General features: G+C 39.8%; 2 protein-coding genes across 12 annotated transcripts; one reads left to right on the forward strand and one right to left on the reverse strand.

Annotated features, from left to right (window-relative positions):
- The first annotated feature begins 14,936 nt into the window (after positions 1-14,936).
- SLC19A1 (solute carrier family 19 member 1) lies at positions 14,937-111,619 on the forward strand. 3 transcript variants are annotated; one of them, XM_063430064.1, is made up of 6 exons: positions 14,937-15,107; positions 103,465-103,732; positions 108,399-109,152; positions 109,933-110,125; positions 110,401-110,542; positions 110,747-111,619. In XM_063430064.1, the coding sequence occupies exons 2-6, from the start codon at positions 103,487-103,489 to the stop codon at positions 110,924-110,926; spliced, it is 1,515 nt and encodes a 504-aa protein (XP_063286134.1). In that variant the 5' UTR covers positions 14,937-15,107; positions 103,465-103,486; the 3' UTR covers positions 110,927-111,619. The 3 variants fall into 3 exon arrangements, with proteins under 3 accessions (XP_063286134.1, XP_063286133.1, XP_063286131.1); XM_063430063.1 differs by lacking the exon at positions 14,937-15,107 and adding an exon at positions 101,494-101,554 and having other exon boundaries at positions 103,432-103,732; XM_063430061.1 differs by lacking the exon at positions 14,937-15,107 and adding an exon at positions 101,494-101,554.
- PCBP3 (poly(rC) binding protein 3) lies at positions 21,525-89,706 on the reverse strand. 9 transcript variants are annotated; one of them, XM_063430066.1, is made up of 15 exons: positions 89,619-89,695; positions 87,325-87,438; positions 63,266-63,361; positions 62,555-62,578; positions 50,772-50,804; positions 49,121-49,237; positions 47,145-47,276; positions 46,279-46,428; positions 42,143-42,286; positions 38,190-38,231; positions 32,242-32,317; positions 31,831-31,890; positions 25,795-25,847; positions 23,785-23,954; positions 21,525-22,489 (listed from the first exon to the last, which is right to left on the reverse strand). In XM_063430066.1, the coding sequence occupies exons 3-15, from the start codon at positions 63,332-63,334 to the stop codon at positions 22,453-22,455; spliced, it is 1,107 nt and encodes a 368-aa protein (XP_063286136.1). In that variant the 5' UTR covers positions 63,335-63,361; positions 87,325-87,438; positions 89,619-89,695; the 3' UTR covers positions 21,525-22,452. The 9 variants fall into 9 exon arrangements, with proteins under 9 accessions (XP_063286136.1, XP_063286135.1, XP_063286138.1 ...); XM_063430065.1 differs by having other exon boundaries at positions 32,242-32,320; XM_063430068.1 differs by having other exon boundaries at positions 46,300-46,428; positions 89,619-89,678.
- Positions 111,620-121,896: the final 10,277 nt, after the last annotated feature.

A 121,896-nucleotide genomic window follows, 5' to 3' on the forward strand; every position in this document is an offset into this window, starting at 1 on the left:
TCCCATGTCTCTTAGTGTCCCTAGTGTTGTAGTGTCCCCAAATGTTTCAGTGTCCCCATGTCTACCAGTGTCTGTGTCCCCATGTCTCTGTGTCCTTAGTGTCTAAGTATCCCCATTTCTCCCAGTGTCCAAAATGTCTGTGTCTCCATGTTTCCCAGTGTCCCCATGTCTGTATTCACAAGTGCCCCCATGTCTCCCAGTGTTCCCGGGTCTCTGTGTCCCCATTTCTCACTGTGTCCCCTAGTATCCTAGTGACATGGGGGCACACTGAGACATGGGGACACTGGAAGAAATTGGGACACTGGGAGACTAGGGGACTGGTCGACATGGGGACACAGACACTAGGGGACACTGGGAAACCTAAGGACACTGAGATACTTGGGGATACTGGAAAACATAGGGACACTGTGAGACATTGGGACGCTGAGACACATGGGGACGCTGTGAGACATAGGGACATTGGGAGACACTGAGACATTGGGAGACGGAAACACTAGGGACACTGTCCCGTGTCTCCCAGTGTCTCTTTGTCTCCCAGTGTCCCCAAGCCTCCCAGTGTCTGTGTCCCCATGTCTCCCAGTATCCCCAAATGTGTGACCCCATGTCTCCCAGTGTCCCTTAGTGTCTCAGTGTCCACTAGTCTCCCAGTGTCTCTGTTCCCATGTCTCTTAGTGTCCCTAGTGTTGTAGTGTCCCCAAATGTTTCAGTGTCCCCATGTCTACCAGTGTCTGTGTCCCCATGTCTCTATGTCCTTAGTGTCTAAGTATCCCCATTTCTCCCAGTGTCCAAAATGTCTGTGTCTCCATGTTTCCCAGTGTCCCCATGTCTGTATTCACAAGTGCCCCCATGTCTCCCAGTGTTCCCGGGTCTCTGTGTCCCCATTTCTCACTGTGTCCCCTAGTATCCTAGTGACATGGGGGCACACTGAGACATGGGGACACTGGAAGAAATTGGGACACTGGGAGACTAGGGGGCTGGGCGACATGGGGACACTGACTCTAGGGGACACTGGGAAACCTGAGGACAGTGAGATACTTGGGGATACTGGAAAACATAGGGACACTGTGAGACATTGGGACGCTGAGACACATGGGGACGCTGTGAGACATAGGGACATTGGGAGACACTGAGACATTGGGACACGGAAACACTAGGGACACTGTCCCGTGTCTCCCAGTGTCTCTTTGTCTCCCAGTGTCCCCAAGCCTCCCAGTGTCTGTGTCCCCATGTCTCCCAGTGTCCCCAAATGTGTGACCCCATGTCTCCCAGTGTCCCTTAGTGTCTCAGTGTCCACTAGTCTCCCAGTGTCTCTGTTCCCATGTCTCTTAGTGTCCCTAGTGTTGTAGTGTCCCCAAATGTTTCAGTGTCCCCATGTCTACCAGTGTCTGTGTCCCCATGTCTCTATGTCCTTAGTGTCTAAGTATCCCCATTTCTCCCAGTGTCCAAAATATCTGTGTCTCCATGTTTCCCAGTATCCCCATGTCTGTATTCACAAGTGCCCCCATGTCTCCCAGTGTTCCCGGGTCTCTGTGTCCCCATTTCTCACTGTGTCCCCTAGTATCCTAGTGACATGGGGGCACACTGAGACATGGGGACACTGGGAGAAATTGGGACACTGGGAGACTAGGGGACTGGGCGACATGGGGACACTGATACTGTGATACATGGGGACACACAGAGAAATGGGGAGACTTGCGAGACTGAGACACTGGGAGACAGGGAGACACTGGGAGCAATTTATCGATAAGATTCTGTAATTAGGCCCCATCATAATTGTCAGCTCCAGGCCCACTGGGCTCTCAATCTGGCCCTGTCTCCACACCCTGCATTACTATGAGGAGATGCTGATTGGCCAAGCCATTGTTTGGCCCCGCCTCCTTGCAAATCTCAGCCAACTCAATAGTTTCCTTACAGAAAAGCATTGGATTGGCTGAGAATGAGATCATCAATTCTGATGATGTCAGCCAAAGAAAGCGGATCGGGGGCTGGGCCAACACAACAGACTTGCGCGGTGCTGGAAATAAGGTAAATATTCTAACCTGTTAAAGGGGGTAAGCCACCTACATGTTAGTTTTAACACTAAAGGGTGAACACTATAGTGTCCCTTTACCTATACCAGGACCAGCTACTCTGGATCTAGCTTTGCATTTGAAAAAGTAATTTGGCTGCAGAATGCACTTTGTTTTGTAAGAACAACTTTTAAATACCCAGCTTAAACTATTATTTATTCATTCAGGAGCTTAAGACAGCACAGATTGTTATGTATGTGGTATACTGTTAACTGATACTGGTTAGTAATGTATTTTTTTCACAAACATCTGACTTGGCAACCCTTAATCGCAGAGTCCCATGGTTATGGGAAAATAATTTATCTGCATCATGAAAAATAACAAATAACTGTTCTCCACCCCTGCTAGGGAATGAAGTTTTAAAATGATTATTTTTCATTATTAATATGCATTTTTGTTAATTTGAATTGCACTTTTTTTTTATATCAGCTGAACCTAGTTAAAACATTTTCTATTTCTGCCCCTTTCCTATGGCATTTCATACAAAGACAGCAGCCAGAGCCTCACCCTTAAATAACGTATGACTCACCTGTTACTTGCACTCCTGTGTGACAGAATTTCCTGTATTCCGTTAGGAATGTTTTAGGGGGTCTATGTTATTAGAGGCTAGCTCTATTTTCCTTCACAGTTGTCAGGTTTCCTACTATGTTTCTTAACAACTTACTTATTTTTTCCAACTGAACGTTGGTCTGGAAAGGTTTCCCAGTTCCTCAGTTACACAGAGAAGAGTGGCGCGAACCATTACAAACCAGCAACATGACCCAAAAGGCTCAGAAATAATGAGTTATAACGATGGCAGTTTGCCCAAGGTCAATGCCACAGAAAAGCTTTAAGAGACTGTTCTGTAGACTCTGTGGAGTTCGGCAATAAAACAGTATAAAATTGTTATTTTTTTCTGTAATAGTTCAGGATATTATCACATTATTAAGAGCATAAAACACAGCATTAATTATAGAAAAAATATGTTTTTTTGAGTTCCTTGCTTTACCTGTTCTCCCATATATCAGGCAGATAATGTATTTAGAACTTAAAATAATTATGATAACAAATATTACAATTTTTGACCTCACTGCACAATGAGCGTATCACTCTACATTCATAGTACATCATACAACAAACTAAACATCTGCAAATCCTAAATAAAACAATTATAGAGGCTTAAAGAGTTTCCAAAGACATATTTTTTTTTCTGTTTGGTTCATGAGAGTAAATTCCCTGTGGCTTTATTTTGTAAATGTAACGTGGGGAGTCTCATTATAAACAGTGCACAGCAGGCAGAAATTAGCTACAATTTACACAAGACATGGGTGTGTTTATGCTCACAGCCGTTGGATTTATGACTGGTTTTCTCCCAACACATAGTCATAAAAAAAAATTAATCTATAAGATTTTTTTGGGGGGGGGTTGGGAAATACTGGTCAAACTTTCTTACGATTCACTGGAACTGATTTTCAGTCCTCCCACAGAACTCTCTAAATTAATAGGTAACATTAAAATTTTCCATGAAACATGCTGGAAAATATATTTGGTTAAGGCCTCCATGAAGCACATAGTATACACATATTACAAACAGGGCGGCAGCAATGGCCATTGGAGTAACTGAATAACCTCCATTTGTTTAAATATACATAGGGATTTGGGAAGAGCGCAGGTAACTTTTTTTCTTTGGTTTTTACTATATGTATTGGGGCTGATCTGTACTATGGTTGTTGCTGCTGCCCAGGAGTGATGGGAGTTTGAGCACAGGACTTGTTTTTTTGTATTTGTATTCACTTTTTGTATCACACAGCAATGTTACAATGCAGCCGCCCATCCCGTGTGTTCCCTATTAAGGGTTAATAAGTAGGTAGGGGTGTATATATATAAAAAAAAAACTCTCTGTCTAATTAGAGATATCTTTGCTAGAAGCTAAAGGAAGCAAGGTGAAAGGTTAGTGTAGGACCCACTTGAGAGGTTTGTCTTGACGTGGCAGATGGGCATTCCATCCAATGGCCACTGGAGTAGCTAAATAACCTCCATTTGTTTAAATATATATAGGGATTTGGGAGGGAGTGCAGGTAACTTTCTTTCTTTGATTTATTAAAACTAGCTTGAGCTAATTATTTTAGACAATTGAGCAGGCCTAGTTAAGTCTCTGAACACCTGGAATCCTGGGGAATTAATCATAATGAGTCATTGGACATCTCCCAGATGAAGATAAACTCAGTGCGAATCAGCTGATATCTTGTCTGGAGACAACTTTTTCATTAGAGATTGAGACCCAGAAGAGCAGATATACACGCAGAAACAAATATGTGGTTCTCTTATAAACAAGCCATCAACGCAAGCCATTAGTCACTCTTTGTGAGTTTATATTTCTTTATAGAAACAATATGCATAGTTAATCCACGTTCTCTAGTACAATGTTAATCAGCCAGCTGGTCTTAACCAGAGTTGGATGTAAACAGAGGACAACAGGAATCCGTAAATATTAGACATTTCTACTAAAATACAACCATCTACTTTGTGCACTATGTATACCACGCACATACATATTCTTTTCCTTTCTCCTCTTCCCTGGCCAAAATTCTTCCCTTGTTTCATAATAGATTAATCTTCTCATTGAAATGCTCTTCCTCTTTTACTCCTTCCATGATCTCAATTTTATATTGTTTATGTAATTACTCACACCCAGTTTTTTTTACAGTATTTAAAGGTAGTCTGTAGTCCCAAAAATAACAATTGTTATTTTAGGACTATAAGAACTCTCATGTCAAACTTATGTTTCTCATGTTCTCAGAGTGTCCCATTTAAGGGTTAAACACACATTTGAGGGAGTCCAAAATGTGATAGCTTTAGCTGAGGCATTGTTATATAGCATAGCAGCTATGGTTAATAACTGCACTGGTTACCTTTGGAGAATCTTGGTGTTTTCATGGCTGTAGCTGTGATGCTTTCATTGTTTAAGGCATTGTATGTGGATCTTCTTCTTACTGTATGACAAAAGACTGTAATGGCAACATGTCCTGGGTATATCATTAAAGCAAATACATATTAGCACATTACTTTAATTTGCTATGGGCTAAGAATGTTGAAATTAAACTGGGGACTTTTAAATTGAGGACATCAAGTAATACTTGTACCTTGTGAACCAAGCTCACAGCCATTACGGCCCCATTTAAAATTATGAGCAATGTTACTGAGGGGTTTACTACTGTACCCCACACTGCAATGATGTGGGGTGCACACAGCGTCTGCTCCCATGCAGTAGTCATGTGTTCTTGAAGTGGAGTTACTAAGTGTGGTTTTGGGTACTTGGGGCAAAGGGTTAACTACATTCATGATGCTGTAAATTTAATTTATTTCACTCTCAGTTAAGCTTCCTTTAAAATCAATTGGGACATCCATGATTTAAATATTTATTTGGCATGGAAGTGATGTAAAGATAAATACAGGTCTTTTATGGGTCATACAGTAAGCAGAATACTGCTGATTTATTTACTGGTAAACTGATGTATGTTAACAAGACAATCTACTCTGAAACCATGAAGTACAATGTACATAGTTACATAGACTGAAAAGAGACATGCGTTAATCAAGTTCAGCCTTTTTCCCATTTGTTTTTGCAGTTCCAAAAGAAAGCAAAAACCCAACTTGAAGTGCTTTCCAATTTTGTAATAAACTAGGGGGGGAAATCCTTTTCGACCCCAGAATGGCAGTCAAATATCTCCTTGAAACAAGAAGCTATTACCCCACAAACTAAAAATAATATCCCTGTATATTATGTTTTTGCATGTATTCATCCAGGTGCTGTTTAAACGTGCACAGATCTAATAAAACCACCTCTTCAAGCAGAGAATTTCACATCCTTATTGTTCTAAATATAAAAATCTCTTTCTTTTGCCTTAGACTAAATCTCCTTTCCTCCAGTCTAAATGCGTAATCTTGTGTCCTATGTTTAGCCCTGTTTATGAATAGATTTCCAGACAATGGTTTGTATTGGCGCTGAATATATTTGTATAATGCTATCATATCCCCTGTGAGGAGCGTTTTTTTTTAAACTAAATAGATTTACATTTGTTAACCTTTCTTCATAACTAAAATGTTCCATTACTATTATGAATTTTGTAGCCCGCCTCTGCATTTTTTTCTAGTGCCAGAATATCCTTCTTTTAAAATTACACAGCATATTGTATTTCATTGTGTGAATTAATGTCCCTATTTATACACAAGAATACCTTACTGGTCTTAGCAACTGCTGATTAACTTTGCACATTGTCACCTAGTTTATTGTCTATAACTATTCCCAAAAGCTCCTTGTGTGTTAGTAATCCTAATTCACTACCGTTTATGTTGTAAGTTGCTTGTGCATTCTTTACCCCAAAGTGCATTACTTTGCATTTATCTAAATGAAATTTTTATTTTCCATGTGAGTTCCCCATCCTAGAATCTATCTAAATTCGTCTGCAGCAAAGTAATATCCTGCTCTCATTGTATTATTTTAAAGAGTTTTGTGCCATCTGCAAACATTGAAACATAACTTGTAATGCCTATTTCAAGATCATTTACAAATAGGTTAAATAGAAGCACTGAGGGACACCACTTGTTACTTTTGTCCAGCTTGAAAATATACTCTGTCTTTAAGCTAATGCTCTAGCCATCAACAAGAATTTCAATCTAGACCAATTTCTCTTAGTTTGAACATTAATCTATTGTGTGGAACCATATTGAATGCCTTGGTAAAATCCAAGTAGAGCACATCCACTTCTTCGTAGAATGCAATTAAGTTAGTTTTGCATGAACTATGTTTCATAAATTCATGCTGATTTTTGCTAATAACATTGTCCTTCTCAATAGTTCCTGAACGTTATCTTAATAACCCTTAACCCCTTAAGGACACATGACATGTGTGACATGTCATGATTCCCTTTTATTCCAGAAGTTTGGTCCTTAAGGGGTTAATAACCTTAACCATAATAACCCTTCAATACTTTCCCAGCCACATAAGTTAAGCTCATACGTCTATAATTTCCAGACAAAGATTTTGAACCTTTTTTGAATATAGGAACCACATCTGCCTTCCTCCAATCCTTTTGTACAATTCTTGAAAGAAAAGAATCCTGAAAGATTAAAAACAGAGGTTCGTTTATTTCCACACTTAGCTCCTGAGCCCTTGAACTTTGTTTACATGAACTTTCTTTCGTTGCTTCAGCACCTTATCTTGAGGCATCCAGTCACAATTGTTCTGCAGCAATAATTTGCATATTGCTTGCCATAGGCTGTTCCTTAATATGTACTAAGGAACACTAGGTATTTAAAATGTCTGCCTTTTCCTGGTCTTTATTAACTAACACACCTATCTCTGTTTTCAGAGTACCTACACTTTCTTATTTTTTTATTTTTTTTTATTTTAAGAATGTATGCACTTAAAAAAATTGGGTGGGTGGTTTTGCTCTCTTTCCTATTACTTTCTCATTTTCTATTTTAGCCCATCTAATCGCATTTTTGCACGCATTATTGGCCTCTTATCTTTTATAGGATGTCTCTAATTTGTGTGATTTAAATGCTTCAAATGCCCTTTTCTTGTTATTCATTTCTTGATCTACATTCCCATTAAGCCACTCTGGTTTCAATGTGGTTTTTCTAATATTTGTTTGAATATATTCCATTTATCTCCAATGATTTTCTTTTTTTTCACTAAAGAGTTTATATCCCAGTCAGTATGTTGTTAAGCTGCCCTTATCTTAGTGAAATTGGCCTTTTTAAAATGATATATTTCACTAGTTCCCAAGTGCTTGTTTGTTATAACCAGATCCAGACAAGCGTCCTTTCTAGTTGGTTCTTATACAGGGAGTGCAGAATTATTAGGCAAATTAGTATTTTGACCACATCATCCTCTTTATGCATGTTGTCTTACTCCAAGCTGTATAGGCTCGAAAGCCTACTACCAATTAAGCATATTAGGTGATGTGCATCTCTGTAATGAGAAGGGGTGTGGTCTAATGACATCAACACCCTATATCAGGTGTGCATAATTATTAGGCAACTTCCTTTCCTTTGGCAAAATGGGTAAAAAGAAGGACTTGACAGGCTCAGAAAATAGTGAGATATCTTGCAGAGGGATGCAGCACTCTTAAAATTGCAAAGCTTCTGAAGCGTGATCATCGAACAATCAAGCGTTTCATTCAAAATAGTCAACAGGGTCGCAAGAAGCGTGTGGAGAAACCAAGGCGCAAAATAACTGCCCATGAACTGAGAAAAGTCAAGCGTGCAGCTGCCAAGATGCCACTTGCCACCAGTTTGGCCATATTTCAGAGCTGCAACATCACTGGAGTGCCCAAAAGTGGAGTGCCCAAAAGGTGTGCAATACTCAGAGACATGGCCAAGGTAAGAAAGGCTGAAAGACGACCACCACTGAACAAGACACACAAGATGAAACGTCAAGACTGGGCCAAGAAATATCTCAAGACTGATTTTTCTAAGGTTTTATGGACTGATGAAATGAGAGTGAGTCTTGATGGGCCAGATGGATGGGCCCGTGGCTGGATTGGTAAAGGGCAGAGAGCTCCAGTCCGACTCAGACGCCAGCAAGGTGGAGGTGGAGTACTGGTTTGGGCTGGTATCATCAAAGATGAGCTTGTGGGGCCTTTTCGGGTTGAGGATGGAGTCAAGCTCAACTCCCAGTCCTACTGCCAGTTTCTGGAAGACACCTTCAAGCAGTAGTACAGGAAGAAGTCTGCATCCTTCAAGAAAAACATGATTTTCATGCAGGACAATGCTCCATCACACGCGTCCAAGTACTCAACAGCGTGACTGGCAAGAAAGGGTATAAAAGAAGAAAATCTAATGACATTGTTACAAATCGCTATTTGTAACTGGCCCTTTAAATGAGAAAGTGCCCTGCTTCCCTGGATTGTGGAGAAGCATGTTTGCCAGCCTCCTGCCTCATGACTATGGCCCCTGGAAGATTGTGCCCCTGAAAATGTATTAACTTTAATTGGGTGTGTATGGCCCTTTAAGAACCGTCTGGGGACATATTGTGACTTTGCTGAACAATGCCCCTTTAAGACTATGTCCCCAGACCGGTAAAATAACTTGCCCCTGGCTTTCCCCCACTTGGTTCAGTAAATAGGGCTTACTGAACCAAGTACCACACAGGCAGACCACCCAGAAGTTAAAGTGTGCAGGCAATTTACCTCCCAGGCTGTGAGGTTACTGCCGGTCAATTGCACGTGGCGGCGGCCATCTTGGTTTCCTCGAATGCGGTCAGCGGTGTATGCTAAAGATTCTGTGGAACTAAAATCGGCTACACATTCTGCCGAACACCGCTGACCCTTACCTTCTCCCATACGGAACTTGCAGCTCCAGAGACTAAGTCCCGTTCGAAATGGGACTTAGTCGTTTTTTCGGCATGAAATTGACCGACCGCACAGCCCAAATCTATGGAACTGTTTTGGGCAGGAAATTGTGCTTGCGGTCGGTCATAAAGGACTTCCAGCTAACTTTTGATCCACTGGAGGGATTTGGCTGATTTTTGGAAGTGTTTATGTTTGATGTATGCTGAGTCTGAATATGCAACTTTTATTGAAATTGGATGTATGGTTTTAAAGTTACAGTGTGTGTGTAAAAACTGTATTTTTATTGTATGTAATAATTGGTTTAACTGTTTATCTGAGGGGAGGGGATGAGTGGGTGGTACTATGCTGTTATTGGTTAATTTCATCCTCCCCCTGGGAGTGTCCTGTGTGTACCTTATCCTAATAAAAAGCAGGCTGGGTGTTCCAGTCCTCAGACCTCTTCTGACCCTCAATACGTAGCCGTGTCTCGTTATTGGAGGGAACTGCTATATCTCACTGGGGACTGCTATGCGCTGTATATTCCCCTGAGCTCTTAATCACTTAGCTCTTGTAAGAGCTCGTTCCGGATACGCTCTCCTGGAGGAGAGGTCTTCCCCACACGGTCCTGGAGGACAGAAGCCGATCCAGGGTGGAAGGAAGACGGCGCGGCTCCAGTTAAGCTACGGCGGTTGTGGAGCCTGCGGTGGTTGTGGTGTCGTCTGCAGTGCTTGGAGTCCTCTGAGAGCGCTAGGAGCATCCATCAACGGAGGGTACTCAGTCGGAGTACACGGAGCTCCGTTACAGACATGGCCTCCTTGTTCACCTGATCTGAACCCCATTGAGAACCTGTGGTCCATCATCAAATGTGAGATTTACAAGGAGAGAAAACAGTACACCTCTCTGAACAGTGTCTGGGAGGCTGTGGTTGCTGCTGCACGCAATGTTGATGGTGAACAGATCAAAACACTGACAGAATCCATGGATGGCAGGCTTTTGAGTGTCCTTGCAAAGAAAGGTGGCTATATTGGTCACTGATTTGTTTTTGTTATGTTTTTGAATGTCAGAAATGTATATTTGTGAATGTTGAGATGTTATATTGGTTTCACTGGTAAAAATAAATAATTGAAATGGGTATATATTTGTTTTTTGTTAAGTTGCCTAATAATTATGCACAGTAATAGTCACCTGCACACAGAGATATCCCCCTAAAATAGCTATAACTAAAAACAAACTAAAAACTACTTCCAAAAATATTCAGCTTTGATATTAATGAGTTTTTTGGGTTCATTGAGAACATGGTTGTTGTTCAATAATAAAATTAATCCTCAAAAATACAACTTGCCTAATAATTCTGCACTCCCTGTACCGTTTGTGACAGGAAGGTGTCATTTAACAGATTTAATAACCTAATTCTTACCTTTAATAACACTATCCTTACCTTTTTGTGTCATTTTACCCCACTCCCTCTAGCATGTAAGCTCATAGAGCAGGGCCCTCAACCCCTCTGTTCCTGTGTGTCCAACTTGTCTGGTTACAACTACATGTCTGTTCGTCCACCCACTGTAAAGCGCTGCGGAATTTGATGGCGCTATATAAATATAATAATAATTCCCTTTCTCTGTCCCAATTTATGTCCGGGTAATTAAAATCTCCAATAATTAACGTGTTACCCAGATTTGCAGCTTTCTCAATTTGCTCAAACAGCTGTTGTCCCTCATCAATATCAACATTAGGTGGTTTATAACATATCCCAACCAATAACTGATTTATATTCTTTGCCCCAAGCAGATGTCTATTGTCTACCCATAAAGCTTCCACATTTTCCTCATTACCTTCCACTAGCTTAATATTTGACTTTATCTCCTGGTTGACATACAAACATATTCAGGGAGACATTCTTTGATGTAAGGAATAGCTGACATTTAATTAAAGTAATTTATTTCACAGATGAATCATATCCTTTATTCCAGCTGTTATAAAATGGGAATTCTGGCAACGCTGCCACTGAATTGTTTATTGAGCATATAGTACCCTCTAGTGGACGGCTGTAGGTACTGCAATCTTGTACTATTTTTTTTAAGCAATAAAACCTACTGCACACCACAATATACACAATAATCCTCTATTCTATTCAGACAATAAAATAAAGAAGTCAAAGAAATCTCTTACATAAGCTTCGATTACATATCAACCGATCACGTGTATTTGCTGTTTATCGGCTTCCAATAAGTCTTTTATCGGTATAAATTGATTTAATCATCGTCATAAAAAGCTAACTGGAGCAGATAAATATCAGATCTTATATTAATGATTTTTTAAACAAAAATAAAAAATCAATCATGTAATTTCAATTGCAATTATCAGGCTTTCTGACTCAATACCATTTATCAAGACATGATAGTTTCATAGCCATTAATAGAGGAACAAAAGCCAAAAGTTGTCACAAATGCATTACCAACCAGTGGGAAATTAGTTTAAAAAATCATATGGTCTCTTGCCCCAGTGGGCCCCTGGGTCATGTACCCACGAGGCCACCAGGGGCTATGGCAGGCCACCCCCAGGTAATTGGCTGAGACTGCTGCCGAACCAGACAAACCTTGGTTCTGGATGGTTCTTGTTCCAGTGGCGGGTCTTTGTTCCAGTGTCCTTGTGCCAGTGGCTCACCATGGGGGGGGCATGGGGAACCTGGGAGGTGCGTGAGCAGGTACACCCACGGGAGCGGGAGCGGGAGCAAGGTGGTAGCACCAGCTGGGTGGGGGGTGGGGGGCATGACATGACATGACCCACCCCAGACTAGCCCATAGCCCCCAGAGTGACCAAACGGTGGAGGCCAGGATGGATGGGGAGTGGCACACAGGGAGGGTAGACAGCACATTAGACAGAGGACAGGAAGGGAGGGCCTGTTGCCCAACAGTTGAAAAATGTTGACCAGATCAGTTCTTATCCCGCAATTAGGCATTTTACTAAACACGGACTTGAAGCACGTGAGGGCATCCACCAATCCGCACTATACGTTACTTGTCTCTCATTTGTACAAAATTACGTTTTCCCTATAGAAGAGTTGCTCTCCCAGAATGTGGCGCGACAACTGACACTAGAAATGAGCGAGGAGCTGGAACAGCCGCTTACAATAGAGGATTTAAACAGCAGCTCTGAATCTCTCTAAAGCCAACAAGGCACCAGGCCCGGATGGACTTACGGCCAACTACTATCACAAATTCACATCCTTCTACCTAAACTACTGACGTCCTGAACACCATCCTTCACGGGGGTGAATTCCCCAATGACTCCCTGTCAGCCATTGTACCAGTAATACCCAAGAAGTGCAAAGACCCAGCCTGCTGCGTGAGCAACCGTCTGATCTCTCTCTTAAATGTCAACCTTAAATTGTTCTCCAAAGCAATGGCCCTGAGACTATACAAAGTCCTCCCCATGGTACACCCTGGTAAGGTGGACTTCATCCCTGAGCGAGAGGCATGAGATAACACCATCAGAGCTTTCAACATCATCCACTCAGCCAGATCAAGAAACCAGAGGCTCATGCTTGACTTGACCTTCTTGTTTGCAACTCTGCAGTACATGGGATTTGGCCCACACATGCGAGCATGGGTGTCATTACTCTACACGACCCCATCGGCACGCATTCGGATCAACGAGGCCCTTTCCCCCCCACTCCCCATCAGAAATGGCACCCTTCAGGGGTGCCCTCTGTCTCCCCTCCTGTTTGCCCTCTCTCTGGAACCACTTTTGCAGGTGGTCAGACGGGATGGGGGTCTAAGTGGGCTGCACCTCGGCTACCGCGGGCATCGCGTTGTGGCATACGCTGATGACATGCTTTTCTTCATTGAAAGACCGACTGTGTCCCTCCCTAACCTTCTACGCATCTGCCATTCATACGGGGCAATCTCCAACCTCAAGCTGAACATGGACAAATCAGAAGCGTTAAATATTACACTAACCCGAGACCTGGAAGCCCACCTACAAGTAAAGTTTCACTTCGCATGGCGAGACACGGAACTCAAGTACCTAGGCCTCTACTTACCTACAGACCTCACACAGCTCTACCAACTAAACTTCCTCCCAATCCTCACCTCACTACAAACCAACATGAAAAAGTGGACCAACCTGTACATCACTTGGTTCGGCCGCATCAATGCAATAAAAATGAACGTCCTCCCACGTCTCCTACATCTATTCCAGACTGTCCCCACAAACATCCCGAGAGCATTCTTCCAATCTATCGCTTTGGCCACAGGATAGCTCGTATGGAAGAAGAATACGGTCCGCATACGGAGGACGCTTCTTGAACTCCCCAAAACACAAGAAGGTACTGGTTTCCCTTCTGTAATTAATTACTATAGAGCTACACACCTGCAACAACTCGGCATGCACAACCATGACAAAACATTGGGTACACATGGAAAAGGTACAGTCTGCAGGGAAAATCCCCACCATATTGTGGCACGGAGATCTACATACAGTGCACTGCGCACAGGGAATCCACTGATAGACGCCACTCTCCAGGTCTGATGCTCCATCCGCTTCTCACAATGTTTGACCACCTCCCCATCCCCGTTGACTCCCCTCACCCACAATCCGGACCTAGCAGGAGGTTTGAAACCCCCACACCTCCACACGTTTCAACAATCAGACTGGGTATAGATGAAGCAGTGGTGTACTACCGCACGACTTAAAACCTCTGGTCGACCTACTACCTGAGAAAACAGCCTCGGGACTTGAGCACTTCCGTTACATGAGACACAAGGGCAAAACCCAGCTTCACAGGGATCTCACACAATTTGAAACGCCCTGCATCTCTTGGACACACATCCCCAGAGGACTCTCCCTGCTTTACAAAATGCTGCTAATGGGAGAGGACAGACTTCTGCCTACATTCATCACATACTGGGAAAGGGAAGTGGGTGAGAAGCTCACAAACCAGGAATGGGATAAGATCGTTATACTTACGCATAAATGCTCCATAAGCTTTAGATACCAGGAATTGAGTTACAAGCTACTATCTCGCTGGTACAGGACTCCTGAAGTCTTACACTGTATGAAACCCGAAATACCTGTTGTTTGCTGGCGATGTGATTTGGAGTGGGCACAACCCTCCACATTTGGTGGACATGCCCCGAAATTGCCATTTCAAGAAAATAGTCCATCGAAAAATCAATGACATAGCATTGACCTTCCCCTACAACCACTCCCTATGCTTCTGCACCACCCAATGAGGCCCTTGAAATCGTACACATAATCCCTTACCATACACCTGCAGCAAAGTCCCTCTGTAAGGATTACTTCTATTAATATATGGAAGACAACTGCAGATGGATGTAGAAGTGATTATTTAATAAAATAAAAGAGAATGTACTTACTTAGTACAGGTACTGTAGCTTTAAATATATTGCATGACTGTTAGTTGTTTCAGCTGAGCAAGCAGCAGTAGATTTGAAACAGAGTAGCAAGTAGTTTTTGCAAAAGACAGGAATTTCTGTTATTATGTAGCAACAGAGAGAGAGAGGTTTATTAGCAAGCAGGCAGAGTCCAAAATGACTGAGAATAATACTTAGCATTGGAAGCAGATATTCCCAGGCTTGTGTTAAATACGGCAAGAGAGTACTTCGAAAGGAGCAAGAGTAGAGGTCCGTTATTCAAGCCGAGGTCGAGGTGAGGAGAAGGAAGGTCAAGCGTTTTCCAGTCCTGTTCAGTACACGTAATTGTAAGTAGAAATAATTTTAGCCGGGTTGAGGTTCTCGAGGCAGCCACAATAAACCAGCAATTTGAATCTGGCGCAGTCTCCCTATGTAGCGCTGGGAGACCGCGTCAGAGAAGGGGGCGTGGAGGACGTGCCAGGGTAGCGGCAACGCCGAACGGTAGGACCTGACACCCTCATTCCAATGCTCTGGAAACAGAGGGGTGCACCGTCCTTCAGACAATGGGTGAATAGAGTAGAGGAAATTTATAACATGGAAATGATGGTAACAGACCTTAGTGGAAGCTCGGCCAAATGTGCCCTGACATGGTTACCCTGGAGTGACTTCACCTCCAGGAGGAACCACAGCGGTTGACATACATTACAATAAGCTAGACCCTGCAAGAGCCTCCTGTATGTGATTAAAGTTTATTTATTTAAAGTTTATAAATTTAGAGATTGAGATACAATTATTTAAGGTAAGTTACATCTGTTTGAAAGTGAAACCAGTTTTTTTTTCATGCAGGCTCTGTCAATCATAGCCAGGGGAGGTGTGGCTAGGGCTGCATAAACAGAAACAAAGTGATTTAACTCCTAAATGACAGTGAATTGAGCAGTGAAATTGCAGGGGAATGATCTATACACTAATACTGCTTTATTTAGCTAAAGTAATTTAGGTGACTATAGTGTTCCTTTAAATTCAGTTGAAATTGAATAAGAATATTGTCCGAATCCAGTCAATAATTTTCTACTGGGATTGGCTAATTATATAGAATCGAAACCATAGTGAGACAAGGTGTTGGTAATATACACACGTGTGTGTGTGTGTGTGTGTGTATATATATATATATACAGTTGTAATCAAAATTATTCAACTCCCATTGAAAATCAGTTTATTGTCAAAATGTACAGACTTTCAGCTGTTTGCAATGAACAAATCAAACAAAAGCAATTGAAGTAGCTCAACATAACAAATGTTTTAAGTGGTTTCCCCAATTTCAACTGAAAATGCAATTAATAATGACTTCTCCAGTCTCAAAATTATTCAACCCAACCTCAAGCGTCTTCAGTTCATGGTAGAGCATCCTTTTGCTTTTGCAATTGAGATGCATAACCCTACACCAGCTCCTGGCAGGGTGCCTAAGAAATCTTAGCCCATTGCTCATTAGCAATGACCTCCAGTTCAGTAATATTCTTGGGTTTGCCTGCTGCCACCACCTTCTTCAAATCCCACCAGAGATTTTCTATGGAGTTCAGTATTTTATATTGCAGCACATGCTGAATTGTGGCACCAGTCACTGCTTCTTAGTACCCATATAGCACGTTCTTTAATGATTACCAGAGTTATTCACTATAGTGAGAATTCAATGTGAATTTCACACTTACATGGTTATTCACTAAAGTCAAAATTTCTCGGTACCAAATGGGGCAAAACCATTTGCTGCTGTACAGGGGCATTCAAACTGCAAAACCTGGACATTGTTGATGGAATTCAACAATGTCTGGTTTTTGTAAAACAAACACCAAACTAGCCTGAATTTGTTCTAGATTCTACCCATACCGAACACCGCCAGACTGCTGGAATCCAGTCCAAATGTATTATATTGAGGTCCTGGCCCTGATTTTAAAAAAATCCAAACTAATGTGAACAAATACATAAAAATGAGAAAGAATCGTAGGACAAGTGTACAATCCCGGAGTCCGGATAAATATCAGGGACTGAAGGATTGTCTCTAATAAAAGAAGGGGAAGGAACCCTCAGTAATGGGGGGCCTATATAGGAGGACAACCAAAACTCAGAAGAAAGGGAGCCCTACCTAATCCACTCTCCCTAACTTAGTAAAAAATGAGACAGCGTATAACTACCAAAAAAATCATAGTGAGCATTGAGCTATCTATCCTTTTAATCACCACGCTTTTATTTTTAATAGTTTTTTTTGGTATTTTTATTCTGTCTCATTTTTACTAAGTTAGGGAGAGTGGTTTAGGTAAGCACTAGTTGCTCGTCCACGGTGCTGAGGTATTCTTAGGGAGAGGTTCATTGAGGTCTCTACAGGTATAGTGTTTCATATATAGGACCCCCTATTCTCATCTCTTCCCTTACCTCTATTTTTTTTATCTACCTATACCTCTCATTTGTTCATTACTCTTGGGTGTATATGACATTGGAATTATTTCTAGAGGCTCCTGCATCCTCTTAGTCCCCTGACATCAAGTACCTTTTTGTGTGGAGAGAGTCTGTTCTTCTATAACCCTTGAGCATTGTTTAGATAATTTTCCACATTTTCTTAGTTTCTTATTTTTTTGGTTTATGTTATTCCCTAGAATTATTAAAGATAGGGCTTCCTTCCCTCTGAGTTTTGATCGTCTTCCTATCTAGGCCCCTCATTACTGAGGGCTCCTTTCTTCGTATAATGTGAACAAATGTCTTTTGGTGCTAGGTCAGCATCCCACCTCCTCCAACGTAATCAGACAGGTAACCTAATGCCCATACGCCACAAGTGCATTAGGCCCTCCCTATAGGTAAGCATTGAAGCATTGCCTCCTTTGAGGATTTAACTGACACTGGATGACCCCATGCAGAGTATAAGGTTATCCAGCATCAGTTAGGCAACCTAAAGACTGGTAAAATCCCAGAAGCGCCTCTAGTGTCTATCTGGTAGATAGCCACTACATTGCAGTTTCTCTAAAACTTCTGCTCATTGAAGTGCACCCACACCACTTCAATTTGGTGAGTTGATCTGGTTCTTTTTCAAGTACCGTATATACTCGAGTATAAGCCGACCCGAATATAAGCCGAGGCCCCTAATTTTACCCCAAAGAACTGGGAAAACTTATTGACTCGAGTATTGACTCGAGGAAAGGTAAGTACAGCTCTGCCAGCACCCCTCTCCCCCAGTCTGTATTATGGCAATGCAAATTGCCATAATACAGACTCTGACTCGAGTATAAGCCGAGTTGGGGTTTTTCAGCACAAAAAATGTGCTGAAAAACTCGGCTTATACTCGAGTATATACGGTAAGTCAATAATGTCTTGTCTTGAATTTACTTGTGTGAGCTACAGAATGTATTGGTGCTTTATAATTCATGATAATAATATCTAGAGGTCTGAGGTCATTCCCTGGAAGTCTAGCTTTGCCTCCACTATCATAAAATCTATTTTTAAAATATAGCTGCAAGTATTACCGTGTTTCTCCGAAAATAAGACCGGGTCTTATATTAATTTTAGTCACAAAAAACACACTAGGGCTTATTTTCAGGGTAGGGCTTATTTATGCATAAAACAAAAAAAAAAAACAAACAGCTTTATTCTTTTTTGATGATTACCGTACCGGTAGAAGAATAAGTTCGGCTGTCATGACGTCAGCCCGCTCCGTGCACTAAAGAGGGAGGGGGGCGCAGGTCCGCGGGAGGAGAGGAGGAAAAAGAAGAGCCAGTGTGCTGAAGACATCTGGTGGGAGGAGGGGAGCAAACAGAATAGCCAAGATCCCTGACTGACGCGCGCACAGTCGGAAGCCGCCTCCCCCTCCCTCCGTAGCTCCCGCCTTCGCCCAGTGCGATGTCACAGAACATGGCGGCCGTTGTGTGGTGCTGGTCGCAGTGTTTGGCCCGGGGGCCGGTTCACTATGAGCGCACTGGGGGTTATGGTGACGGACAGGCCCAGGAGGATGTCGTGGCGGTGTCTGGGTGACAGTGGCAGGCGGTGTTGAATCCCCGGACTGCGTTGGTGTTGCAGCCCCCCGTTATAGAGCCAGTCTGTCAGCCGGTGTCTGCGCTGTGTAACCCCCCCAGAGACCCTCACCTCCCCCTCCCTGTAATATTCTCCCCTCCCTCCCTCCCTGTAATACTCTCCCCCCTCCCTCCCTGTAATATTATCCCCCCCTCCCTCCCTGTAATATTCCCCCCTCCCTCCCTGTAATACTCTCCCTCCCTGTAATATTCTCCCACCTCCATCCCTGTAATATTATCACCCCTCCCTCCCTGTAATTTTATCCCCCTCCCTCCCTGTAATACTCTCCCCCCTCCCTCCCTGTAATATTATCCCCCCTCCCTCCCTGTAATACTCTCCACCCTCCCTCCCTGTAATATTCTCCCCCTCCCTCCCTCCCTGTAATATTCTACCCCCTCCCTCCCTGTAATACTCTCCCCCCTCCCTCACTGTAGTATTCTCCCCCTCCCTCCCTCCCTGTAATACCCCCCCCCCCTCCAACCTTCTCCTCACCTCCCCTGTAGCGTGACCAAGCTCCTCTCCGGTCTGCGACCCGGCCGGACTGACAGGAAGTGCACACTCAGTGTGCACTTCCTGTCAGTCCGGACAGGTCGCGGACCGGAGAGGAGCTCGGCCACGCTACAAGGAAGGGGAGGTGAGGCAGTGCGGCAGCCGTCTGAGCGCTCTCTATAGAGGCATTTAAAGGTCTAGGTCTTATTTTCGGGGTAGGGCTTATATTGCAGCCCACCCCGATAATCCAGCTAGGGCTTATTTTTGGGGTAGGGTGTATTTTCGGGGAAACACGGTAAAGGAGGATAAATCATAGTAAATTCTAAAATGTATTTCAATTACCTTAAAACTAGATTTGTTTAAAAGGCAAGCCAAATTTACACCAGGTATTCTTTTTAGGTTAATGTATAAACTGTAAAACCTAAAAATGTCAACCATACAGATAATTTACTTGGAGAGTTTATCCTTGTGCGTATGACCCAATTCTGCCCAGAGATGAGATGCTGAAATAAGTATGCATTTTTTTTTAAAATCTACTACCTACACATAACCCTGCCAGTAATTTTGAAAACAAATATTTCCACTTATATCATTGTTTATAACATTGTTTGTACTAATTTGTGTTAACTTGATTTATTTGCATCTCCTGGCACTGTACAATCCAACAGTGACCCCCTCCCTTGCGCCCCGCCTCCCGTGCGGCTGAAGAGGTTAAAACCCCTTCAGTCACTCACCTGAATCCAGCGCCGAGGGACATTGGCGCTGGTTTAGGTTCCACACATGCTCCTCCCCCACTGACGTCAGCTGGCGGGGCAAACCTAATGTGCATGTGCAGCAATAGCCACGCTTGCATTAGGATATCCCCATAGGAAAGCATTATTCAAACATGCAGAGTGTGAGGACGTCCAGCATCAGATAACCGACCAAAGGTCCGTTTGAATTCCAGAAGTCCCTCTAGTGGCTGCCTGGTAGACAGCCACTGGAGGAGTTAACCCTGCAAGGTAATTATTCCAGTTTCTCAGAAACTGCAATAATTACCAATGTAGGGTTAAGGGACATGGGACATTGCACCCAGACCACTTCAATGAGCTGAAGTGGTCTGGGTGCCTACAGTGTCCCTTTAAAAGAATTGTGTGCCTCTATAGCCAACTCATTCACTCTTGACAATACGTCACCCATCACCTTATCAGAGGTTAGGATTCTACCAAGAGGAGGCTCTCAACAGGGGCAGGTGGAGTGCTGCAATGTGTATTAGAAAGATGCATGTTGTTCTTAAACAAATATCCATCTCAAGAATTTGGGGCACTTTTGAAAAAGAATGCCCCATATTCTGGACTCATCAGAAATGTTAAAGCTGATCTAACATAATTTCTGATGACCCTCACTGACATTGCATTGTGTTGTCTGCTGCTTATGCTCTAAGAGACATGCTTGGATTGTCATTCTACGACTGTTACTTAGTGTAGTCTACTGCTCCATTGAAGTTAAGATAAACTGCGTAGAGGCGAAGGACCAGGATAACAGGTCTTGCCACAGTAACATACATATTTGTAGAATTCCTAAGTGTTCTCCAAAGCCTCTTCTCTACTCAGAAAATGCATCAATGAGATGGATTCTAGCAAACCACAGGTGCATGCATATATTTCCTTTATTACTCTAGTTGTGAGATGTAACATGAAGCCTATTACAGATATCTATATGTTCTGCAAGTCATAAGGCTACTTCTTAAGCCTTAATCTAACACAAACCAGTTTTATACCACCACTCCACCACCTGTGCTTACACCGCTCCGATAGTGAACCATAGGATTGAAAATGCGGACACCTCCAAAGCTTCACATTCCCCACCTAAATAATGGTAACCACCTTGTAATAATTCATGCTCAAAACCAATGGTCTGCTTAACATTTCTCCTTTTTTGCAATGGAAGATGAGAGTCAATTAATGTTTATACGCATTCCTAATTATGAAACAATATACTTACAGTTCCTTATATATTCTTCTGGATATTTTTACAGTTTGAGCCTTAACTACACCCGCTGGAAGGATGTTTGGGAGATATTCTTTATTTTCTCACGTCATCACGCCACAAACTACTTCTGTGAACAAAGTTCACTGAAACTTTTAGGAGTGCAAATAGTCTCCATGCATAATTGGGAGTCTATTTTACACTCTGTTCTTACGATTAACTGCGTCTACTCATAAATAAGTGAACTGAGTCTTGAATGAGCACAAACAAAACAATATATATTCTCAAATATTTTGAATAAATATTTCCTTAAATGCATACAGATAAAAAAAAAACTCCAAGATAACAACATTGTCATACACTTCATACATAACTATGCTTCATTCCACAAAGAAGACACCAGAAGCTGTAAGATACATTATAATCAGCGGCTTGTCAAGAGCAGAGGGGAATAACATACCGTTTACATAGGAAAAGCTTCAGGTAAAATTGTCAATAGTGGGATTGGGTGCAGAGACGGCATTCTAATTTATGGTCTAGGCTTGTTGTTGAAGAAAAGGATAGTTAACGTTTGTATAGAGCAGAGAAAGCCTGTATGTATAACTAGATTGTGTATAATGTATTGTGTCCATGTAATTTCATGTGTGAGGCAGGTACATCCTCTGTATAAGGATGAATAGGGTGTCATGTATCCTGTGTACATTATAAAGGATGCTTAGGAATTGGATGTATATAATATCTGTAGCATGTAGTGTGTGTGTATTATGTGTGTAAAATTAAATAAACAAATAAAAAGATTGCCCATTTGTAGGAAGATAAGGGGCTATCGACATGTTAAAACACATATAATGTACAAAATGAAATTAATTTGGCTTACTAAGTAAATATATATTAAAGACTGAGTACTTGTACAGACATGTATTGGTCCAGCTGTAATACAGGCCATGTTGATGTGTGTGTCCTACAGGTTATATGATGTTGATGAGCATAATAGAACCATGAATGTTACATTGTATTACATTGTTACATGATGAGACAGCATGCGTCTGCGCACCTAGTGTACTGAGATGTATTGGTGCTTAACCTGCACTATGTAGATGCTATGCATTAAACTGATCATTTTGGAGAAACGTAGAGTCAGCAGTGATCACAGAGGGTCAGAGATGGAAGACTTGTGGGAGGATTTTACAGCGTGCCCATCCCAGTAACCTCAGACGTCAGCCTAGAAGAAATAGGTGAGAAGAAAAATAGAGATTAAAGAAGGCAAGTGGAAGATGGAGTAGATTAAAAAGTAAATGTGAATAAGATAACAGATTGAAAAATAAAATAACAAGGTGAGGGAATTGCATAGAGATTGTAGGAACAGTGGGAGAGAGAGAAAACAAAAAGTGAGTACTTTAACGAGGGGGGTGTATCATTTAATCTTAGAATCCAACCAATGTTTGGTTACTTTTCTTGCTTCTTTAGAATAGTTTCAGACAATTATCACGTGTCTCAATGTTTTTTTTTAAAAGAGAATGCTAAACTTCAATAAATTTCAATAATACATAGCGTGTTCCCTATAAGCCCAACTGATCTGTTTGAACTAAATTCCAACATGTAAAATCTTGATATTCGCTAATATAACCGTTAAAAACTCAGGAACCAACGTCACACTGTGAAATGTATCACTACTACAATTTCCTTACATTTGGGAAAGGGAAAGGAATGCTGAAGTAGACACTCTGAATATATTGAGAAGTTTACAACCCATAGGTTATAGCAGGATCTTCCTTAACTTCATTAGTGTAAATACTGAGAAACTGTAAATAATTTGGAACAGATTTATCCGAAAACAAAATAGGTTCCTCCTTGCTGACAATTCCTATAGCACAACTCCTATGTGCTCTGCTCTGGTACATACGCAGATTAAACGTTGCAGAACTAAAGGGAATGCGTGTGCAGTACTACAACATGCATGTAACCGCGCAGACAATATGCTGTTAAAATCCAATTTCAGTGTTGGAACGGCACTACACTATCATGTGTTTGGAATGTCATGCTTAAAGGAACACTATAATGTCAGTAATACATTACACGTGTTGGAAAAAATCATTAGGTCCCCGGCCCCACACTCTGTTGTGATTAAAGGCGATTTTACTCTTTTCTCCAATGCTCTGGTCTCGCCATGGCAAGCCCCAAAGTCCATGGCTGAGATCATCAATATTGATGATCTCAGCCAATCCAACTCTTTTCCATAGGAAAGCATTGAGAGGCTATTGTGCATGAGCAGCAAAACACTGTGCAGCGCTAGACTAGAAAGCACCTATAGCGACCATCTGAGTGACTGCCACTATAGGTGTTCCTAGACAGCAATGTAAACACTGCCTTTTCTCTAAAATGGCAGTGTTTACAGTGCTAACACTGCAGGGACATGATGTAGACACCAGAGCTACTACATTAAGCTGTAGTGGTTCTGGTGACTGTAGTGTCCATTTAATGTTATCACTATCTGATAAATTCAGTGTCTCTAGTTACCTGGCGTTTATGAGGTACTGTGCAAGGCTGATGTTAGCTGGGCTCCCAGTGATGGTTATCTGCCGCTCTGCTGAACCCTCCATGGCACTGGCTATTTTGATTTGTGCTCCAGACATCTGTCGAATTTCATTGATTTTGGTTCCTTGGCGACCGATGATGCAGCCTATTAGCTGGAAAAGAAGAGAAGCTGAAACGTCCGTTTTGGATGAATGTTGCAAGTACAGACATTCAAGGTTCGACTTATAATATGCAATATGTAAAGTCAGAGGAAACTGTACAGCTATTTCTGCCAATAAAATTACAAATACCACCTTTCCTGAGTTGGGAGGATGCCTGATCATATACGTTGATGGGTTCTATGTTACTAAGTCTTGTATAAGATGAGGTGTCATTATGCATCTTGACTGCTCGTAATGTCTTATTAACGCAATGTTGCTTCCATTTGAGTGATTTGATTTATTTTGTATGATACAATTGTCTTGATTGGCCTCAGGACCCGTGTGTCCAGAACAGGCTTACTCTCGTATTTACTTCCTATTATATGTCTATCTCTCAATAAAAACAATATTTACTAAAAAAAAAAAAAAAAAGATATACCACCTTTCTGCTACCTAAATAAATGTAGAATATTTCTTCTGTGTATATTTAGCTTAATATGCACACTGATTTTTTTTTTTATCGTTGTTAATACAGCAAGTTAGAAACTTTGAAATGATCCCTACATCAGTCCTATGGTTTATTTAAAACCTATGTTCTAAATAGAATATACGGTAAATTGAGGAGTTGATGTGAGTTTCCATTTGTATTATCATGCTGGGACTGAAATCTTAATACTCTATATGTCATATTTTAACCACCAACATTAAACTTTGACTCAGTTATTTAAATTATATGGCCAGTGTAATAGTTTATCAATAAAAAGTCCAAGTGTGGAGCACATAGGGCATTTAATTAATAAGTGCTTAAGACAGGGCATCTCAGCCAAGCACAATTTGGCAGCACGTTAAAGGATGTTACATCCTAGACATTTCACAGTCATATCAAGTCATGTAAACACAAAGCCTTAAGCAATGTGGCTTGTGTCAACAGGGTATCCACTTATAACAATTCAAATTATAAATTCCCTTCATTGGTTATGAATGTGACATTGGGTACTGGTTGATGAACAATATCTGCAATTAAAATGGAATGCTAGTTGCTGTATGAATTCATTTTTGTTGATAAACTTTGACCAAAAATTAGACTATTTCAAGATAATAAATAAATTCAAGTAACATAGCACTTTATTAAAATACTTATTTCTACGGTAAGATTAATTAAAACTTCAACATCAGACATTACTCTAATAAAAATACAAATTGCTATATTTTTAGAACCAGAAGCATTCATGTAAATGTCATTTGATACTATGTGAATACATTTAATACAATTTTAATTTGCAATAAAATAATGGGGAAATAACTAAAATATGTTGGGCAATGTATTTTTTTTTGCCTAGCATTAGTGTTGACGATTATTAAGCATGCAATCTCTTGATATTTATCAATAAAAGAATAGAGAATGTCACTGGGAGCAGTCTCTGATTTTCCAAAAGTTATTGGGGTATAAAATAAGGCAAAATTCTGATTAATTCTCCAAATGTTCTTATTTAAATACATTTTAACATTAGCTGATGGATTAACTACCTAAAACAAATGGAAGGTAATAAGATCCATTTAAGAAATATTATTTTCACTGAATCTTGAAATATATGAACCTTATTGCTCTTAGGAGAGATTGTTGTTTATAAATGGATTATCCTTGTGCAAATGTGGAAAAAGTATTCTTTTGAATCAGTTATCCCTATAATCTACGTAATGGCAACTAATCCTAATGTCTACAACCTTTCTTTATCAAAGATTATTTTCAAAGATGAATGCACGAGTGGAGAGAACTGAACAGATATATGAAGTAAAAATACTGAAGGCATCATGACACTAGTGCAAAGAGTGATAGAGAATGAATACTCACATCATTGGGTATGGTGAGTTCATGAGTACTTGCCTGGGCACTGGCATCCATACCTAACATATAAAATCAAAATGTTAGACTGACATGGACGGTCTGTGGAATTGTCCCACATGATCTCTGAATTCAAAGCTGGTTCTCTCACCTGAGTTCAGAGTTTGCAGAAGTTTCCTACCATATGTCCCAGTTGGATTTCTAAGCTCATAGCTCATGTCTGTTTCCCTTTAGTGTCTCACCTGCCTTTAGATCTCACAGCTATATATCATGTAAGCTCAAATTACGCAACTGTCTCTTACATGAGCTCAGAGATCCCACTTATCACTTACCAGAGCTCAGAGATGCCAGCTATCATATATCTTAGCTTTCATGACATAGATTCGCCTTACATGAACAGAGAGCTCTCAGCTGATTCACCTGAGCTACGAGTCTTATCAAACACTCACCTCAATACAAGATGCTCAGCTCTCCATTTTACTCTTAAAATTAGCTTTTTTGTGTACGTTAAACATGCAACAAAGTAACATGGTAATGGGGTTGAAAAAAGATTAAAGGTCAACAATTTACACTGTTACAGCCGTATAATGTTGATTAGATAGGAACAAAACTCACAAATCAATGGATCAGTAGTTAATCTTGCTATTATTACTTATTCAAAAACAAGGGAGAAGAGTCTGCGCTAAGTAACAGAGGTGTAAGCAGCAACCCTAGAAAGGGAATCCCTCAAGACCCTTGATAAGATAAGAAATAAAAAAGAGGGGGTAAGGGCTGCGCTAGGGTACAGAGATTAGTACCGTAGAAATCAGACCAAATGGTCTGAGTGAATAGACAGCAATAAGTAAGCCTAATACATATAGTCTCTATTAAAACAACAGAAAAAAGTGAATTAAACCAAGTCCATCCAAGTAGTAAAATGTTTAATAAAATTCAATAAAACGTCTCACTGATATTTGGATAGGGTGTGTGTACAATCCTCAGGAGTTGATCTGTCCGGGTTGTAGATAATCCGTATATGTGAAGATAAAAAACACGACAAACTGCCAATGGTGAAATATTGTAGATCCAAAGGAAAAATAGGTAAAAAGGAGGATAATACACTCACATTTGGCAGAGCTTAGGCCAGCTCTAGGATGGAGGGCGCTTAGCGTTATGATCCCCGCTAAAGGATATATTGGAGAAGTGAGTCCGTCCGTCCGGCTTTGGTTCCGTCGTATTCCACAGTATATATATAAAAAACAGCAATATTTTGATAAAGCCTTAAAGGTGAAACTTGTTAATGGATTTAAATTGTGTATTTTAAAACAATAAAAGTTCTTTTTGGATACCTTTTTTATAGGACCTTCTTTTACTTATTTTATTGAGTTTTATATACACTTTTATTATTATTTTTTCCTGGCATTTTATTGTATCCTGATTCAAGAAATCCATAGGTGGGGATTATTCCACCAGTGCTGTGTCAATAGAGCAGTATTCCCTGCTCTACACTTGTGAGTATATTTTATTTTATTTATTTTCAAATTGAGAGCACTATTGCTGTTTTTTAAATATATACTGTGGAATACGACGGAACCAAAGCCGGCCGGACGGACTCACTTCTCCAGTATATTCTTTAGCGGGAATCATACCGCTAAGCGCCCTCCATCCTAGAGATGGCCTAAGCTCCGCCAAATGTAAGTGTATTATCCTCCTTTTTACCTATTTTTCCTTTGGATCTACAATATTTCACCATTAGCAGTTTGTTGTGTTTTTTATCTTCACATATACGGACTATCTACAACCCGGACGGATCAACTCCTGAGGATTGTACACACACCCTATCCAAATATCAGTGAGACATTTATTGAATTTTATTGAACATATTACTACTTGGATGGACTTGGTTTAATTCACTTTTTTCTGTTGTTTTAATAGAGACTATATGTATTAGGCTTACTTATTGCTGTCTATTCACTCAGACCATTTGGTCTAATTTCTACGGTACTAATCTCTGTACCCTAGCGCAGCCCTTACCCCCTCTTTTTTTATTTATTACTTATTCAACACAATCATATAAACATAAAAAACACATCACAGCCATAAATATACAAATAAACAAAAAGGACCATATAGCATTACATAAGGAGTATTTTATTTTCATTGTACTTAATGATCTGAAGGATCCCTTGGAGCGGGTCCTTTTATGGTTCATGAACCATGTCTTTGGTTCATATTTTTATTCATGTTTGGACAATTATTAAAAATAATACTATGTAGAAGAGAACATTGCTTATGTCGCAGATATTTTTCTACTGGTCAGTAGGTCAATTTAGCTCTAAATATTTATTTTTATTATTACCAGTTTTCTTCCCCATGCCATGTATTGGAGAGCTTAGCTGAGAATAATGACAGTGGCTGTTTTTAGTACATATGGAAAACGTTATAAAGCTAGGGTAACAGTGGTTTATAACTGGACAATGATACCCCCACTCCATGCTCGAAAAGCAAGGAAATGTACTCAATAATACCTTTACTGGCACTCACACTAACAGGGGCATTGGTAACATATTATTGTGATAATAATATGTTAAATATTATGTATTGTAAATCATATAAAACTTTGGTTTTGGTCTGTATCTCATTATTTTCATGTCTTCTCATGGAATTGTCTCGGTACTTCTCTTACTCAAATATAAGCGAGACAATGGACAAATTGTTTGCGTCTGTTATGTTTTCAGTTTGGCTATTTCTGGCCTAACATTTAAAATTAGCTTAGAAATTCCTGCTAATTCACACATTTTATTTGTATCAACACTTTTAGATTTGAGATTAGCAAAATTGCTTAGATGGTACAATTTTTTAGTCTTGATTGTTTAATATAGGGTAGAATTTCACATGCAAACATAGTAAATGCATGGTTAACTTGATCATTTCACCCATGTGTCCAAGGTACGGCAGAACCATCCGGAATCTGGGGTTACGTACCACTGTTCTGGGTTTGTTCCTCAGTGTTCCTTATCTTGGGACAACCGGGAAATGTCCTCCATTAGTGTAGCACAAGTGCATCATTTGATGTGCTCATGCTGGGCTGAGTAACCTCAGAGCACTAAGATCATGTGCAGAGTATTTCAGGACTGCCCTGAGTTGTGCTGGCTAGAGTTACTGCCAGTCAGCATTGCATAAGCGTACGCCAGCCTGACAAATGCCTTAATCTAGAAGAAGACTCACCCATTTCATGGGCAAGTCTACCCATTGTTGGTTTCCTTTCTGTCTCACCCACTTGCTTGTCTCTCTTCCATGCCTCCCAGTCTTGGGGATGTATGCTTGATATAAACACATCTAATCTCCAGGTTTGCATTTAAAGTAAACACTTCATCATAAAAGATAAGCACAGCTCAAGGCCTACATTTGTTATCATTATTTATACATATTGTCTGCCTTTCGAACAGTACAGTCAATATGCTGACACTATTAAAAAAAAGAATAGACTAATAAATAGTAAACATATCTTTAAATGTCCTTTTAGACTTTAATTTGCACCAAAAAAAATCTATTGAAGATTATATTTAGAGACCATGGTTTATAGCCAAGTATTCATAAATGTTTATATGATAAAGATTATGAGGACAATGTATGAAGAAAAACAGCTTCTGAGCTGTAACAAAAATAATGGAATGTTAAGGCTAAGCATTTAAAATGTACTTATTTGTGCCACCATTTCTCCATCAGGGCTAGTCCCTAAACACCGAATTTTAGTGAATTATATGAGAATCGCAAGTAGCTAAAATAGCTGATTTAGAAAAATCCTTTAAATCGGTTATTTCTGTTTACTTGTCCTTCCACACTAAATATATACATATATAATTTGTAAAATAAAAATGTAAATCTGCTAAACTGAAGGCTAAACTGAAAATTTATAATTGAAGGAGAAGATAATAATTGTAATAAGTGGAGAAGGAAGGGGCAAACATTTGTAACATTATAGGCAACAATTAAAGAAAAACTATAGTGCGCAAAATAATATATATATATTTTTTAAATTTAATATGTCTGTGTCACCTCTATGCCCCCCTTCCTCCTAAAAATGTGAAGCTAATGTCGTTTACTTACCTTTTTCCCACGGTCCTTGCAGCAGCCTGATCTGCCTCCTTTTTTTGTCATAGTGCTTGATGACGTCTTGCTGGCTTCTCGTACAATAGCGAAGCATTGTGGACAAAAACATCATGTGCGGCAAGTCCCATACTCAGCTAATCAAATGCTTCTAATAGAGAAGCACTAAATGCAATGCTTTTCTGTGAAAGCATTGGAGCTGCCTGCATCGTGCAGATAGTTTGTTAAGGAGCCGTGTGCAGTGCATGAGGACGTCGAATGTGAGCAACTAAATCTGATTTAATTGTGGATGTGGAAGCACCATCAAGTGGTTGTCAGGGAGATAGCCATTTGAGGTATAGCTAGCCCCACAATGTAAACATTGTTGCTCCTCCAAAACAACAATGATTTCCAATGCAGGATTGAAACGGCAGGATCACAGTACTATACCACTTTATTAAAAGGTACTATCCCTGGAGCTTACATTGGTCCTTCAAGCAGTGTTATTTCAAGAAACAATGTATCTCATACACTTAGAATGAGAAAAAAAACTTAGTGTTGTTCACTAACAATGCATGTGTCCTTCCATAGATATTTCCCCACTTTTACTATATAGTTTTTCGCTGCTTAAGTGCAGAGTTTGCATGCTGCAAGGAGAAAACACTGTAGAAATAGTTTATTATAGGCACAAATTGAACATTTTCACTGTTTGCAACCTTAAAGCTGTCAGCCCAATTCTAAACATAATAAAAAAAAAAGGAAAACCATGTAGGGTCCATGTAAGACGAGAAAGCTCACAAACTCGGTCCCCTTACATTAACCTCTCAAAATATTGTAAAGCGCTACGGAATCTGTTGGCGCTATATAAATGGCAATAATAATAATAATAATAATAATAATAATAATTTCTCCACCAAGGAAAAGATTCCATTCCTCCACTCTGTTTATGGAGGAGTGACAGTAATAATATATTTGGTAGGGGACAAGTGACCCTGGGAGGTGAGGTGGTGAGTAATACCAGACCTGGTTTGGGGACACTTAGCAATTGGGTGGGTTAACTTTGTAACACCAGGCAACTGGTTGTATCACGGCCAGATGCATTGGAAAACGTATGGCCCTCCAGATATTAGAAAAAGGAGACTAGGTATCTTCTAGTTGTTGGGATCGGATGTTTAGGGTCTCCTTAACCTTCTCATGATATTAGCCATTTTTTTTTACAGTCTGAGGCTAAGGGAGTAGGTTGAATATAAATATTTTTTGGAGAAATACTGGGTTGGCCCGAGAAGCTCTAAAATTCTAACATAATCTTCTGATTATGGATCACTTACTTATTTTTGTCTCAATATATTTGAAGAGTTTTCTTTTTTATGAATACCTATTTGAATTGGCAGAAGATCCATGGTTGACGAAAATGGATTTGTTAAAACGCAGTTTTCATGCATGTGTGTGGAAACAAAGGATCCTTTGAAAACCATTATTAAATAAACCCACACACAAACACATATGGTATGTGGGGGTAGTGGGGTTATTTTGTGCAGGGCTCTTACAGTTTATTGGAACATTCTGCTTGGAATTATATATCTATTCTGAACATAAGACCAAGAAATAAGGATAATTACAAAAGTAAACAACAGACACATATATTACTATTTTAAAATATGTAATATCTCAAGCTTGGAAAGATGTGTTCAATCAATTTATATAAAGTGCATATAAACACATTTAACATATTTAACATGCAATGCAATCACCACATTTACATACTGGATGGTGTCATAGACACCGCAATCATTAAGAAAACTACTAACCCCATCCGAAGCCTAACTAATACACATACTTTACAATCAACGATTTTGTACAGACATCTAACACAATAGTAGTCCCTATACAGCTAAAAGAATCGCAATGCCATTTCTTATTCCATCCTTTAAATAATGTTTCTAAATAGTTTGTCTAACCTTGCTTTAAATATGTTACCTGCTGACTGGCCCATCAAGTTTTGAGCTTCTTCAGAGGAATGTAAGGACAGCTTTTCTCCTAAGGAGCAAAGAAGAAATAAATTTAACTCTCTTGCCCTTCAGGAGATCAGCATTTTCCGACATCTTCTAAAAAAGCTCAGAAACTGATGTACAATGTTTTCTATCCAGCAGATTCAATTAGGACTAATCGGTGTAACCAGGAAACAACATACAAGGTTTAATTAATACAGCCAGATAATAAAATATTGGGTACATTATTTATGATGGATGTGACTAACGCTAAAGGTGTTTTTTAAGAAAATATAGTGCATAATAAACATGGATGAAAGAAACATAATGACAATGCCTGAGACGTGAGAAAAGAAGAAAAGAGAAGGAAGACTCTAGAACGGGAAAGTTGGGTACGTACCAGGGAAAGCAGGGGTGGTCTGTCCGAGGGGAGTAAAGGGGGTTTGCTGCATGGCCAACTGGTGGAGCTTGGTCAACTGCTGAGGGGTAGGAGGGACATTAGAACTAAGAAGGTTATTGTTAGAGAGTACAAGAAGTCACAGGCACAAGAAAACAGAGTCAAATAATAAAATAAAGCAAATTACCAGGGAACCATGAGACACGTGGTCACTTCAGAGACAAGAGAACGTGGCAATAGAGAGAATATCATTATTCAATGTATCATTGCCAGAATAGGATGGAGGATGGAACTCACATTCTATACAAAGTATCTGCATTGGAGTGTTACATCTCGCACAACATAAAGCAAAGAACCCATTGTTAGAGCTAGTGGTAACAGTTGGGAAAAAAAAGTAGAACACAAAAAATTAAGGGTGCAATTAATAGTTTCTCATTATCCAGTAAGATAATAATTTATATGCAATGTATTGGCACTGAACATCATTAAGATAACTGTTAAAGCATTGGTATATATATTTTACTACTAATAACAAAACCAATTAATGTGCACCATACCAAAGGATACTCAATTAACCAATTAATTTCCCCTGGTAAAGTTGCTCTGACGGTATGAATAGTTTGTCACCCATTACACATTTTTGTGTTTTACCTTGAGCATAATATAATATTGACATTGAGCTCATCATGAGTGGAGTTCTACAAGGTTGAATCAAGATGGCAGCACCCACGAATACATGTGTATGTATATAAAGTGGATCTGTCACTCCAATGTCTTTATAACATTATTAAACACATATGTTAATAGTACCTACAATTTCAGTATACCCATAAGTATATATGGTTTAGAATATTTAGAATAAGCCTATTGGACCTCATGAAGGGACAATATAGTTACCAGAACAACTTTAGCTTAATGAAGCAGTGTTGATGTATAGACCATGCCCCTGCAGCCTCATTGCCCAATTCTCAGCAATTTAGAAGTTAAATCATTTGTTTATACAGCCCTAGTTACACCTCCCTGCATGTGACTTGCACAGCCTTCCTAAACTGTTCCTGTAAAGAGACATCAAATGTTTATACTTCCTTTATTATAAATTCTGTTTATTTTAGAATTGCTGTGTTAATAGTTGTGAGATCCTGTAGAAACCGCATGTATGCAATTAAAGCTCAATTTACATAGCAGGAGATAAAAATGCATAAAGCAAGTTAATATCTGATTGAAAATGAAACCATTTTTTCATGTAGGCTGTGTCAGTTACAGCTAGATGAGGTGTTGCTAAAGCTGCATAAACAGAAACAAAAGGTGATTTAACTCCTAAATTGAAGAAATTGAGCAGTGAAAATTCAGAGGCATAATCTATACACTAACCATGCCTCATTAATCTACTATTGTTTTGGTTACTATAGTGTCCCTTAAAGTAAGATGTGATGCAATCACATAATTCAGAGTTTCAGAGTTTCCTATTCTCAACTCACTACACCTTCGCTATACCTTCTCAGAGTGACAGTCAGTCAGCTTACCTCAATGCATGGGAACTACATAATGAATTTCTTGTGACAAGTAGTTAAGATTTCTATTCTCATTGGCATGGTCAGTGTTGTGCCACTTACAAAACGTGAAAAAACATTTGTGAATGTGAATCATCTTTATCACTCAAGGGAATCGAGAGGTTAGATGGTAAATCATCGGAGTAGGAGGGCAATGCTGAATAAGAACATCTAGCATGTCTGCATTTTTTAGAAGGCTCCATGTGGCTAGCATATTAAATGTACACATATATACATAATCATGATGATTTACCAGTTGCTAAAAAAGTTATGTATCCCAAGAAATTACTTGTGGCTGGAAATCTTCTGTTTTATTTACCAGCACAGCACTTGGACTGACGTCAGTGAGTAACTTTCAATGTAAGGTTTTTTCCTGGTATTAAAAGCAGGTGTCTTTGTGGTCATAGTACTGCCATTATAATTAAATCTTTAAAAAAAACTAATAAAATATGTCTGGGATGCAGCATGAGATAAACAATCTGCTCTCTCACCCACTGTACGGAGAATAGCCTCTTACCCCTTCCTCATCCCAAGATGAGGTAAGGTGGATGGTAAAAATATAACAAGTAGGGGCCCGGTAACCTACCAATTTCTCTCTACCTCTGATCATTTGGGTTTAGGGGAAAAAAAATATTAAAATGTAAATAAATATTAAAACAATAACAGAACTATGGACAGTGTTGAGTCCACCCTCTAATAACTATTGGTACAGAGCATACCCAAGCTCTATGGTCCAAATAAAAAACCTTCCCCTGCTTCCCCTAAATTGGGCCATCAGATACCCAGTTCCCTCGCCCTAAATGGTTAAACGCCCTACACCAATGGTTAAGGCTCCAAAAGCAACACATAAATATCCTATCAATATTCTCACTCTAATAACTACTATATATCATAATGAAAAAAATATAGCAAAAAAAAAAAAACCTCCTGATGATCAAACCTGATCACGAAACTCTCTGGAAAAAAATAAAACCTGCAAAAAAATGACACAATACAGACCCTCGAGGACAGTGGATGGAGAGTTCAAGCATGACGAGCTATTCACAGGTGTACTCTAGAGTTTTTATAATGTCCATTTAGTTGTGCACAGCCAACCAATCACAGTTATTCTATAGACAAGTCCCCCCCACAAGAGCCTTACCTTGTAGTGATGTCCCGAACAGTTCGCCAGGAAACGTTCGCCAGCGAACATAGCGTGTTCGCTGTCTCGAACACGCGCGATGTTCGGTCCAACCCCTATTCGTCATGGAGGTGGGAGGGTCTGGGAGGGAGGGTCTGCTGCTGATTGGCTGGAATGTGTCTGCTGACTGTGAGGTACAGGGTCAAAGTTTACTCAATGATGACGAATAGGGGGCGGACCGAACATCACGCGTGTCCGCGACCGCGAACACGCTATGTTCGCCGGCGAGCGGTTCCCGGCGAACTGTTCGGGACATCACTATAATACTTTGTAATATTATGATGCACATTGACAATACCTGACTTTGTGCAGACATATTAGTTCTTTCTACTTAGCACTGCAGTCCTATTCTGCTGAGTCACCTCCTAAGATATTTGATGGGACAAGGTGGTTTATTATCCCTTTATCTAAGGTTATACTATTTACATTCACAAGTTTTTTTTTGTTTTTTTTAAATGATGGATTATTGCTATTAATAGTCATTGTTATGGACAATGAGGGGATACATTCACTGTTATTTTTTTTGGATGGCTCCCAATGGAATCACCTGAATCCAAAACTAAATGAAACATTAATTCTCTATTTCAAATTCACTCCCTTGTAGATCATTTTTAGTTAGTGTGAGTTTATGTAGTAATTAACAGAAAAAAGAAAATGCTAAATATTGTTCAAAATAAATCTATAGTTAAACACTGTTGCAATGCAGTAACTTGATGTTATATAAAAGTCTGGAGAGCTTGTAACTATAAAACATGCAAAATAATTGATTGATTTACATTATTTAACATCACTACAAAAGGGACAGACTGACTTTTCCTTGATAGATTGTGCAGGTTTATGGGCAACATTATGTGTATGTATGTTTAGAACATTCATGCTATTTATACAAAAAATACTCTGTAAAAATGTTTTTTATGATATAGTGATAGTTTATCATATTGCATCAATTTTGCTCATAATGAAAGTTTTAATATTAGGGCAACTGTTAATTTGGACATGTAGTCTATACCCCCAAAAAGAAACATAGCATGTTTAGACATTTGGCAGCAATCCAGTTAAGGGGCAGTGCTAGAACCCAGTCTCGGCATTGCATGTTTACAATGTAGACGTTAGTGAAGATCCAGTGTCTTGCTGGGGGTAATTAATGTAATATTCACTGTGTTTGAGAGCATAACAGAGTACCACAGAAATAAAACTCTCTAATCAGATTCCTAACATTTACCATTCTCCCACTACTACTGAACATCTTTCCACCTGTCCTCCTTCCCCCACCTCTCCTCTCCAGATTCCCTTTCCCACTTTCTGTGATTTTCTCTATATTCTCTCTCCTTTCTGCCTTCTCCTCATATTCTTCCCCCACACCTTCTTTTCTCCATATTCTCCCTCCAGCCTTCTGTTACTTACTCCCCACCCCCGTCTGTTCCTTTTCCCAATGACACAGTTATTCACTCCATACCTGTTCTTGTGGTAGTTGGCAGAGTAGCCTGGGACTAACAATCCTACAACAGTGCTCAGTTCAGTTTGGTGCCGGGGGCTGTGAGGTGGGGCAGGAATAGAACATAACGTTTATCCCTTCTCTCTAAAGATTATCCATGGCACCAAAGTGCAGAGTCCAGACATTGTATATGCTGCTTGTACTATCACTACCATGGCACTGTGCACACATTATGTAATAAACAAATGCCTGCACTGGGTTGAGAAGGAGTTACAAATCAGGTACCCACATCAGATAACCTTGCATGGATACCTGTATGGCCTCTTGGGTGGAGCACTTGCCCTGGTACTCCCTCCCTCCCTGGATACACGCCTGATCCAGTTGTTGTGGAAATATAGCTTATGTGATGCTCAGATAGTCATGGACACACTCTTATGATTATTGAGCATCGTTAACATACAGTTCCCTTACAGCTGGAGACATAATTGCTGATTACCTCAAATCTACAGGATATTTGATAAAATAATGATTGTAAACTTGAATGGTGATGAGATAGTAAAAGAAGAAAGTGCTTTGGTACTTTTCCTGGAAGTTAATCAAACTATTTTAGAATGTAATGTCGTATGTGAAACATCTGAAAATGATGATTAGAGTTAACCAAATAGCTTGCCATTAAACAGTGTGTAACTGTGTATAATGTAAAAAACGCAACCTAAACACTGACCTGGCAGAATTGTAAACATATGCATGATTCAAAAGAAGAAAAATTATTTTGAAATTATGCCCCTGCCATTCATAATACAGCTTATTCTAGCTGTGCAAGCAGGGCTGCATATCAGTATCCTCCGGCATGGTGCAAGGAGTGTTTGGGTGCTACTGCGTATTTTCTACAGGTGACATAAAAACCATCTCTCCTGGCACCCAAAGACTGGCTCCTTGCCATCAGCGTATGAGTGCTTGGGGTAGCTTAGCCGAATGTTCGTAACCTTTCCATGCCATTCAGTATTCGCTGGCTCTGGATGGATAACACTGAAGTGAAGTCTCCTCATTATCTGAGATGAGTTGCCAGACTTTGGGTGCAAGATGAGTCACAGTTTTTGTCAAAGCACTCAGATATGGTTGGACAGAAAAAGGATTCCTTGAATCATAACCACTTCATGCAGTCAAAGTGGATAGGATTACTTAAAATGCTCCATTTAACTGTGATGGTTCTGGATTGTTGACTTAAATATCAGAAATAACACAATGATCGTGGACTACAAAATGAGCTATCATAAGTTAACCAACAACACTCACAATTTAGATTAAAATAAGACAGCTGAAAAAGAAATCTACTTAAAAGCTTGAGATATTTCTCCAAACCCGTTTTTATGTCCATAACGTTAAAATTAGGTTGCCATCATCCCACCTCTCACTGTTATAAAATACGCCCGTAGATGCCAAATCCTGTGGTGCTATGTTACCAAATAATCAGCTTCAAAATGACTGCACTAAGATATTAGATGTTTTCTCATTATTGTGGGATTCAGTAATGCATTTATTCTAGAAGGTATAGCTGGTAAAGATTAAAAGAAAATGGAAAACAAGAACACACGGCAGGAACTAAAATATTCTCTCTCAAAGAGTAACACGTGCCCCATGGCTGCCCACAGTGTAACGGATACAGAGCTCCCATCTCAGACGTATTAATATTATGAGCTAATATTAATTATCAGTAACACCAGCATGCTGGGAAAGTGTGAGCCAGGAGGTAGGTGGGTTAACACAAAGAAAGATCAGAACTCACATCAGGGTGCGGGATGGCATACTGTCCTTGAATAGAGTAGGCCTGAAACAGAAGAGAACAACATTTATGTCTTCAAGATTTTCAGAAGCCTGTTTTTATTTTTTTTATAGGATACATATACTAAGTATGTTTAGGGTCCAGTATGGTATAAAGTCCAGCATTCATTTGGACTTACACATGTACATCATGTTATGTTCCAGTTTTAGTGTTCTACATGCTACTGACAACATATTACATAGTCAACATCACAAAAATATTTGTTTATGTGGACAGACAGATGTGGTGATGATTATTTTCATTAACATGTCTCGGACATGTCTCCAAGTGTCATGGGTATGGTACACCATTAATTCAGTCCATATCCACACAGTTCTAAGCAGTAAGAACCCCTGATGTTTTGTATAATTATATGGCTAATGAATTTAGAATTTTTTTTGTACTCAATGAGTTGTAATTTTGGTGTCGTAACATATACAACAAGTTGAGAAGAAATGCCCTTTTATCAAGTGCTTGCACTTTTTATGGGGTACCAGTTGTCCTACATGTAACCCAATAAGGACTAAGAAAATCCATGCCATTGTTACAGAACTGTCCTTAAAGACTTTCCAAATAAGATATGACATGATAGACTATAGACCAGTATGGTCTTTAAAAGGAGAGAAGTACAAAATATAATTAAAATCATCTGTAACAGGCAGCTTCATGTCTTATTACCGAGAACTGTTAAGTAAATGTTGACCTATGCAGGCACATAAACAGGCATGCACTGAAACAATACTCAAGGGTGAAAATACTGACATTCTATTTTGCTTTTCTACTGACTTTTAATGCATTACTCATTTAAAGTCAGTTAATGCATTAGTGAAACTTGCCAATTAAAAATATGCAAATGTCCGTAACCACTTTAAGCACCATAATCACTACAACCGATTGCTGTGCCCGAATTCTGTGTCAAACTGTTTTTGAGAATTTGGCGCAAGATGAGAGCCTCCCCAGTTGTCCACAGCTTAACCTCTCACTCCCCATATTGCTAATTAGCAATATGAATTTTATCTAAATTTGGAGGGCCTATGCTTTTAGCCAATCAATACCGTCTAAATGTATACAAATTGACATTTCTTTTTTTTAAACATTCTTTATTTGTTGTTTTTCAATGAGGTAAAAAATATTAGGGTACAGAAAAGAAAGAGGGTAGGGGTGGTACAGCCAAAATAGTACAGGTGCGCAGTAGTTTCCACATTCATATCTTTATGTCTTAGGGTTTTGTGGGAGAGCTGTTGTTGCATGGTGTGGTCAGTTGGCTTGGTGTTTGCCGTGCGGCAGTGTGGGGTTCAGGGACCTCGTTTTTGGTCTCTTTCCTTTTATGCAGTTAGTCTGCTCATACCTGTATTGGTGGCTGTTTGAGGTTTGCGGTGTTTCTCTATAATGGTTAGTTTGATAGGGTAGGTTACCCTCTTTCTGGCTGTTTTGTTTCTGACGTTGCTTATTGATGGGTTCCCGTGGTCAAATTGACATTTCTATCGTGGAAGCGCAACTTTTGTATTAGCAATACTGTGAGCGAGCGGTCAAGGGCTCAGGGTGCCTGGGTGACCCTTGGTTTGAGTCACCCTTATTGAAATGGTCTGGCACTGAACCAGCAAATGGTGCCAGTAGAAAGCTAACACCAAAATCATTCCAACAGGCTGTAGTGGTTATGGTGCTTGAAATTAAAAACACACAATATATATAATAATGGGCAAGTACACAAGAGAGATAATGGCTTTTCATGTCATCCTCTAGAATGCAAGCTCATTTTAATTGTCTCATTTATTGTTAAATCCCCCACTTGATAATATTGTAAAGCATTGCTGAATAAGTTAGCACTATATTAATGCCAATAATAATAATCTTCCAGAGACTGATGTTTAATGATTAGATGTTATTTCAGTGGTTCTTAACCTTTTTGGCACAGATCAAAGTTACATACATAGTAATGACATGGCAACTCATTCTACAATTGTAAAATTATCACAGTAATCTTCCAGTGTCAGAACGGTCAACTGTTGCACAGTAGAAGGCTGTGTGCATCTTCAGTGAGCAATTTACAGTCAGTTTTCTGACATATGATAAATATTTTATGCCTGCGGAAACCGCTAATGGCAAAGTGAAAATCTTGGGTGTTAATCTATGGTTAAAAACCACTCAAATGTAGTATATATGCCAGTGATTCAAACTAACTCTTATATAATACAAGAATTCTAAAGCAGCCTTTATAAAACATCAATAAGTGTATTAAGTCAAATCACCGTGTGTACTACACAATACGTTGCAGCATCCCCCATTTTTAACAACTTATTTCATGCAAAGAACAGGTGATCATTAGCTCTGAGTGCTTCTGCCGGCCCACAAAGCACCACAATGTTAAAATATAATATAATGTACAATATCTACATTTAAATTCTCAAGAAGGGAGTAACTTATTCTTATAATGGATTTATATTAGTAGTATTAGCCATAGTAGATCCATTCTGTATAATAAACTAGGGATGTTAAACATTTGTTCTGAAGACTTTGTGATTGGTATACCTGGGAACTTTCAAAACTTGGCATTGAGTCTTAAATTTGGTAACCGAGCCTCAGATTCTCACATTGAAGGGATAGGTTTTTAGAAGGAAATAGTTTGATGACACGAGCCTCCTAGGTGACGTTTTTCTACTAGATATATATAAAAGAGCAAATCAGAATTTGAATGAACTCCGTATGAAAAAATAGTGGAAGAACATGAAAGACAGGGCCGCAGCATGAGAATATGTTTGTAGCCTATGTCCCCCTCTAATCATTGCCATATCTTCTCTGTCTTCCCAACTTGCCGCAGATTTCCCTATCCTCCCAGTTTTGTATCCCTTCCTTAATTATTTGCACTCTCTTCCCTTTTTCGTTCCTATACGTTTTCACAATATTCCCCTGCAGCCCTTTTCTTTCATTTATGCCAACTCATGGTCCTTACTATCTTACCTTTATATCCACATCTCTACCCCAGCTACCTACTATCCCACTTTTTATCCTATTTTCAGCGTTTTGCGTACTTCTCATTTCAAGATTTCATCCCTCATCTATCTATGATAATTTCCACTTCAGTCTTTCTCCTTTCAGACTGTTACCTACATTACCACAACACAAGCTTGAAGGACAAGGAGCAAAAGACAAATATCTCTTTCCATCATTCGGACTTAAAAAATCTTCTAACATTTTCAATTAAATCTATTTACCCCTCTAAAACTGTTTTGTTTTTTTAACCAATTTAAACTCTCTCTTTTCTTCTAAACCATGCCTTTCAATCCTTTCTTTTTCCCCAATACTTTATCTCAGTAGTTTTTGTATTAAGTAGGCTCATCCTTGGGAGTTGATTGTAAAGGAAACCTGAGAACTGAGTCTTCATTGACTCTTTCATGTGCACTTTGTGGTTCCTTATGACGTAGATCCCAGGATATGATATTAAATCCCAAAATTCTGAGTCCCAAAGGGTCCACAGAGTGCAGGACAAAACAAACAAATTCTAACCATATTGCAGACTCCCCTGCAAATCACAGAAAAACACTGATCTTTGCTCTTTTCTACAACATAGATCAGGGCTCCTCCTCGCTGTTGAACTTTTGTGTATTTCACTAGCTGCAATGTCTGTAGTTTGACCCCTAGTGGAAACATTTGGATCCTATAATGAGTAGCTACACCGAAGTTTCATCATGATCTGTTAACTGGTTACTCTTGAACAAAATGTTTAATCAGCTCTCTTGGAATTCAGTGAAAACCAGTGGTACAGTTAACCCACTCAAGGTAGGATACAGAATAAAATATGCTTGATTCTAGGTGTGATGCTCACAGAGGGCCGGCAGGTTCTCAGGTCTTATGTTCCTGCTCGACAAGTGATCATTTGCAGGATGAGAAAACATGCAAGAAAATGTTTGCAAACTAACGGGCAGAGGCTGGTGCTGCAGCAATAGGCTGAGGTTGGCAGTGGAGGCACCCAGCGGGTCCGCTCTTACCTGGCCACCTGCAAAAATGACAGGGGCGGAGGCGGGTTTTGGACGGTAGGGAATGGTGGCACCTTTTGGTGGGGACTAGGAGAAGGGACAGGAGAGGGAGAGATAATATTAATGCATCCTCACAAGATACAAACACCCACCATTAACAACTGACAATCATAAAGTGTTGAATAATCTCAGATTTATAATGAGTAAGAAAATAAAATACTCAAGGAATATATATGTAAATATATATATATATATATATCAAGCGGCTTGATAGGAACTAGAGAAAATAAATGCATTCAATTATTTAACAGAAAGTCTTATAGAAGTAATAGAAGATTTTATAATATATATTAGTGAGTACTGTCACTTTAAAGGAACATTAGTCATGCAAAAATGACATTGTCTGTAATGTATGTTTATCTATGCATCCAAATGATGGAGAAAATTGTATTGTTTGGTCCACATAATTGAGCAAAAATTACACACGAGGAACTACAAGCTATACACTTCAGGACCTGAGAATGTTCACTTTGACCTATTTAGAGAGATACAAAGTTGGTTTAAAAATTAGTAATTAAGTTTATACCATAATGATCTAAAAGGCCCAAATGACCCAAAATGTAATAATTGTTTGATAAATTAGTGTAATCATTTATTTATATATGTCTAAACACTAGAGAGTACTGCTGTTCATAAGGAGAGTCCAAACAATGTGATGGTATGCACAAATGTGGAGAGATTTATAAATCAGGATACCAACAAAGCATTTCTTTAGGGAGTATAAAAAAAGATTTTACTAGTCTGCAGAAAGTTATGAGGTACTGTCATACAGTTGGGGTGTCCCAACATACAAGATTTGAATTAACATACTATCCTAAGAATAGGGAAACCAGAAGGACGTGTATTACTAAACCTTCGAGAGGCCAGGATTAATGCAGTGACTATAGTGAGTGGAGAAAGAGAGCCAGCAAGCAGATGGGATAGTCTGGAACAAGGTGTTTGAAAAACAGAAAACATGTATTGAGAAGCCATGCTGAGTCAAGAGTACCAAGTATTAAATTAAATATAAACAAGCTGTATAATATATAGTGTGCTACTGGGAATACCAGAAGACACAACAAAGACATTAACCCCTTGAGGACACATGACATGTGTGACATGTCATGATTCCCTTTTATTCCAGAAGTTTGGTCCTTAAGGGGTTAAAGTCTGGATGGTGTATCACGGCATAGTGAGCTATGATAGTGTAGCAACAGTCGTGCAATTTAGAATCTTTGTGAATGTTGGTGCACATATGAAACACTGGATCATGCACTGTGAAATTAAATATATTGCAATATGACTTGATGGAACAGCATCCAACGTGTGTGACAAAACAACAAAGTACTCAGGTGGTATAGAGGATAACAAGCAAGGACCACAGGTAATGTTACAGGCACTGGACCATGTGAGACTTTGAATAGAAAGTGTGGATGAAAAGGAAGACTGAATATCTAGCAATGAATAAGTGAACTGTTTCACAGGGTTAATGAGGTGTGTAAGTGATGGGATCAGTGTAGGGGGAAAAATCTACAGGAATTATCACATCAGAATAATGCTAAATTACCTGTGTTTCATCAGCACCATGGACCTAATGGGATCAGTAGAAAGGGCACTGACCATTGCTACGTGTGACTACACTTGGGATAAACTCCCCATCACTTGATTCTGATCCCAAGCCAAGTCCTCCTTAAAACAATGGTGACTCAGATTGGGAAATGTAAAAGAACATTACAGTGTTAGGTACACAAATCTGCAGTGCTCTCCTCTTCATTGAGATTTAGCCCGCACCCCCCAAAAAAAATCGAAATAAATATTGGGGGAAAATTGCATTACTTACCTTTTTTTCCAGTGCCAAGATTAAGTCCTGCAGCCACTCGTCCTTCCCTCCACATCTAACAGTTCAATCCAATCCTACGAGGAGCATTGGGGACTAAAAGCACATGGGTGCTGCATTGCTATTGGAGGTTAGCAGTGAGAATCGAGATTGACTCAGTTCTTACAGTAACAGTGACTCTTATGGCTGTCAGCTAAACAGCCGCTAGAGGCGTATTTAACCCTGCAATGTAAGCATCTCCATATCTACTAAATAGAGATCTTTGAAATCACAGGGTTAAAACTAAAAGGCAACTCATTCGTCTCAATTAAGTGGTCTGAGTGCCTATAAGTAAAGTTGAAAAGTGCAACTTAGAAAGTCACAGTTTTAGTTACCCATGCAAGCAATTAAAATCAAGTAATAAATAATAAAATACAATATTATTTTTGCATGACATAACTGTTGACAGAGTCCCTTTACATGTGTGTTACATTAGAATGCAAACAAGGAGTTGCTTTTCTATCTGGCATTTAACCAGTTAGAATGTTTTATCAATGTAATTTGTGATACATTTACCACTTTGGTGGCAGGTCACTATTTTGCCTGACAGATCTTTTATTTATTTAATATTCATTTTAAACATCTATAAAGCAATGTTTAGAATTTCATAAAGAGGAAATGCAACCCGCTGATGTGGAAACAGAAGAACTGTGAATGGAATTACACATTGAAGGCACACATAAAATAACCAATTTGGCTATTTTGGCCTAAAATTTGGAATACCCTCTTTGATTCTATACAGTTCCTGTTTTAGCATATACCTTTAATTTAGCAGTGTTTTTTTTATTTGTTTGTTTGTTTGTTTTTTGTTACTCTATTAAGCAAGTGAAATTTACAGAGTGTTATTGATTGCTTCTCATCTTACATTCCAAGACTAATATAACTCAGGATGTGAATACATTAAAATACACTGATTTTACGTTGTAAACTAATGTGACTATCATCTACACCGATCCTTCTCTCCACAACTAGTGCAATCCAGGACATGAATAGTATGACACCGATCCTTCTCTCCAAAACGAACGTAACCCCTGCTATGAATATTATCTATATTGATCCTTCCCCAGAAAACGAATGTAGTCCAGAACATGAATATTATCTACACTTATCCTTCCCTCAAGAACCATTGTAACCTAGGGCCTGAATACTATCTACACCAATCCTTCCCTATACAAGTAATGTAATCCTGATCATGATTACTATCTACAGCGATCCTTCCAGTCACTATTAAAGTGAGCTAAGACATCAATATTATATGTACCGATCCGTCCCTCCAGAACTAATGTAACAATGTAACCCGTGAAATTAACACTATCTACATTGAGCCTTCCGTCCAGAACTAATGTAACCTGGACATTAATACTATCTACATTGATCTTTACATTAACCAATTAAATAACCCAGGATAGGAACATTATCTGTATGTTTCCTTTGACTACTACTATAACAAGTGATGCAAATATTACACTATCCTTTCCACCCAAGACTACAGTAGCGCTAGACATCATATTATCTACAATTGTCTTTCCATTAAATGCTATTGCAAACCTGGGTGTCAACATTATCCAATTATCTACATTGATCTTTCTATCCAAAATGAATGTAACTCATGGTGTACATTTGATCTGCAGTGATCTTTCAAACAAAGCTAATGATAACAGGAATGTGTGTATGATCATTACGGATTTATTCATTTAAGACTATTATAATCCACACTGATCTTTCAATCTAAAACTTGTTTAGCTCAAGATAGGAATATTATATACACTGATCTTTCCATCAGAAGGTAAATTAATATTATTTAAATTTTTACATGACTAATGTTACCCATGACGCGCATATCTGCACTAATATTTCTTCCATGACTAATGTAACACAGGATTTTAATATAATCTGCTCTGTCCCTTAAGTAGGCTAAACTAATTTTTGTATTTATGTTATCTCCTTAAACGTAGGCTGTGAGTTCATTAGAAGTTCAAATTTTACGCCAAAATATCTTCCCCCAGCCAGTTCCATCAATCCTCAAATTAAATGTCATCATATCTAAACTTCAGGCCGAGGCAGGGAATATGTGAATGTGCCCTACCCTGACACCTTGTCTAGCTGATTTCTTACACTGGACTCTTTCTTTGAGTAAGTTGCGAAGTGGGTGTTTATACATTACCCCTGCGCCGACACACTGTACCTCCAGCATCACCACACAGATCTGCTTCACACATTGGATGATCGCATCAGGAGTGCCGGAGATGGTCACTGCCCGCTCCGTTGAATTAGGAAGCATATCGCCAGCCACTTGCACCTGGGCTCCTGTAGACTGATATAGGTGAAAAAACAATCAATTACAATATGGTCTCTTTTTGCCACAAAAAATAATTTTACATCATATATCCTACATATTTCATCTAAAAACTCCAACAATAATGCATTCTAAGAATTTCATTAAATTGTGTAGATAGTTTTCTCAACTGGCCAGGAGCTTGGCGACTGAGCATCTACTTTGGGGTATCAAAGGTCATAATTTTGAGATTAATGGGACACAGAGGCCACTGACTCTATAGTGTTCAAGATCAAAGAACTGGAAAATTACTAGTGCACTTGTGGAAATCATAAGCCACTATGTTTACATAGTACTCTACACCCCAAAGTATAAGGAGTAGAGGACAGATACAGGCCTTCTCCTGACTCTGTTCCATCATTATTACCCTCACCTCACCATGCACTATGCCTAGAAAGAGGACACTTAAACACCATAGCTTGTCCTATAAATCATCACATTGATGTTTAGATTATAATTTGGTCTTCTTTTTACACTTGTTATGTTTATATTTTTCAACAAAAATAGTACCCAAATATTAATTAAAATGTCACATTGTTATGTGTTCTTGCCTGTGCGCCATATAATCACTCTTTGTTTCGTAATACCATTTTTTTGGTCTCTGTAGGATCTATCTTTCATCTCCATGTCAGTCATATAATATCAGATCTTCACTAATATAGCCAAAGGCACACTAATGCCTCGTTTGTACTCACCTCTCTAATCTCCTTGATCTTAGAGCCTCCTTTACCGATAAGGGAACCACACTGACTTGCAGGTACAACCAACCTCAAGGTGACAGGCGGCTTGCTGGTGGCGGTACTGTTACTCATCGAGTTAATTATATCCTGTGAAAAGTGTACAATCTGATGACTGAGCGTATACGCAAAGTTAAAAGACTCACACAACAGGCAGCAAATGCTATGTCTTACCTTGTCTCCTGCATATTCCATACCAGCAAATTAAAATCAGATGCCAGGGATATTTAATAATTCTGCTAGTCATAATGTAAGGTAGGTCTACATGATAAGAGCTGATTAATATATAACTTTATACACTACACTGCCCAAATACAAAAATAAAAATAATTGCCCAGCAGCCAGTGGAAAAAAGTATTTAATTACCTTTTTGGGGGGGAGTATATCTAAAACCAACTTGCGAAAGCTGCATTATCTACTGTCTTTGCAAACCCTTCCCTTCTAGCCCCACCAAGACTTTCTGAAGCTGTCCAGTTATAGACTTCCTAATGCAGCTAACTGAGAAGTATTTGCAAAGCAGGCGCTCTGAGCAATTGCCTGCCTCTTGAATTTAGCTCCACTGACCGAACCAAACAGGAACAGTACCGGTTGTCTGATTGACAGCCGGAGGGGTGTAGCCAGGTTAATTTATAAAAGTGTCAATTTCAATTGAAAGCTGCACTTCTTGTAAAATAAAAAATAAAAAAGAGGACACACTCTTACATACATAATATGCAGAATAAATATCAGTTCTGGCACTCTGGGATAACAAAAATTGCAGCTTTATTGGGGCAAAAGCAGCAACATTTCGACCCTACTGGGTCTTTATCAAGCTACCACATATATGCAGAAGTGACATTTAAATACAGTGATCAATCACAGGAAAAATAACTAAATTAAGTTAAAATAAAAGCAGCAGTAAAATTACAAATAATTAAGAATAATTCAAAAACATATATTTAATTAAGTTTTTAGCAAAAACATATAAAACAGCCACTCAAAGATCTCACATTAATTTAACAAAAGCGGAGCTGAGTAAACATATCTAAGTTCATTTTCTTGCCCCAGTAAAGCTGCCATTTCTGTTATCCCGGCGTGCCTTTATTTATTCTGCATATCTTAAGAGGGAGGCCTGGCCAACCCTGGTTTCGGAGCACTTATTATTTGGTGAGTGCGGTATCCAGTACATCTCTACACTCTTCATACATGACACAGCAAGCAGGTTTAGCTAGCATATCATCTCATTGTCCTGCTTTACATAGTTAAATAGTTAGTTTCCCCTTTTACGTTGCATTACTGAAATAAATGAATTTTTGCACGATATTCAAATTTTTCGAGTATCACCTGTAGTGTATAAGGGGCATTCTTGTTTCTTCTCAGTTAAAGTAAAAACATTAAAAAAAAAAAAAAAAACCTATGCCAATAGTGAAAATTACAGTAAGACACATTTTAACAGCAAACCCCTTGTATAGTTATTTAAAAATAAATATGACATATAGATATATGATCGCAATTAGGTATAAATGTCCCAGTATAAAATATACAGAACAGAATAATAAAAATGTGTGTCTCTTTTTGAATATTGTTCTTTTAATTTTTTATATATTTTTTTTGCTATGTTCCTCATTCTAGGACTAGTAACTATTGCACTATTTAAGCTTTCTTTCCATATAGTAGCCCTAAATACCTTTATTATCAGGCTAATGGTACACTATAGCGTGTTTTAATCAGGTACTAACACGATTTATGTTTTCAATCCATGTGTTAGAATGTACGTGTATACATTCTACATACAATCTGGTATAGATTGGACTTGATTCTAATTCAGCCTCATGAAAGTTAAATAACCCAATATGGATGCACATTGCTCACTAGAAGAAAAACAAAAAAAACATTCTTTGTTTTTTCAGACGTTTATTTAAGGTTTACTAAAAGCATCAATGTCAATTCCTCACCTCCTCAAATTTATATGCGATCATTGCAAAGGCTTTGAATATAGCATCTGTTGGTCCAGTAATCGTTACAATTCTTTCTGGGCAGTTTCCTTCTGATATATTAATTCGTGCTCCACTCTAGACAAAAGACATTGATTTGTTATACAATGATCTGACCACAGATATGGAAACTAAGGGAAAGAGAAATGGAAAAAAGGTTAAAGAAGTTTTTATAGCCTAGCACATTCTTGGTTAGAGTGTAATTGTATACAGAATTACTGCATTATGCTAAAAAAAAATTCAGGCCAATAGGCTTTTAGAAATGTAAACTGCTATCTATATAAACTGTTCTCTCTTTGTATAGCGAGCAACATTGCAACAATTTACATGTATGCAGAGTAAATGATAGATCCTGTATTTTTTATTATTGGAAGCATAACTTTCACTTTTATAAAATAAGAGAAGTCAAACGTGTTTACTGATATTTATTGCAATGCCATATCTCCCATGGATTTAGTTTGCGTGATAATCAGAAGCCTGGGAGGGTCATATGTTCTCATTTATATCATCCCCAACAGAGTCAAAGCACATTTCAGAGTGCCTGTTATGTCAGCATGAAAACTCACCAATGGCAGAATACAGCAACGCAAACCCCCCTCTAATGCTGTAAATGTCTAAACCCATGTGTAATTTAACGTAGGTGATTTGGGAAAGAAACAAAGCATTTTCTATCGTTTGTTTTGTTTGTTTTTTATATTTACTGCCCTAATGTTAAGCATTATGTTGAATGATCCACATGGGGACTCATATTTTAACCAAATAATCACAACAATGTCCCACGGAGCTTTGAAGCTATGCTTCTTATTAAACCCATAAGGACTAATGACCATCAATGTCATCATAAAAACGTTGACTTTAAGAATCCAATGACAATCGAAGAATCCACTCATTTAACAAGATCAGTGTTGTGTAGCGCTGGTGTCACTGTATAAGCAAGGCATGCCATGGTGACACATGGTTTTAAGTGACCGGATTGCAATGATGGTAAAAATCCATGTGATTTGTTCCTAAGAGGTTAAGGACCTGAAAAGTATTGACATTTTTGGACTTGGGATCCAGATAATGCCTGGTTATATTCAATGTGTCTAGAACCGGAAACATACAAAAAGAGAATCTACTTTAAGTGCAGATGAGCAGTTATGTTCAACCTAATACTTGGTTTGTAAGAACATATATGTAGAAAATACCTATATACATTTAACCCCTTAAGGATCAAACTTCTGGAATAAAAGGGAATCATGACATGTCACACACGACATGTGTCCTTAAGGGGTTAAAAAGGACAGAAATTAATTTAATAGCATATACATTTTCGGATTATTCTTCAGAGATTACAACATGGAGAGAGTAGCAGGAGATTGTTAGTACAGGTAGTTTCTAAAACATTTAATACATTACAAAAAAAAATATATAGTTACATTTTAATCAAGACTCAAAAATAAGAATTCAGTTCAACAGATTGGTGTAAACGCTAAATTAGAAACTGGAACACTCATTTACTGTATTCTCTTTTTTACTTCGACTTTTACCAACTGTATCCACAAAAATAGGGAAAGAAAAGAAAATATATCACTCTTTAACGGCAAGCCGGTACAAATTTCCTATCACCTACCTCTTCACGCATTTTTTTCACAGTTTCCCCTTTCTGAAACACATAAAAACACAGATTAAAAAATAAATAAATAAATATATATATATATATATATATATATATATATATATATATATATATATATAAATGGAAAAAGATTCTTGCACTCCAACCCCGAAAAACTTGTTAGTACCTGGTGCTCTGGCAGCAATAATCACATATCCGAATAAATACCGGCACTCCAGGACTTTTTCAATCTTTACAATTTTCTTTATTCAATACAGAACATCAACGTTTCAGCTCCTCATGGAGCTTTCATCAGGATAACCAGGTTGTCCTGATGAAAGCTCTGTGAGGAGCTGAAACGTTGATGTCCTGTATTGAATAAAGAAAATTGTAAAGATTGAAAAAGTCCTGGAGTGACGGTATTTATTCGGATATACATATATATATATATATACATATATATATATATAAATATCATATTTGTAATGTATAAAATGAATTTTAAATCATATTTACTCAACATAAACAGGACACCTATCGGTATATTTAACGGTGATGCTTTTGTCACTATTATGGTTTCTGGCTAGAAGTGCAACCACAAGCACCCAGCTTCATGAGCCAAAGTATACTTCGCTAAACTCTGTCTCTTTAACTTTTGCCAGTTTCCTAATTGCTACATCCAAGAGGACACAGTTACACTGTCTCATAGGAATTTGTTTAAAAAAATGCCTCAATGGAAGATAATTGAAAATCCCTAGAAATGTCACAGATGTTGGAAGGTAATACTAAGGGGAAATGGGGCATCCCTGATGAGGTTCAGTGATAATGTGAAATGACTGTGACCAAAAATCTGCATAACAGAGCCCTTGGCTCCGAAAGCAGACAGGGAGGCCTCAATCCTTAACTTTTAGTTAGGTACTGGGTTATGCAGGATTCAATAGGTGGCATTTCCCCTATCATCTTAGATATTAACAAACACATACCAAACTGGATGCTGAATTGTGTTGGGTTTGATGGCAGTAAGGTACCGTAATTCACAATTAGCTTATGATTTGCGTGAGTAAGTCAAGTTCATATTTGCAAACAAGGACTTTTACCGAAACAGGAATCCACTAAAAACTCATACATACTCGCACATACATTCGTCTAATTGTTATAATATATAGAGATGTCTATTATCACTACGTTTTTGTTAATCATTCAAGGTTTTATTGTGATGAACATGCGACATACAAAATAACAATACCAATGTACCAGCAAACATTTGCAATGAACACAGGACAAAAAATTTCAGCCAAGTAATAACAATTGCCAAAGTGATCAATTAGTATTGAAGTGTATCAGCCAAGGAGCAAGGTTACTTATATCTGATACATCGGGCAAGTTGGAGAAACACTCCAATAAAAGGGAAGCAAACCAGGCTGGCCTCGATATGAAAATAGTTGTGTCGGGCGGAGCTAGCTAGCTGAACTGATCGGACACCGTTTCCGTCAGCTCCTCTGCAAAAATCTTAATCTTGCAGATATCTGCCGATCGAAACGCCATCCAGCACCTCACACTACCTGACTGGACCCAGTGAGGCATGCCGCATCGATAGATGCCCTTCTTTCTGCCCCAACATCCACCCAAACGAAGGTGCAGATCTGGGGCCTACCGCACGCTGATTCTCCGAAGCCTGGAGGAATTGTTGGGTGGTACTGCCACCCCACACCAGTCCACTTTCAATCCGACGCCAGATTACCTACCAGCCTGTATGCCGGCTACGAGCTGGCGATCCCAGAAACCACATGCCGCGGCTGATACCAGGGACATTGGGACAATGCTCCAATGACCTGCACACCCCAGGCCCACACCCGCATAAGATCCGCATGGTGAAGGCCGGGAACCAGTAGCAGGACATAGCGGAGTAGAGACTCTCCACAACCCTCCAACAACAGGCCATATCTCTACCGAATCCCCAGATGACTCAGCCCCGACCACCTAAAGGGATTTGATGGTATTACTAGCCGATATCCACAAGTTGCTGGAGGCTGACTCTGCACTTATCAAAAGGGAAGTGCAGGCTGTCACAGAGTGGGTGAACACCACTGAAAAAGACATAGTGGACATACAAGCACATCTGGCTACCATCGACAACTCTATACAGCAAACTCAACATACTCAACAATCACTGGCTACAAAGCTAACGGCAATAGAAGAGCGCCAACGGCAAGCAAACATAAAAATTCGGCCAAATTGCCACAGTTTATACAGAGATTACTCACCACCAGCTTATTAATGCCTGACCAGGCTAGGGGTTTTCTCTGGATGGATTTTATTGCATACCTGAGAGCCCTAATGCAAAAAACACCGATACCAAGGGATGTCATTCTATGCTTCAAGTCACAAAATGATAACGAGGTTATCAGGGGCCAAACACCCTTAATGTTTGAGAAACACGAACTGAGCGGTTATCATGATCTTGGTCGATCCACACTGTAACGGCGAGCATCCCTGAAAGGGGTAACCTTGCAACTGAGAGCTGTGAGCGTTACCTACAAATGGGGATTTCCTTGTGCTCTTTTAGCAGGATGGCTACCAATGTCGTCTGATGTCCATATCAGAGGGGAATTCCTTGCTGATTCCTCTCCTCACAACCCCATCAGTCCTACCCATCAATGGGACATGGTGAACGTAGCTGTCTCACCCCAGCTAGCATATAAACCAAAAGAAAAAAAGAGAAACAAATATATATATATATATATATATTTTTTTTTTTAAACTCTTGTTTCATACTCTAAGAGTTTCATGGACTGCCTGACAACCTTAAATGTTTGACTTACTTATTATTTCACTTTAACTGGATGCCCATATTGCCTCATAACTGTGCAATAGATCAATGGTTCCCCCACACACACTCCAGAGTTTCCAGAGATTCTGAGTTTACTTATCTTTGAGGATTATAGCTTGGTTATACTATGATTTCAAACCTTCACAAACCCAAACTTTATCAGGTTCTCCGATTAGCGGGAACCATGTCTGTTCACCCTGTGTTAATATTATGTTTTCCAGCAATTTAACCTATATGCAATGTTCCAAATAAGAGAGACAATTTTGGTTTAGTCCAAAAGCAGAGACATTATTAAAGCAATTTCAATAGTCCTGTTACTAATATTTAATATTCTATGTAACCAGTGTAATACCTATAGCACGTCACTTATCATAATTGCGGTATTGTTGTTTTTGTCTGTTATATACATACAATTGTGTTCAAATGTTTGCATACCCTGGCAGAAATTGTGGCATTGATTTTGAAAATATGACTAATCATGCCAAACAAAATGTCTTTTATTGAAGGATAATGATCATATGAAGTCACTTATTATCATTTATTGTATGGGGCCTTTTCAAATCTTAATGATAACAGAAATCACCCAAATGTCCCTGATAAAAAGTTTATATACTCTTGAATGTTTGGCCTTGTTACAGACACACAGGGTGACACACAGGTTAAAATGACAAGTAAAGGTTAATTTCCTACACCTGTGGCTTTTTAAATTGCAATTAGTGTCTGTGAATAAAGTCAATGAGTTTGTTAGCTTTTATGTGGATGCACTGAGCAGGCTAGATACTGAGCCATGAGGAGCAGAAAAGAACTGTCAAAATACCTTTGTAACAAGGTAATGGAACTTTATAAAGATAGAAAAGGATATAAAAAGATATCAAAAGCCTTGGAAATGCCAGTCAGTACTGTTCAATCACTTATTAAGAAGTGGAAAATTCAGGAATATCTTGATACCAAGCCAAGGTCAGGTAGACCAAGAAAGATTTCAGCCACAACTGACAGAAGAATTGTTTGGGATACAACGAAAAACCCACAGGTAACCTCAGGAGAAATACAGGCTGCTCTGGAAAAAGACAGCGTGGTTGTTTCAAGGAGCACAATACAACGATTCTTGAGCAAAAATGAGCTGCATGGTCGAGTTGCTAGAAAGAAACCTTTACTGCAACAATGCCACAAAAAGGCCTGGTTACAATATGCCCGACAATACCTTGACATGCCTCATAGCTTCTGGCACACTTTAAATTGGAGGGACAGGACTAAAATAGAGCTTTATGGTCACAACCTTAAGCACTATGTTTGGAGAGGGGTCAACAAGGTCTATAGTGAAAAGAATATCATCCCCACTGTAAAGCATGGTGGTTGCTCACTGACATTTTGGGGGTATGTGGCTCTAAAGGCACAGGAAATATTGTGAAAATTGATGGAAAGATGAATGCAGCATGTTTTCAGAAAATACTGGCAGACAATTTGCATTCTTCTGCACGAAGGCTGTGCATGGGATACTCTTGGACTTTCCAGCATGACAATGACCCTAAGTACAAGGCCCAGTTGACCCTCCAGTGGTTACAGCAGAAAAAGGGGAAGGTTCTGGAGTGGCCATCACAGTCTCCTGACCTTAATATCATTGAGTCACTCTGGGGAGATCTTAAACATGTGGTTCATGCAAGATAACCAAAGACTTTGCATGACCTGGAGGTATTTTGCCAAGACGAATGGGCAGCTAGACCACCTGCAAGAATTAGGGGCTTCATAGACAACTGCAAAGACTGCATGCTGTCATTGATGCTAAAGGGGGCAATACACAGTATTAAGAACTAAGGGTATGCAGACTTTTAAACAGGGGTTATTTCATTTTATTTTATTTTTGCCATGTTTTGTTTAATGATTGTGCCATTCTGTTTTAAGCTACTGTTGAATCCCATAAGAAAAAAATTAAATGTGTTTTGCCTGCTCACTGTTTTCTTTAAAAATTGTGTACCATGGTATTACCAATTCTCCAAACTTTTGAGCACAACTGTATTGTGGATCTTTCATTTTGAGCTTATTTGTATACTTATGCACTACCAAAAATAAAGAATGTCAAAAAAGAAAACAAAAAAAGTTGTAACTAAAAGGAATATACATTGGAAAATGGAAACAAAGAAAACTGGTGTACACATTTAAATGGCTATGTATTGTAAATAAAATACAAGATGCTCACAGAAATTACCAGTTCATGAGAGTGATGACTGTAACCGCAGGAAATATGGGATTTACAAGTCTACAAGGATATGGTACTCAGACCTACGTATTCATGTAAGTTGAAAGTGGAATAGGAAAAACGCCCTCTCTTTCAAATCCCAGGCACTTAACTGGACTTGAGGTGGGCAAGACTTCAGTCAAGCAATAGGTGAAAGTGGAGGATGGTCCAGGTGCCGAAGGTTGAATAGCTTGGTTATACTATTGGAGAAACAGAGCCATACAGATTTATTGTAGAAACACAGCCATACAGAGTAAAACAGCTATGTTTCTTAAATAAATCTGCTTACTATTAAACCTTAAGTGCCTGGATCATCCTTTACTTTCACCTAGGTTTTCATGTTAACCAGCAACATGCGAAAATAATATGAGCTGGTCTAGCAATTTCAAGTAATATAAATATGCAGGAAATTTGAATTCAACAATATTACTTCAGCGGAAACCTCACTGCAATAGGAAGAGAACCATGACGAAGGATGCTGTAAAGGCAATAAGGCAATTTGAAAAAAAATGAAAATAGGAGTAGCAGTCCTGTTCAGAAAAACTGGATTTTGATGACATCAAATACTGCAGAGAAACAGTCACCCCTTAATATGCAAACAAAGCGCTAGAGCACTGATGCCCTCCAGAAGAAGTCTGGAGTAACTGGCACAGTCAGTAAGCTTTCAGATGTAACCAGGACCTTCTGCACTCAATATCAAAGATGGAAAGTCGTGAAAAAGGGTGAAAAATTGCTTTCTTTCATGAAGCTCTTTCAGAGTGCGTCTGATCCACACAGCAGTCATGCCACGTCCCCCTAAATGTAAGTTTTATACCTCTTTGGAAAAAAAAATATATATTCTGTTTTTTGGAGACATGCATTAGAATGAATTTGAGAAAGTTTTATTAAAAAGGAGAAAGAAAATCTTTTCATTGATGAAAATTTGGTAGTTAAGGAACTAAAAGAAAAATATGATTTAGTAATTAAATACAAAGGAGGAGGTATAGCAATAATCGACAAGGAATTTTATTTGCAGGAAGCAAGTAGGATTTCAGGAGATGGCAAAACGTATTAAAAAAAAAAACGAATCCTATGGAGGAGTATAGAAAATTTGAAAATGTTTCTACAGCAAGGGTTAAAAAACAAAAAAGTTAACAAAGAGGAATTTGATTATTTATATAATAAATTCCCTACATTTGGTGGTTTTCTACCATCTACCTAAAATTCACAAAAACTCTGAATGCTGTTTTTTGGAATCGATCCTGGAATCGAACCTGCTATCCATCTGATGGTCATGACCTAAAGGCTTATATGCTCTTTTTGAACATATTTTCTATTTATGTGCATACGTGTTTGTGAGTGTTATTTTTGTCTAGGAGTATTCATCATAGAAGAAACGGGCTACACTGCCTAAATAGTGCAGAAGTGTAAACCATAAAAAAGCTCTTTATATGTTAGTTCAAATCTACATACCTCTTTATTCTGCATACTTTCCTATTAAATGATGTTGTACTATATTTATATATATATTATTTTTTTTTTTGTATTATACCAACATTTCTCAAATAAAAAAAATGGTGAGTATTGTACTCACCTATTAGCACTTAGCGTTCCACAGTTGTTTGGTGTGATATTGTTTTTTCACTATAAACATTTAGCTGTCTCTCTCTCTCTTTCTATATAATTATTTTGGTCTATTTTGCCATCTAGTGGAATTTATAAAAACTGCATTTCCTACAGATATACTATCGAACACTAAACTAAACCTCGGTGCTAATTATATTTTGTGTTTACTTCGTTTTGCACATACCCTCGCACATACAAAATAAATATACTTGTGTGAGGGGCAAAAAAAATGCATAGGAAGGAAGGGGGACATAACTCAGTTGAGTTGTGCCGGAACCGACGTCATGGTAGACCTGTAATAAAAGACGGCCCACCCATGAGGTGTAATGAAAAGTATAGATAGAAGGAGTGGAGGGTGGGGACATGGAAATCGCTAAGGATACGTACGGGACGGAGGAAGGTGAGTAGGGGGTTTAAGTAGGGTAACATGCCCCTCCCACAACTGCAGGCCAAGCCCTTTACATTTGTGTGAGGGGCAAAAAAAACGCATAGGAAGGAAGGGGGAAATAACTCGGTTGAGGTGTGCCGGAACCGACATCGTGGTAGGCCTGTAATAAAAGAGGGCAAAAATAGATACCTGCCAGAAATGTAAAACAAACAACTAAGACCTTAATTACCTAGCTGTATGGTAAATGCCGAGCGAGTCAATAGGTGCCCGGCACTTTAACCGGCACTCCTAATTGTGCAAGGGGGAGTAAGGTATAGTAAATGTGTTGGCCATCTAGGGAAGACTAAGCGTGGGGTAGAGAAGGTAAAAGATAGACTGCATAAACAGGTCAGACTTCCTGCGACAATGCTGCCAGATGGACGTGGTAGCTGTGGGAAATATGTGGCACCCCAAGAAACTGTGAAAGCAGGTATAGCGACTCAACAACTAGATTACACAGTTACATAGCTGAAAAGAGACTAGCGTCCACCAAGTTCAGCCTTCCTCGCATTTGTGTATAAACGGTTGATCCAAAAGAAGGCGAAAAACCCTGCCTGAAGCGCTTCCAATTTGCAACAAGCTAGGGAAAAAATTCCTTCTTGACCCCAGAATGGCGGTCAGATATATCCTTGGATCAAGCAGTTATTACCCTACATTGCGAATAGGTGCCTGGTTCGTAAGGACAGGCATCTGATAGGACTGATAGTGATTGAAATAATTGGATGCTGATGGGAAATCTGTAAAGATTTTCGATTTCCCCGGGAACCTGAAACGCCTTGAGTATGGAAATAATCACGTATGAATAGTAATCCTGTACAGCATGTGAAGTTGATATGTAGAGTTTGATGCAAGTTAGAGGTGGCAAAAGAAGCAAAAAAAAAAAAAAACAATCGCAGACAACACAGCAAAAACCAAAAAAAATAAAAAAAAACAGCAACAGTATACGTGAAAGGAGCCGCAAGGAGAAGAAAGCCAAACAAACACATGTACCGCAAGTGATTGTAGAAAGAGCCAGACGTGAAAGATGACGACCACGAGCTAACGAGGCTGGTAGTCCGCGAGCCGACTCCAAAACGCAGGGGACGGCAGCGGCTACGGGAGAGGCCGCAGTCAGAGCCCCGTGGAGGGCGTAGAGGAGGCACAGGGCAGATCATACGAAAAGGCGCAGGGAAGTCTGGCTCGGATCCAGCCAGAGCGGCAGACGCCCAGTACCCAAAACTGCCATCCGAAACCGACCCATGGACGACAGTAGCAAAGAAAAACAGGGGGCGAACAACGGAGAAGTAAGAGCAACCTCGGGGCTCCTCCAGCAACAGTGCTACCCGTGGAGGTGGACAGACACTGAGAGCTCAGCTGTCCAAAAGGCTGCCGGGGAGGGAATAAACTGACTCGCAAGAACTGCAGCAAAGCGAGGAAGAGACCAGGACCCGAAAAAACGATAAGAGTCGCTCAAACACCACAGCGTGATGAGTACCAGACCTAACCAGAGAGCCGGGGCGGAAAAATACCATGCCAGTGCCTGGCCACGAAGACCTGCCAGATGAAAAAAACGAATAAACAGTGCATAAGCGACCCAAAGTGTGTGTGTGTGCTGGCAAACTAACTAATGCCAAAAAGGCGAAACAATTAAAACTAGGTTTGGTGACAGGTGAGGCCCTGCTAGATGCCAAGCGGCGTGAGAGGCTCTATCTATGAGTTGGCGCGAGGGGATAACGTGGCCACTGAACGTGGCGGGGTGTTGGCCTATCGGTGACAGTTAAACATAAGATAGAATAGGAGTGACAGGTGAGGCCCTCTCTATGCCACAATGCGAGGCGACTAACTATGATTTGGCCCGAGGGGCGTTGTACCTCAGAGTATGAGGATGGGTGTTGGCCTCGCGGGACCACTAACCTAAGGCGAAGACGCCAGGGGAAATTACCCCTAGTGGACACCTAGGACCCTGACAGCCAGCCACAACTAACCAAGAGGGGAGGGTAGTGAGTGAGAGAGAGGAGTACTTATGAAAATATGAAATAGAATGCGTGTACGTGTGAATAGGCCCCCCACGTAGAATTGAACGTAGAAACCCCCAAGCCCAATTAGCAAAAATTGAATGGAAGTGTAGGAGCAATAGAATATCTGGGATTCCCAGAGCATGAAAATCGGACCCTTCATTCGCAACCCACTTGCATTTCTGCCAAGTTTAAGTTGCAGGTAATTTCAATGCTGCTTTGTGCCTGATAGACAAACTTGAAATATGTAAATGATTTTCTTTCTGGAGCCAAAATCTGAGTCACGCTAGAAACAGTTTGAGACAAGAGTGTAGAATGTCACATCTGACGAGGCGTCCAACACGCAATAAGCAGCCATCAGTATGGAGTATGCATGATCTGCTCACATTTCACGCTGCTGTGTATCGCGCACCACGTGACCTGCAACTAAAGACAATTGAAATGTGCTCTACTCGTCTACAATTTACACCAAGCTGACTGTTTTCAGAGACCTCGGTACCCCTTCCTCAAGTGAACAGATTGTTGTTTGTCAGCAAGTAGACGTGCAGGGGAAGCTCTCACACATATCAGCAGAAAAATAAAAAACGTACAGTACTTTTTTTTTTGTCTCTAAATGGCTGCACTTATACTCAATCGGATGTGAGAGTTCTGCCATGTAATCTCTCCAAATATATTAAATCCGATGAGATATTAAGCAATAGGCGCATGTTAAATGGCTATTACTGAACCTGCTTTTTTTTTTTTTTTTTTTTTTAGGTTTGGGGGTGAAATCTAATATAAGTCACATGTCAGAATCTGTGGAGCTTAGGGTTGATCATAATTTTGCCTTTTCCTTTCAGCAAGGAGGAATGAGCTCAATACCTCCAACGTTGTCTAAAATTGGCAACTGCAGCCATACACGTATAACATGGACACTGGGAAACATGCATCTAACAATGACTGCAGCTAGCGCAAAACAAATGCAGAAGATTGACATAAAAACTGAATTATACAATAGATGCACTGTGAATGCCTCGGTGCACTCTCCCCACTAGAAGTCCTGCATCATAGAAAACACGTAGGACTCCGTTCACACCGCCAAGTGCAACAATATTCCCTATTGGACTGTGTATAGTATCCGCGGGGACACACTCTGTCACTTCACGGTTTACAAGCATGGGGGACACCCTCTGTGGGGCACTTTGGCAGAAAAACAAGAAGAAAAACTAAACGAAGCCGGCGAAACAGCAGACCGTTCGCGGGAAAACTGGCGAAAGCCAGACAGCCACGAACCCCCGGAATCATGAGCGCAACAGGAAACATGGGGAGGGAAAGACTCCCGAATGAAGGCAAGCAAACTCACGAGACCCGAAGAGTAGACTGGACGGACACCGACCGGAGGAGAGCCCACAAAGGACTGCAGACAAAAACAGCGGGGGAACAGCAGGCCAGACAAGGAGAACCGCAAGGGACCAGGTGAGGAGGAGATGGCGACCGGAAACAACGACATGGAAATCGCTAAGGATACGTACGGGACGGAGGAAGGTGAGTAGGGGGTTTAAGTAGGGTAACATGCCCCTCCCACAACTGCAGGCCGAGCCCTTTACATATAACAGGGATTTTTTTATTTAGCAAATAAAAGTTATAGACCAGCCATGCTAGCTCTTTTTCCAGTGAGGAAATAGTTGCGACAAGGTACAAAGGTTAGAGAATATAAATATTCTGCATGGATAAGGACCATATCAGACCAATAACATAACTATGGGTTGGGTGCGAAAGATGAAGTAGCAACAGCTAAGTGGTAATAGAAAACAGTGGGCTTTTAAATCGGAACCATAACGCAAGGACTAGGACATTAAAATAAATGAAAATTACAGGAAAAATGGGTCAGGTGGCTGCAGGACTGTACTGATATAATTCATGGGGGAGGAAGTGATTGGGAGTACTGCAGGGTAGGGGGGCGCACAAATCCCTCATGTTCTATAGAACAACCACTCTTCATCAGTTGCCCGTAAATTACTCTCAGCACAGTAATACATTTTCCTTAAGGCAGATCGAAGGCCTGTGGGAAATGGAGCAAGTTCGATGCACACTTAATCAAGCACTACATTAAATATGTCCTGCTGACATAAATTGGGAAAATTGTTTTTTTGCACTGTTTACTAAATATAACTATGCTTTTCTCAGTTCCAATTAATGTAGACTTTGAGAAACCACTGTTCTTATTGCCAGCCTGTCCTTTTAATTTAGCTTTGACATGCAGCTCCTGCAAAAGTTCTCATTTGTGCCTCCTTCGTACTTCATGTCAGTCTCATTTAAAGCTTACCAACCCCTGACTTCTAGCATTTCTGAAAATTGTGAGTGCGCACTTGTATCTTGTGAAACATTCAGAATTATACAGCTGCCCTATGAAAGTTTTACCTTTATATCTCTACAGATAAACCAATGTCCGTTCATACTACCTCTAAGGTACAGGAACGTACCATATAGTATGTTTCTGATATTATTTATTGCGCTTACCACTTTTTTCTATTCCTATTGTATTCATTTTCACCGTACCTGTTTTTTTGAGTGATTTGTGGCACTGGGTTAAGCTGCATTCATTTGTGAGGAACGCCAAATCTCACTCCATATTCACCATTGTCATTGGTGTTTGCTCTAAAAAGTTATTGTCTGTATATTATTACGATTCTTAGCATCCCCTCATATTTGAAATGCACAGCTGCTCACCTTTCCAATGATGCTTCCAACTTCCTGCAAATAGAAAATAAGCTTCAGACAAAATATTGACTGCAGAATGACAGAGATATTCTTAAATTGATGAATGAATTTAAATCTGTGTAGCTGGTGATTCTGTCTGCATTATTCTGATTAAATAAATTTAAATACTTCTGACTGCAAACATATCTAATCCCCTTGTACTAATGGGACCTCACAATATTAACCCTCTTTAACCCCACTAGCCTTAACCTCTGTCCAGATATCAAAATCATTACCAACACGATCCCTGCTATTCTTTGTCTTGGAACCAGCTACCCAATAACGCTGATCTAGTAGTCCACCACTAATAACCCCACTAAATCCCTGCTGCAGTTTATGTTGGGCTCTGCTACCACAAACTGTTATCTCTTATTAAAATATGTTAAAATACAAGATTGGGGAGCAGTAATTTTAATATCTTGAAATTATTTATCCAAGCTGCTCATTAAAATGATTTTTAACTATGCAGTGAAAGTATAGCTGCACACTGAGCAACTCTTGGAATAACTAACATTAAAAGAAAGGCAAATATAAACAATTAAAATAATAATTATCTAGCAATCAGATGCGCTGATAGACTGTTATATCCATGCCTGATATTTTTAGAAATTGAAGAAAAAATATATATATTTATACATGATAGTCTGGTGGTCCTAAAGGCACATTTATACATTATCTTACCTTCCCATGCATTAGTAGGCGGATCGTCAAGGTAACATTTAGACCTCCTTCTGACACTTTGGATTCCATATTAAAGGTATTTAAGTGATAGGATTCCTGTGGTTACCAGTGAAACAAACAGATGCATCATATATTTTATAAATGAGCGAAGTACAACAACTTAATAAAACAGACTGACAATGAGACAGTAAGAATCGTGTGTGTATGATCTAAATGTCTTGACTTTTTTTTTAACAGTCATTAAAAAAATTGAAAACATTTGCAACTTGCCATGAATGTGCTACTGAAATGTAGAATCGGAGTAATTGGTTAAGGTACACTTATTGAATCCTTTTAAGTGAGAAAAACACTGGTTAAAAATAATATATTTGTATTATATAATTATTAAGGGGGCACTCTTGGCATTATAACTATTTCATTGAATTTATTAAAGTGCTTGGAGTCAGTCTCTCCATTTAGAGGTAACTATGTTCGAGCAATTTAACACTAAATAAAGATCCCTGCCTGCTCCCAGCCGGGCCAACTGAGCAGTACGGTTCGGGTCGTTATGGTCTGGTACGCTATTTTGAGTGTTTCCATTATGAAAGTGGCCCATACAACCAGGGCCGGACTGGCCCACCGGGATACCGGGAAATTTCCCGGTGGGCCGTCGGCACCTGGGGCCGGGGAGAAATGTGGGTGTCCTGCGGCTGGATGGCGGCCGCAGGGGAAGCTCTCCTTGCGGCCGCAGGGGAAGCTCTTCTGGCGGCCGCTGGGGGAGCAGGCTGTTCTGTCTCTGCTCCCCCTCCCTCGCGCGCTAGAAAGAGACCGGCGCCGGAATATGACGTCATATTCCGGCCCCGGTCTCATTAAGCTGCGCGCGAGGGAGGGGGAGCAGAGACAGAACAGCCTGCTCCCCCAGCGGCCGCCAGAAGAGCTTCCCCTGCGGCCGCAAGGAGAGCTTCAGGAAGGCTGGCTGGGCTGGAAGGTGAGCAGGGGAGGGGAGGGGGTGGGGGAGTAACAAAGGTCACAGGAAGGGGAGGGTGTGGGGTAACAAAGGGCACAGGAGGGGAGGGGGGGTAACAAAGGGCACAGGAGGGGAGGGGGGGTTACAAAGGGCACAGGAGGGGAGGGGGGTAACAAAGGGCACAGGAGGGGAGGGGAGGGGGTGGGGGGTAACAAAGGGCACAGGAGGGGAGGGGAGGGGAGGGGGTGGGGGGGTAACAAAGGTCACAGGAGGGGAGGGGATGGGGTGGGGGGGGTAACCAAGGTCACAGGAAGGGGAGGGTGGGGGGTAACAAAGGGCACAGGAGGGGAGGGGGGTAACAAAGGGCACAGGAGGGGAGGGGGCAAAGAGGTCACAGGAAGGGGAGGGGGGTAACAAAGGGCACAGGAGGGGAGGGGGCTAAGAGGTCACAGGAAGGGGAGGGGGGGTAACAAAGGGCACAGGAGGGGAGGGGGCTAAGAGGTCACAGGAAGGGGAGGTGGCTAAAGAGGGCACGGGAGGGGGCTAAAGAGGGCACAGGAAGGGAGGGTGCTACATAAGGGCACAGGAGGGGAAGGGGCTAAAAAGCACACAGGAGGACAGGGGGCAAAATAGGGCACAGAAGGGGAGGGGCACCTATCAGTCTGCCCACCCACCCACACAGGTAACAACAAGTATGTATGTCAGTGGGAGTGTGTCTGTCTGTGTCATGCTGTGTGTGTGTCTGTCTGTGTCATGCTGTGTGTGTGTCTGTCTGTGTCATGCTGTGTGTGTGTCTGTCTGTGTCACGCTGTGTGTGTTTCTGTGTCATGCTGTGTGTGTGTGTGTGTCATGCTGTGTGTGTGTCTGTGTCATGCTGTGTGTGTGTCTGTGTCATGCTGTGTGTGTGTCTGTGTCATGGTGTGTGTGTCTGTGTCGTGTGTGTGTCTCTGTGTCACTGTGTGTCTGTATCATGGTGTGTGTCTGTCTGTGTCATGGTGTGTGTATGTCTGTCATGGTGTGTGTGTGTCAGTCGTAGTGTCTGTGTGTGTTTGTAAAAATAGTGTTTTACTCACTTTTTTTTTTCCAACGTCATGCTGGTCTCTGCCTCTATGACTGAGATCATCAAGCTTGATGATCTCAGCCAATCCGCACTGACACAGGAAGCGCCTCTAGTGACCGTCTGAGTGTCTGTCACTAGAGGTGTCACTAGGAAGCAATGTAAACACTGCCTTTTCTCTGAAAAGTCAGTGTTTACAGTGTTTACATTGTGTTTACATTCAAAAGCATGCAGGGACAGGCTATAGACACCAGAACCACTACATTAAGCTGTGTGTGTGTGCGCCTGCTAGTGAGTTTGCTTGCTTGCATGTGTGTGTGTGTCTGCTAGTGAGTGAGCTTGTGTTTTTATGTCAATGAGCTTGTGTATATTAGTGAAATTGTTTGTCTATGAGGCTGTGTATCAATGAGCTTGTGTGTGTCAGTGAGATTGTCTGTGTCTGCATGTGAGTATGCTTACTGTATAATTAAATGTTTTACTCTGAAAGGACCAATATATTATATTAGAAAAAGCAATATATATATATATATATATATATATATATATATATATATATATATATATATATATATGTGTGTGTGTGTGTATATATATAATTACTCAATCATCTGGGGTGGCAAGCCTTACATATTACATGCGACAATATATGGCGCAATGACTTATGGGGCTGGCATAGATTTTTTTTCCCAGGGCTGCTTTGTATCCCCAGTCCGGCCCTGCATACAACCAAACCAAACCGTACCATTCCTGGGCCCCCTTCAGATGTAGGTCCATAGGAAATGGTAAGGTATGGTTAGGGCAGAGCTACTGGCGTCACACTATACAATCCATTGATTGGCAGACAGGAAAACGTCAATGCGCACCACAGATGACATGCTAGGCATTTGGTCTAAACCCTGCATGCCCCCTGGCGGTCCGACTTGCAGTGGAAATGATCACCTCAATAGGCTGGACCATTCTAACCATTCCGAACCGTACCAACCCAAACCATACCGCTCAGTGGAAACGAGGCAATGGAGATAGCACTCTTCTTTTTTTTTTTTTTTGTCAATCTTTCTTTTATTATGGCATATGCTTTATGGGGTGCAGAATAGAGAAAGGAGGTACATAGGGATAACACACGTGAATGCTAACAGGATGGTTCTCCTAAGAAAGACTGCCATATTTTCTTTTTTAAAACATGGAGACACACAACGTTACAGATTAAGTTAAGTGTCATGAGGTAAAATAACATGTAATAACGTAATGCACATCTTGTGTTGGTGTGGGCTATGTGGTTGTAGCGAGGATCTGGACATGCCAGTGGTGTGTGTTTCTATGTGACTGTTGTCGTCCCGGGGGGACTATACGACTACGTTAGAACACTGGCACAGGTTATGGCCTTGGTAATCACTTAGTTCCTTGTGTGGTTTGACATGTGTCCTGGTGGGTAACCGGTAGGAACCAAGCCTTTATGTCTCGTCTAAGTGTGAGTGCGGGATGAGATGGAGTTCAGTTTATGTGATGTACTGTGGGGGCTCCTTAGAGGACTGTGCCCTGTGACCCTGGGCATTCAGGGGGGGGGGGATGAAGCACATTAGTTGTACCTAGGCCGCCGATTCATCGCCACGGGGCCGTATGGTCGGTGTCACCCATTGAGGGTGGGTCAGCGGACCAGGTTATTTGTGGTTTAGGTCGTCTTCAAAAGAGATATCAAAACAGGGTGCGATAAACATTGAATATAGATAGCATAAAAACATAATAACAGTAAATGGAAATAAGTGTAATAGTCTGGTGTGACTAATGCAGGTTTCAGGTTGCCGGTCCCGGCAGAGTTGTGGCTTGCGCCCTGGTGTTAGTGGACAGTCCCAGAGTAGTCAATAGAGCCGGTCCTTCTCCTACATTGGAGATCTTGTAATGTAGGTCATCTTTAGTCACCCATAGTGTCCTGGGAGTAGCCCATTTGTACTTGAGGCCCGCTGCTTGCAGGGTGGTCGTGATGGGTTGCATGCTTTTGCGCCAAAGGAGAGTGTCTCTACTCAAGTCCTGAAAGAAGGTAATTCTGTGTGTTTCAAAGTCTTTCATTGTTTTCTCTTTGATGGCCATCATCAGGGCTATCTTGTCTGTCAGGGATTGACATCGTAGGATGATGTCGCGTGGGGCTGCTTTCGGTGCCTGCTGTGGTTTTGCAATGCGATATACTCCGTCAAACATGAAGTGTTTCGCTTGTCTATTGGGGAGGAGTGCAGCAACCAGGCGTCTGATAAAGTGGGGCAATTCGTCCAGTAATACCACTTCTGATACCCCCCTGATTTTAATGTTCTTTCTCCTGCCCCTATCATCCAGTATAGCCAATTGCTTGATGGTGTTTGCTTGTGTGGATTGTATTTGGGAGACTGTGTCTTTAAGGGTAATGATGTCTTGGCGTATTTCTCTCACCTCCTGTTCTGCGGCCTGGGTTCTTGCCGTTACTGCCTGTACCTCCGCCGCCAGCCCTTTTAAGTCAGCTTGCCACATGCGCTGAAGGTTCTTTTGGAGACCGGCCAGCATGTCCTGGATGTCTCGTTTCGATGCCGGTGCCGTGTCATCCTGGGTGTGCATACTTGCGCTTCCCGCGCCTGCCTTAATCACACTGTGAGTGGAGTCTTCATCCTCTGACCCCTCGGGCGATGTCGCCTCCATGTCTTGGGTCCTTGCAGGCGGAGGGGATTGCAGCATGCTGCATATGTCCCTTTGTGGCTTGGGGGTGCTCGGGATCGCTTTGTGGGTTTTCCGCCCCATTTCTTCCATGGTGTGGAAGTCGGCGTCGGAGAGTAGTGAGTTCCCGCTGAGCCACGAGTTCAGCTCCCTGGTTAGGTGGCGTTCACTCGTGCGGTAGGCCCCGGATCCCTTGGTTCGGCGTTTGGTGCCCGATTTTTTTAAAAAAGGCATCTGCGAGATCCGCCGGGAGTCCTGAGAGTGACCCTGCGGTTCTTTTCAGTCGATGGGCTGTTGGTGCCGTGTTTGGGCCAGTTTTGCACGCTGGCTTGTCGGAGCTGTGGTAAATGGCGACCGCTGCAGTGTGCCGCTAGCTCCGCCCCTCGATAGCACTCTTCTTTAGCCATACCAGTACATAACAGCAAAGGGAAGCTGTGATAGACTTAAGACAGTCAGCTGATACTCTCAGCCAATCACTGCTGCCCATTTCTTCCTCAGGGGTGTAGACTGCCAGGCTCTTGTTTAGCAATAAACCATTATAAACAGTTTAACATTGAAAAGAAGGACAGTCCCAGAAAACTCCAGACACTATAGCCACTTAAATGAGACAATGCAGTTACAGTATCTAGAGTGTGCCATTAAATAACTGACTTGATCCTGAGTGAGTACAGATATAGTTCAAGCAATTTTTAAGCTTTTATCATTATTCTCTTACAAACTTTGTTTTGCTAATATGAAAAATCGTTGATGCTACATCTATGGATATCAGCATAACTCAGAGGTAGTGATAGCAGAGACAGAAACTATGTAGTATCATACATGCAGGTGAGACTTCCCAGGACCACCAGGACGTGCAGCATTTCCCCTCACCCACCCGGTAAAAGGAAAGAAGAAGGGAGGGGGAGACATTAAGATAGATTTTCACATCTCACACAAACACACAAACACACACTACAACCCTCACACACACTATACATTTCACACACACTGCCCCCCTCACACACACACAGCACCCTTCACTCACATTGCTCCCTCACACACACTGCACTACACACACACACACACACACAGCACCCTTCCCACACACATTACCTCACAGACACACATAGAAAAAAAGTAGAATAGAAAATAGAAAAAAAGGAAAAAATAGATAAATTTAAGCCCCATTTTTAGGTCTGCTGCCTTTATCTACTACAATAAATTCACTGTTTGGTCACCCAGCGCTGATCCACGTGTTTTCCTCCCCATAGGAAAGCATTGCGCATAAGCCATACCTAAACAGTTTGATATATATTGGGGACAGGGGGATCCTCTAGTCCAGTGTTTCTCAACCTTTTACGGAGAAGTACCCCTGTAAGGCTAAATAAAAATTCCTATCATCTCCTACGGGGAGTGCCTAATGTGCTCGCAGTGCTCCCCCCATCGAATGACATCGGAGCAGACGTAGTGCCGAACTAGCGCCGAGGGACATTCGTGTTAGAATCAGGTAAATGACTAAAGTTATTTTTTTTTAAACCCTTTATGTACCAGGGGCACGACGGTGTGGGGACCAGAGGGCACTGTAGTGTTAGAAATACAGATTTGTATTTCTAACACTATAAAATCCCTTTAGTCAAAAATGAGTGTAATGAGCAACCTTGGTGCAGCCCTGTATGTTTAATCCGCCAAGGTTCAGCCGATTTGCAGAATGTCTATTGGTTAGCTTAAAGGGTAAAACACTCCTCTAGTGGCTGTCATACTAGACAGCCACTAGAGGCAAGTCCACTGCAATGACCTAGTGAAACCACGTGACGTTTGATTGGATTCAATGCTTTCCTTTGAGAAGCATTGTGTGCGTGCACATGCGCATCTGGTCATCAATATTCCTCTAGCTTGTTGCTGGAGGAGGAAAGGTGAGCAATACATGGGAGCCTCAGAACTAAAAATACAGATGGCTACTCTAGATAAGGACAGGGACACTATAGTGTTCCTGTTTGTATTCCTAAAACTGTAGTTTTCCTTTAAGTTATATGTGATTTTTAATGGTTTATTAAATGGTGTAATTTTCAAAGAAGAGACAGTTTGCCTTTTAGACCAATTGTTAAATTCTGTCAAATCTTCAAGTCTTGAATATATTTGTAATTCTTCATTTAAAGAGTCATTCTAAATAACGTTTTATTCAAAATATAGAATTACATACAAAAATATCCACGAATGGGCAGCATTTGTATATGAACATGCATTCTCTTCTCGTTTTCACTTCCTTCTGCCCACTGTGGCTAAAAAGCATTTATCACTAGATTTCTGTGAACATACCAAAACAAACACGTCTACATAACTGTGTAAAGGGAAAAAGAATATTACAGCAAACGCTATACCACAAAATATATCCAAGTAGACAAATATGTAAATGGTAGCCAAGCAATTATGCTCATGTTTTCCTGTACTGTGTAAATGTTTCCAATTGATTGAAAAAGTGGGTCATGTGCCAGAGCAGTGGGATTTGTCAGGGTTATTAGATTATTAACACTTCATGCTCTAGTGCACAGCCAGGAATGCTGGTCTCTCCTTATTCACCCCGACTGAGGAACATATATGGACCTGTAACATATAAAAAACTACCCTATTGCTTCACACTTCCAAATTAACCTTTTTGCTGCCAGACAGAAGGGATTTAAGGTCTTCGAGGGGAAACCAATTGTAAATTATTAATACTTCATTCTTCTGAATAAACCATATAATTCTCATCTCTGGTTTAAAATGAATTGCAGATGAAATTATAGTTGTTCTGGTCCACATGTCCAAACCAAATAAGGTTAGAGGACCAGGAAATCTGAACATTTGAAACAATTAGCAGTTTTTTTAATTACTAACATATACTAAACAGTATGCGTGATACACAATATTTCATTGCAGTTTAAAACCTCGGACAAAGTCAGGGTTCCAGAAATTTTAAAATCATTCAATTAACCTAGAATTTGTTAAGTGACAAAAAAAAATATGGTCATTTAGTTAAATATAACCAAACTGGAAATATTTTCCGACTCATCTATATTCCCAGCTCCTATTTTGTTCCAAATTTGGAAATTAATTGTCAGTCGTCCCAAATTCCGGATTTGTGAAATACCCTTGATTTGGAACAGGATTTAGGGACTATCGCTGGAAATCGGAGACATTTACATTGAATGTATTCTGAAGTTCTGTTAACAATTGGAGCTCGATGTCAAAATCAATAACTAGGATATTTCGAAGTATTGGATAAATCATCAATAGTATGAGGAGAACTAACACAGAACATGTAATCAGTTTCATTATTGCAAGTGTTAATAAAGAAACTGTGAGCGACCAAGAACATTAGAGATTTAGAATCCATGTTAGGTAGGACTTTGTTCCTTTTCAACATCTTCCAATGCCTTTCCTGTTCAGGACTGTGGTATATCCAAAAACTGTGCCTGCTATTTGTACTTTGTGCCATCTGCTTCCATGTACGAAAGGAAATGATTGACTGCAATGGTTCAATTTGCTAATCACTGGTAATTTCAATCTCAGGAGGAATGCTGGTCAATAATAAGAATAGGATGGATCAAGGTTGATATGTACATGTTATTCTATCCTGCATTCCCCATCTCTACATCCAAAACTGACAAATCACATTAGGCGTTTTCAGTTACATAAATGGAAAATGTAGCAAAATGGCCCCTCTGGGTTTCAAATGTTCAATATAATACACAGGGATGAGCACTTGGAGGGGAATCAACTCTTTGTTGTCTGGAACTCGTCTAAAAAAATCTTTACAGCAGATTCATTTAGTTCTGTGTGAGCAGCATCGAACAAACATTATATTATGGTCTCTGTGATGAAATGAATGCCCTGCAGGGCACATCCCCCACATCATATGTCTGTCTATAAATTACAGTGTTACAAGCAAAGCCATTAGATTGAGTTTCTACATACATTTCTAAAACATTTACTATCACTTTTGCATTTTATTTCTTTAATAGCATGTATCACTTACTTTATATTTGTAAATGGAGTTAACTTGCTTTCCTGAGTTTGTTAAATCTGTGCCCAGTTTTTGTAAAAAAAAAACAAAAAAAAACTCTAAAAGCAAAGCCACTACAGTGCACTGTTGTGGTTATGATGCCAGGGGTATTCTGGTCACAACATACAGTAAGTGGTAAAGCTGTGTTGCCTGCTCTGAATGACTCCCGATGTCCTTACAGTCTGCACTATTCATTGATTGAGAGAATAACAGAGCCAAGTAAGTACCAAACATTAATAAACAGTTTGACAGCTTACCATGGGTCACAACCAGGAGACTTCTGTCATCATAACTACTACAGTACTCTAGAGCGATTACAGTGCTTACAGTATCCCAGTAACGAATTAGTCACTCTAGACAGTGGTTATCTGGACTGATTTATCCTTTGTTATACCAAGGTGGTATCCATCTCTTAAGCATACACAGATGCACACCTTGACACACACAGATGCTCACCCTGACACACACACTCATACACACACACACACACACACACACTTATACATACACACACACAAGTGATATTTTTATTATCTCCACCACCCTCCTGTTAGCTTATCTTGTGTGTCCAGGAGGGTGGCTTGGAGTCCTGCTGCTGGTGGGAGTGAGAGGTCTGTAGCTCTTCGTGCTCCTCTACCGCGGCACCCGACCGGGCCCCTGTTCAGCAGTAATGTTTCCCCAGTGCTAAAATCATAGCACCGGGGGAAACATACCGCGGCACCCCTGTGTGCCTGTCGCGGTGCCCCAGGGCGCTGCGGCACACAGTTTGGGAACTGCTGCTCTAGACAAAATAAACAGAGTGAGTGTTAAAGATTGGATATGCCATCAAAAATACCACTGGGTATTTGCTATGATATTATATGTAATATATAAACTATTTTCTGTTTTGTTCCTTTGTCTACATCCTTAAAGGGGCAGTCCAAGCATAATAACCACTAACACTTATTCTGGAAGACCATGGGTGCAGTGGGTGCAGTTTAAGCAATTTGACACCCCTCACCCTCACCCAAGAAAAAAAAAAAGATAATTCCTGGGCTTCAATGTTTTTCCTGTCGGCTAGAGACATCATAATGAGAAAGTTTTGATTTCAATATGTCAAAATAATGTCTTCAGGTCAGTTGGGCAGTTTAGGGTGTCGGAGAGTTCCTTGGCCTTTGTCAAACCTTGAACCTTGTAGATTGAAGTTTGACAAAACTGTACTGCACATTAACTTCCTAGTACCAAGATTAATACGGTAAGTTGTAGTGATTTAGTTACTAAAAAGAACACTATAATGTGTATTCCTAACGCTATAGTGCCTTGAGACATATCTATGTGTTCATTCCTCCTCTGTGAGAGATTAAAAGGTGAGTATTACTTAAGCTGATCTTCTCAATGTCGCTTCACCTATTTAGCAGATATCAATGTTGATGATCTCAACCAATCCACTGCTTACCTTTAGGGAAACCTAGAGCACTTAGTGCGCATATCACTGCGCTGCAGCATGTAATCTATATAGCAGCAGCATATGATCACTGAGTTTTACTCGGATGTAGCAGAGAAAACTCCTCTATCGGCTCTCTTTCTGACAGCCATTAGAGGCAGGTTAACTCTGCAATGTAAAGATTGCGTTCCGACAGAACAGCAATGTTTTACATCGCAGGTTTTAAAAACAGGACCACATCATTGAGAGATACAGATGGAGGTTGAGTATGGGGCGGTGAGATGAAAACAGAATGAGGATCGTAGTAAACTTTGGAGACACAAAATAAGAGGAGTTGAATCCTTTCAAATACATAATTGAATTAAAGGAAAACTCAGATGAACCCCCCTCCCCCCACTATTTAGCAGATGTACATCCACACACAAACTGCACAGCTTCAGACCTGCTATTTGCAGCCTTTGCAAGCCACCCCCTCTTTCCCAGTAAGAGACTTTCAGTCTGTGCTGGGGAATACCCCAGTCAGTGGCTTCTCATTGAGGAAGTTCTGTGCTGGAGCCACGCATGCAGTTGCACATGATATTGGCTTTCCAATGCTTTTAGTGAATGAATCCTGTGTATTTGTATATATTGAAATGATGCCTGCCGGTGGGTCCATTGATTGAGAACTCAGAAGAGCAGTCCAGTCTCCCCAGATTGCAAAGCAATACCACTATAGAGCAGAATCAAACTATATTTTAATTTTTGTGTGTGATTTACAGCATTTTTTCTCTTTCCCAATGTAATTTTTTACTCTTCTGTGGCTTACATACAGTGATGTCATATCCTGATGTCACGCAACATAAATAATTATGCAAGTTAGCATGGCCAGTATATTTCCCCAAGAAAGGTGGCAACCCTAGGCAGGTCAGGTACTCTACCATCGTTCGCCAAGTTGTACAATTGTTACATCCCCTAAATCCTTTTCTTTCGGTCCTAAATTTTGTCTTACTGATCCTTTGTCCTCCTTTTAAATAAGTCGGTGCCAACAGATTTTGTTCTTTCCTAAATACAACTGGTGGTTTCCAGGCAATACTTCTCCTAAAATTAGATCTTGGAGTAAAATTTGCCAAAATATTTTAACCTTTTTTTTTATCTGTTTGTGATTTACCGTATATACTCGAGTATAAGCCGACCCGAATATAAGCCGAATATAAGCCTAATTTTACCCCAAAAAACTGGGAAATCTTATTGACTCGAGTATAAGACTAGGGTGGGAAATGCAGCAGCTACTGGTAAATTTCTAAATAAAATTAGATCCTAAAAAAAATATATTAATTGAATATTTATTTACAGTGTGTGTATAATGAATGCAGTGTGTGTGTATGAATGCAGTGTGTGTATGAGTGCAGCGTGTGTGTATGAGTGCAGCGTGTGTGTATGAGTGCAGTGTGTGTGTTTATGAATGCAGTGTGTATGAGTGCATGAATGCAGTGTGTGTGTATGAATGAATGCAGTGTGTGTATGAGTGCAGTGTGTGTGTATGAGTGCAGTGTGTGTGTATGAGTGCAGTGTGTGTATGAATGCAGTGTGTGTGTATGAGTGCAGTGTGTGTGTGTGTGTGTGTGTGTGTGTGTGTGTGTGTGTTGCAGAGCCTTGGTGGGGGGTGGGCAATTTTTTTATTTTATTTTTTATTTTTTTTATTATTTGAATTTTTTTTATTATCATTTATTATTTTTTATTTAATTTCATTATTATAAATGTTTTTATTATTATTTAATTTAATTATTATTATTAATATATATTTTTTTCGTCCCCCCTCCCTGCTTGATATATTTTCGTCACACCTCCCTGCATGTGACTTGCACAGCCTTCCATAAACACTTCCTGTAAAGAGAGCCCTATTTAGGCTTTCTTTATTTCAAGTTCTGTTTAATTAAGATTTTCTTATCCCCTGCTATGTTAATAGCTTGCTAGACCCTGCAAGAGCCTCCTGTGTGTGATTAAAGTTCAATTTAGAGATTGAGATACAATTATTTAAGGTAAATTACATCTGTTTGAAAGTGAAACCAGTTTTTTTTTCATGCAGGCTCTGTCAATCATAGCCAGGGGAGGTGTGGCTAGGGATGCATAAACAGAAACAAATTGATTTAACTCCTAAATGACACAGAATTGAGCAGTGAAATTGCAGGGGAATGATCTATACACTAAAACTGCTTTATTTAACTAAAGTAATTTAGGTGACTATAGTGTTCCTTTAAATTAGAATGCTTTCAAAGATAGGTATATTAATGGTTTATTTTTATTTGAAACCTTTATTCAGTAGTGTGAAGCATTATATACAATGTGTATGTTACTTATATACACTGTTATTATATTTATATATAGTTGTATACACACAAGTAATTGTCTGTTATTGGTTTTGCTAGTATTAATTTTAGTGCATATTTACCCTTCACTTCGTATTACTGATTACCAAGAGATACAGAATATTATTTTGGTTACTGTTTATTTGTTAGAAAAATATTTTGTCATTTTTATTTTTTTAGAATTACTTTTATTATTATTTGTTTCTCAATTAAGATATGACAAATATGACAAAGTTAACATGTATGAGTTAATAGTCATTTTCTATGTTTTAGAATTAATTTTTATTATTGTTTTTTTCAATTGAGATTTAACAAAAATGACAAAGTTAACATGTATGAGTTAATAGTCATTTTCTTTTTTTTTTTAAATTACTTTTTATAATTTTTTTTCTCAATTAAGATTTAACAAAAATGACAAAGTTAACATGTATGAGTTAATAGTCATTTTCTTTGTTTTAGAATTACTTTTTATTATTTTTTCTCAATTAAGATTTAACAAAAATGACAAAGTTAACATGTATGAGTTAATAGTCAATTTCTTTGTTTTAGAATTACTTTTTATTATTTTTTTCTCAATTAAGATTTAACAAAAATGACAAAGTTAACATGTACGAGTTTATACATCAAGTTATAACAATTTCAAAAGTTTCCCGGTGTACTCATTTGATATAGATTCTTATAGTAAGGACACAATGAAATGCAAGCGTAAATATAAAGACGAGTAAAGTGCAGGGCATATTAATAATATAGTGAGCATATATTGAGAGCACAATTTAAATTTATGCAGGGGAATTCTCATTTCTAAAATCTGAAAATTCTCTCTAGCAGCTATTACATAGGCAGAACTACTTCCATAAGTCCTTTCCAAGTTCAAGATGCATAATCATTTTTTATTTTCACATTCGCGATAGTCCAGTAAAATGTCTTAAATCTTTTTTTTTTTGGCAGGATTACATTTTTAACATACAGCACAGTTCTCATTTTCACTGATCCAATACAGGTAAATGTGGTGTTGAAAAAGTATAAATGGTGGGGTTGTGATTGCATTGCATGAGTTGATAAATAGCATTTGTAATTATAATTTCCCCAACAGTTTTTTTTACTATTTGCATGGGAAAATCTAGACCCAGTAATGGTCAGGAATGGGTTGATATTGGACGCACCAAATACTGCCTTGATTGCTGATATTGTTAGAGTTGCTTGGATCATAATTTAAGTGATGATGGAATCAGACAAAAAGGGTACATTTTGAAGTTTTGTGTACTGTCCTAACAAAGAAGTAAAGTATGTAAAGTCCTGTTCAGGTGGGTGCCATAATTCCAATCAGTGCTTGTGAAAAAAGGTGATACCAATTAAAATACCGTAGTTTAGTTAGAATGGACAAGTTAGAGTCTAGGTGGACTCTAGGTGGATCCTTATGCTCTTGTGTAAAGTCTCACAGATGCAGATAATGCTAGCAGCAATATTTCTATGTCATGGGCTAAGATACAGGTCCTTCTAAAGGGCCTACATAAGAAGAGTTACACATACAGTATGTTTCAATTCTCTGTACCAATATGCCAATGATATGTAATATAAGGGTACAAAATACTTGCACAAAGGAAAGAAAAACAAACTGATGAGCAATTTAAACAAGCATTCCACAGCGATCAGATCATTAAAAGGATTTACCTAAACACTCGTCAAAAAGGGGTTCGAAACTTATTTTGTTCATGGAAAATTATATTAGGCATATTACCTACTGGGAAAATTTATATATATTTTTTTTTAAATCCTGGGCTGTCAAGAGACATTGTTATTTAGAGTATTAAAATAAGCTGGGAAATGTTGATGACAATTTCAATACAATAACAAGTCCTATAGGGCAAACATTGGTGGTTATTTAACAATCAAAGACCTCAAAAGTAAAAGATCACCAACCAAGCAGTACACTTTCCAATTAAAGGGACACTATAATCACCAGAGCAACTACAGCTTATTGTATTTGTTCTGGTGAGTAGAATCATTACCTTCAGATTTTTTGCTGTAAACGTTGTATTTTCAGAGAAAATGCAGTGTTTACATTGCATTCTAGGGATAACTCCACTGGCCACTCCTCAGATGGCTACTAGAGGTAGTGAGCAGCACTCCTAATTAGTGTCTCCTCCCTCTGCATGTTGACAATAACTTTTTCTTCATAGAGGTGCATTGATTCAATTCATCTCTATGAGGAGATGCTGATTGGTCAGGGCTGTGTTTGACTTGTGCTGGCTCTGCCCCTGATCTGCCTCCTTGACAGTCTCAGACAATCCTATGGGGAAGCATTGTGATTGGCTCAGACCACCACTTCTGATGATGTCAGCAGGCAGCAGGCAGGTCTGAGGCAGACAACTAAGATTTTACTGTATTTAACCCCTTAAGACCGCAGCCAAATGTACAAGTTGTGATCCAAAAAAACGTAAACAAAACCTGGCATTTGCGCTATATGTCTGTCCAACCATAATTCACCTCTTTCATATTAAATGCACCCCCCATTATTATATATCATTTTATTCAGGGGAAACGGGGCTTTCGTTTAACATCAAATATTTAGGTATGGAACATAATTTAATATGAAAAAAATATTTAAAAAATGGGAGAAAATAAGAATTTTTTAAATTTTTTTAGTTCTACGTGACATTCTAACTGTGAATGTCATAATACTGTTTGCTTTTACTGCAATACAATACACATATTTGTATTCAGCGATGTCTCGCGTGTAAAACAGTACCCCCTATGTACAGGTTTTATGGTGTTTTGGGAAGTTGCAGGGTCAAATATAGCGTGTTACATATTTCAGTTTTTTTACATTGAAATTCGCCAGATTGGTTACGTTGCCTTTGAGACCATATGGTAGCCCAGAAATAAGAATTACCCCCATGATGGCATACCATTTGCAAAAGTAGACAACCTAAGGTATTGCAAATTGAGTATGTCCAGTCTTTTTTAGTAGCCACTTGGTCACAAACACTGGCCAAAGTTAGTGTTAATATTTGAAAATGCAAAAAACTAATTTGAACGCAAATTTTGGCCAGTGTTTGTGACTAAGTGGCTACTAAAAAAACTGAACATACCCTATTTGCAATACCCTGGGTTGTCTACTATTGCAAATGGTATGCCATCATGGGGATAATTTTCATTCCTGGGCTACCATACGGTCTCAAAGGCAACCTGGCGAATTTTAATGTGAAAAAACTGAAACGCAAACCTTATATTTGACTCTGTAACTTTTGAAAACACCATAAAACCTGTACATGAGGGGTACTGTTATACTCAGGAGACTTCGCTGAACACAAATATTAGTGTTTCAAAACAGTAAAACGTATCACAACAATTATATCGTCAGTGTAAGTGCCATTTGTGTGTGAAAAATGCAAAAAATGTCACTGTCACTGACGATATCGTCGTTGGAATATATTTTACTGTTTTGAAACACTAATATTTGTGTTCAGCGAAGTCTTCCGAGTAAAACAGTACCCCCCATGTACAGGTTTCATGGTGTCTTGGAAAGTTACAGAGTTAAATATGGTGCTAGACAATGTAATTCCCTGAACTTTTGGCCTGGGTTGGCAGGCAGGTCCTGCAAATTGTAATTAATAAAATGACCTAATTATGTAAAATTATTACATAAATATATGCGTAGAATTATTATATATATATGTGTGTTTATATATATGTGTGTATATATATGTATATAATTTTTTTTATTATTTTTATTTATATATAGGTATATACATAGTGATATATACGTATATACTTATGTATATAGATATATATATTATTTCGTTCTACATGTATTTTGATATCAATATATATATATTAATTTTAAAATACAGTTAGAACTAAATTACGCATGTTTATATATTTTTTATCTATTTTTTTTTATTATTTTTTTATTATTTTTTAATTTATTTTTTAACGTATTTATATATTTATTTATTTTTTATTATATATAAATATATATATAATGAAAATTATATATATATTTAATCAATATCATTGTACGTGTATTTTGATATTAATATATATATATATAATTATGTATATATTAATATTAAAATACACGTAGACAGTGTATGCATATTTATGTATATGTGTGTATATATATACTTAGATCATATATATAATAAATATATATATGATCTAAGTATATATAATTTATTTCTACACTGTTTTAACATTTTTTATTTTTTTTTCAGACAGCAGGGGGAGTACCTGTCATTACAGGCACTCCCCCTGCTGGCAATGCCTTGGACGGCTATGCCGTCCATGTGATCGCGGGGTCCTCGCAAGGACCTCGCGATCACATGGCCCTGGGCGGCTGAAGAGGACGCAGGGGGACTCCCTGGGCTCCCAGGTAAGTCCCCCATACCGCGATCGCCGGCGTGGGATCGCCGGCGACCGGGTAAGTACATAAGATCGCAGGACGTACTATGCCGTCCTGCGGCTTTTAGAGCCACCAAAATAAGGACGGCATAGTACGTCCTGCGGTCTTAAGGGGTTAAGGAGGCAAAGGGAGTCAGGGGGACTAGATGTTGGTTTTAACAAAAAAGGGTCAGGGATACATGTTTGTGTTCATGACCCTATAGTGTTCCTTTAGGGCCTCAGTTTAATATTTTTGCATGAGCTTTTCAAATTATATAACAGTTTTGGACAATATTTTTTACAAATATTAAAATATCAAAAATATATTTTATATAAAACATACTAATGTATCAAAAATAGCGAAATATAAAAATATATATTTTTAAATTATTCAATCACGTATAAAGTGTATCCAAATATTTAAAAAAAAAATAATAATTTGAAAAGTGTTTCCAAAAATATGAAATTAAGGCCTTATTTGGAAACTAGTACCCATTTGGTGATTGGGAAAGAACCTTGTATAGCTGCCATGTTAGAATGGAGTGGCCTGTTGAGTATATCCTTATACCAGCATGGGGTAACTAAGGTCACAAAGGGCTCGACAATGACAGCAGGATATGAATTTTAGGTCACAATAGCCTAACTAGGGGAATTCTCCAAGTCAGCTGTGTTTGTAGCTCAGCTGTTGTGGTCTCAAAATTGCAATTTTCTGGTAAATTCATGTACCCTGTAAGAGTACAATAGCAAAAGGGGTGGGGAATTTGATATTTATATATTTATAGCACCAGGAGTGCATATCTCCAAATATTTCAAATGGACAAAAAGGGACACTAATGTTTAGGGTGTGAGTAGGGATGTGTCCAGGGGCAGGGCTGTTCTGAGAAATTTAAGGTGACATACTAATAACAATTATGCTACTAAAAAGTAATTTATTCTAATAATATATTTGTTTTACACGGACTGATTTCTAAACACTTTTATTGTAGTTTGAAGAAACATTACTGGGAGTGTTATTGCTTTTGAGCTCTGTTTTACATGCAGACACGCCAACAATATGGAGCTCCTAGAAAACAGGGACATTAGGATAGAAAAGAGGGACAGAAGGATTTGAAACAAAAATAGGTACTGTCCTCCCTAAACACTTGCGATGTATTGGAGAAGACATTTATAAATGAATCATATATTCATTTAGGTATGTTTTAGTTTCTAAGCTACTGCCACCCCAACAGAACACATGGGGGGAAAGTACTAGGATTTTGGATTACAACTACCATTATTTTTTTTGTGTCATTCTTTTCTGCTCAAGGAATTCTTTGAGCTGTAGTTCATCAACACCTGGAAGGGTAGAGTTTGACAATCATGCCATGGAAATTTGTGTAGGACATTTACATTTTGGTAAGTTCTTCATTGATGAATATATTTAATTTGATGTGCATTTATTGCAAAATCTTCAATCTTAAACATATTTTTTATTTTTTTTATTTAAAACAGTCTTATGGCCTACTTTATCTGTAAAATACTTAGGTTTTATAAAGATAAAGCTCTATATTTTTACAGTTATACTATCTGTTAATGTATGTTGACAGCAAAGAAAACTCTGATCTGACTTTGAAGTTAAAAAATATTTTTTTCCCTATTATATGGAACATTTGGAAATGCCTTTTATTTGATGAACAGCGAGAACAGATGTGTGAAAGGTTGGGCTTGATGTAGTCAAGTGTTTCACTATGTATGTCTGTGTGCCTGTATATGTCTGTTTCAGTATGTGTGTGCCAGTATGTATGCGTATATGTGTGTATGTCTGTTAGTATGTGTGTATCTGTGTTCTTTTGTATCAGTGATTGTGTTTGTGTCTGTGTGTATGTGTATTCCTGTGGGTGGGATTTGGAGGTGGGCCATGGGGGCATTCTTTAAAGCTGGCCCCTGGGGGCCCAGACCTTGAGCTGTGTTAGGAGCTCCAAAATTTCTGATGGCGGACGATATATATATACAATTTCTGATGGTGGCCGATATATATAGATCTGCTTCTGTTAGGTACTAAACCAGGGCAAAATAACTGCAGACTTTAGACAATGCCTATATATAATGTTAATAATCTGAGTCAGAGAATTGCAAGGTAGCTTCCGTTCTTTTCAATATGATTCCAGAGCTGGGAATGGAGATTGTAGAAAACACTGGGATTTTCTAACTAATGGCTTTATGGCAGGTCGTCAAAGCTGGGTTTTCAAAATAGCAATTTAATTATATGAGCTTGTCATAATGTTTACTAGTAACTCCTAATGGGAGAATGGAGAAGTCAAATTGATTGGATTGAAACACTGTCAAATTGAATGATGAGGTCAGTAAAACACAGCAAAATTAGGCCAAACTTGTCATTCATGTCAGCTGAGATGCTGTACTGACCTGAAATCTTACAATCCACAGAATTAACATTTGTCAATCTGTACAAATATATTGCCAAATTTAGACATCTGGATAAGAAGTCTAATATCACTCAGGGCATTATTTGTTAAACATGAGATTGTGTGGAATTGACTAGAGAATGGCAAATTTAAGGCCCAAAATATCCTAAGCATTCTTTGCTGTTTTTCTTATTTGGTTATTTTGAATTAGAATTAGCAATTGTCTTGTGTATTGATCATGAATCAAGAATGGACTACATGTGTCAGAAACTCCTGCAGGAGTAGCCCAGTTCTTCCTCGGAAAGTTTAGAGATAAGTATTAGAGTAAGTATGTTTTATTTAATTGTGTTATATTGTTAAAGCATTATCTACTTAAAATGACACTATAGGAACCCAGACTACTTCATCTAATTAAAATGGTCTGGGTACAGTGTCCCTGTCCCACTTAGTCCTGCAATGTAAATCATTGCAGTTTATGAGAACTGCAATGATTACTTTGCAGCACTAAGATTGCCTACAGTGGCTGTCTATCAGACATCCACTGTAGGCGCTTCTGGGATTCCAAGTGACTCTGAGTCCCTTAAACGACGCTGGTCTTTCTCATGCTCTGCATGAGGACATCAAGCATCAGTTAAAACCCCATAGGAAAGCATTGAGTCAAAGTTTTTGCTATGGGGTGGGCCTAATGTGTTTGCAGTGTTTCCCACACATGCGCATTTAGCCCCCCGTCAGATGACGTTGGAGGAGGAGGAGTGCCGACCTAGCGCTGAGGGACATCGGCACTGGAATGGAGTAAGTGACTAAAGATTTTTTTAACTATTTATATGCCGGGGGGAGGCACGAGGGAGAAGAGACCAGAGATTTGTATTCCTAACTCTATAGAATCCCTTAAATAAAAAATGAGTGTAATGAACTGCCTAAACACCTAAACATTTCTTTATCAATACTCTGCAATGGTCTAGGACTGTGATACCAAACATATGGTATACTGAGACCAATAAGGTGGCATCATTGCTCTGCCTACAGTGTAGCTTACAGTCCTAAAGAGCTAAGTAATTGTTGCAATTGATGACTCATGCGATCAGTGGGTACCCTCATAGCTAGCACAGATATCAGCATACATCAAGCACTTTCAAAAAGGACAAACATTCGACAGACAGAAAAGGAGAATCTCCAGCATCTTTGCATTTACTTGATTCCTTAAAATTTTGGGGACTTGGCCTTTAAAGCATTCACCATAACTGGTCTAAGACATTTCAGTATGGATCTATCAGCACAAAGACGAGCCTCATCCCCGACCCCTAATATTCTCCTTTAATCCTATTCATTAATACTGTTAGGGAGCTAACGGAGTCAAGTCTGCCGTGCTAAACACTTACAGCAGGGCTAAAGAACAAGCTTGCTCAGAATGTTTTATGTCAGTGTAAGGTTGGTGCTAGGAAAGCAGGAGTTCTATCAATCAGTGGACTGAGAGGTAGATCAAAAGATATCCACCAAGTGTAAGGTCCCCAGTTCATACAGTTCATATCACGTTCTGTGCTCTTTTGGGATCCTGCACTTCCTTGTGAATGAGATCTTGGACCATGGGTTGTGATGTCACTGCCACCTGATTCTCCAATTCATGAACACATGCTGGACCAGAGGGAGCAATAAAAGTGATCAGCATATACAAGAAGAGCACATTGTAGACTCCACCAGCAGAACAATCCGGTGAGATCTGCACCCTTGCTGACAGAAAAAGGAGGCTATAGAGAGGGTTCGGGTGAAGAAAATTATTAATTTTAAAGGAGCACCCATGTCCACAAATCCTGCCACATACTTACATATTATTAATTGCATACAAGCATACAGGCACATGTTTATTTAGCGTGCTGCTAAAGTTGTACTCACATTTGCCATGGGCTCAAGCCCTCGATTGTTTTAAGACCTTGCAACTGCCCTGACTCTAACTTTAGCCAACAAAGCATCAAAACAACAAAAGTGGAAAAAAATATTATTACCGGTATATTGGTCAGGTTTTTAGCTGGGGTCTTTTCTGAGCAGAGCATTAATAGGAAATGTATGCTATTTTAAGACTCCAGAATAAGAGCACTCCAACTTCCGCCAATAGATCAAGCAAGTCTAAACTGCCCAGGAAAAAGAAGCAAATAATTCTGAAAGTGGTATGCACTAGTCTTTGAAGTCCGCTTAAAAACATGGACAGCACATTGTGGACTACTGGGTTTTTTTCCATCAAAGACGACTACAGAATAAATTCAACACAGTTAAGTAACGTCATTTTTTGGGGAGCGACCATATGCACATTAAAAGGAATAGTGGCAGAAGATGAAATAGAAATTATACAAATTGATGTCCTCCAAGTGAAGTTGGTAACGAACTATGCAAGTCATTTGGGGACTATCATTAAGAAAATGCCTAGTCCTTTGGGCTCCATGGCAGTTAATATATCCTAATTTAAATTTAGCAAGTCAATTAAACCAGAAATGGACAGACAGACAGACAGATATTGGTACCAGTGCTTATAATTGTACAGCCGTGCCTACAAGAACTCACTATTTTAATTGAATGATAAACATGCTTGTGAAAAATGGTAATTGTAGGTGATATAACCATGCATTGCGAGCCTTATTTCTCGCTTCAGTCCATTTCAGTTACATTTGCTTCAAGATGAAATGAATTATAACATAGCATTTTGATCAACCTCTGAAGTGTGAAAGAATAGCACACTTTTATACCTAAATAAATCCCTAAATTGGCATACGTATCTCACAAAAGAAAAAAAAAAAATTAACAAAACATTTATAGTCTACTTAAAAAAAATGATCATGTTCTATACTGCACTATAATGGACATTAAATAAACGTCTAAAAAGAAGGTATAGTGAAGAGCAAAAATTTTATAAAAAATTATTACAGGAGCTCTAAAATTCTTCAATTACCCTCCCCTTTAGTTCATATTAGCAAACATTCCATATCTTTGTTGTTATTATTATTGGTATTTATATAGCGCCAACTAATTCAGCTTTACAATATTCACACGCAAACTACATTTTAGAAGAGGTCTTCATTTCTTCAATAACATAAACTTGAATTTCTCTAGAGAGTGACAAAGCCCTTTCCTTTAGAACATACCACTAACCTACTCTGAAATGCTTGGGTCCAGTATTCTTTAAAACCCTGAATGACACAAGGAGTCTCAGTCTCCTCGAATAAGGACAAGTTGGCCATTTTACCTAAATCTGTCAGACATCCAAAACATCAACCTCTCACCATGTTCAAATCTAAAAAATGAAAAATATCTGCCTTTCAGCTGTCATCTATACAGTCAGTACCATTGTCCACAGATATTGCAAAAACATATCTCTAAACTCTAGGGTAGCCAACCTTTAGCACTTCAGATGTTGTGGACTACATCTGCCATAGTGCTCTTATATCCATAATGCTGACAAAGCATCATGGTAAGTGTAGTCCACAACATCTGAATTGCCAAAGGTTGCCTACCTCTGCTCAAAATGTTTCAAGAGTTATGTATCACTGCCGCCTACCTCCTCCCTCCCCATTCAAATGCAGACACCTATAAAAATTCAAAATACAAAATTGTCTCTTTCCACTAGGAAGGTCACCTAAAATTGCCTCCCTGGAAAATCCTATTTATTCTAACACATTTTAAAGAATATGTAGACAAACATACACATTTCAAACCACAGAAATGAATTGTAACTAGAGAAAAAAAAATAAAAAAAATATGGCAGGATGAAGGACGCTGAGATTAAATCAATCACATTTGTTCCTAGTCAAATATTTTGTTTGCACATATATAAATATAATAGATGGAGCATTTGTTTATTTACAATAATGTCATAAATTACAAAGGGAAAAACAACGGGTTCTGAGCAGAAGAGGAGAAACCATTTGGATCAGTGCACAATTATATTCAGCCAAAATGGAGATTCCGCCATTGCAATTATAATGCTAGGATTGTTCTAAATCAAATTCTTATGTAATGGTTGTGAGTTCTCTCATTGTGAAACACATCCGACTCAAATATCTGCTAATATCTAAATATCTAAATGATGTGATGAGAGATGATTTAATGATCACTATTAAATTTACGTTATAGTGCAAGAATCCATCTGCTAGCATAGAATACCTTACAGCGAGGAGACATGATATTATTGAGTTTCCAAAAAAGGATTGGATCACACGAAAGCAGTCTTATTTCCACATATATAAAATGCACATATACTGAAACGCAATATCGGTATAGAAAAAACGATTCAATTATGCAGTTATCAATAAGTTATATTCAGATATTTATTGAGCAGTGGTAATGTGCAAGGATTTTATTATTTCTGTTATATATATATAATTTGCTTTAGACACAGTAAGTTGAGCATTTTCTTTGTAAAAGCTCAAAATTAAATCTGAATTTTAGTCAAATCAATAAGGTATTAATATATAATGCAAAATTACACGTATATATATTTATATATATATATATATATATATACACACACACACACAATTTGAAATGCGATATGTAGTTAATACTTTAATCTCTTAAATAAATGTCTCTATACACAATGATACAATGTTAATACAATTAATACATTATGCAGTAGAATCTGTATGCAGTTATATACAATTATTCTATAGCATTCCTCTTAGCAAAATTATAAGGGATGCTTCAAATGTCCTTAACTCAACCTTCATATATATCATTAATATTTAATCAGTTTGACATTAGAGCTTTAAAGTTTACTCCTGGCACTTTTTTCCAAAAACTGCAGCGGTGCTCTAAACGTACCGTATATGTGCGGAGTGGTGGCCCCTGAATAGATCTTTCTTATGGCTCCCAATGCGTCGATCAGGTCTATGGTGGTAAAGTCTTTCTTCCACCACTGGGAGATGATGAGAAATACTGAGGGGGAACAAAAAAAATTTTCCAACTGAGGCTTTTCGCTCTGAGCTCATAAGGATGAAAAAACGTTATTGGCCCTAAGACAGAGTCACGTGTAAAGGGACATTGCGCATGTGACCTATTTTCTTCTAAAATCCCTTGTTTTCTGTAAATGGGATACACTGCTGTAGGTGCTCACAGAACATCTCTTACAGCTGTCTCTTATTGCTGTGACTGGAGCCCACTGAGGCATAAATGGGGCAATGGCCCCTGGCAGCGGAGCCTACATTTAACACATTTCCTGTTTGCAAGAGAGGGCATAGTTATTCAGGACAATTGGTTGGAGCAATCACATTCACCCAAAATGGAATGTCACACAAAACCCAGAACAACCTCAAAAACATCGTTCAATCATCTATGAAAAACACCGCAATTTAACAGCACAACTTTAAACCAAGACAACCACTTTGAAAAAAATAACAAAAAAATAAAACACAAAAAAAAACCCAGAACAGAACAAAACAGATAATTTCACCTACAAAACACAATGAAGACATTATAAACATCAGAGTCATGAAGGATAACAGTGAATTACGGCAAACAATGAGCAGGATGGGGACGAGGAGGGGTCTTATGTACTTGAATCATCAGATTAATTTGTCTGATTACCCAGACAGTGCATGTTTGCTGTAATGTTGCCTGCACTGACAGTGCTATACAGGCACAGGGTGGGGGCCTGCAAGTAGGAGAAGACAGATAGTGACATGACATGTCAGTCTCACTGGCATACATGGCATGTGCCCATTGCTCATTAATGAAGCTAAGCTATATTTTGCTGTTGTTTAAGAGTACCATTGTGCATGAGGCTTTTTAAACAATAAAACAAGACTGGGCATTTATTTTGAACGGTCTGCCAGCTATTTATTTTGTTTTTAATAAGAATTTTTGTAGACCATCGGGATGTATCATCTCAGAGTGGTGTAGATGGGGTTAAAAGCTAGACCAGAATTAATATCAACAGCAGTCACTTTGAGAGATGGAGAAAAATCTGGATTATAAACCCCGGCTTAAATCCACTCAGATGCTGAGAAAATCTCCCCCATAAGCATCTATTAAATAGAGGGAAAAAAAGAAAGAAAATCAGTGCAAAATGTATGCACAGTAAAAACAGAGCTGGAAAATAAAAATAAAAAAGTGTAATAGGTAATAGAAAAATATAAATGTCACTTTTCCGAGATGGAGTAAGATACTAACCTACCCCATGCTACATTATGATTTCATATTTGTGCTTTTTTTCAAAGCCTCAGACATGAAGATAAAACCAGAGGAAGCAAATAAATCGAGTAACATGCACACATTTTCTTAATATTGCAGATGGAAAGGAGAAGTGACACAAAAATAAAGGGGGGGGGGGGGGCAACACCCCAGCATTTTAGTATATATAGTGCATGCTATTGTAAGTACCAAAGTACTTGATATACTCACATATATATGTATGTAAAATAAATAAATAAAATGCTTTTGTTTTAATTATATGAAACAATCACAGCAAAGTAAATAAAATGTATCCAAATAACATAGAGGCATTCATATACAATGGTGGTCACCTAAGAGACACTTATAGCAGTCACTACTGGGTGCTATACAAGAGATGGGAATATCAACGGCACTGCATGAATTTCCATTGAGAACATCAAGTCCTGTAGACGAAACACATTAGGCCATAGAGCTTCTCAAACACAGACAATAAACCTTAAAGGAGAACTGTCACTATTTTTACTCAACTAAATGAAACATTGAAAATCACTTATAACTTGTGTTAACCTTTTTTCTATGAGATTATCCTTTTTATTTTATTTTTTTAAAACATTTATAGTAAAGATTTTGCAAACGATTATCCAGGTCAGGCTAAGCAAAGGCAGGGCATACATTGTACATTGTTTCATTTCTCCTCTTCTCTGTATGTTTGTCTATGATGACTGCCACTTGTAAAGGACAGAGCTTATAACAATGACTGACAGGGAACACAAATGGAGTCGCCCTGTTGCAGAATAAAGAAGTGTGTATTTTTTCACTTAGTTAAATTTTTTGCACGTTACAAATACACATTTGTTAATCACAGGGATATGTAAACATGATATTAAAAACCTTGGAAGTGACCGTTCCCCTTTAAGTTAAAATAAAAAATAAGAACAACTTACCATACACAGTTGGGTCTGTGAGCATGCAGGTGGCATCTAGTACTGAAGACCCTATTCACATTCAACCTATAAGTAACCTCTGTCATAGCTTCCAGCAAGGTCAGTTCTGTAGGAGAGAGTTGGCATGTGGTCATTGCACTAATCCCTTCAGAAGGGCGTGAAGGGGAGCGGGCAGCAAAGAGTGGGAATCCAAGCACATGTACTGCAATTTAAACCCCGGGGGCAGGAAACTATGCTGCCTCAATCCTAAATCAATGCTGTACCTTCCAATTAACCTTCAGCTGTTAATGAGGGGAAAAAAAGAGCTGGGCAATAGTGCTTTAATTACAAAACAATGTAACAATTGTTCAGCAGAACTAGAATACTAATCCTTTATGTATTTTATATTATTTTACAATATTTTATATTATTTATAGAACTGAGAGCAGAATCACAGGAATAGCCAACTAAAATATCAATTGAACAAAAATAAATGGTAGGAAGTAGATTTATAAGAGTTTGGAAATGTGTTCAAAAAGTATTAACTTGGGACAAATCTCTAGCACGGTGTAAAGAGGGTTAAAAGAACAAGGAAACAAAGATGTTGCTAACTAAATATGGTTTTGTGGCCAGATTCTTTTGAACATTCTGATTCTATAATGGTCCATCTAAATTTATAATAAATCACTGCCTTATGACAAGTGAGCACTATATTACATTACTGCACGGAAGGCAATGTTGGTACCAAATGTGTGTTTAAAAAAATAATAATAATCCTAATCCTAACATTATGTCTTTGGACCATGTTTATTAATGCTCTCAATGCCACAAGAGATGGAGTTAATCCTGCAAGGTAATTATTGCAATTCATCAATAACTACAATAATTCAATTACAGCGTTTAGGGGACTGGGACAGTGCACCAAGACCACTTCAATGAACAAAAGTGGTCTGAGTGCCTAAAGTGTCTGTTTAATGAGACTACATCTTGGACTTTATGAGAGCCTGTGAGATTCAGACTTTGTTAACACAATCTGTATAACAACATACTTGGTAAATCCAGCAAGAAAGTTCCAATTCCAAACCCGTGTATTTCCACCCTGGTCTTTTCCTGTCCCACATCTGTTCATTTCTCTTTAGGTTAAAGTTACACTATAGTCACCAGAACAACTACAACTAATTATATTTGTTCTAATGAGTAGAATTGCTCCTTTCAGGCCTTTTTATGCAAACACTGTTGTTTCAGAAAAAAGGCAGTGTTTACAATGCCCCCTAGGGACACCTCCAGTGGCCACTCCTTAGATGGCCACTGAAGGTGCTTCCTGGGACAGTCCTGCACAGTATTGGATTGGCTTAAAATTGTATATTCTGATGATGTCACCAAGGAGGTAAGTCGGGGGTGGGGCCAGTGCTGGCAGACGCACGCGGCGCTGGAAATAAGGTGAGTGATCTGTAGTTAAGCCTCCTTTTTTTTGGCATCTTGCGATTTGGATTAGCGAACCTCTGATAACGCTCTTGTGAGCTTCCCAGATCGTGACATCTGTTTGTTCCTCTGGGGGATTTTCAGCAAAGTAGGAGGTGAGAACTTGGGAAACCGTTTCCCATACACCCAGATCCAGCAAAAGAGAGTTGTTTCGCCGCCAAGTCCATTTACGTGGTTTCAACAACGGGGAGTCCATTATCATCTGTACAGGGCTGTGGTCTGACCATGTGGATGCTCTAACTGATTGAATGCGAAATACGTTTTCCTGTTGAAGAATATGGGAGTATCTTTTGTTGATGACTGAGTAGTGAGTGTAGTCCCTAGTTAAGGGGATTCTACTCTCCAGCAGTCTATCAGTGTGCAAATGGACCAGTTTATGCCTTGCAGGGTACTCTGAGAAACGCTGCCTTGGTCTGAGGAGGAGTCCAGTATGGGGCACATTGGGACGTTGAAGTCCCCACCCAGGATTAAGATCCGCTCAGTGAAAGTGGACAATTTAGCGAGAACTGCACGAATATAGCGGATTGGTTGTGTTTCGGTGCATACACATTTGCCAGGGTGTATCTATGACCCATCATATCCCCCTCTGGGTCAACCACCCTATCTACCTCCATGAACTGTAGTTTTGCTTCTATAAGCATGGCCAACCTTGTTTGACGAGAAGCAGTTCAGTGGGTAGTGTCCGCTCTTGAGTGTGGGGGGGCGCTTGCTATGAAGTGAGTTTCTTGGAGAAAAGCGATGGAGGTGTGGTTGCTGTGTAAGTCACGTAGTCAATGGGATCTACGTTCTGGTATTTTGAGACCCCTGCAGTTGTGTGACTGTAAGTGTGTCGGGTTTATATGCTATTTTTGCGCGGCTGTTTTGCCTCGTGGCAAAGAGCTATGGACGCAGGGCAATAGGGAAAGCGGACAGCCAAGTGCAAGGGAGAGGCAAGCCGACCCAATGCCGAGGCGGGTGGCCCGGGGTCGGCTGGCCACAGCCCCCTCAGAAGTCGAGTTGGCAGCAACCAGCCAAGCCCAAATCAAACACCGCCCGAATTGCAGGCTGCAGCAAGGCCAGGCCCGTTGGTAATATGAGCACAGGGCAACCTAGTCAGCCCAAGAGGAAAGCTAAGAAGGTAAGGTAGGTAAGGAGGGAAAATGGTGCAAAAAAATTAGAATAGTGTAGCGGAGTGCAATATTAAAATCCACGATCTCCGCTGGTTCCACAGGTAAATCCACAGTCAGCGCTGAAAAGTAAGGCAAGTCCCCAAATCCTCCCAATAACCGGACGAAACACAGTTTGGGAGTCAACTAACTGGCTTTATTCACAGCTGGCATATTTATACAGTTCCCCATGCAAGGGGTTTCCATACAGTGAATTCAGGGGATTTCTCCCATCATGCAATGTAATTTTCCCAACAGGCTGTGCTGCACGAGAAGGATACTCCCACTAAAATGGACGATTAAGTGGATTATCCCCTCGTGCAGCAGAACTGACAATCTGTATTAAAATACGGTTTTCACATTTTATTCGGCAGATTTAAGTGACCGAACGTTCGGCAGGTAGCTGGGACCTGAGCGCATCTTTTGGGAGAATACCGCTCAGCTCCCAGCTGAACTGACCGAACGCCGCATAAAATACACTTAGCCATCGAGTTCGGTTTAAAACTACCGAACACCGATGGGGAACACAATGTGATGAGAGCGGAACTCCCGAACGCTCTGGAAGTCCAGCGGTGTTCGTATCATTGAGTAGCCGTTTTTAGTACCAGGCGCTCGACGACCGAACACCGCTGGAGAGACAAAGGATCCAAGATGGCCGACCGCCGCATGGTCGGTAGTCGAACGACGGCCACCTAGGAGAGCCTTTAATTACCGATTGCAACATTGTTGCAATCGGTTAACGAGCGCCACACGACTTCTAAGTGTGTGGTCCACCTGGGGAGCCCGTATTCGGTTGGCGAACGGCCCGGATGGCCGCAATTCGTCAAACGAAGGGTTTGCATGCTGGTAGCTTTAGGGCTGCCAGCATGCGAACGGTCCTAGAAAATACACACACAATATAGAAGATACAGTCCCCCCTTACAGCCTATGGACAACCTCAAAATATCACAGTCCAGAAGTGGCTAGGTTTGCCACAAATAGTTTAGAAAGTAAATGTAAAACTAGATTCCAATTTCCCTAATGGGCCACGAAAGAGGATTTAATAAGCCGAGAGAGAGAGAGAGAGAGGTCGCTCGTGTGACTGCAGTAGCAACTGATGGCCAGCCCCACTGGGTAACACCCTATAGGTATGGAACGTCAGTTCCCCGCAGGCATGATTTTCACATGATTCCAGTCGGGGAGTGTGGCCAATCCCTGCCAGAAACTGAGAACCGATGTGTGCGGTAAAGTATTGCAAAAGTCTACACTGAGAGATAGGGCTAGAGGTAAGAAGTTATTATTATTATTAATAATATTGCCATTTATATAGCGCCAACAGATTCCATAGCACTTTAAAATATTTTGAGAGGGGGATTTAACTATAAATAGGACAATTATAAATAAACTTACGGGAACAATAGGTTGAAGAGGACCCTGCTCAATCGAGCTTACATTCTATAGGAGGTGGGGTGTAAAACACATTAGGACAGGAATTTGCAGGTGGGCTGCCCTTTAGGAGAGAGCAAGAGACAGGTATGTGAGGTAGAGGTTACTCTGGGAGGCCATAAGCTTTCCTAAAGAGATGGGTTTTAAGGCACTTCTTAAAAGATGCAAGACTAGGGGAGAGTCTGATGGCGGTAGGCAGGCTATTCCATAGGAAGGGAGCCTCCCGTGAGAAGTCCTGCAAGCGTGAGTTGGCAGTACGGGTGTGGACAATGGACAGGAGATGGTCACAGGCAGAGCGGAGAGACCGAGAAGGGACATACCTATGGATCTGTGAGGAGATATGAGAGGGGCTAGAGTTGTTCAGTGCTTTATAGGTGTGAATTAGTACCTTGAATTGGCTCCTATAGCATACAGGAAACCAATGTAAGGACTGGCAGCAGCGTTCATTACGGACTGTAGCGGTGTAGTACGGCTTTTGGGAAGACCAATCAGGAGAGGGTTACAATAATCCATGTGGGAAATTACTAGAGCATGGACAAACTCCTTGGTAGTATCTGGTGCAAGAAAGGGGCGGATGCGGGCTATGTTTTTAAGATGGAATCTACAGGATTTGGCAACATGCTGGATGTGAGGCTCAAAGGTGAGGCCAGAATCAAGTATGACGCCAAGACAGCGTGCTTGCAAGGATGGACTGATGTGGGTACCACAAACTTGAAGGGAGAGCGAAAGAGGAGGATCAGTATTAGGAGGAGGAAAGACAAGGAGCTCAGTTTTAGAGAGATTGAGTTTCAGAAAGCGGGAGGATATCCAGTCAGAGATGGAAGAAAGGCAAGCAGTGACACGTTGCAGGACGGCAGGAGGAGCGATATAACTGGGTGTCATCAGCATACAGGTGGTAGTGGAATCCAAGAGGTAATAAGCTTGCCAAGAGAGGCAGTATAAAGAGAAAATAGAAGGGGACCAAGGACACAGCCCTGGGGGACTCCAACCGAGACAGGACGAGGGGAGGAGGTATCATTAGAAAAGGAGACACTGAATGAGCGTTGGGAGAGATAAGAGGAAAACCATGAGAGGACAGAGTCACAGAGACCAAGTGATTGAAGAGTTTGAAGAAGGAGAGCATGATCAACGGTGTCAAAGGCCGCTGAGAGGTCAAGAAGAATTAGTATGGAGTAGTGGCCTTTGGATTTAGCTTTGATTAGGTCATTAGTAACTTTGATAAGAGCAGTCTCAGTAGAGGGGTGAGGGCGGAAGCCAGATTAAAGAGGGTCAAGGAGAGAGTTGGAATTGAGGAAATGAGACACATGGGTAAAAACAAGTCTTTCCAGAAGCTTTGAGGAAAAAGGGAGCAGGGATATGGGACGATAGTTAGAGGGGGTGGACGGGTCGAGGGATGTTTTTAGTATAGGTACTACAGTGGCATATTTAAGGTCAGAAGGGGCAATGCCAGAAGAGAGAGAGCAGTTGAAGATGTGTGTTAGGGAAGGCACGAGACAAGTGGAGAGAGATCTAATAAGGTGAGATGGGCCAGGATCGAGCGGGCAAGTGGTGGGGCGAGAGGAACAGAGAAGAGCAGCCACCTCTTGGTCGGTAGCCGGAGAGAACGTCTGAAGGGTAGGAAAGGCATGATCTATGTGTGGTTGAGAAACAGAATTTTCAGGTAATCATCAAACTCCAATGTCAAGGCCAAATGCTTTTTTAGGTGTGGCCTTTTATAGCAGAACTTGATTTTTTTTTTCTACAGGTGAGAGTTGGAGGTGACTAGTGGCTAGGGAGGCCACTAGAGGCGAGAAACAGGTAGTGGAATTTAAAGGAATGGGATCAAACGGAAAAAGTCTTGCTAGTCAGGATAGGAACCTGACACACCCATTACTTCACTCACCAAGAGCCAAAACACAAGATTTGCCTATAGAGGCCTTCAATACATTGCATACCCTCAAGCAAGCCTTTGGTTCCACTCCTATTCTTTGCCACCCGGACCCCTCGTAGGAGCAATCATTCTCTCACAAACAGAATCCTCTGACAAGCTTTTACACACATGTCGGCTTTTCTCCATGAAGTCTATATTCCTTTCCAGATTTAACTACATCACAATGTACAGATGCTTTCCTATGGGGAAAATCTGACAATGAAGGTCCTCATGCAGAGCGTGAGGACGTCCAGCGTCAGATAACGGACCAAAAGCTGGTAGGCAGCCACTGAGGGCAGACTTTAAGCTACAATGTAAGTATTGCAGTTCCCTGGAACTGCAATGTTTAACATTGCAGCACAAAGTGCAATAGGGACACGGCACCCAGACCACTTACAGTGTCCCTTTAATGGCTGCTTATGTTTTTCCACTGTGGGAACCCGTACATTTTTTTTCACTTGAGTCTATCGGGGTTTACTGTTGACAAAACAATGTAGATGTGAAACGTGTTCAGTTTCAGGCGTGTGGTAGGTGCTGGTATTGGAGTAAACCCCACACAATATACCTTTATAGGAATTATAAAAATAGTCACTAATGATAACACGCTCAAACATATGTGCTTAATAAAAAACATTTAAAAAGTTAGTTGTGCAATATTCTTAATCCCTATCACAGGTGAAGGCAAAACCTCTAGTGAGTCTTACACTAATTATTATATAATAATAATAAAAGTCCTATACTAATTATTATATGTGCTTGATAAGTGACACAAATGTGCAAAAAGGTGCGGAAAAAAACTTAAAGTTACACTATATCTACTCAGTCTGAGTGCAGTGTCCCTGTTCCCTTAATCCAGCAATGTAAAATGTAAGCCTCAATATTAACATTGCAGTGTTAAGACTGCTTCTTGTGGCTGTCTACCAGAGTTTTACTCTGTGAAACGAAGCTGAACATCCTCACGCTTTTCATGAGGACATCCAGCGTCAAGCAAAACCCCATAGGAAAACATTGAGTCAATACTTTCTTATTGGGAAAGCCTAACGTGTGCGATGCTCGTTGCGCATGCACATAAGGTTCCTCCATCGGCTGATGTTGGCAGAGGAGAAGGAGTGCAAACAAGTGCTAAGGGACATTGGTGCTGGAATCAGGTATCCAAAAAATATTTAAAAAAAACTAAAAGTATTTGCTTTCTACAATAGCACTATTTCATACAAGCTACAGACGTTTCTTTAAAAACACTACCTACAATCCAGTATCGGTTCCACACATTAGGGTAAGTAATGCATTATGTAAAGTGTTTATGTAGTTAAACAGCAATGGTATCTCCAAGTAACTCAATATTAGTAAGCCAATTTTTTTTCTCAGCTCCAAAAGAGAAAAATAATAAGAAAAAAGGAAAATACAAAAATTATAGGAATATAGATGAGCTTTATTATTCTCTGCACAAGATACACATGCATATGTTAGTTTGCTAGTTGAAAATGTGTTTCTTTGTTTTATATATTATTTTTATATTTGTATTATTTTTTCTTTATCTTTTTTTACAACATTTTTTCAAATTGTTATATATATATATATATATATATATATATATTTGTATTATTCTTTATTACTCCTTATCTCTGATATTCCTTTTTGATAAATTCTTTTTTTCTCACTTCTATCACCTGCTTCTTTCCATGAGATGCTCAAGAAGCTTGCTTATCTCTCCATGCCTTCAATGTGGAAGACTTTTACTACTTCATTACCATATGCAGTGACTTATTTAAGCGCTATTTAACTGTTTATCTCCCAGTAGGATTAGGTTAGAAAGGTTAAATAATATGGACGTGCTTTAAGTCTATATGTACTTATCGCTGCTTTTCTAATATATATATATATAGTTCCCTTGTATGCTTCAAGAACAAGTGGTTTATAATTGTTATGTTGCCTCTCATTTTATGGATTATTGTGTGTTCAAATGGACTAAGTTTGCAACTAGCATTATGTATACATGTATTTCTTGTCCACTCCAGAGAATAATAAAGTTACACATGCTGCTACGAAATGACATCACTGAGTGAGCCACAATCGTCTCTACAGATGCTAGTAATACACTTCAGGTGTGGACTTCCTCTAGGGCAGTGGTGCCCAGGTTTTTTCTGCAGTGGGCTTTACTTAAAGAAAATATGGCCTTTAAGCTGTGTAATGCATGTTAACCGGGTTAACCCTGGTGTGCTTCTCTCATCTTTCCTTCTGACCCTTACTAGCTGCTCCACTGTGGTGTAAGTATGTCAATTAGTATGTGTATTTCCTGTCTGTACATGCCCTGATGGAGTTTAACCTACCTCTCAGTCTACAGGTAGTGGCAATGGGCAGTAGCCTGTGTGTTGCTAGTGGGAGTAGCAGTCCATGCCAAGCCTTTCAAGTTGCGTTTCAGGGGATCCTGGTTTGACTTTCACACACTGCTCGAGGACTCCTCTGGGATTCTTGGGCTCCTGGAACTCGTAGGGCGATTCTGGGTTAGCTGGTGTTTGGAAAGGGGTATGGATCCCATTTAATTTACTTTAGTGAATAATTTGATTTAATTTTCTTTCGTCTCTTTTTGCAAAGGTAAATCTTACTGTACAATTAAGGTATTTCGTTCTGCTATTTCGGCAGCTCATAACCTGATTGGTAAAATTCCGGTTGGGAAACATCACTCTGTTTGCAGGTTATTACGGGGTATTCGTCTTTCTTGACCCCCGGCTCCTTGATACACCCAATTTTGGGATGTCTCTAGATTTTGGCCTTCTAATTCAGAATTTTCCTTACGCCAAACTAAACCTTTTGCTCTGTTTGATGACTTTCTGACATCATGGCTTTCGATCTCTATGCTATTACCTTCACACCCGAGGGTGTTTGTTTTTCGATTTCAAGTCTTGTCCACTTCCGTTTTTATCCTTAATTTCTGGATAGACCCGCTCTTTGTGTCACTTGTTGTTTACAACGATACGTCCCCCCAACGATATGTTCAGCGCATTCGGCGCTGATGTTGGCAGAGGGAGGAGAGTTCCCCAGCACCAAGGGAGCCCAGCGCTGGAGAAAGGTAAGTGTTTAACGCCTTCAGCCCAGCGTCAGTAAGACCCTGAGGGTGGGGGGGACGTAAAGACCGTATAGTATCAGGAAAACAAGTTTGTTTTCCTGGCACTATAGTTGTCCTTTAAAATAGGCAATGTAAATCCAAATGACAAGTAGCTGTCATCAAATTTTTGTTTCTTTGTTTGATAAGAAAATTGGATAGCATTATGGGCTTTTCTTTTTTTTTTCTTTGACTTGCCATTTGTCTCTGCTATTTAAAGAACAGTAGATTTAACTATAGATTTAACTATTTTGGACCAGTTTTCTTGTTATATCTCTTTTCTCACTCTCTATAAATGCCGATTAATTAGAAGTAGTAATAACTTTTCTCTTGATAGTTCCTTCCTTTTACCAGCTGTGCAAATTAATGGTTGTTGGTCCAGTCTTGGAGTAAAAAGAACACTTCTCTAACCTGGAAAAAAAATGAAAATTTAAAACCACAGTCAAACAAATGTAATCCGGAGAAATGTTAGCTGCAGCTGCCCATGAGGAGGCCAATGATCTGGTGGAATGAGCTCAAAGACCTGGTGGAACTGGAACCCCGGAAGCTGCGGAAGCCTGACTAATGGCTGAGATTATCCATTGGCCAATAGAAGTAGAAGAAGCAGCCTGACCCCTCTTGTATCCTGAAGGAATGATGAACAGATTAGAGGATTTCCTTATATCAGAAGTACGGTTCAGGTATGCAGATAAACAATACACCAGATCCAAACAATGCCATTTCTCTTCTTCTTCAGATAAAGGATGAGGGAAAAAGGCTGGCAAGATGATTTTTCTGATTCATATGAAATGCGGATACCACTTTAGGTCTGAATGCTGGTACCTTACGAAGAATGACTCGGTCTTCCTGAAGAATCAAAATAAATTTACGTATAAATTATCTAAAGGATTTAAAAAATAAAAACCAAACAATAATTAAGTAACTCTATTCCTTAACATTTTAAATCAAAAAAATAAATATATCACTTACCTGCAGCCAGTATATAATATGTTCAATTCAGAGATACAGGCATCCAGGAGCCTACAGAGGGAAATCCAGATAGCACTTGCCCCTTTAAATTGAAGATACAGGAACCCGGAAGTAAAATCCCCTTGTAACTGGCCTCACTCCGGCGTGCGTTCCACGACTGGAGTGAGGAAAGTGATAGGCCGAAAACCCAGAAATGACGCAACAGAAGTGCCGAACCCGGAAGTGACGGAAAGAGAACGCGCGCAATTGGTGTGGGTTCCAACATGCGTTCCAAAACCGGAACGTGCAACACAGAGGGGAAAAAAATCTAATAGGGATAAGAAAAGGCAACGAAAAGCCCCCCCAGTCAGGTAAACTCTTTACAGGAACTGCCACTTATATCAACAGGAGATAGGACAGGATACCTTCATGGGAAAGCCAAGAAGCCCAAGTTATGCAGCAAGTAGGTGTACCCTTCTTTGGGAATTACCACCACAATGGGTATGGCACATCCAGTTGCTACCTATAGGGTCACTGCAGCATAGTTCCCCGGTCGCTGAGGGGAGAATCCTCCAGGGGGTCGCCCTTGGTGAGGCGCCGTGTCCTGAGGCTTCCATGGGGAGAGAGGCTGAACTCCCCATGGGCAAGGGGTACAATTAGACCCGAGTAAGCCACAATATAAAAAAGAGGAGATGAAATATCCTATGAGAAGTAAACAGGAAAAAAAGACTGAAGGGGCATGGGAGGAAGTCTCTTTTATTAATTATTTAGGAGGTGGTTCCTGTCCAATTGAGAAGGGGAGCTATACCCATACGTAGTGCTGCCATGGATATATCCGGGGAAATATAGATTTCAGTAATTGAGTACAAAGGATGCTGTTGTATTCTTTGTATAAATCACCCAAAAGAGCAACAAGAGAAACAGCTTTACATTTTTGTCCAATTTGACTGTCAGAAGTAATATCGATCAGATTTAGAAAAATAGTACACGAGTAGAAGCAATACTGTTTTGCTCTCGGCTCTTAGTAAGCAAGTAAAGCAACCCATCCTATCTGGGGCCACTATTGTATTTCTTTAAATAAAATGATTCCTAATGAAATTTTACAAAGAAAAATTAAAAAGAACAACCAAAGTAAATAAAACAAACGTTTTCAGCAGCCCACTTTTAACCAGCACAATCTGACTCTATGGGAACAGCGGGGAGAAATCTGCAACAGAATTCTATATTTGTTCTCTCGGAACCCTTAAATTCAAGGTGCTGCAAATTCATACTTCATTAGTTCACGTCAACAAACGTAATGTGTTGCAGGCAGCAGTTTTAATCAATACCAAACTGCAACAATTGACTTACGTTTCCCTTAAAGAATTAAGGTGCAAACACCAGCAATCAGAACTCGAAATGTCTGTCCCACTCTTTAGTGACTTTAGCTCCTGTGCAACAAGAAGTTTAATTTAAAAAGGACTTATATATATATATATATATATATATTATTTTTTAAATTCCGAAGCCATATAATTCATAAACAATAGGCATTATGTCCAGGCTGAAGTGCCACTGTCAGTTCTATAACTTTTACAAGTTATGTGTGTATATAAGTCATATATTTTTAGATGTGACTCCCTGTTTAATATATTGAATTCATAGCTAGGCATATAATGTATACCTAGTATAAAGAGATAAAGTTGTACTTGTACCAGGCTTTACCCTTATTGTCACCAACACTACAATATGTCGCATCTTTGAAATCAGCTTTCCCTCCACTGGTCCTTGTACACAATGTCACCAGGAATGAATAAAGCTGAATGAAACAAACTGCTGAGGCATGCCGGGAATTGTAGTTGCACAGAACCTCTGGTAGTTGTAGTTCCGGGTGCAATGTGCGGTAAGCTCAGTGAGGGCAGAAGAGAGACTCGTGTTCATGTCAGAAAGAGAAGGAAGAAGAAATAAAGTGAGTATCTGCTGGTTACCAGTCTATATCTAACGTCTGATCTAAAGAGGAGGGAGACGGTCAGACTGCATGAGATATGCCATGTGGGTGCTGATCACTAGACTGCTGGAAACAGGGTGACAGTCTGAGTATCAGTACTAGTGGCTGAATTAGCAAACAATGCTGCCCAGCATGGCGTGTGACTGCTGAAAACAGGGTGACAGTCTGAGTATCAGTACTAGTGGCTGAATTAGCAAACAATGCTGCCCAGCATGGTGTGTGACTGCTGGAAACAGGGTCACAGTCTGAGTATCAGTAGTGACCTGTAGACTATTGGCAAACAATGCTTCCCATCGTGATATGTGACTGCTGGAGAATAATACATAATTATCATTAAAGTGCTGGAGAATATTGCAGGATGATCACTAGAGTGCTGGTGAATAATGATTGCTAATCACTAGAGTGCTGGTGAATAATGCAAGGTGATCACTAGAATGCTGGAGAATATCGCAGGATGATCACTAGAATGCTGGTGAATAATGCAAGGTGATCACTAGAATGCTGGTGAATAATGCAAGGTGATCACTAGAATGCTGGTGAATAATGCAAGGTGATCACTAGAATGCTGGTGAGTAGTGCAGGTTGATCATTAGAATGCTGGAGATTAATACACAATGAAATAATAAAGTGGTGGAGAATAATGCAGGGTGATCACTAGAGTGCTGAGAATAATACGTGATTAAGTAATAAAGTGCTGGAGAACAACATATGATGAAGTAATAGAGTGGTGGAGAATCATGCAGGGTGATCATTAGAGTGCTGGAGAATGATGTTTGCTAATCAGTAGAGTGCGGGAGCATAATGCTTGCTAATCACTAGAATGCGGGAGAATGTTTGCTGATTACAAGTATGCTGGACAATAATGCTTGGTAATCACCAGAGTGCTAGAGAATAATATTTGTTGATCATAGCATGTGACTGCTGGTAAATTATGCTTGGTGAACACTGGGGTGTTGGAGAATAAACTTGTTGATCACTACTGCTAGAGTGCGATGCTGGTCACTAGAGCTCGATAGAGTGATGCTGATAGAATTTCAGTTATGTAATAAAGTGGCGCTGGTGACATAGAAAGCTTACATGAATTTAGGTTATAATTATGACATCACTGGGAAGAAAATGTGAGTGACCAAAATCTTGTGAGGCTTCAGTAAAACAGAAAACACTCCAGTTTCTAATGTCATGTGTCAGAGAGCGAGAGAGAAGTAGCTTGTAAGAGAAATAAAATACAATGTGTCAGTGAATTTAATTTAGGAGTGCTTGAAAATGAGGGAAACTAGATTGATATTGATTTTGGGGTAATTATTGAAATATGTTTTACATTGTTTGTTTTTTCAATTATGTGCTAATTGTGCCTAAAGAATACAACTGGGAGCTGACCAGGCAGTTTCAAATCTTAAAGATACATACTAAATGAGAATTAAAAGTGAATAGTAAATTCAAGGCCAAAGTAGCCAAACCAGATTTTCCAGTTTGGCTATTTTGTCCTTAAATTCCAAATTCTATTTGAATTCTCAATTTATTAATAAACCCTAATAGACCACAACAGATAAGCTAGGAAAATAGCTTATCTGGAGATTAATTTTTTTCTGAATTAACTATTTTAGACTAGAATTTGGAATTTCCTGGAAAATTCCAGACAATTCTTGTATTTTTACGGAATAACCTTGCTAGTCTATGATACATCAGATGAAACTTCTACCGAGATTGCTATGTGGGAGAGGGGGATGGGGGGGGGGGGGAGGGAGGATGGGGGGGAGTTCCTCAGTCTACCTAGTAATTGAATATAAGCCATTTTATTATTTTTGTTTTGTTTTGTGTGTGTGTTTTTTGTGTTATAGATCATATGCATAATTTTCTATACATTTTCTTAGTTTCACTGACAATAGAGCTCAGATGGAGTCAAATAAAGAAGAGGATGAAAAGCAGGATCCTCAGCCTATTGAACTGCAGTATTCTCCTGTGGAGGAACAGCAGCCATCACCGACTGAGGAACCTAAAACTCCTCCTGCAGAACAGAACGAATGGAAGTTTCTGCTTTTCTATCTGTGTTTCTATGGCTTTATGACACAGTTACGACCTGGAGAAAGCTTCATAACTCCGTTCCTGTTGAGCCCAGAGAGGAACTTCACGAAACAGCAGGTTAGTCCCATGCTCCATTCTCCAAACATAATTCCAAACCAATACCCAACAGCGTGCCACATTCATAGTATGGTTAAAAACCATGAAAAAACACTTTAAATTTACATGGTGCGTATCCCCATAACTTCCAGTGTCTCATTCTGATTTCCTTTTTTCTTTCATCGGCTGTGTTGTTTTTTTGGTTTTAAAAATACATAAGAAAAAGTAGGGACTGCTTTTCCTTTTGAGGGGCACTATAGGCACCCAGAACACTTCATCTTCGTCAACAGATTCCAGGTCACCAGTGAAATCCCCATAGGGAAGCATTGAGGCATGTGCATTAGGTACATATTGTGATTGCCACTCTGGAAGTGTTGTGAAGACACAACCTTTTCGAGCTGATGTGTAAAATATTACGACATGTAGATGAGAGTTTATATTTAAATGTGTGTGGTCAACAGATTATGACTTTAAATCTTGTAGTGCACTGTTGGTGATATCACACCATGCAATAAAAAACATCTGGCTCACTCTATTGAATACAGGGGCACTGGGACAAGCAAGTCTCTGTTTGCCCTATATAGTGGCTATTTGCAGCAGACTCTGCCATCCATAGGAAAGCATTGAAAATGCTTTCCCATGGACTGACTGAATGTGCACGCGGCTCTTGCCGCGCATGCACATTCAGCCGATGACGTCCGAATGAGGAGTAGAGTCCCCAGCGCTGAGGGAGCCTGGCGCTGGAGAAAGGTAAGTGATTTAACCACTTCCTCTTCCTTCAGCCCGGCGGGAGGGGGGCCATGAGGGTGGGGGTGACCTATTAATACTGCAGTGCCAGGAAAACAAGTTTGTTTTCCTGGCACTATAGTGGTCCTTTAAGGATAGGAGTAGTTGGGGCTCTGAAGTGGTAGTTCAGTGGTGATCAAAGGAACCCTAGTCCCAATTTAAGATACATAATTGTGAATTATAAATTGTGGGAAAATAATGGCACCTCCGGTTTCTAGAGTAGTTCATGACTTGCGCATCCTTTAGTCGTATGATATTCCCAAAACCCTCTGTAGTATTATATTCTTATAATATTTGCTTCACCATTATGTATCACACATGTCCCAGGCAGGCTGAGGCTAGTAGGAGCTGCATTCCTGAAAGGCAGATGCTATATGCAACCATTTTAATTCAGCTCTCTCAAATAACAGTTATGTAACTCTTAACCGTCTCAGATGTACCGAGACATGTATGCCCCTGTGCTGCCCTAAAATTAAAGGAGCCATAACACCTGACACTTAAAAAAAAAAAAAAAAAAAAAAAAAAAGTAATATATAATAGAAAATATACCTTAGTGAACACTCAGTGCACTATAAACACCACAGGGTCTTGAACTAAGCCTGGTGATCAGCTGACGAACACAGCCAATGAGCTAGTATGTTACGAGCTCCGTCTTTTCAGAGCGGAAGGGGAAAGGTGGGCAGAGGCCTCAGGGAACAAGTCATAACATTAAAAAATAGTTTGACTACTTTTACATTCGGGAAGGGCGACCACCAGAGCACATCTATCTCCATAACAACTAATGCACACTGTAGTAGTTATGGTGCCTGAAGTGTTCCTTTAGTAAGTCTTCGGTCACTTGGTTTATTAAGATACTTTTTTATAGTACACCATTCTACTTTACTCATTTTATCTGTCTGTGTTTTGACCTTATCCACTGTTAAAGCTAAGGCAGTACTGTATATGCCTCTCCAGTGTCTTAGTGCTCTGAACAGAACTCTTCCTAGTTAACATTATTAAAGTATAATGGACACCTGTAGATGCCAGAATCAACTGCATGTATTATGCTTTGTGCTGCTGCTTTTGTTTTGTTGTCAGCACTTTTGAAACGTCCTCAGGAAAAACAAACCTTTGGTCAGGTACTGATCTCTGTGCAAGCAGATACATAGTTTTATAACATATATATATAACAATTCTTAGATCTCTTGCAAAGTCATATGCCTGTCATAAGCTGTAAATCTTAACATGTTTACTACCCTCCCCCCTTAAATTGTTTAAGGTGATGAAGCAGGTATAAAGCCTCTTATAACTATCCCACCTATTGTGAGGATTACCTCCTTTTGAACTGTTTCACAATCCAGTCTTAGGATTTCTCCACATTCCATATTTATTAAGGAATGCACTAAGCCAGTGACCGCTGAGAAAGCATGTTAATGCTGACATGACTTCTAACCAGACATTTGCCACTGAGTCTCAGACTCGCTATGCAATCCTCTGCTTTGTTCATTAACCACAATTTTAACTAGGCTTGGTTTGTTTGAAGGAGAACCATTCGTTTTCTGAAAGTGACCTCGTTCAATAACCATTAAAATAAAAAAAAATTGCCTATAATTTGTGCTAACCTTTTACTAATGTTTATTCTACAGGTTCTTTTAAATGTATGTTAAAGGAACACTAAAGCTTTGGGAATACAAACCTGTATTCCTAACACTTTAGGGCTCCTGTTCCTAGTTATATAGGTCCAACCACATGTACAATTAGAAATAATAAAAGAGGTTTTTACTTGCCCTTTCCAGAGCAGAGGCTTCCTCAGCGCTGCTTACCACTCTACTTCCTAGAGAGATTTCAGCTATGCCTCACTGATGATGCCTAACAAGGCTGAAACAATCGTCTGGGGTTGCTGTGTCTCTCGTGCAGTGGGAACTTGCTGGCATTTCAGATCTGGACTGCCCGTATAGGTGGGATCAGTCTGATATGTTTCAGAGATGTTCCCTCTGTAATGGCACAAGATGAGCTAAAACCAGCTTGAGAACCGAAGGGTTTTAGCTGCTGCCTGTTCTCAGTATTCTCGTGCGACCTGTTTTTTGCTTACCACTCCACTTCCTGCAATGTCATTGTGGGTGCATGGCCCAATACAATGCTCCTCATTGGGGATCTGATGTGCTAAAGTGAGCGCCACACTCATCCAAGCTTCACCAGAGGAGATTTATGAAGCATTGTTGACTCCCTTTTTGCATTTTTAGAACAGAACACTTTGATAAATCTATCCCATTGTTTAGTTTCCTGCTTCTTTAGTTATATTCTCTCTATGCTGTCTGCAAAGTGAGGGACAACTCCAGTGGCAGTCACACTAGGGATGCTTCCTGGGTCAGTACTGCACAGTGTGCAACGCTGACATTCAGCGTCTCCATGATCAATGCAACTCTATGAAGAGATACTGATTGGCCAGTGCTGCATTTGTCCCCGTCCCCACAACGCCCCATTGGCTAAGATCGTCAATTCTGATGATCTAAGCCAAGAAGGCGGATTGGGGTAGTGCCAGCTCTGGCGGACCCATGCGGCGCTGGAATAAAGGTATGTTTAGTAACTTTTTAAAGGGGGCCGGCCACCTGAATAGAGTTTTTAACACTATAGGGTCAGGAATACACGCTTGTATTCCTGACCCAAAAATGTTCCTTTAAATGTAAGGGATAAGTAAACATAATATTAAATATTCTCAGACATGGTTCCCCTTTAGAGGAGCTACTACTAAAACTGTTGTTTCTACTTGTCAAATCAGCATCTACAATGTGCATTGCTATGTGTTTTTATATTTTTATTTCCTCCATATATTTTATTTTCATTGTTTTCTTCCTGTTATCTTGCTACCAATAGAAGTTCTCCATTTTGAGGAGATGCAATTTTTCACACTACTTTACACACAGTGTCACATTAAATAAATATCATGGGGTTTATTAAAATAAAAAAAAGTTCCCCTTTTTTCGTTTATTTATTAGACTGTGAATTGTAGCAAACTGAAATAGCTGATCTGCAAACATTCCCCCACTCGGCTAAAGTCACAGCTTTTAACCCATATTTAGTCATTCGGGTTAAATTTTTAGAAAAGAAAAAAACTCAAAAACTCCAGTCTCAAGAGCCTGTCTAAATGTACCATATCCCCTTGTAGAATCCTTCTATAAACTTATGACGGCTTAACTCTTTACTAAACCATTCTCAGATGCTCAATAGCACAGTCCCTCTGGCTGTCTAGCCTCCGACCCTTTCCCAATAGCCCTTCCCCACATGTGTAACCTTCCCCCTGATCACTACCTCCCCTAGCTGAATCTCCATCAGTTTGTTGGTGGATAAATATATACCATAGTTCAATGCAACTTGTTTTATGTAACTTTGCTATTTGTGTGCTCAATTTGCCGTAACCGTTCTTTTGTTTATAACGATATATCAAGTGCATGTGACTTACATAGCCTTCTTAAACACTTCATGTACCGTGAGATCTAATATTTACACTTCCTTTATTGCAAATATTGTTTTCATTTCAAATCTCATGCACTGTTAATAGCTTGTGTATGTAATTAAAGTACAATTTAAAGAGCATGAGATCAATAGCTTTGAAAGTAAGCTACATCTGATTCAATGTGAAAACCATTTTGTTTCATGCTGGCTGTGTCAGTCAAAGCCAGGGGAGGTGTGGCTAAGGCTGCATAAACCAAAACAAAAGTAATTTAACTCCTAAATGGCAGAGAATTGAGTAGTAAAACTTCAGAGGCATGATGTATACACCAAAACTGCTTCATTAGGCTTCAGTTGTTTTTGTGACAATAGTGTCCCTTTAAATTAATAATTTTGCTCTTCACTTTTATATCTAATTTGTAAGAGACCCTGCAAGCATTTTATTCCTGACCCATCTCTTTGATTCTTCCAGGTCACGAATGAGATTACACCAGTGCTAAGCTACTCCTATATGGCTGTACTTGTGCCAGTTTTCCTGTTGACAGATTACTTGCGCTACAAACCAGTGCTGATTCTGCAGAGTTTAAGCCACATATCTGTGTGGTTGCTTCTCATTTTTGGTGCTGATGTCATTGCTATGCAATTCATGGAGTTTTTTTATGGTATTACCATGGCAGCTCGTGTTGCCTATTCTTCGTATATTTTCTCACTGGTTACTCCTGCAAAGTACCAGCGGGCAGCAGGGTACTCCCGTTCCTCTATTCTCATGGGAGTCTTTACCAGCTCTGTCCTGGGGCAGCTTCTTTTGACATTTGCAGGTGTCCCTTTCCAAACCCTGAATTATATCTCTTTGGGGTTCATGATATTTGGATTGATTCTCACTTTACTCCTGAAACGTCCCAAAAGAAGTCTCTTCTTTAATAAAGACTTTTCCAAGCATGTCAATGGCGGTCATCCCTCGGAGCTACAGAAGATGACATCTGAAACCAGGAAGGGAGGACTGTGCTCTGGATGGAGGGAGTTTGTAATTGTCCGCATGCTAAGAGAAGTGAAGGAAACTTTCCGTCATCCTCAACTAAGACTTTGGTCTCTCTGGTGGATTTTTAATTCAGCTGGGTACTATTTGATTTTGTACTATGTGCAGATTCTATGGAATGAGATCTATCCCACCATAGACAACCGCAAAGTATATAATGGAGCTGTTGATGCAGTTTCTACCCTCCTCGGTGAGTCCTCAATTCTGTGCTCTGAAAGAAGTAGCAGTATGTAGTTTTATAGCATGGAAAAAACTAAACCTGAGTGAGATTTTAGTAGTATGCACGGATCTGTACTATTGATGCATTCTGTAGTAGTTAAAGCTCCAGTAGTGGCCTGACGCCCCCACCCATGTAAAGTAAGGAAACTATTAGCTATAACTTGACCTCTTACCTGGGGGTCCCCAGGCACTTGTCATTTCCAGGGTGGAGCTTCCATTAGCTCTCCTGAGTTAAACCCTAAGGCGCAGAGCCAGCTCATTCGCTGAGAGTGTCAGCTGGTCGCTGTCAGCCAGTGAACTAACATCAGATCAGGTATGTTGTCAAACCATTAGCAAATTGATTACTACTTACAGTAAGGAGTCGAGGGCACTACCTGCACCATAACCAGTACACCACACTCTAGTGGTTATAGTGTAAGGAGTGTTATTTAAACCTGTAGAATAGGTGAGATTTGAGGTTCTTGCTGGAGTGAATGTAGGATACATCTCTACAGATCTGATATGACAAGGTAAAATATTGTAGCCTGGGAAACTGAACATGATATTAACCTTTTTTTTTCTGGAAACCAGCAGTAGATATCCTCAAGTTTTGTAGAACTACACCTCCCATGTAGCACTGCCAGCTTGTGATCTGTGTTAGGCCACCCTTGGTCTAACTAACATGCTAATTTTGGAATGTTGAATATTACATTTTGTATGTGTAACCTGATGCACCGTTAAGTGTTGATAAATGTGTCCACTTGCTCAACAGGTGCCATCACTTCCTTTTCTGCTGGTTATTTGAAGATTCGCTGGAGCCTTTGGTCAGAGTTGGTAATTGGCCTGGTTACTGCTCTTCAGGCTGGGCTCCTTATCCTTATGAATACTACCAGCAGTATATGGGTGTGCTATGCAGCCTATGTCCTCTTCAGGAGCTCATACCAATTCCTGGTTCCAATTGCCATGTGAGTATTCTCTCCATACAACATTAATATACCTGTCCCCGGTTCACATTGCAAGACGTATGCAAGATATGCCAATTCTATATCTACTGTGCAGGACCATTAGCAATAATAAGCAGACCCTGTACTCTTTGACACACATGTTGTAAGCTGTAATCATTAACCTCATTACCTTTCCTTTATAACTGGAGGTATCTCTGTCACCGTCAATGTAATTACCTCCTTTCCATGCAGCTCTAAGAAATCACATATGACAGCTAGTCCTTATTATTTTTCAGATTTCAAATTGCAAGCTCCCTATCTAAAGAGCTCTGTGCTCTTGTGTTTGGTGTTAACACTTTCTTCGCGACCATTTTGAAAACTATAATCACGATCATAATTGCTGACAAGAGAGGTCTGGCTCTTTCGATACACCTACAGGTAAATGAATGGTGAATGTTTGTAAAAATATGCATTGAATTTATTGTTGGTCACATATGTATCTGAGTGGGTTATGGCTCTCTGATGTGTATGTCTGATGATAAGGGCACTGCTATGTTCTCCTGTTGTGCACATGCTATATCAGTAATGTACTAAATTCCTAATGTGTGTTTTTTTTTTTTTTTTTTTTTTTTTTTTTTTTAGTTCTATGTGTACTTCGTTTACTTTACACTCTTGGCTGTGGTTTATCTTGGGGCTGCTGTCTGGGTCATTGGCAAATACAAGCACGATGAGAAAAAAAATAAACGTAAACCTCTGCCAGAAAATAACACCAACGAGACTGCAATGACAGACAAAGCCACCACTAGTGATTCCTGCGCATGAAAACTGCTTCTGACCTCATAGAATACTATGAATAGGATTTTTATAGCCTCCTCTTGTACATCAGGCTGACCTATGGCCAGGTATCTGTCATTAGGACAGATCAAGAGATCGTGACATCGGCTGAAACGAGTACATGAATTCTGTGGGGCCGTTATTCTTTGAGCAACACCACACAAGACAAAATGTGAAAATGAAGGAAGCGCCTTCTGTGAATCATTTCCAACATGTGATATGAATACTGATCGAAAGACAACGTTAGATTTGAGGCTTAAACTCAGGGAGATTGAGTTGCCAAAAACAAGATCACTACTGTAGATACACATAAAATTTGAAGAAATAGTCTAGCTCTAGAGACCTGATTATAGAATACAGAGAAAATGACTTCACCATCTTAAGTTAAAGTGCCTACTCACTGCATCAATCCATAACGACACTGGAAGACAGACGCACAGCTTGAAGACTGCAGCATTATTTGAATTGTTGCTGTTCTAAAAGGGGTGTTACATGCCACATAATTTTATCCCTCAGGACCAATAATACCTGTGAGATCAGGGAAAGACACAGAACTGGACAATCAAATTACCAATACCAAATATTTTGCTGCTTAAAGGAACAAACTCATAAATCACTTCTGCTTGCTGAAGTGCTTTGTGTTAATAGAAATCAGTTCTTGAACCCTAATATTCTTCCCTGGCTGTTAGACGTCCAGGAGAAGTTTCCCTCTTTTTTTTTTTTTTTAAAAGACAAGCTATTGAAACTGGCACTGTCACATTGCAGTTTTTTGTTTTTAGTTTTGTTTCCCCTCGTTTTTATTTATTTTAATTCGTCTTTCCATTTCCTTTTATACTCTTAAGACGTATATTTTTGAGAATTAACAGAGGTTAAGCAACGTTCTGTTTCAGTTGCCAAAGTAATTTACACACGATCCATCAGTAAAGTGCACACCTCATGCACAGAGGAGAACAAAATGAAGGAGTCCAGTTATTGAGATCCACTCAAGAACTAAAAATAATAATAATGGATATAAGTAAAGGGGTTGTTAGGTTAATCATCAAAGGACTAAAAAAAAATGATTGTGTCGCTTTCTGGAAGATTCCAAAAGTGGCTGTTTTTTGAGGAAATGCTTTGCACTTTGATTAGTAATGTAAATCAGTTTACTGTAATAATTTTTAGACACACTGAGTTATTCTCTAAAGTAAGAATCGTCCTGAATTGCAAATGTAACTAAGCTAAATGGCAGCATAGCTGACTTAGAAAATGTTTCCATTTGGTCTATTTTGCCATTGAAATAACGGCGGTCCTCTGTTTAGTAGATAAAGTCTGATAGGGTTATTCACTAAAGTGAGAATTCAAAGTCAATTTCAAAATTATGACCAGAGAAGCAAAACTAAACGCAAAGCTGACTTACATCATTTTTTTTTTTTTTTTTTTTTTTTTTAATTCTTTATTTTTGTTGTGCAAGCGATACAAACGAGCCTGTGTTGCCACAACAGCAGTCGCAAGCGAAATAGATTCTTACAGTGTCAAACATGGCATTAGAAGATCTGCACAAATTTTATATATTATTAGTACTTAGGCATTGTTCAGACGAGGTAACAATAATAGATATAACGACGTTATAACATAAGAGTAGGTCTAGAGGTTGAAGCATTGGTCGTCCTGCTTAGAGTGCTAACATTGCTTGGGTAGGTAGTTATTATAGTATGGTATCGCATTAGAGAGGCATTAAGGAATGCTATGGAACTAAGCTTGATTAAAAGGAGGGTCATACGTGTTAGGTCAGCGTCAGTACAGGCTGATATATTATTCTAAGCATAAACAAACTATATATATAAATCCACGTTAATTATATTTTAACTTAAGTCACAGTATGTAGAGTACCTGCTGTAAACCAGAGCAGTGAGAACAAGAGGAGAGTATAACATGTGCACATCATAGCTTAACTGTTACTTAAAAGGTTAAATATTGGCTGTGCTTGTTCTTGAGACTGCTGGAGTAGTTAGGGAAATGCAAAGCATTAGGAAGCAATAATTCAGGTTATGTGGAACAAGTGTAAAAATTGGGGACTGTGTTAAACTGCGGTATAATGAGTCCCTTTAGTTGCTAATCGTCACCCGATGCCTTTTATGTGCTCGAGCAGGTAGTCCCTTCTCTGACCCGTTAGGGGCTCTCCGCCATCTCGCCTTGCAATGGAAGCGCTGAGGCCTCCTCTGTGTGGTCTCCGGGTCTCTTTTCTTGCGCAGGGTTGCCTGGCTGCTTTCCGGTGGGCCGCGTGTGAGCGACGTGTGGTCCGCCATTTTCGGGTTCTCTGCGCCTTGGTCAGCTTGGGTTTGCCACTGGATCGGGAGGGTGTCTTTTGAGGTGAGTGTTTCAGCTTGCCTTGCGTCTGAGCCTGTTGGTGCCACATTTTTAGTTTGTCCCAAAAAGCCGTAATCAGGTTGTTGAGTTTAGCATCAAAGTCCCAGCCTGTAGCGGCGGCCATTTTGTTTAGCTGCTTGTTTTTCGGCTGCTCCCATATTTTTGTCACTGGGGCTCTCACACTTAAGATGCTTTTCCGTGTTGTACCGGGATAACCCCTGCTGGTCCTGGGGGGGGAGCAGGGCTTTGGTGGGGTAGCACCTACAGTGCCTGGGCGAGGAGAGCGTCCAGTTACCTTTTGACTGTTAGGTGCTTGCAGTCTCTGTCCCGCTGGGCGATTCGGTGCCTGTGGCGACTGTGCCGCCTTCCGTGCTGCTTTCAATCTGGAATAGTATAAGTAGTGCTGGTGATGTCAGGAGCCTGTTCCAATGGCTGTTATCTGCCCCAGCTCTGCTGTGTCGCCTCTGATCCCCACCTCCTAGAGCACGAGGAGTCAGTCGGCCGCCATCTCAGGGTGCCGTGTCCAGGCCGCAATTTTCCGCAGGATGGGGAAGTGTGGGGAAGTGTAGCAGTGGTTTGCCATGGGAACCGGGATGACCCCCGCCGGTCCGGGGGGGGGACGGGGCAGCGGAGCGCCGACCGGAGAACTGGGAGAGCGGCCGTCTCACCCCAGCTCAAGCCTTCCTAGGCCGCAGACCTCAATCAGGTTACTTTGAATCCGGATCGGAACTTGAGGGGTATCCCCGTGTTCAGCGGCAGCTAGTGAGTCCAGTGGATCCAAAATTAGGGCTGTAGCTGTGATCGGATCGCCGTTAGCACCGATATTCCGGTTCTGGTGCAGGAGCTCAGACGACATGCGTCTGATCCGGTCGGCGGTCAGGCCCCGCCCCCTACATCATTTTTTTTTAGGTTTGGCTTTTTTGACCTTAAATTTGAAATTCACTTTGAATTCTCACTTTAGTAAATAACACTGGAAATCTCTGAGGATTTTGGCCTCAGGGATTGAAACCCATAGAGAGCTGTGTAATCACTATATTACCATTCATTACAGCTCTTTTTTACTGAAGGTCCGTGGACTGTGTATGTCACACCAGTACCTTCTTATGTGAGATTGAAGCATGAATATATCATGCTTTATGCAGAAATTTTTATGTAATACCTAAAGATGTATGAAAATGTCCATGAAAACATTCTGTGCCTTATTTTAGGTACAAATGTGCCCACTCATCGTTCCTATTTGATGCACTGCTCCATTTTCCCCAGTGTTTTTTTTTTTTTTTCCCATTCAGAGCTTCTTAGCCATTTACTATGGCTTTATAAAGCTCCAACATATTTCAAAGCACTTAAGATGTATTATTGTGTTACAATAAAGGACAGTGTTAAAACCCCCGTGTACCTTTTCTTGATTAAACTCTGTTTTTAGCTGATTGAAATACAATTGTGTGTGTTGAGTAAAAGCAGATGGTTTAATTTGTATTTCTTCATACAAGAGGTAAGGTCAAGTCGACTGCTTATTCAATGTCATGACAAAAATGAGAGCACTGAGGCTTACCTTGCTCTCAAATGTGGCACTGACATTAAGGGAACAATCCAAGCACTATAACAAGTACAGAGCACTGTAGTGATTATAGTGGAAGGAGTGCCCAGGCGCCCCCAATGTAAGTAGTAAAACCATATTGTAACGGTTTGACGACTTACCTAGGGTCCATTGGGCACCTCCTCCCACCTCTGGAAATATCAACTGCTCACTCTCAACCAATGAGCTACGGCCTGCACTGTCCGGTTTATCTCAGACAGACTGTAAGAGAAGCAGGGAGTGGCATTCGTTGGACACCGGGTAAGAAGTCAAAATGGTTTGACTACTTACACTGGTGGTGCACCAGTACACTGTAGTGGGTATGGCGCTTGGAGTGTCTCTTTAATTAAAGACCTTTTTATAAAGCTAGTGCTGTTGATGCTTCCTTTAATAGTTTTACATAGTTTTCTACAACATTTACAGATTATTTGAAATGTATCACTTTTTTTTTTAACTCATTCTGGTAAGTAATATAGTGCTTGTTGGGGGATAGTTGAAATAAATCTTCTCAAACGTGATTGCTACTTGTTTTTTCTTGGCTATAGTGGATATATTCAATCTTGAATCTCAAAAGTTTAATTAACTGAGCAGGAGATACAACTTCTAAAGTAAATACACTGTATTGATTAAACATGTTAAAACATTTTCATGAAGACTGTGAACACAATGTCAACACCGCTTTGTACCAGTGCATATGATCAAATGAACACTAAATTTGGATTAAGGGCAGAATAAGACAACTTGTGCTGGACTAAGAGTCTGTTGCACCCAGTGCTGGCGATTATGATGGGTCTAATTAAAGAACTTTATAGTCCGAAAACACTTCTTCTTTCCAGTTGTCTTGCATAGGGTGGAGGTTGTGTCGGAGTGAAACGCACAGAATGCATTTATAAGCAGTTCTCAATTCCTCTCTTTCAATAAACTTGGAATCCTCTCTCCTCCGCACTCACTTATCAACTCTCTTGTTGATCAGGGACATGACACACTGTTAGAGAGAAACAGCAAGAGTATTTGCACAATGTGCAAAGTCAACTATGTGTTAAAGGAAAACTGTAGTGTCAAGAAGTGGCTTTTTAGGTTACTCCCCCACCTCCAATCTCAGAAGGTGATTTTACTCACCTTTTGTCCCACACCGCGCTGGTTGCATTGCGGCTGGCTCCTCTTCCATGGCTAGGATCATCAATCTCGATCTCAGCCACTCCAGTGCTTTTCCATATGAAAGCATTTGGAGGCTATTGCACATGCACGATAAAACACTGTGCTGCACCAATCAGCATCTTCTCAATGTATCTCTGCACACTGTGTAGCACTGGACTAGGAAGCACCACTAGTGGCAGTCTGAGTGACTGCCACTAGAGGTGTTACTAGGCACCAATTTAAACATTAATACACAAAAATAAGTCCTGCGCTCAAACTCAAAATAAGTATGTAGGGGTTTAGAAAAATAACCCCTTCTGTCTCATTAGAGAAACACTGAGAATTGTTGGTATAGGACCCACCTAAAAGGTTTGCTTTGACGTGGCAGGTGGGCTTCTATCTAATGGCCATTGGAGTTACTAAATAACCTCCATTTATTTAAATCTGCATTGGGATTTGGGCTAGTGTGCAGGTAACTCTTTCACTCTTTTTTTCTTTACTAATGTAAACACTGCCATTTCTCTGAAAACTCTGCAGGGACAGGCTGTAGACACCAGAACAACTATATTAAGCTGTAGTTTTGGTGACTATAGTGTTCCTTTAACTATTTTATAGTCGGCCAATCCACACATATTGTGTTCCCCTTCTTTACTTCATCAGCACAACCTTATAGAGCAAGATCATGTGAAGGGTAGTAAAGATTTTTTATTGTATTTTTATCTATCATTTTTTTTTTTTTTTTTTTAAATTAATAGGCATTGGCCTGGAGCTTCAGCTCCATTAACCACAAAGTTAATCTGGCCCTCAGGACAACATTACCATAATGAAATCGCAAAGCGATTACATGTAAGTCACTGAAGAGTTGGTACCAGGTACGTAAGCAGTTGTACTAGTTTTAGTGTTAGGTATGGGAAAGTTATGCCAGGGTGGACATATATATAAAGCGATAGTTCAGTACGTGTCAGGTATAATTATGTTATGTTTACCACTTGCAGAATATAATATTTTGTTTATATTTCCCACATTGGGCACACACATTTCACAACAATGATTCTGTGGTTGCTTCCTTCTTGTAGAAATTATTTTCATGCAGACAGCGATCCTGTAAGAGCTTCTGTGACCTTTCCATGAGGCCAGTCATGCCGGGGGGGATTGTTGTGTTTGTGCGCTGGTTCCCAAGCAATGATCCAAGTAAGATCAGATAGCAGAATAAAAAAATATGGATGTCATATTCTTAGAAACCATAAAAATATATTACAATAAGGATGATTCACTAAACTCCAATCTGTAGCAAATGTAAATCAGAATTGTAAAACCAAATCTATGCTTCTGATACATTATTTTTCATCTGTGTGGTCCTGGTCTATGACAAACCATAACGTGCGATTCTGCACTCCCGAACTGGAGAGGTAGAACCAATCTCAGAAAGCCTTGTAGACTCCTTCTCCTTCCTGCTGCTCCCATGGGATTAAAAATTCCCAGTTAGCCATTTGGCAAAGCAGAAGAGAAGGAAACCAGCAGAAAAGAGAAGCCCCTATGGAGATAAAATGTCGTGCAGGAGAAAGAAATAGCCTGTAAATAACAGTAGAAAGCCTTCCCTGTAAACCCAGCTTGTGCATCGGTTCAAAGAGGAAAGAGTTCAACCACCTGCAAAACCAGTTTTGGACTACACAAACTTTCCAGCGAATATGAGCCCTAGCCCTTGTGAAAATGGGCTAAGAGCTGATAAAAGATGAAGCAGGTGAAGCAAAGTCAAAATTAGGCTGAAGTCTAGGAGTACAGAAGTGAGACAAAACATTAAGGAAGCCAAGGTCTAGGGATACCAGAAGTAAGAACAGTCGAACAGAGACGGATCAGAATCAATATAAGCAATGGAATACAATACATTTGCATAATAAGAACCACAACAGGTCACAGGTAAAACAGAACTGCGGGAATATATAGGTGAACATAAACACTATTGGTCATTATCATTCTGCTACACCAAAAGGTAAATATTGGGTGACTCCAATATGGGAAGGGACAGTGGAATTTGACACCTGAATGATGCACACTGTCAACAGAGGATACAGGGTCCATAGGTAACCTGACAATAAGACAGGATTACCTCTAAGTGCCTCTGATCACTTCAGTATACCACATGCTGTATATTGATCCTACACAGGGATTATGAAGATCACTAGTAGTCATAGTAACATAGTAATTTAAGTTTAAAAAAAATACTTAAGTCCATCAAATTCAACTGTCCATCTGTTTCTGCTGTTGATCCAAAAGAAGGAAAAAATCCCTTAGTTTAACCCCTTAAGGACACATGACATGTGTGACATGTCATGATTCCCTTTTATTCCAGAAGTTTGGTCCTTAAGGGTTTAAACCATTTCCAATTATGCCACAAACAGGGGAAACATTCTCCTGGTTTGTATAGGGCTATAATACACCGCATGAGGGACATTTTTTTTTCTACAGTAATCAATTTCAGGTTTCAAAAACTGAAACTGCAATACATAAGCTGAACAGGAGTGTTCCTTTAAATTCATTGTGGTCAGAAAGGAATCCACTTAAATTAGGGTGAGCAGTGGGAGGACAGGACACTGCTGCTCCCCCACCTCGATGGATGGCCCAGCTAGCGCAGATACGCCACCTACAGATCCTGATCGCTATATAGTGAGACCATGAACACACTCACCCCAAAACCATTCACAGTGGGCATTGGTCTTTGTACACGTACCCAGAACCCTGACTAACTTTTGAAGGACACCTCCCACCTTTTAATTCTTCTTCTAACTTCTCTTCTTCATTAGTCACTCTCTACACACTACTATTTCTACTCTGTCACTCTGTCTCCCTCTCTTGATCTTCCTCTCACTAAAAGTTTTAATCTCTCTCATTCCTCCGGCACATTTCCCTCACCCTTCACGCATGCAACAATAATGCCGATTCCAACTCCCCATCCAACTATCGCTACTGACATTTGCCTCCAAAATCCTTGAGAGAGTACTGTATGCAAGATTGACAGACTTCCTCGAATCCAACTCTCTGCTTAACCCGCTTCTGTCTGGATTCCGCGCTCGTCACTCTGTTGAAACAGCTGTGATCAATGTATCAGTTTAATTGCTGCTAAATCTGGCGGCCATTACTCTATCCTAATTCTCCTTGATCTTTCTGCTGCCTTTGACACTGTTGCTCATCAACAGCTTCTTCTCATTCTCTGTAATATCAGTCTATGGGATACTCTTCTCTCCTGGTGCTCCTCTTACCTCTCCCAATGCTTTTTCAGTGTTTCTGTCTCTGGCTTTGCCTCTTCTCCCCTCTCTGTTGGCGTTCCCCAAGCTTCTGTCCTTGGTCCTCTACTGTTCTCTATCTATACTGCCTCCCTTGGTAAACTTATCAGCTCCTTTGGCTTCCATTATCATTTATATGCAGATTATACTCAACACATATTCTCTTTGACTCCGACCTCTCCTTTAACCCTCATGTCCAGTCGATTGCCAAATCATGCCGCCTCCATTTTAAAAAACATAGTTCGCATCCGCCCTTATTTAACACCAGACGCAGATAAGGTGCTGGTCCCTGCCGTTGTTCGTTTTCACCTTGACTACTGCAATCCCCTTCTCTATGGTCTTACATGTTCCCAGATGGCACTGCTGCAATCTATAATGAATGCAGCAGCGAGGCTCATTTTCCTGTCCACTCGCACCTCGCACGCCTTCCCCCTCTGTCAGTCTCTACATTGGCTTTCAGTTAAATACAGGGTTCAATTTAAGATTCTGGTGCTTGCTTACAAGTCTCTACATAATGCTGCTCCAACCTACCTATCCTACCTAATTAACAAATATGTCCTGTCAAGGACCCTGCGCTCTACCGAAGACCTACGCCTATCCTCTTTCCGTACTCCCACGTCTGATGCTTGCCTCCAAGACTTCTCCAGGGCTGCACTTCTCCTGTGGAACTCCCTTCCCTTCTCCGTTAGACTTTCACCTAGTCTCCACTCCTTCAAGAAATCTTTGAAAACACACTCAAATCAGGAAAGCATATAATTTAAACTGTTAGCGGGTTTTCATACTCCCCCCCTGCCCCCTCCCCCATATCCCCATGACTTTTCTCCTGCAAGTGTCAAAAATAACCTACTTCATTACCCCTACTTCTCAGTGATTACTTTTCTAGCAACCTCTTACATTACCCTCCTTTTACCCTTTGTGTCACTTTACCCCACTCCCTCTAGCATGCAAGCTCATTGAGCAGGGCCCTCTGTTCCTGTGCATCCATTTGTCTGGTTACAATTACATGTCTGTTAGTCCACCCTTTGTACAGTGCTACACTATATAAATAATAATATCTTCAAAGCAGCCAGACAGGCTGGCAAAGAGTGACTTGTGAGAAGTGCAGGAAACAGCAAAGGAAAAGCAGTGGAGGCAGTGAGCTGACTCTGGCTGCAAGGAGGTTGTAAGGAGTGCATAGAGTCAAAGGAACTGGCGTGCCCAAGACATATGTGTTGAAATTATTTAGTCACTCTGGCAACTTGTACCGAAATTGCAAGCAGGTTGAAAAATGGCTACTACAAGTATAATGCTCTAAATAGAGGCAGAAACAGCACCATAACCATAATAGTTAGTCTCTGAGGTCTTTCCCATCTAACTTCTTGCACAGACTTCATTGAAAAATAAAAAAATATTTCCTTTCCAAACTTAATGAAAGGACTATTATATTATCTATATATATATATATATATATATATATAAAAACTCCTTGTGTCCCGCACTCACTACTCCCGGTCTTGTAATGCCTTGGTGTTAATCCTGGCCATAATATAGAATACCTTGTAGGAAAGCACTCACAGGACTTGATATGGTTCAAAAATAGTGCTTCTTTATTGCAGCAAAAATTTCAAGTAGAAAGTGTCAACATTTCAGTCCCATGTGGACTTTTAGTCTTTTTTTTTTTTTCAGTTCTTTATTTTTATTCGTGCATAGCGTGAACAAGCATATTTGCACTGCCACAACAGCTGGTGCAAACAAATATGTAGGTATACGATAACAGTAGTATGGCAGCAAAAAACATTGCACTTTTTTTTTTATATATAAACAGGATTAAGTCATTATTAGATGAGTCATGCACATAGAAATCACAGTAATTAAGTTGAGTTTTGCTAAATGAGTTATGTTTGTTTAAACATGTTGGTAGTGGTATCCTATTGCTGTTAAATAAAATGCAGATTACTTTCTAGTCTATGTGTATGCCTTTTTGAGGGCAGGTTATGCTGGAAAAGAGTATTTGCGTGTCATAACAGACTACGTGGAGGAATACAAGTCGCTGCTGTCCGAAGCATTTAGTAGCGTATATGGGGAACATGCTAAGCCCTAAGTGTGCAAAACAGAATAAAATAAGCGTAAAAATCAGGAGTGAAAACGGAAATCAAAAGTAAAAATATGTGAGGCATTGTAGCTGCGTTACAAGCACCGGAACCCGGTGGAGAGAGGGTTTGGGTCATATGAGAGTTAAGTCAAGTTACTTGTTGCCATGCTGGAGTCAAAACTAGACACATGTACGGTGAGGAAAATAAAAATACAGTAGAAATAAAAATATAGTAAAACATATAAACAAGTAACAACTGATAACATTTGGCATCAAGTTATGGCTATAGAAAGAGCATTTAAGTGCCCCCTGTCTTGCTAGCTGGACAAGATGTAAGTACGTGTTATGCTATGCGAGTAAAAAGCAGAAGGTAGCAGTACCTATTTGGGTTTGAGAGACATGCAAGACATTTATACCTCTGGGTTATATTGTACTGAACCTGTAGTAAACATGTTGAGTAGGGCACCTGGTTATTAAGCTCATAGGGGGACTCATGGCATATGTAAGCATACAGTATACAATACTCGCTCAGCCAACTCCGGTGATC

The sequence above is a fragment of the Pelobates fuscus genome, chromosome 8, assembly GCF_036172605.1.
Source record: "Pelobates fuscus isolate aPelFus1 chromosome 8, aPelFus1.pri, whole genome shotgun sequence".
NCBI lineage: Eukaryota > Metazoa > Chordata > Amphibia > Anura > Pelobatidae > Pelobates > Pelobates fuscus.

What these genes read in the sequence shown, in the direction of transcription:
- PCBP3 (XM_063430065.1), bottom strand. Translation starts at nt 63,334, where the DNA reads ATGGAATCCAAAGTGTCAGAAGGAGGTCTAAATGTTACCTTGACGATC. An exon ending in AGATCAAGGAGATTAGAGAG is followed by an intron (nt 46,429 to 47,144) that starts GTGAGTACAAAC and finishes CACCTATATCAG; the next exon opens with TCTACAGGAGCCCAGGTGCA. An exon ending in GACCACCCCTGCTTTCCCTG is followed by an intron (nt 31,891 to 32,241) that starts GTACGTACCCAA and finishes TTTGCTCCTTAG; the next exon opens with GAGAAAAGCTGTCCTTACAT.
- SLC19A1 (XM_063430064.1), top strand. Translation starts at nt 103,487, where the DNA reads ATGGAGTCAAATAAAGAAGAGGATGAAAAGCAGGATCCTCAGCCTATT. An exon ending in GGAACTTCACGAAACAGCAG is followed by an intron (nt 103,733 to 108,398) that starts GTTAGTCCCATG and finishes TGATTCTTCCAG; the next exon opens with GTCACGAATGAGATTACACC. An exon ending in TGCAGTTTCTACCCTCCTCG is followed by an intron (nt 109,153 to 109,932) that starts GTGAGTCCTCAA and finishes CTTGCTCAACAG; the next exon opens with GTGCCATCACTTCCTTTTCT.